The 143,464-nt window shown below is 50.3% G+C and overlaps 2 protein-coding genes and 1 pseudogene across 5 annotated transcripts; 2 read left to right on the top strand and 1 right to left on the bottom strand.

The window, feature by feature from the left end:
• Positions 1-39,916: 39,916 nt before the first annotated feature.
• Positions 39,917-43,407, top strand: TMEM211 (transmembrane protein 211). The gene is given in 4 exon segments (XM_027576987.2): positions 39,917-40,120; positions 40,921-41,059; positions 43,158-43,268; positions 43,271-43,407. Coding segments are annotated over 4 exon segments (591 nt in total).
• Positions 43,408-48,810: 5,403 nt separating this feature from the next.
• Positions 48,811-134,685, bottom strand: SGSM1 (small G protein signaling modulator 1). 4 transcript variants are annotated; one of them, XM_027577048.2, is made up of 26 exons: positions 134,589-134,685; positions 134,439-134,482; positions 104,692-104,767; positions 100,796-100,958; positions 99,084-99,236; positions 96,103-96,170; positions 95,681-95,826; positions 95,416-95,547; positions 92,444-92,568; positions 88,968-89,035; positions 87,739-87,902; positions 87,238-87,370; positions 83,714-83,878; positions 81,678-81,816; positions 79,287-79,351; positions 77,290-77,435; positions 73,831-73,959; positions 68,582-68,764; positions 67,276-67,344; positions 65,343-65,933; positions 63,044-63,168; positions 60,993-61,075; positions 56,192-56,301; positions 54,100-54,196; positions 52,872-53,039; positions 48,811-51,022 (listed from the first exon to the last, which is right to left on the bottom strand). In XM_027577048.2, the coding sequence occupies exons 1-26, from the start codon at positions 134,605-134,607 to the stop codon at positions 50,934-50,936; spliced, it is 3,450 nt and encodes a 1,149-aa protein (XP_027432849.2). In that variant the 5' UTR covers positions 134,608-134,685; the 3' UTR covers positions 48,811-50,933. The 4 variants fall into 4 exon arrangements, with proteins under 4 accessions (XP_027432849.2, XP_027432850.2, XP_027432851.2 ...); XM_027577049.2 differs by having other exon boundaries at positions 50,730-51,022; positions 95,416-95,541; XM_027577051.2 differs by lacking the exon at positions 83,714-83,878 and having other exon boundaries at positions 50,934-51,022.
• LOC113913089 lies at positions 71,784-72,253 on the top strand (annotated as a pseudogene).
• Positions 134,686-143,464: the final 8,779 nt, after the last annotated feature.

The following is a 143,464-nucleotide window of genomic DNA, read 5'->3' as shown; positions in this document are numbered from 1 at the left end:
ATGAATGAATGAATGAATGAATGAATGAAATGAATATATGCACCTCAATGGGAAGCCACAGGCATCATCCCTGTGGCCCAAAGTCCCTCCATGGAGTTGCAAACCAGAGTCTGACATCCCCTGGGCGGGCGTCCCTCCAACAGCACCAGCCTGGCCTTGACATTCTGTGGGCCCAGAACTCAAAAGACAGGACATGATTCATTCCACAGAGCCTTTTCACCAGGAGAGGAAGGAAACCAGCCCTCAGATCCGGAACCAAATTTAACTTCTCTGCTCCACACCCCCCACCCCCAAACACACAAACACACAGAGCATCTCTCCACCTTGCTGGGGAAGGGGTCCATCTCAGCAGCCAGGGGTGGGGGAGGTCATCAGCAATTACTAGCTCAGCTTTCTCCCGAAGAAGCCACCCCACTGCTCTCTCAAAACACAGTTGGAGAAAAATCCTCAACGGAAAGAGGGTATTCCAGAGTAATTCCTCCCTCTGGCTCTCAGCCCTGAGACAAAGGGGGAGCTAAAAAAAACAAAAAACAAAAAACAAGAGACTAAGCAGGAAATAAGGGCCTTGCCCTGCATAGGGGATTTCTGGTCCAGCAAATAAGCATCCTTATTAGCATCCTCAGTACCTGGGAGACAGCGCCTGATTTATGTGTCACGTCCCAGTGGGGGGACATTGATATGTTCACTCTGTGGAATGTTACATCTGAAACAGATATGTATTTTTATTTCCCGTGAAAAAGAAAGTTCTTTTCCATGCCAATACATATCCCCAAAGTCAGAGAAACATCAGCTCAAAGGTTCTGGAATGGTCACGATTATCCTGCCATGCCCTTTGGGCCTTGGACCGAGATTTTATCACATCCCTCCCAAATGCTCTCCGGTGGACACGTCAGTGTTTACTGTTCTTTGCCTGCTTTTTCTCCTCCGGAGCTCGGTTCTGAGTGGGGAGGATCATAGCAGCTCAGAGATACAAGGGAATTAATTCCACACTCACTAAGTTGCTAAGGCTACCTTATCACCAGCCCGCAGCTAAACCTTCTGTTGGCTGGGCAAATAATTCAGCACAGGCAGGAGTGTGGGTATAAAAGCAATGGTCCCTGTTCCGGGTCATGTTCCCTGCCCCAGAATCCCAGCTGTCTCTCGAGGACCAAAGACCATCGCATCCACGTGTGGTGAACATTCACAAGACAGAAAGTGCTGGCAGGGACCCCGCGTGCTCTTTGTCCTAGCTGTGTGACCCTGGAAAATCTGCTGCCCTCTCTGAGTCTGCGTCTCCTCCGGAGTATTGCTCCTATCCTAGCTAGCTACCTGCCAGGAGGTAAACGTGACCATCAGTCACTGCCATGCACCTTCCCAGGCTGAAGTTAGATGAACTTTTCCCAAAAGAGAATCCGATCACATCGTGCCCCCTGCCTGGATCTTCGGAGGGGGTCAGAATTAAATCCATCCCCTTTCCATGGCTCTGTGCCTGGACCCCCAGTCTCTCTGCCCTTAGCCCCCAACACTCCCCTTGCTACTCTGGTCCCGCCACAATGGCCTCTGCCATACTCGCACAGGAAAGCCTTCGCACATGCTGTTCCCTCAGCCTGGAAGGACACTCTCTCCCCTCCCCCTCACCCCCGCCAAACACACATCCTTTAGGTCTCAGTCTTAATGGCCCTTCCTCAGTGTGGTGGGTTGAATAGTGAGCGTCCCCCCCAAATTCATGACCACCTGGAATCTTAGAAGATGACCTTACTTGGCCTTTGCAGATCTAATTAGCTCTTTACTGAGGTCACACTGGATTGGGGGGGACCCTAATCCAATGGCTGGTGTCCTTTGAAGAAAAGAAGAGACAGATATACAGATAGGAGCCAAGACGCACCGAGAATTGCTAGAAGCCACCAGAAGCTGCAAGAAAGAAGGGTCTTCCCCTAGAGCCTGGGAGGGAGCTCAGCCCTGACAACACCTTGATTTTGGACTCTTGAGCCTTCAGAGTGTGAGAGAATAAATGTCTCTGTTCTAAGCCACCCAGAAAAGCCGGAGCCAAGCCCTCTGCGAAACTACCTCCACCAGACTTTCTTCAAAGCATCCGGCTCCTCTCCCCACACCCCTGCAAGGTTCTGCCCCCTCCCCCCGCCGCCAGCCCATAAACTCCTAGAGAGAAGGGATGCTGCCTGCCGGCTTTTCTGCAGCAAACAGCTTGGCTCCTGGCCCACAGTAACCATCCAGTGGTACTTTCCAAATGAGTTCATTTGACAGACGCACCAAGGGAAGCTCAGAGGTCAAGGGACTCACTCAAGGTCACACGTCAAGAAGAGGCAGGGACCAGCACCCAGACCACAGGCCTCCAGGCCAGGGATCCCAGAAGCCAGGACGCTGGGGACTTGGGCCCTGCAGCAGACGTTCTCTCTCCCTCCTGACTCCCAGAGGCCAGGCCCGCGCCCTCTGGGCCCTGCGCCAGACTGAGAGCCTCACCTCCTTGGCAGGGGCCTGTCTCAGCTCAGTGAACCTGTAGATAAACGCTTTGAACCTCTGAGGTTCTGGGGCCACCGTGGGGCAAGGGATGCCCTGGACTCGGGCTGCCCCAACACCCACGGGGCAGTGCCGGCGATGACCAGGCAAGAGAGCGGGCCTCGCCCACTGGGACCCCCACTCGCTGCCCCCCACCCCCAGGCTCCTGCCTCACACCCTCACTGCCTGACTCTGCATTTATGAAGCCTGACAGGCACACGGTCCCAGGGCTGGACGTGACATAGCACTGACTCATGGAAGACAAGTAGGTCCGGCTGGGAGAAAGTCTCTACTGGGTCTCGGCTGTACTCAACACTGGTGCAACACTTTTCAGTGCAAGGCCTCCCGCTCAAAACCCATCGGGATGGCAGCATTTATGTACTTGGAACCACGACACGTTTGGTCTCCTTTGCTTGTATTCTTTTTTTTTTTAAGATTTATTTATTTTAGAGAGAGAGAGCAAGAGCAAGCAGGAGCAGGAAGGGGCAGAGGGAAAGGAAGAGAGAATCTCAAGCAGACTCTGCACTGGCGCAGAGCCCGATGCAGGGCTCGATCTCACGACCCTGAGGTCACGACTTGAGCGGAAACCAAGAGTCGGAGTTTAACTGATTGAGCCACCCAGGTGCCCCTCCTTTGTTTGTATTCTTAAAACAAACTACTAATGGCCAGAGATGCTGGTTTTCTTGATTTATAATAATGATACAAAATATTAATATTTTGTACTATTAAAATATTAGGCGAACAATAATGTTGGAGGCACATAGACATGGCAAAATCGGGATGGTGTGTGAATGACAGAGCTTTGAGGGCCTCTGTACACACTCATTCAGCCACCCACCCATGCATTCACTCGCTCAAGCCAAGATGCAGACACACACACACACACACACACAACACACACAAACACGTCCCTTGGGTAGTTCTGGGATAAATCCCTTACCTGTAGCCAGGGTCAAATAATATGTTATAGGGCCAGGTACCCATAAGAATCACCTGGATGGGGCACCACGGGGGGGGGGGGGGTTCTTTCTTTTTTTTTTTTTTTTTGGAAAGATTTATGTATTTGAGATAAAGAAAGCGAGAGAGAGAGAGAGAGAGAGAGAGCATGGGGGGAGCAGAGGGAGAGAGAGAGAAGCAGGCTCCCCACTGAGCAGGGAGCCCAAAGCGGGACGGATCCCAGGACCCTGGGATCATGACCTGAGCCGAAGGCAGACACTTAACCACTGAGCCACCCAGGCGCCCGGGATTTCTTTTTTATTACAGATGCTCAGGCTTCATCCCAGACTTACTGAGTGTGAGCCTCCAGAGGGTGGACCCAGCAGCACCTGGATTTTTTAAAGCTTCCTGGAGGGTTTCTTCGGAGTAGCCAAGCTCCGGGTACTTAGTTGCTACTTCTTCCCCAGTGAACCAGGAGCTGGGTCCATGGTGTCTGGAGAGCATCCTGGAAGAATTAAGACCCAGGCCTAATGCATTTCTCCCCAAAACGACACATGCCAGGGCATGCCCTGAGTCCGTGAAAAACAGGTTCTTTATTATTTCCAGGCCAGCCCTCTGCGGGGCACTGGGTACGTCCTGTGAAAGTTCACCATCGGGTAAGGGAAGCCAAAATATTTCCAGAAAGCACATCATGATGCAACAGACGTTCTAACAGGAACCAAGGCCCAACAAATACAGATCCTAAGACTCTCCCACAAAAAGCAGGTGCCAGCCACATCTATTAGGATGGCTGGCATCAAAACCACAGAACAGGACAAACGTTGGTGGGGACATGGAGACGCTGGAGTCCGTGGGCATAAAATGGCGGGAATATAAAATGGCGCGAACATGAAATGGCACAGCTGCTGTGTGGACAACAGCATGGCAGTTCCCCCCGGAGAATTAAAAACAGAATTACCATGGGGTCTAGCAATCCCACGTCTGGGTATATACCCAAAAGAATTGAAAGCAAGGTCTCGAAGAGACCCAGCTACCTGGGTTCATATCGCAGTTCAACCACGTGCTAGCTAGGTGGCCTTAGGTGAGGTAACATGTCTCTCTGTGCCTCAGTTTCCTCATCTGTAAAATGGGTATAAAAACACGGGGCCATCAGGAGGATGAGGTTCACGGCATGTGTCCCACACACTGACAGCCGTATTTTCGCAGTGGTCGTGAATTCTACCGTTCCCCCCTCCATACCCTGCTGGAGCTCTGAGGTTCTCGAGGACACCCACATGAAGAATATGTGGGTCCGGGGCAATGAATCTTTAGCCTTGTGGTTTGTGTAGTACCAGGTGCCACTTATGAGTAAGGACCAGGCTATGTGTCCCATGTGGGAGGTGCCGAGGTCAAACTCAGTGAGGACAGAGGTTGATGAGGTGCAAAGTAAGATGTCCCTGCCCAGAGCCCTTTGCCCTCGGTTCTCTGGGCAACGCAGGCCAGCGCCCTGCCCTCTCGGGGCTTCAGCGACCCCTGCTCCTCCAGCCCCAGCCTCCTGTGAGTCTGAGAGCAAGAAGTCAAGCCCTTGGTCCCAACGGTCAGCACATCCGACCCCTGGGCCCCCCTGCCCGGAACCCCAGGGGTGGGGTGAGGGACGGCAGATGCCCCCAGGAGGCCATGGGGTTAGAGCATCTCTGAAACATTCAGGCCTTTCTGTTCCTGACCCACAGGCTCCAAGAGGCCAGACTTAGGAACTGCTCCCCAGGAGAAAGTTGGGGGTGGAACCGTCTACCATTCACCAGCTAGCCTCACTCAGGCCACAGGCTTCGTTTATCAAGGGCCCAGAGGGGCAGGACACAGAGTCCCTGGCCTCAGGCCAAACATTTTATTCCAAATCCCCAGAGGAGGAGCTCTGTTGGTTTCCCCTTTGTCAAAGAAACACAACCCTGATATTGCAAGGTCATCCGATAAATGCAGACACGTTTGACGTGCATACTGTGGAAACGTTATTGTTATTACACTAACAGTAATCATAGTAACACCTGCCAAAAACACACCCAGCACTAGGATGGTAAGAACGTCACAGACAGCATGTCCGTCTATCCGGACGACAGCCCGCTAAGAGGTGATTCTACAATCATTTCCACTGTACAAACACGGAAACTGAGGCCAAGGATTGGACTTGCCCAGCGTCACACAAACAGCAAGCACTGAAGACAAGCCCTTGAACCCAGGCCTGCCTGAGACAAGAGCCCACCCGCTCTGCTCCTTCCTCCTCCTCAATGCCATGGCCATGTGTTGAGCTCCTACTACGGGCCCAATCCTTAAACGGCCCTTTGAAGGAGGCACTGCCGTCACACGTGACTTGTCCAGAGGCAAGACTGGAACTCGGGTCTGTCTGTCTGCAGAGCCGTGGTCATCCTCATTGGGCTGTGACTCCAGAGGGTCTTGTCCCATTTCTGCCTCCCCCACCTCTGACTGGCAGGGTCCCCACAAGGCTTTGTCCACCCAGGGCAAGGAAGGCAGTGGGTGGCATTTCTCCTGCAAAGCCCAGCAGACCCAGGCCCAGCCAGAGGCAGGGGGCCATGGACCAGGCTGGGGGTGGACCCTGGCATGCGGGGAACACACAGGGAAGGGGCCCAAACCCATCCCTCTACCCACCGGGGTGCTGCATGTTGAGAGCATCTTCATGTCTCTTTCAACCTGCCTGGTGGGCTCTCCGAATCACCCAAGGGAGTGTCCGAGGTTTGCAGGTGGCCAGTGGGTGTTCAGGCTGCACCTAGACAGCTTGGGAGCTTTAGCATCCCCTAAGCCTGTTCACACCGCCAGAGGGGGGCAGCATGGACAGCTCCCTCCAACAAGGATGGGGCATAGAAGGGGGAGGGGGCACTGGGAGGGTGTCCCACGGAAAGAGTATGAATTAGGAAGCAGGAGTCCTGACGTCTTGTCTCTGCTCTGCTCAGCTCCTAGCTGGCTGTGTGACCTGGAGAGAAACACTCATCCTCCTTCCGTTCCCTCCCCTAGAAAGGAAAACTTCCAAAGGAGAAGGCAAGAAAATCCAGACAGCCTTGTTAGGGCCCAAATCCAATGCCTGCCCCTGGAGATTCTGCCGCCTCGCTCCACAAACAGGGCACTGCCAAATGTGGAGCCATCCTCCCCAGGGGGACACGCGGGCTCGGCATTCCCCGCCCCCACCCCTGGGCTGCAGGACGGGGAGAGGGAGGGCCGGGCTATCAGAGGCCCCGAAGACCACAGATCGGTAAACTTGCTGGGTCCCCGGCCAGCTGTCTGGCCAGTGTGCACCGCAGGACACACGGACGCCACGCTGCAGCAGGGAAGTGTGGACCGTGCAGGGAAACCCAGCCCTGCAGCTGAATCAATAACCAAAGTGCCCATCCCCCGCGAGTCAGCAGTGCCGCTGCCAAGTGCCAAGCGAGGCCAGGGAGGCCAAGGGAAATGAGCAGGGACATGGAGTACCAGTGCTGAGTCACCTCCCTCCCTGACCCTCAGTTTTCTCATCTGGGAAAAGGGATCACTACTGCCCACCTGGTGGGGTCATCCTGAGGTTGTACCATACGAAATTACGATATTCCACCCTCGTGGACCTGCAAAACCAGCACTTTGGGGTTTCAACCCAATATACAGACGGGCACAGCGTACAGCCCAGGCACAATAAATGTTGGCAAAACTGAGCCCAACAGGATGTGCTTTCCTCATCTGTGGGACGAGCATAAAACTTCTTGTTGTACCGCTCCCAAATCCCAAATATAACAAGCACGCAGCTCACCTTAGTTCATAAGGCAAGGTCCCAAGTACACCAGAGCGTGTGTGTGACAGGCTACTGATGCACTTCCGTGTGTATTACATCAAATATAACTAGCCCATCGGACATCTTTAAAATGTTTAAGTTTAAGAAAAAAAAAAAAAGAGTCAACATGTGGTACATCCATACAATGGAATATTATTCAGCCACAAAAAGGAATGGAGTCCTGATATTCATGATCCGGGTGAGCCCTGAAAATGTTATGCCAAGTGAAAGAAGTCGGTCACAAAAGGCTGCACGTTGTATGACTTCACTTGCATGAAATATCCAAAACAGGCCAATCATTAGAGACAAAAAGGAGATCAGTGGTGGTATACCCATGGCTGGGGTCAATGGAGGGAAGCAGGCAATGATCCCTAACAGGTACGGGATTTCTTTACCCGGTCATAACAATGTTCTGAAATTGATCAAGGTGAAGGTTGCAGAACTCTGTGAATATCAAAACCACTGAATTGTACACTTTTTTTAAAAATTTTTTTCTTTTGGGGCCCCTGGGTGGCTCAGTCAGTTTAAGCGTCCGACTCTTGGTTTCAGCTCAGGTCATGATCTCAGGGTCATGGGATCGAGCCCCATGTTGGGCTCCAGCCCCACGTTGGGCTCTGCGCTCAGAGCAGAGTCTGCTTCAGATTCTCTCTCCCTCTCCCTCCTCTCGGCCCCTCCCCACTCATGCGCAATCTCTCACTCTCTCTCTAAAATGGGTAAAGTCTTTAAAATATTTTTTCTTTTTATATACTTTTATTTTTGTACTGAAGTCTAATTGACATAAAACATTATAATTACTTCAGGGACTCAACAGAATGATTCAATATTTGTTTGTTTGTTAATTTATTAATTGATTTTAGAGAGAGAGGGAGAGAACACAAGCAGGAGGGGCAGAGGGAGAGAGAGAATCTCAAGCCGACTCCGAGCTGAGTGCAGAGCTTAACAGGGGGCTCGATCACATGACCTGAAATCATGACCTGAGCCAAACTAAGAGTCAGGCACTCATCTGACTGAGCCACCCCGGCACCCCAATGATTTGGTATTTGTATATATTGTGAAACGATCACCGCGATAGCTCTAGCTAACATCCAACACCATAGTTACAAAAATTTTTTTTCTTCTTGTGATGAGAACTTTTAGGATCGATTCTCTTAGCAACTTTCAAATATGCCAGACGGTGTTATGAATTATAGTCACCATGCTGTATATTGCATTTCCATATGGATTTTACAGCTGGAAGTTTGTCCTTTTTGACCCTCTTCACCCACTTTACCTACCCTCCCACGCTCCACCTCTGGCAACCACCCATCTGTTCTCTGTATCTATGAGCTTGGTTTGTTTGGGTTTTTTTGTTTGGGGAGGATTTTTTAGATTCCACATATAAGTGAAATCATATGGTATTTATCTTTCTCTTATTTCATTGAGCATAATGCCCTCCAGGTCCATCCATGCCACAAATGGTGTTCTTTTTATGGCTGAATAATATTCCTTTGTCTATAGACCACATCTTCTTTATCACTCATCTATCCAAGGACCCGTAAGTTGCTTCCATACCTTACCTATTATAAATAATGTTGCAATGAACACGGGGTACCTGTATCTTTTTGAGTCAGTGTTTTGTTTCCTTCAGATAAATACCCAGAAGTGCAATTGCCGGATCATATTACCATATTTCCTTTTTTTTTTTATTGACATATAATTGACACACAGTATTGTTAGTTTCAGGTGTACAACATAATGATTCAATAATTCCCTACATTACTCAGTGCTCATCACGATAAGTGTAGTCACCATCTGTTACAAAATGACATTATTACAGTCTTATTAATACTCTTTAGGCTATACTTTTTACCTCCATGACTTATATATTTTATAAGTGGAAGTTCGTACCATATTTCTATATTTAATTGTAATTTGAATTTGTACACTTTTTTTTTTAAGATTTTATTTTTAAGTCATCTCTATACCCAATGTGGAGTTCGAACTTACAAGCCTGAGATCCAGAGTCACATGCTTCACCGACTGGGCTAACCAGGCTCTTTAAATGGATGAATTGTAGGGTACATGAATTATATCTCAATAAAACTGCTGCTTAAGAAGCTGAGTCAAGGGCGCCTGGGTGGCTCAGTTGGTTAAGCAACTGTCTTCGGCTCAGGTCACGGTCCTGGAGTCCCAGGATCGAGTCCCACATCGGGCTCCTTGCTCAGCAGGGAGTCTGCTTCTCCCTCTGACCCTCTTCCCTCTCGTGCTATCTCTCATTCTCTCTATCTCAAACAAATAAAATCTTAAAAAAAAAAAAAAAAGGTGAGTCAAGTTCAAGAAGAAGGTTAACTGAGGAACAGTCCAGGTGGTACAGAAATATGAACAATGCTCAAGGTGATACAAGAATGACCGGAACTTGGGAAACACTGAATCAATAAGCTGTAGGTAGGTTCAAATCCTACCTCCTGAGTGGCCCTCAGGGCTAATGACTTTGCCTCTCTGGACCTCAGTGTCCTCATCTAGAAAACAGAAACAAGAAGAGTTCCCACCTCCTGGAGCCACCATGAGAACTAAGTGAGGTATCACTGTGTCTGGCGTATCCTGGGGGATAGATAGACGGCAGCATCGTTACCTGTCACCCCCTGGCTTTGCAAAAAAACGGAGGCTCACAGAGGTGATGGGACTGCCTGAGGTCACAGGCTGGGAAAACTGGGGCTCACCCTCTGAACCTCTGTGTTCCACTGTACACAGGTCCCTCCTACCCAGTCAAGAGGCCTCACCCAAGCCTGCCCCACCCAGGCTGGTAAGTCCTTTCCTGAAAGTGAGCCCAACCTGAGCCAGCCAGGGACTTGCCGATGGCCTGCCAGGTGACAGGGCCTCCGAGAGCCGCCCAGACTCTCCAGCCCAGCAAGGAAGGTGCAGGTGCACAGGCGGAGGGCAGAGGGAAAGGCAGGAGCCTAGCACAGCGTGATCCACACAGGCTTGCTGCTATTATTATCTGGTCATCACTATTATTCACTCTCCTCGTTGTTATTTTCACCCAGATTTTCTTTGGGACACACCAGTCATTCATTGGACAAATATTTACTGAGCGCACCTACTGTATGCCAGGCACCGTACTGGGGACAGGACACTGAACGAGACAAAGTCCCTGCCCCCTGAGGGTTATAGTCCCATAGGGAAGACATACATTAGAGAAAGAAATACATAATCCTCAGACTGCAGGTTGGGCTATGTACTAAGAGGGGCAGGAGTTGCGGGGGAAGGTCTTGGGGAGGGTTGTCCTCCACCTCTGGCCCCATCCTCTCTCACCTGCCAGACGACCGCCTCCTCACTGTCCTCCAGGCTTCCACCCAGCCTCAATCCTAAGTCCACTCTCCGCTCAGCAGCCAGAAGAATCTCTTTAAAACCCAAACCCACATCCTATCGTGAAGGGCCTCCACACTCACCATAAACCCCACGGCGCCCTGCGCTCTACCTCCTGCCTTGCTTCCTCTGCTCCTTTGGTTCTTCTAGCATTTCCAACTTGCTCCTACCTCAGGGCCTTTGCACTTGTCAGTCCTTCTGCCCAGAACACTGCCCCCCAGGCTCTTCAGAGAGCCCCTTTGTCGCCTTCAGGCCTCAGCTCAAAGTTAATTTCCTTAAAGAGCCAGTCCCTTATTCCCATCTAAAACAGTTACCTGGGGGCGCCTGGGTGGCTCGGTCAGTTAAGCCTCAGACTCTTGCTTTTGGCTCAGGTCATGGTCCATGGTCTCAGGGTCATGAGACTGGACTTCTCACTGGGTGTGGGGGTCTGCTTGAGATTCTGCACTGGACTTCTCACTGGGTGTAGGGTCTGCTTGAGATTCTCTCTCTCTCTCGCCCTCTGCCTCCCCCACCCCCGACCACTGGCACGCACGCGCTCACTCTAACAACAAAAAAAACAGACACCTGACTTTCATATCACCTTTTATTTTCACCACTGTTCTTAACCACTATCTAAAACTGTCTTGGGGCACCTGGGTGGCTCAGTCGGTTAAGCATCTGACTCTTGATTTTGGCTCAGGTCATATCTCAGGATCGTGGGATGAGCCCTGCAGCGGGCTCGTGCTGGGCATGGAGCCTGCTTACGATTCACTCTCTCGCTCTCCCTCTCCCCCTCTGCCCCGCCCCCTCTCAAAAAATAAATTAATAAATAAGTAAAATAAAAAATAAATAAAACTGTCTTATTAATGGGACCATGTACCTGCTTCACGCCACTAGAATGTCTGGCCCATAAAGGCACTGAATCCTGTTGTATCCTTAATAGAGAGGTGCCTGGAGCAGAGCCGGTGCTCAATAGTTGCATGGGATGGATGGATGGCTGGATGGATGGATGGATGAGGGGTAAATAGGTGGGTGAGCGGATATATGCACACATGGATACATGGATGGGTGGGTGAATGGCCAGAAGGGTGAATGGGTAGATGGTTGGATATATGGATGCATGATGTATACACTGATGGACAGACAGATGGTGGGTAAATTAATGGGTGGGTGCATGGATGGATGGATGGACAGAAAGATGGCTGGATGGATGGATGGAAGGATGGATGGCTAGATGGATGGGTGGATGGGTCGGTGGATAGAAAAAAAATAGATGGGTAGATATAAGGATGGACAGAAGAAGAAATGGAAAAGTAGATGGAGGGTAGATGGAAGAATCAGTGGAGGACCACATCCTTCGGGTGGTTCTGACCACGTATTCATGAGCACAGGGTCCTGAATTCAAACCTCTCATGAGTATGGTTTTCTGAAGGGGCAAAATAAAATAAAGCATGTAAAGCATTTAGCAAGTGCTCAATAAACATTAATCATATTATTTTAGTTACTGTTAAGTACTGTAATATATATCTAGGCAGTTCACATTTTGGTTGATTGTCGTGGGGTATTGTGTGTGTGTGTGTGTGTGTGTGTGTGTGTGTGTTTTGCTTGTGTTCTACAATGACTCGATTGTTTTTGCAACAAGAACCACCCTCTACAATAATTCTATATTGTTTTTGTAATAAGAACCACCTACACAGTTACACTTAGAGCTTAGCATCTCTCTCTAGCATCATCTTGGGTTTCAGGCCTGGTCCAGCCGCCTACCCTACAGCTACCCCCTCACACTAGACACACTCTAGAAGCTGCAATCCCCCAGGATCGTGCTACCCCTGGGAGTACTGTCAAAGAAACCTGTCTGGAGACAGTAGCACAGGAAGGGCACAGCCGGGTCAAGGAGACGCAAGCCAGCCCAAGCCAGCAGCACACAAGGCCTACAAGCCAGACTCCTTCCTCTGTGGTCCACCCCGCAAAAAACAGTTTCTGGCTGCGAATTCAGTACCACATCCCACAACAAGAGCCAGATTACCCATTCCCAAGTTTGGGAGACATTTGGGATGTGCCATGCTGTGGGTACAATATTCGATCTGGAGAACCCCAGGGGTACCCCAGGATTCAGCAGCCAGCCTTCAGAACAGCTGAGGTGGGTGAACAGGGCCTGGGGCACCACTAATGGGGGGCAACGGACAACGAAAACAAGTAGTGGGTTTCAGGATCAGCCTCTGGGGCAGGCGCTCCAAATTACAGACATTGGCTCGGGTTATCTGCCTTGCATACAAACAGCCCCGCATAGCACCAGCAAAATAAAAATAGTGAACCACTATGGCTGCCTATTATTGGTCACTTACTGTGTGCTGGATGTTTTTATCACACAGTCAAAGGTGTGGAGCCCTGGTTAAACACCCTCTGAAGCAGGGGCCCCTGGGTGGCTCAGTCAGTTGACCTTCCGACTCTTGTTTTCGGCTCAGGTCACAATCTCAGGGTTGTGGGATCAAGCCCTGCATCAGGCTCCATGCTCAGCATGGAGTCTGCGTGAGATTCTCTCTCTCTCTCCCTCTCCCTCTGTCCCTCCCCCTGCTCACGCTCTTTCTCTCTCTAAAATAAATAAAATCGTGTAAAAAAAAAAAAAAGGTATTCCCAAGCAATGCGGAAGCAGACGGCAAGACGGTAGCGTTATTAACAATTACAACTACAGTTTATTACAAGGATTCCACGTGATGATCACAGTGAGTACTTAGCACCTGGCCTGCTCAGTCAGCGTTTTTGTTACAAATGTTCTAAATGACAGCAATTGGGAGGGGGCCCTGACCGTGCACCTGGCTCTGCCCGGAGACTTCACATATTGTGGCACAACCGCCTTATAAGGGGAGACCTCCTACTAGCCCCATTTTACAAAGAAACTGAGGGTGGATCAAGTTGCCTAACTCACCCACGGTCCCAGGGTCCCAGATCACGTCCCTCCATGGGTATCACCAACCCTAAACTCACCTCTGAAAGCCAGGCCCCATTAACCCCTTCCTCTCTCTGGCCCTCCGGGTCCCCGTGACGTCCAGGTGACGCCCTAGTGTTCAGACCTTCTTAGAGGTGGCCGGCTGACCCTGCCTCTTGCTCCAGGCGGCTGAGCCCATCCTGAAACACAGACGCCGCCAAGGGAGGAGGAGGAAGGGTTCCTGGTGAGCTCATCTTACAGGGGCCACTTCCAGCCCCCTGGGACCATCCAGCTGCTTTAACTTGGACAACGCCCAGGCCTCCGTGGGGACGGGAAACATCCCTGAGCGATAAAGATCAGGACCGGCTTGTAAGAGCATCCAGATGCTTTGTGTGGGCCAATACACCCGGCCCAAGCCCCATTCTGAGCAGCCCCCATCTCTGACACGAAATGGAGCAGCACGGAGCACTTCCTGGAGGAGGTGGTCTGGGGGTCTCCCCAGCCTAGTGTCCAAATCTACCAGTTGCACACCGCAACATTCCTAGGAAGGGGCTCACCGCTCAACACCAGAAAAAAATACACACGCGTATAAAACGACAGCTAGGAGAAATTATGCATTTGCTGTGTGCCAAGTACCTCTAATCCCTTCACATGCATTAACTCACTGAATCCTCACGTAGCCTCCCTTTACAGAGGAGAAATGGAGGCTCAGGGAGGGGATGGGACCTGCCTAAGGTCACACAGCTAGGAGGTCCCAGAGTCAGGACTGGAACCAAGCCAGCTGAGAAGAAAGCCAACATTCTGAAACCCAAGACATGGTGCTGACATCTTTCAATCATTGGTACAAACGCACAGTGTGACTGACAAGTCTAGAAATCATACTTCAAAATATTACCACTGGTTATCTTTAGAAGTGGGGTTATAAGAGTTTTATCTCTTCCTTTTGGGTTATCTGTATTTCTAAATGCTCCACAATGAAAAAACGTATTGTATTATAATGTAAACGTATGTAATGTGAGCGTATTATAATAAGGACAAAAAGAGGATAAAAATTATTAATTTGGAAAATGAAACAAGAGTCACTTAACAAGCAGTAATCTCAAGCCACCACATGCCAGGCGTGGAGGGGACAACCGAGTAAGGCAGGAGGACCCGCCAAGGGTCACTAACGAAGGTATGAGAACCCCACAGTACTGCGGAGAGAGGCATGCACCAGGTGGGGGCCTTACCTAAGAGCGCCACCCACCCACCCACCCAACCGGACAGCACAGACAGCGACTCGCCTTTCACCCCACATTCACCAAGCTGGGAGGCAAGCATCGACATCCCCATTTCACAGGTGTGAACACTGAGGCAGATTAGAAGGGCAGCCACTCCCGTGGTTGGGGACCCAACAGCCAGGGCCCCATGGCTCCAAACCTGGGCAGTGTCTTCAGGCTGCTGCTGCCGCCCATGAAAAAGCCACCTTTCGGAGGTGACTCAGGCCTTGGAACAGAACAGGGTGACACCCAGGGAGCCCCCGCGGAGGCCCAGCCGATCCCGACTGAAGCCAGGGCAGATGGCTCACACTTGGGCTGCTGGGTCAGCCCGCATGCTGGGCATTCCAAAAATTCCTCCAAAGCTTTTTGCTGCACCCCACCCCCGTTTCCAACAAAACTCCCCTTTTTGATGAGCCAAAAGAAGGAAAAGCAGAGGGGCTGTGATTAAGGCATGTGGACAAAGGCGATCCCAGGAGGCTTGAAGGTCTCTTTTCTGGAGTTAGTGCCAACAGTCACCGGCACCTGTAGCCTCTCCAAGAAGGTGGTCCGCTAGTTGCCAACACTTCCCCTCGCATCCAAACCCTGGGTGCATCATGGGAAACAGTTTGGCTGCCCAGCTGACAGAAGGCGGACCAGGAGAACGGTGCCCCCGGGGGCCCTGCTCCGCATGAGAGCCCTGAGCACACCACTCTCCGCCTCCTCTCTCTCTCCCCCGAGAGGCAGGGGCCCTCGTCCCAGGCAGTCCCAGGCAGCCCCAGGGCCCCGTACAGGCCCTGGTATACAGTGGGTGCTTAATAAATAACATAGATGAAAAGGATCAACCGTCCCAGGGGAGGAAAGGAAGCGCTATCCTGGAAATTCTCAGGGGAGGGATGGTATTTCCCACGGGGCCAGGGGAAGATGGGGAGAAGGCATCGGGCTGCCTTGAGTGTTACTATAGGGAGGCTGGGCTTGCAGGAGGCAGGCCTGAGTTCAAAGCCAGGCTCTGCCACGTCTACCTCAAGCTGAGTGCGTAAGAGGCTCTAGGAGCTACCCATCCAGTTCCCCTTCCTCGGTGAAAGAGGTCCAGAGAGGGGAAGGGGCTCACCCAAGGACACACAGCAGAGTAGCTGGTATTAGAACCCAGAGTCCTGACTTCTGGCCCAGAACTCATTCTACTACACCCCGTGTCCTCTCCCATGACCTAGGATCCCTTCACGCGCCGAGTCGAGTGCCTGGTGAGCAGGTAATCAGTTCCAGAAACAAAGGCAAGAGTTTCCAGGGCTGGGGCCTAAAATGAAAGAAACGATCGTGGGCAGCTTCCCAGGCCAAAGGGCCCCGGGAGTCCCCCACCCACCAAGTGACGGCTGGCCCAGGGCCCAGGGCAGCACTCCGCGGGCAGAGTGCCCACCAAGGCCCAGGCTTCACGCCCGGGGAAGGTCGGACGGCGCCAGTTCACAGGAGGACCTCAGTGTCCCCAACCCGCTCGCTGGCATCCCCTTCTGCTGGGAGGCCCCGCACACTCCAAGTTTCCTTCCCCCAGCAGCGTCTCACCACCGCCTGGGTAAACAGGCCGGTCCCAGAAAGGGCTTTCGTCACTGAAGACACAAAACAAAAAAGAAAAGAACTATAAACAGTCGGCTGGGACCTACAGCCTGACCCGGAGGCTTTGAAAATACAGCTGTGTCCCCAACGGGCGGGACACCACCTAATACATTCACATAGGAAGGGGCCCCGGGGCCCCCTGTCTGCCACCAGCTGCGAGGGGGGCGGGGGGGCCAGGCGCTCGGGCTCTCAGGGGCTCAGCCTCCTCATCTGTAAGATGGGAACCACACAAACACCGGTCTCCATAGGCTGAAGAAAGGATTCCGTAAAGGATGCGATAAAATAATGCACAAACCCACGTGTCCATCCGAGGAGCTGGAATATAAGCAGTCAATCCAAGCTAACTGTTACTTCTTATTATAGCTCCTGTTACTATTTCTGCTGCTACCACAAGCAAGAGAGATTTATATCGTGATTTATAGAGCAAGTCCTTGGCGTATCTTACACACATTTGTTTTAAAGACCCTAAGGTGATCTTTTTATGGGGGAAGGGTTCCCGTATTTTAAGTGCCTACTATGTGCAGGAAGCTTTATATGGTTACCTCCCCCAGTCCCACAAGGACCTCACAGGGAAAATCTTAGCATCTTCTTTCTGCAGATGAGGACTGAGGCTTAGAGAGGTCAAGCCACTTGCCCAAAGTCACACAGCAATGACGTGATGGAGAGAGGACAGAATGCTGGAATGGTCCAGTTCTGTTCTGCTTTACCACCCGGGAGGTGGCAGGGGGAGGGGGTCAGGACCCAGGGGCTGCAGTCAGGCTGCCTGGACCTGCATTCACCCTTCCCAGTAGGGACTCTGGGCATGCGACTCCCTCTCTGAGCCTCAGTTTTCTCTTCTGTCAAATGGGGGCCTGAGAATCAAATGAGACACAGATGCGCACAATGCCTAGGAGAGAATGAATACTCTCTACTTCTTGGTTTTATTTTACTATAAATAACAGCAGTGTTCTCAAAAGCCGAGTCTCAGCAAGTGGAAGAAAGGAAGCCTCAGTCATCAATCCCAAACTTCTTTTTTTTTTTAAAAAAGATTTTATTTATTTATTTTGAGAGAGAGGGAGGGAAATCATGCACAAGCAGGGGGAGGGACAGGGGGAGAGGGAGAGGGAGAGAATCCCAAGCAGGCTCCCCCCTGAGCATGGAGCCCAATGTGAGGGGTCGATCTCAAAACCCTGAGAGCATGACCTGAGCCAAAGCCAAGAGTTGGATGCTCGACTGACTGAGCCACCTGGGCGCCCCAACCCCAAACTTCTGAAGGCACAGAGGACTGGGCAGAAAACCACCAGGTTCACACAGGTCAAAGGCTATCCTTTCTTGCCTCCAGTGACATCTTGGCCCATCTGAGACTCACTTGACGGATAAGGAAATGCTCAGAGAGGTGAAGTGACCTGCCCGGGGTCACACAGGAATCCCACGCGTGGGGCACCCCAGAATCTCTACCTACTCCACCCAGCTTCCTTCAGAAACCCACCCCTCAAACCCAGCACAATCCCATTTTCCCCAGCACAGGACTGGGCACACGATCCACACAGGATCAATGTTCATCACATGAATGAATGAAAGAGTGAGTGAGTGCCCTCCACCCCTGTGCCTAGCTTGGGTGGCCTCCACGAATACTCACAACCATGGGCTCCTGAAGCCCGCCGTGCACTCCCACCACGGGCAGTGGGAACATTCCTGAAACGTAGAGCTTCCCGGGCTCCTCCCCAGCTGGACTGAGAGTGCGGAGTGGTTTATAAAGGCACTTGGTCCCTCCCCAGCAGGTAATGCCTGCCCTGGGGGAGACAATGTCAAATCAACAGGGACCCTTAACAGACAGCCCTCCAGGGGCGCCTGGGTGGCTCAGTTGGTTAAGCGACTGCCTTCGGCTCAGGTCATGATCCCAGAGTCCCAGGATGGAGCCCCGCATCCGGCTCCCTGCTCAGCGGGGAGTCTGCCTCTCCCTCTGACCCTACCCTCTCTTGTGCTCTCTCTTTCACTCTCTCTCTCTCTCTCTCAAATAAATAAAATAAAATCTTGGGGCGGCTGGGTGGCTCAGTTGGTTAAGCCGCTGCCTTGTGATCCCAGGGTCCTGGGATCGAGCCCCACATCGGGCTCCCTGCTCATGCAGGAAGCCTGCTTCTCCCTCTGCCTGCCGCTCCCCCTGCTTGTGCTCTCTCCCTCTCTCTCGCTATCTCTCTCTCTGTGTCAAATAAATAAATAAAATCTTAAAAAAATAAATTAATTAATTTAAAAAAATAAAATCTTAAAAAAAAAAAAAGCCCTCCAACTGCAGCAGAGGGGGGCAGAGCACTTGCTCAGAAGCAGAGGTCCTAGAAGCGTCCCTCTCCTCACCCCTTTCCCCAAGGCCCTGCGGGTTCCCAGGACCAGAAGCAACCCGCCTGGGCCTTTGCAGACTAATAACAATACGAGATAATAATGAAGATAAGGCTGAGCATGTGCATTCATCAGCACGCACTAAGTATTAGCCCAGTTAATGAGGCAGACGCTAGTTATCACTCCCAGTTTGCAGATGAGGCTACTGAGGCACAGAGGGTTTAACCGCCAGGCCCAAAGTCACACAGCAGGAGAGTGGTGACGCTGGGATTTGAGCCCAGGCAGTGGGAATACAGATCCCTCACAATATTCCCAAGGGGTACTGGGAATGTCCAATTCTGCAGAATTCCACAATCTACCCCAGTCACGCTCCAGGCACCAGCGGGCTGATCGTCCACTTGGAGCCAAGTGCCGCACAGCTTGGCCAACGGTCACAAGCACGGACCCTACATCCACTTCACAGACGGGAAAACTGAGGCTCAGAGAGGTGATGCGACTGGTGGAAGGTCACGTGACCCACGGGGGCAGAGCTGGGATTTGAATGTAAATCTGACTCCTCCCCAGCCTCCCCCTGGCCTCACTGTGCTCCCCCCTGCGCTGGCTCCAGGTACCACAGCCTGAGGAACTGTAAACCAAACCCAAAGCAAAAATCAATCAAGGGGCGCCTGGGTGGCTCAGTCGGTTAAGTGTCCGACTCTTGATTTCGGGTCAGGGTCGTAGGATCGAGCCCCATGTCGGGCTCCGTGCTCAGCATGGACCCAGCTTAAGACTCTCTCTCACCCTCTCCCTCTGCCCCTCCCCCCGCCAAAATAAATAAATAAATCCTTAAAAAAAGCCAATCAAGACAATGGTGCCTCACCTTCACACCTCACATCACAGACACAAAATACCTCCTTAACCCAATATCGTGTTTGAGCTGCCCAGCAACTCTGCTGGACAGGGCACATTATTCCCATTTTCCAGATGGGGAAACCAAGGCTCACACCTGTGAACCGCCTGTTCTGGGTTATCACCTCTAACCAGGTCTCCTCGCGCAGAGAGAGCCCTGCTCTGATGTGTCCCACACAAATCAGACTCCACGATTCTCAACGCCCTCTCCGGGCGGACCCTCCCCCCAGACTCTATCCTGCCCCGTCAGAAACCTGATTGTGACAGGCTGTAGGACTGCTCGGGAAACATATACTCCTTCCCTCTCAGCCTCCAGTGGGGGAGTATGTGGCTTTCTGCCTGACGCTGGGCTCGGCCATGCAACTTGCTTTGACCAACAGAGAGCAGAAGGAACCCCGCCCGAGTTCCTAGTAGAGACTTTCTGAGGCACCACGGTCCCCACTGAGCTCCTGAGCATCTGCTGTCCACCAGAGAAAAGCTGCTGCCCATCAGCCTGGGTATCAAGTTGAGGAAGATACATGGGGCAGACACGCACCCAACTCAAAGCCTGATGTCCAGGCTGCCCCCCAAAACCCAGCCAAGTTCAGCTGAGTCATCTGCTGACCCAGGAGCATGAAACACACAGTTTGCCATTAAAAGCCACTGCAACTTGGGAGATGCTTGTTACACAGTATTAGCATAGGAAAACCAGGCTGATACAAGGCCACCTATTTCTAGAGGGAAGCAGGTGGGCAAATATCTCCCAGGACATGGCCCCCAGCAGGCTGGATTCAAACCCAAAGGCTGCAAAGTGTGCTGCCTGCAGGAACTATCACCCTCCCTACAGTCACGCCAAATACTACCTCCAAGGCCACCAGTAAGACGGAGCCACCCGCTGTTCCCTCCCCCTGAAACACACCAGCAGGCTCTCTCTCCAACGGCCTCAGGAGGAATGTGAACGGTTCAACAGCTCAGGAGGGAAACGGGGCAGGCTAGATCCGCATCCCAAACCCCCTACACTCCAACAGCTCCACATCCTGGAATCTGCCCTCCAATCGGAATGCAAGGAGCGTGCAAACACACAGAACAGGGATGTCTACTACACCACCGTGTGTCCCGGCAAAAACCAAGCCATTGAAAGCCCATCCACAGGGGGTCTGTTCAATAACTAATAGCGCCTTCAGGCACTGGGGTATTATTCAGCTGTTTAAAGAGTAGGGTTCAGTCAACACATTCCGAAATGGGAAAGTACCCAGATCTATTTTTAATTTATGTGTGAAATTCTTTGTTTGATCATCGCTGTTGTTAAAAGACTATGTCTACACGTGCGGATTCATTTGTTTATTCCATGACTGTTTGCAGAGCAAACAAGTGAAGACAGATAGGGTTTCTGCCTTCTTGGAGCATAAAATCTAGAGGCAGAGGAGGGTAAGGGTAACAACTCCACTACAACATGTAACAAGAACAGTAACAATCAGCATACTGAGCACTGACCACGTGCCAGGTCCCTCATCCTTTACTCTGCACAGCAACCCTCAGAAGGAAGACCTGCGATCTACCCCTGGTCACTAACGAGGAAACTGGGGCTCAGAGAGGTTAAATCACCTGCCCAGGGTCACACAGCCGGTACGTGGCAAAACCAAGATTCAATGCCTTCCATGTGGCTCCAGAGTGAACATAAAAATAACTTAGATAAATAGCAGAATGTGACAAGGGCTGGTGCGGGAAGACTCACTTGTCACTTAAAATAATATCATTTTGCCATCTTTGAAGTATTTGGTGTGTTACCTATTTCACAATACAAACATATATATGGCATACATATGTGTATCACTTCTGACTTAGTGATATAAATATCCCAACATCACGCTTTGGGGACACAATTATATTCTTTTTCTTCTCTTCTTCTTTCTTGTTTTATTTATATTCTTAATAGAGACAAGGCTACAGAGCATTTCAAAGGTCATCTAACTGAGCAATTACTGACGGAGCAGTGGTATGAAGCAGAAGTCAATCCATGATCATTTGCATACCTGTCTCCCTTGGCTTCCCTGCCACTTTTTCCTCCCATCCGATTGACCAGATTCCTGAGGAGTGGATTCCTGAGGGCAGAGGCTCCTTTGAATTGCCCACATCCCACATATGATGCTCAATAAAATATTCATCACATTGAAGGGAAAAAAATGTGTGCGTGTGTGTGTGTGCACGCACCGTGTCCCCCTCAAATGAAAGTGTGTCAGTGTCCTTTTAAATGATAGGAGTTTCAATAGTGGGAGTGGATAGGACTCCCAGAGCCTCAGCTTCATAAACTGCAAAATCAACTGTCCCCCAAACAGGCATTGCCCAGGTTTGTTGTGAAAAATCAAAAAAAAAGAACAAAGAGTTTGCCCAGAGCCTGGCACATATGAGGGGTTCAGTGAACAGTGGATATTCTGATGTGGTCTGTGCTTTACTTACATTCTCTCCAACAATCCCATTTTCCTGAGTATGAAACTGAGGTTTTAAGAGGGAAGTAGCTTGTCTGGGGTCACAGTCCTATCTGCCTACGTGGGTGGGGTAAGGAATACTGAACTCCTAGCCAGGGATCTCCCTGCCCTCTTTTTTTTTTTTTTCTTTTTAATTTATTCATTTGAGAGAGAGAGCAAGAGCACGAGTTGGGGGAGGTGCAGAGGGAGAGGGAGAAGCAGGCTCCAAGCTGAGCAGGGAGCCCCACGTGGGTCTTGATCCCAGGTCCTGGGATCATGACCTGAGCTGAAGGCAGACACTTAACCAACTGAGCCACCCGGGCTCCCCCTTCCTGCCCTCTTTTATAACCTAAACCTGGCAAAACCTTCCTGCTTGGGTATTTAGGGAGTGGCAGGGGGTGTAAAGAGAAATTTTATCCCGACGGTCTTTCATTCATTCAAGTGTGCTGGGAATACCAATTAGCATGCAATTCTCCAGTTGAGCTAGGTCTTCGCCTGGGCTGCTCCTTATGCCTGGAATGTCCTCCCCTTGCCTCCTACTCATCCTTCAAGACTCAGCTCAAGTGTCACCTGTGGCTGCCCTGCCCCCCCCACCCCACCCCGACACACACCAGGTTGGGAGAGGCGCTCCCTGCCTGAACAACAACCTGAAGACAAGCCAAAATGATAATTACCATACCCATGACTTAGAGCAGACTGGTGCACACACTCTACCTGGCACTTCCATGTACTGCTTCTCTGAATTCACGTAACAACCCTCTGAGTGAGGGGAGCAGCCCATCGTGAGCCCATTTTACAGATGAGAAAGTTGACTCTCAAGCCAAGTACGATGCCTGAGACCACATACCACAGGGTAATCCCCCAGTAATTCCTCCCACCCCGCCCCGCCCCGGGCTCCCTCCTTTCTATCCCTGTCTCCTCCTGGAAGCCTCCCTGGATTTACCCTGCTGCACAATGCTTCAGCCTCACCACCCTGAGGCTTCTCTACTCCACCTCACAGATTCCAAACATCCACAAGCTGCAAGTTGGAAGCAAGTTCAAATCCCTGCTCTGCCATGGTGACAGGCAAAGACCTTGCCCCATTACAGAGTCCTCTGTCTGGTGAAATGGGAATAATGAGCCCCACTCCCTCACACGGGAAGGTGGCGAGTGCAAGTGTGAAGTCCCAAGGATGTGGATGTTTATAACCATCCCTGGGCTGGTAGCGCAGGGGCACTCAGCAAGGTCTGCTGAACTGGACAGAATACTGGCACGATCTTCAGGCCACCTCCTCTGGGGGGGGGGTCCCTCCTCCCAAGAGACTGCTCTGCATCCAGGAAGGGTCTTCAACTACGTGGCTCTCCAAATAGCATACTGACCAATGTCCATATGCAAGCTCAGACAACCACCTCTCATCTGGATTTTTCTAGCAGCTCCTCACTGGCCTCTGAGCCGCCTCCTAAGAGCAAGACAAGCTTCCCAAAACACACATCTGACCCTCTCCCACAGAGAAACTTCCATAGCACCCCACAGCCCTGGAATAAAGTCCAAACCCCTGCGAATGGTTGACCTGGCCCCGACCAGCACCTCCGCCAACACCCCACGCTCCCTCCTGCGTTCAGGCCGTTCTGTTCCCTTTTTCTGGCCCACAACACCAACCTCTTCCCGCTGGCAAGCTCTCCAAGAAACTAAACCCCCTGACCCCCACCCCTCCCCCGGCCAGAAGGGAGGCATCACCCCCTCTGCCCATTATCAGAGCTCTCCCCTCTAGACAACTGTCTCCTTTCACCAGGCTTTACCCTTCAACGTTGGGACTGCTGGCCTCCTCTTTGACACAACGTCTTGAAATATTTATTGCATGGCATGCATACATGCATGAATGAAGCACATTTAAAATATTCCTCAGGGGTTCCTTTCTGAATTGGTCAGAGATGTACTCTGGAGAGGCCGTGAGGGAAGATATGCTCAGGACCACACAGTGGGCTGTTCCATTCTCCTGTCAAGGTCAGCCTTGAATAAAAGCCCCCAGGACCTCCAAGTGGGAGCAGGGCTGTGGGCGGGTCCTCCACCCTCAGAATCTGGGGTGAGGGTTGAAACCCCAACATCAAGAATCAGCACAGCTGCCTCAGTGGACTGCTGGAATGTAATGCCAGGAGGACAGGTCCTACAGTGTCCTGTGTCGGCCACATAGTAGGTGCTCAAGACACACACTGGTTGATGGAATGAGTGCGCTCACGTGTCCAGCTGAACCACGCGCCCAGACACCGTGGTGGAACCCTGCGCTTGTCTCAGGTAACTGCACCCTTGTCAAGCACACAAATCCTCTAAAAATGATTCCCCCTAATCGGGCTCCCTGCTCCTTGGGAGCCTGCTTCTCCCTCTGCTTCTCTCTCTCTCTCTCTCTCCCCCTCTGTCTCTCATGAATGGATAAATGAAATCTTAAAAAAAAAAAAAACACACAATTCCCCCTAGAATCACCAAGCCCGGGGCTAGTGTCTGCACCACTTCCTTGGGAACTGTCCCGGGGAGGAGATGCCAGTGTCTAGAGGTGAACACATGTTTGTCCAGGAGCCTCCATGGATTAGGAAAAGGAAAGCTGAGCCAAGGGAGAAGCCTTGTCCAAATGCCCTGGTTACTGATTAGCCAAACCCCAGAGCTTCCCTCGGCAAGGAGGATCAGAGGGGCCATAAACCCCTCTGCAGGAAAGATCGAGTTAAATGTCTCTCTAATCCTGCAGTTTAAAAAGACAGCAAGTTGCCTTTCTGGAGCTTCCCAGGGAGACCGTAAGGGAAGTGCAGGGGATGGGACCTGGGAGAGAGGGGGCCGCAGAATGAGGGCCCACTAATATTTACAGAGCCCCTACCTGTTTCATACCTATCACACCTATTAATCCAGCCAGCCACTCAGAAGAGGGAGCACTTTGACCCCCAATCCCACCCCGTTTTGCCCCGAGGGGAGCCCGGGCTCAGAGAGGCTAAGTGTTTTGCCCAAGGTCACAAAGAAGCTGCAAAGAAAAAGCTCTTTCTTTGTGCAACAGGTACAGCCCTTTCCCTTCCAAAAGGTAATGGCTGCTCCTGGCTAGAGAAAGTTCAGTCCCGGGCGGCAGGAAGCCCAGGCCACCTAAGGCGGCGCGCGGAGGTCACACACCCCGCTACAGGACGTGAGCAGGGTTTCAGGGCGCGGCGCCCCGGCTCCCAAGCGAGTGTGTGCCAACAGGGTGTGGAAAGGTCGGGGCTCGGGTGGGGGTCAGCAGGCTACTTCCCCTCCCGAGGGCCCCGCCTGTGGCCCGGAGCGGCGCCACCAGCGGGATGAGGGCCATCCGAGCCTACCCGGGAGCAGGGGGACCGAGCCTTAATCCCATCAGAGCGCCTCAGCCCTGGGGAGGCGCGCGGAGGCGAGCGCAGGCCCGGCGGGGAGGGAGCGTCCAGAGCCCCGGAGACCCGGCGCCCGAGGGGCCCCGCGCGCTGCTCTCTCCACCACCCCCGCTGCCCGCAGGATCATCTCGCCCCGGGCTCGGCCTCGCCGGGCACTCCCGCTTCCCAGTGCCCACCTCCGGGCCTCCAACCCGCACGGACGTCCAGATCCTAGCCGCTCCAGGCTGGGTACCCGATCTCCGGCGATCCCCCAGCTCCCGGCCACCAGATCTCCTCTCGGAATCCACTGCCAAGGCTCGGACAAGCGTGGGGGGGGAGGGAGGTGGGAGGTGGGGATCAACTAGCTCCCAGTCTCCAATCACCGACCCCCGCCACCCCCAGGCTGGAGATCGAGTGGGACCTCAGGCCGCCAGTGCCCGATACACTCCTGGGATCGACTCCCAAGTCTTCAGCCTGGTGGTGCGGGATCCATTGGCTGCCCTGTGCGGGATCTTCCCGCGGGATCCACTCCCAAGTCTCGGGAGACAGATCCCCAGGCTCCCAAATCGGGATCCCCCCTCCACGCAGATCCAGAGCCGGGGGAGATCCACCGGGTCCCCACCTCTTCCTCGGCCAACTTTGCCAACTTTTCTCCCGGGGCCTCAGCCGAGCAGAAACTTGGCGGCCATCGCCCACCGCCGCCTCCCCAGCCCCTTCGCGGGCCGGGCACTGGGGGCAGACAGCCCGCCCCCACAGCCGGCGGCCGCCGCACAACCTACCCTGCAGCCGCCGCCGCCTGCCCGCGCCGCGCCGCCACCTGCCCGCAGCCCGCGGCACCTGCCCGCGCCGCCGCGGCCCGGCGCAGCCTAGCCTGCTGGGGGCGGGGCCTCGGGCGGGGAAGCGCCCCCCGTCGCCATGGGAACCGCGGCCGGCGGCGCCTGCGCGTAAGGGCCCGGGGCGGAGCGCGGCCGGCCCGACCCGCGAGCACCCGCAGGCTCTTAGGCCTGGGGACTATCCGGCGGGTCAGAGGTCGCGAGCGCGGCGGGGCCACTCCTCCCGGAAGCGCTCCGGGCCTGCGAGCCCGACCCCGCAGCGCGCGACTCGGAACGTGCTCGTGGTCCCGGCCCGCGTTCTCAGGACCACCCGACCTCGGCCGGGATCCCCCGGCAGCGGGCGCTGGCCCGCCGTCGGGCCTGCGCTCCCGAGAGCCTGAGGCAGCCGGGGAACTCAGGAGGCGCTGAGTAAAGCCTCGCCCATTGAATCGACCCGGCGGCGGGCGCCTGCCAGGGAACAGACGGGATTTGCGCGAGACGCTGGCGCCCCCTCGCGGTGGGCAGGGGCACTGCACGGCCGGGCTCGCGGGCGTGGCGGGAAGCTGTTCACTGCACCGGGGGGTGGTGCCTACCGTGTGGGACGGTACTGCCACTGTGTTGTGGTTGGGGGGCCAGGGGTATGAAGACTTTGGGACAAGTTGAGAGACTCGTAGGAATCCGCCCCTAAACAAGAAAATGCCTGTGTTGCTATCTTTCACTCATTTCATGCCATACATCTTTATTTAGCACCTACTGTATGCTGGGCACCCAGTGGTAAAGCAGCTAGCAATATTCGGGCTCTTGTGGAACATACAGACACTTAAAAAATAATTGCACAAGTAAATTGAATTGCATTGGTGACACGGCCTTCTAAGGAAATGCACTGGGCATGAATAACTGGAGGTCCTAAAATCCTGTGCATTTATTGTAAGTCAGACCTCAAAAAAGGTAAAGAGAGAGAAAACATCACACTGTGGCTTTGGGAGAATTGGTGAGAAGCTCTCTTGCCTCATCTTTCTCTTGATTTGTTGGTGTCTTTGTGCAAGGGAGGGTACCCCTGTTGCTGGAGACACACCATATCCGTTGTTTGTACAACAGTCTTTTTTTTTTTAAGATGTTATTTATTTGACAGAGAGAGACACAGGGAGAGAGGGAACACAAGCAGGGGGAGTGGGAGATGGAGAAGCAGTCTTCCTGCCGAGCAGGGAGCCCGATGTGGGGCTCGATCCCAGGACCCTAGGATCATGACCTGAGCCGAAGGCAGACACTTAACGACTGAGCCACCCAGGTGCCCTGTACAACAGTCCTTTTGAATTGAGGACCACCACCCTCCATTTTACCAAGGAGCAGCCTAAGGCTCCCTAATTAACTAGAAAGGTGAGGTAGAGGCCTCATGCCATCTTACACCTTAGAGTAGTCTCCTTTATCATCAGGATGTGTTGAACACAATTATCAATAGGACCCGACTCGGTGACTTTTAAATATGACTACCACCCCTAGGGGTAGGAGACAGAGAATGGTTGCATTGAAAGTTAAAATCTGTCAAAATCCACGTTTCAGCACGGTTTTTACAAGACACCTGTATGTTCTAGGAGCAAAGGCGAATAATTGTTTATTGTCTGCTCCCTTCTCTAAAGTTCCTGGAAGCAGAGACTTTTGTCTCTTTTGTTCACTCCTGATTCCCCGTGTCTAGAGTGGGGCTTGGCACATAGTAAGCACTCAGTAAATATTGAGCGCAATAAATAATTGGCTTAAATGCATGAACGACCAACAGCTGATAGTGTATCATCTACCCCCTCTCCTCTCTAACCTTAAAGGAACTCCTTGTCTCTCCCAGGCAAATCTTGATTAACAGGAAGGTGTGGACTGAGGGTTCTGTTTAACCAAATGTTGCGTGTTTCTCAGCTCCCAGCCAACTTAGTACTCTACCTTGGCATCTCCTCCCTATCCCAGAATGTAAGCACCACGGAGAAGACAATCCTTCTCCTGCCACCACCCACAGAAACCCCAAGCCCAGGCATATCCCCAGCTCTGACCAACCCTCCCCAAGTCTTTGCCCCAAGAGATGTCCAGCCCCAGTCCAGCATCAGCCCTTCGGCTTCTGTCAAGCTTTGAGGGAATCCCAGATGTGCCAAACTACAACTCCCAGAGTGCTCCTGGCCTCTAGAGGGGGAAGACTTCCTGGTTCAGCCCCTCAGCCGATTGCCCCCTGCATTCCTGTATCCTCCCATCCAGGAGAGAGGCAGCCAGCACAACCCCCGGAGATTATACCCTGACCAAAGAGGTGTCAAGTTGTACATTGTTTCCAGAGCCAACACTCCCACCCCTCCTCCCAGCTCTGGCTTTTTTCTCTTCCTGGGGATTGAGGACAATGGCCCCTGGGGACTTTCCCAGGACCCCTCCTCTGTGATCTGCCCCTTCCTCCAGGAAGTCGGCCCTGATTTGGCAGCTCTACCCAATAGAACTTTCTGCAATGATGGAGATGGTTTATATCTGTCCTGTCCAACATTAGCCACAGTTGACTGCTGAGCACTTGAAATGCTGCCAGTGGGACTGAGGAACTGAATTTAAATTGTATTTAATTTTAATTAATTTAAATCTAAATAGCCACATGTGGCTACGGCGACCATATTGCACAGTATAGTTCTAGAACTCACACACTTCTTGGCAAAGACCATATTCATGCATTTTCATTAGTTCATACTTACCCATTTTGTTTCTCTTGTAACTTGCCTGCTTCTTGAGGGTGAGGGCCAGTATATTCTTTGAAATGTTTTCCCTTCCCACCAGGCCTTTGCCCATGCTGTGCCCTCTGTCTGGAACACTTCACCCGTCACCTGCCCATCGTCCGTCACAACTACATATCCTTCAGATCTTTAACATCACCTCCCCTGAGAAGCCACTTCTGATTACCATCCCTGATTACCATGCTGCGGCCTCTAAGTCTTCCACCCACCACTAAAGCACTAATCACACAGTAGTGCCCAATCACTTCCCCACCTTACTTTCTAGACTGTGAGCTCCTTAGGAGCAAAGACTAGCACAAAGTTGACACAATAAATATCCAGGGAATTCAGTGTTGAATAACTGGTGTCCCACGACGCAATCCAGTACCTGGTTCACAGCAACGACAGCATATGTTGAGCCAAGTACTTTGCCTGTGCTGGCTCCCTAAGTGCCACAGCGATCCTATTAGAGATTCTCTGTTATTACCTACTGTTTACAGACTCGGCCTCTGAAGCTCAGAGAGGTAAAGTAAATCGCTTGAGATCACACAGCTAGAGTATCTCAGTCGGGGTTCCCAAGGCAAAAGTCACTTGCTCATGCTTTATTGGGAGACGGAGTCCCAGTCCCACCAAAGTGAAGGAAAGGGACACTGAGGCAGGGAAAGAGCGTGAGCCAACACAACACGTGCCTTACAGGGTTGGCCACAGCTGCTCCTGGAAACACAGCCGGGAGTCCCAGCACTCGGGGCATCTCCAGAGAAGCCATGAGAACTATTGCAGGGATGGAAGGCACAGCCCAGCTCCTGTCCGCCATTAGTCACGGGTGGGTCAAGCTACTCCTCGCTTCTGGCTTGTGTCATCTGTGCCTCCGAGCAGCCACAAGGGAAGCCAGTTCTGGAAGAAGAGGCACCAGAGCCCCCCCTGCCCCCCGCTGCCGCCAAGAGTCCGGGCCCGTCAGCTGGGATGACAGACAGCTGGGGATCTGGGGAGGCTGGTCCAACCCTCAGGCCACGTCCCTGCAGGCTGAGCTGGCCCAGTGGCTGCAGCAAGTGACCCGGGCCACCTGCAGGGGGGAGGCGAGCCGAGGCTGGAGCGCGGCCAGTGCAGCTGGGTGGCTGGGAAGGACGCAGCGGAGCACACCTGAAAAGGTGCATCTGTCAAGCCTGAGACCGCCGGTAACCGTCAGAACTGGGATTCAGATCCCGTTTGGACCAACTCCAAAGCCCTTCAGCAAATATTGATGGAAAGAAACAAATGAAGAACTGGATGACTGAGTGAGTGGAAAAATCCCTAGCAATAATCCACTCCAGATGCCTCCATTTTACGGGTAAAGAAACTGAGGTCCACAGAGGTGGAGTTGCCCTGACCAAGGTCACACCACGTGCAGGTGGCAGAGCTGGGACCTGAGCCCCAGCCTCAGGCCTCACTCATGTTTCCTGGACTTAACTTCCTGGACCGTCACGCTTCCTCAGCACCAGCTGCCATGTGCTCATTTGTCATGGCAGCATTCATAGCCAGCATTAGAGCGATGTCTCTAGTTCCCCCCTGCCCAGCATCCATCCCCCATCCTCAGCTAACCTCGGTTTTCCTCCTGGAAACCACCCCATTCCCCACCTGTATGTAGTTCATATAGTTCCAGTGGGGTGAACCTTGGGACCTGCTTACCCTATCCCCAGTCCCCAACCCTGTACTCCCAATCCTAGGGTACAGGACTTAGGTCTGGCCAATCAGAACATCCCATCTTGCTGGCCACAATAACTGGTTCATGGGTAGGCATGTGACCTGAGCTTCTCCCTTGAGAGTTCATCACAACATTTGCAGCAACTATGTGCAAAGAGAAGCTTTCTTTTCTTGGATTGCTTTCCTTTGGCCTCCGAAGGCCAGCCAGAAGCCAGCACTGCAAGAGAGAATCTGCTTGAGAGTGAAGCCAACCCCACAGAAAACAGAGCTGAGAGATGGGAGGAAAGAGAGGTCCTGAAGATATTGCTTGTTCACTTGGATCCCACTGTGCCTGAAGCTGATCATAGAATTTTTAGTTTGGTAAGCCAATAAATTTCTCATTTCTAACTTGAGCCAGTTGGAGTTGCACCTCCATCACTTATAACAGAAGACAAGACAAGCACCTACTCTGTGCCAAGTCTTATGCCAGATGCTAAGGATAAAGATTTTCAGAGCCAGTGCCCACTTTCTGGAAGTTCACAGTCTGTAAAGAAGATCCTCAGGTCCCAGGGAAATATGTAAGTCGGTTCCCTGGACTAGAATTACCAAGGCAGAAAGGAGAGCACAGTGCCAAGAATTTCAACAACTAGTGTTTAACTGTAGATCAGTTAATCCCTATTCATGCCTTCTCCTACCCAGGAAACACCATACCCTTACCCCATTCTGATTTGCCCGCTTTGCCCAGCCTATCCAGCAGCCCGGAGTGAAGGGCGGTTGATTTAAGGAACTGACTGGGAAGAAACACACACACAACACACACACACACACATGCACACAACTCAGACCAGGTTATCATCCACCTGGGCTTTAGTCACCAACCTGAATGTTTCCTTCATAGGGAAGGAGACATTTTACAAGGTCATAGACGTATGTCCAAAGCTGGAGCCTGAGCAGGAGAGGCCACATTGGAAGCTCTTGACCTCAAGTGCGTTGAGTGTGGAGGGAAGAATCTGAAGGGGGGAGAGAAGAAAGTATTGTCCAGGGGCCATAATGAGCTTTAGGGGCTCATGAACCCCTGAAGTAACATACACGTATATGTGTGTGTGTGTGTGTGTGTGTGTGTGTGTGTACACAAGCCTGCATGGGGAATGCATTCATAGTTTTAAATCATATTTTCAAAGGAATCTGACACCTCCTAAAGGTAAGTCCGATTGGTCTAGAACATGGCCATCTTTTGTAGGTGGGTGTCTTAGTCTGCTCAGGAGGCTATAACACAGCACCACAGATTGAATGGCTTATCAACAACAAACATTTATTTCCCCCAGTTCTGGAAGCTGGGAATTCCCAGATCGAGAGGCAAGCCGATTTGGTGTCTGGGGAGAACCCACTTGCTAGTCTACACCCGGGGCTGTCTTCCTGCTGTGTCCTCACATAGCAGAGGGCGGAGGGAGCTCTCTGGGGTCTCTTTTATGAGGGCACTAATGTCTTCATGAGGGCTCCACCCGCATGACCTCCTCACCTCCCAGAGGCCCCACCTCCTAATACCATGCCCTTGGGGGTTAGGATTTCAGCATATGAATTTGGGGGGCACCCACACATTCAGCCCATTGCAATGGGAAACCAAGGCTCAGAGCCATTACTTTGCGTAAGTTCACTAGCTCACACAACCAGCTTGTAACAGAGCCTAGACTAGAAGCAGAAATCTGGCTTAGCTGGCTGTGTAGCTCAGAGAAAGAAAAAGGTGTGCAGGTCAAGGTCCTCCCCAGTCCCAGCTGGCCCGGCAGATCTCAGCCTGGACATCCCCTGCCCCTCTGCCCCCGGGCTGTGTCAGATGCCCCTCCTCTATCCTTGTGCCCAGCATCACCCTGCACTTTCTCTTGGCCTGAAGCTGCGCCTGTTGGTTGATGGGTTGGCAAAATGTACGTCCGAAACTTGACTTAGGCTACGTCATGTTCAGATACCTCTTCCTCCCCGAGCTTCCTTAAATCAACAATGGCAGCTCCCCCATCCCAGGTACAAAGGGAAAAAGCCCTGGACATGAGCCCTCCTCATACTCTGCCTAATCCATAAGCACATCCAGTTGGCTTGACCTTTGCCCTTTAACATAGATCCAGACTCCGCCCCTTTCCCCTTCCCTCTCTCTCTGCCCACCTCTCTGGTCCACCATTGTCTCTCACCTGACGGACTAAAGTTGCTGACTACTTCTCCCTTCTGCCTGGCTCTCCACCCAGCAGCCAGAGTGAACTTTTTATTTTTCTTTTTATTTTATTTAATTAATTAATTTAATTTATATTTTTTAGAGAGGGAGAGAGGGAATGGGGAGGGCAAAGGGTGCAGAAGAGAGAATCTCAAGCAGGCTCCACACTCAGCGTGGAGCCAGATGCAGAGCCCCATCTCATGACCTGAGCTGAAATCAAGAGTTGGACGCTTAACTGATGAGCCACCCAGGTGCTCCCTGAGTAATCTTTTGAAAACACAAGACAGGTTGCCACACTCCTGCTCAGGCCTATCTGCAGATTCTGCATCTCACTCAGAAATTAAAAGCCAAAGATCTTCATTGCCGACAAGGCCCTCCATGCCCCCTGCCTTCCCCCAGCTTCTTTTCTTCCTGAAACTTGCCAAACACAGGCTCACCACAGGGCCTTTGCACCTGCACCTCCCACTGCCTGGAATATTCTTCCCCCACAAATCCACATGGCTTCCTCCTTCAGCTCCTGCCCAAAAGTCACCTTCTCGTGGCTTTCCGTGACCTCTCTGATCACTCAGCCTCTCCCTTCCCTGCTTCATTTTTCTCTATGGCATTTATTAATATCTGGTATCTTATATACTGACTTGTTTATACCCTTACTGTCTTGCTTTCCTTCTAGAGTATAAGCTCTGTGAGGACAGCAGTTTTGTCTGTTTTCCTCACTATTAAATCTGCAACACCTAGAACACTTCCTGGAACGTAACAGATACTCAATAAATATTTGTTGGACGGACGGACGGATGGATGGATGGATGGACCATATTGTTCTATCCTGTTTGTGTGTCTTGCCCACAAAACCCTAAGCTCCTAGAGGGCACAGACGGTGTTCTGTTCACTGCTGTATCCATGAAGGTCACATCGGGCTGGGCACATAAAAGTGAATGAATGAACAATCCACCCCTTTGGTTAACCGATAAGGACATGGAAACCGGGAAAAAGAAAGGGACTTGGCCGTAGGGACATACCCAAGCGCTGGCAGCCACCTCTAGCCTCCCAAGCCCCATTGCTCGCCTGCTGTGCTGACTTTGTCTCCTCTGGGACCCTGCATGCTCCCTGGCCAGATCAGGTAGGAGGGCGGACCAAGCCCTAACCGTGGACCGCCCAGGAAGCTGCTGCATATCTATCTTTTAAACTAACTTTTTATTTTTTTTTTTTAAGATTTATTTATTTGAGAGAGAGAGCACGAGCTCAGGGGTTGGAACAGAGGCAGAGGGAGAAGCAGACTCCCTGCTGAGCAGGGAGCCCGATGCGGGGCTCGATCCCAGGACTCCAGGATCATGACCTGAGCCGAAGGCAGACGCTTAATGACTGAGCCACCCCAGGCACCCCAGAGTTCCCATCTGTACGGAAGACGAAAGGAAGGCTCAGGAAGTAAGTGGTAAACGAGGAAGCAAGGGTAAAGCAGGTACTCAAAGTCAAGCCATTGGGCTTCCAACTCTGTGCCCTGAGCCCAAAGTGAGATTAAAAGGTTAGTTTAGGGCGCATTGGGCTCCCTGCTCAGCGGGGAGTCTGCTTCTCCCTCTGCCTCTGCCCCAACCCCCCGCCCATGTTAGCTTGCTCTCTCTCTCTCTTGCTCGCTCACTCTCAAATAAATTAAAAAAAAAAATCTTTAAAATAAAAATGGGTCCCGCATCGGGCTCCCTGCTCAGCAGGGAGTCTGCTTCTCCCTCTGACCCTCCCCCCATCTCATGTGCTTTCTCTCTCATTCTGTCTCTCAAATAAATAAATAAAATCTTTAAAAAAAATAAATAAAATAAAATAAAAATGGGAACTCTGATAAGAGCACCTGCCATGGAGTGGCCAGGAGGCTTACATGAAGCAAGGTGTTTCCAATGGGGCTTGGCGAGTGCTCCAGAATCCCCGACTGCCATCAACAGTTAAATGCTGAGATGGAGGAGGAGAAAAGTTTCAGTCCCTTTCAAGCTTCCCGTAGGTGGATTCCAGCTAATTGGAGCCTGCCCGGATGTGGTTTCAGGTTATAATGCCTCATCTAGGTTTCTGGGCACCTGGACGGTCGGCATGATTTTCCCAGGTGACATTGAGCACATTATCTGGAGAACAAAACCCCTTTCAAGGTCAGAAACGCCTGGAGAGTCACAGGGGCAGCCAGAGAGAGGCAAAATCACGGGCCTCAGTCAGCTCTGGGCTCCCCGGCTTCCTGGCTGGAATTACACCCCTCGGGATCCTGCCAAACCCCCAGGAGAGGCCAATTTTGGTGTAGGAATAAAAAAAATCCATCCTCACTCACTCAAGGGGCTGTATCTCACCTGCTGGCTAGCAGCCACCAGGTTTTTCTAATCCTGGGAATAAAACATCTCTGCACTGTAACCCTGACCTCCCTGCCCAGGCTTCTCTCCCCCTCCCCCTGACACATGCATTCTATCCCCCTTGAACCTTGCCAATAACCCCCAGCCCCTTATCCAGCGAGGTGAGGTGGCCTCCCCAAGATCATAGTGTTGGGAAGGGAAGATGTGGTCTGGCTGCTTCTTTCTACAACATCACCCTGCTCAGTGATAAACCCAATGCTCCCTACCCCCTGGGATGTCCAGTCTGCTTTTACAGATAGAGAAACTAAGGCCCAGAGCAATGGAGTGCCTTGTCCCAGGTCACACAGCTGGGAAGTGGTAGAGTAACCGGCTAGCCTCCAAACCTAGGACTCCTGCCACATTTGAAGTGCTAGCCAGGCTTGGAGTCCCAAAGTGAAGCCCAAGGTTGAAAAGCACCAGCCCTGGGGAGTCCGTGTGGGTGCCCTTGGCTTGGTTGGCAGCTCAGCCGCTTTTGACCCTGCGTGCCCTTGAGCTGGCTCAGCCCTACTGGACTTCACCTCCGGTCATCAATAGCAGTGCTGGCTATCAGCAAACCACCTTCTCCCGTGGCCTCCTCGTCCAGCCGCCTCTATTATTATTTAGATACGACTGGGCTTTAAGTTAACTCAGTTTTTCATTAAAATACATTTCAATTCTAAATGGACAACCAGCATCACAGCAAAACATAGAACAAAACCACCACAATAAATGTAAGGAAACCGCAACCACACTCCTGAATTCTCACTCGACTTTGTTTCCTGTTCAAGGCTCCCCATCATTTTTAAAATGCGGGAGCTTGCGGGCACGTCGGGGGCTCAGTCGGTTGAGCATCCGACTCTTGGTTTCGGCTCAGGTCATGATCTCAGGGTCGTGAGATGGAGCGCTACGCCGGGCTCCACGCTCAGGGTGGAGTCGGCTTGGGATTCTCTCCCTCTCCCTCTGTCCCTCCCCCTGCTCAGGTGCACATGCTCTCTCTCTCAATAAAATAAAATCTAAATAAATAAATAAATGGGGGAGGCTGACAGATGTTTGAAAGGTGTTTAAGACTGATTAGCTCCAGGGCGCCTGGGTGGCTCAGTTGGTTGAACGACTGCCTTCGGCTCAGGTCATGATCCTGGAGGCCCGGGATCGAGTCCCGCATCGGGCTGCCTGCTGAGCAGGGACTCTGCTTCTCCCTCTGACCCTCCCCCGCCTCATGCTCGCTCTCTCTCTCGCTCTCTCTCTCTCTCTCTCATTCTCTCTCTCAAATAAATAAATAAAATCTTAAAAAAAAAAAGACTGATTAGCTCCAGGGCGCTTGGCTGGCTCAGCCGGTTGAGCATCCGCCTTCAGCTCAGGTCATGATTTCGAGATCCTGGGATCGAGCCCCACATCGGGCTCCCTGATGAGCTGGGGAGCCTGCTTCTCCCTCTCGCTCTGCTTTCCGCTCTACTTGTGCTCTCTCTCTCTGTCAAATAAATAAATAAAAATCTTAAAAAAAAAAAAGACTGATTAGCTCCAACAGGGACGTTCTTCTTGATGTAAAGAGAAGGAATGAAGGGAAATCGGAAACTCAGTAACTTCAGCACTTTATGATTTAGTGACATTTAAGTGATACCCTGGATATTCTCCAAGGACCGTAGCACAGTTATTCTCTGGAGGCCCTTGCCGTGCTGGGCTGTGTTTGTCAATGAGTGTATCGGAGGGGCTCAGGGGGGTGGAGGGAAGGGTGTCATGCCCAATCCTCCCAGGAGGGGTCTAGGGGTCACCAAGGGCAGAGTAGTGGGTGTTTGCTGGTCAGTGGTTGAAGCAGGGTCTTGCCTTCCCTTGGGAGCAGTTTGCACCCCCCCCAACCTCACCCTCCCTGCCCTCTTGGGTAACTCAGCTCTCCCGCATCACTGGCACCCTTCCCTTCCTCCCCTTTCTTCCCTACCCACCTGCCCCCTTCCCTCTCTGAGAGCAAGCCAAGGGGACAGACACTGGGGAACAGGAGGTGGAGGGATGTCGTCAGGGAAGGAGAAGGTGTTTCTGCTTGTCAGTCTGGGGGCTGGAGTCTTGGCTTTGATCCGTTTACCCCCTGATTTGCCAGGGGATCTCGAGCAATCTGGGTCTCCATTTTTGGTTTTTATCTCTTGGAAGTGTCTGCTAATCCCAACTGGTATGAGCAACAAGACAACAGCTATGAATTCTACTAGTACTGCTGCAAATAATCCACAGCCACCACCCGGATCACCACCATCATCATCATCACGGCCACGTACGGAGGACCTCCTGGGTACAGGGCACTCCGCAAAGTACCTTCTAGACGTCTTCTCACTTAATCCTCCCCACACCCCCTGAGATAGGTACCAGTATCAGGCTTGTTTTACAGATGAAGGATCGGAGGCTCACAGAGGGTTAAGTGCCCGGCCCAAGGTCACACAGCCGATACATATGAGAGCCAGAAATTGAACCTCTGGGGCCTCACAGCCTGTACGCCTCCCCCAGATGAAAGCATTTACTTGGGCTGTAAATGGTTGGAACATTGGTTTGTAGCTGGGACTTTCAGAGAGGCGCGGGGGCAGTCTCAGGGTAAGAGAAAGGAAATTCTCTTGGGTGATGCCATCACCAGGCCAGAGAGGCTTTCTTGGCCTCATGAGGGGGGAAGCAACAACCCCTGAGCAGAGAGGGACAGATACACGGCCTGCCTCAGAAGAAAGGTAAAAGCTGGGGCGAGGAAGACCACGGAAAGAGTAGAGGTTGGGGCTGAATGAGGCCGAGCAAGGAGATGCAAAGGAGCATGGTTAAGTATGGACCTTAATCCTGGTTCAGGTATTAGACAGATCCAGGTCCAAGTACTGCTGTCCCACATCTTAGCTGTGAGATCCCGGGCATGTCCCCTCACTTCTCCAAGGAGCCACTTAGACCAGGGCCTGGCCCGCAGCAGGTCGATGATGCTCGGTAACTATTGGAACCCTTACCCTGGGGCTCTCAAGAAGGACAGCTGCCGACTCATCAGGTCTGGGTACGAACCCCTGGCCCCTTAGCCCCTTCTAAGGGTGTCCTTGGGCTGAGTCGCCCACTCCTCTCTGAACCTCGGTGTCCTCCCTTGTCAAACACGAGGTCAGAGCACCCACCTGCAGCCCGGCAGACGCACGAGTCTGGAGGGGGCTCTCCTCCAGTCAACAAAGACCAGCTCACTCCGGTCCTCCAGGCTTGTGGCCGGGGAGTCACAAAGCACATGAGCTGGAGGATGTGTATGAATTGCCTGGCATATGACAGTGTGTGGACGGCAACCCCCCACCCTTCCCACCCACCCACACTGGCCTCCTGGGTCAGTCCGGGGGAGTCTGTTACTCTCTCTGGGCCTCTACCTTCCCACCTGTAAAGCGGGAGGAGACTGAGATGAATGGGCTCGTGAGCCTGCAGGCGCCTTCAGCACGGAGGGGGCCACCATGGAATGGTGCAGCTATCCCCGGGGAGGAGTCGGGCTTTCTCGCTCAGAGGAAACAGAGCTGTACCATCTGAGACAGCAAGTGTGTTCCCAAGTGTACGCGCCCCTCCCCCCAAATTCTGGCTCAAGTCCGGGCACACGGATGCTCACGGCAGAGGGCTGGAGTTGGTGAAACGCGGAGGGAACGGCACGCAGCAGGTGGCAGATCCGGTCACGGTCAGCTGGTCAGCTCCGTACCCCTCAATGTCATCGAGTCTCCGCACAGCAGTGGCCTTTCAACTGCCCGCCGCGCATTTTATTGCTGCTCTATTGTTGGTTCCTGTTGGAACCCATTTGCCCACCCACCCCACCAGCCTCCCCCGCACACAGAGCTGCCACCCAGTGCTGGGGGCAGCCCTCAACCAATGGCTGGCAGAGATTGGTATGTGCAGTCCACACTTCCCTCTGCTCTCGGGAGGGATAACTCGGAGGTGCCGGGTGTACCCTGTCTCTCAGAGCCACCCTGGGGACAGCTGGCTTTGCAACACGCTCTCAACTGGCTGCCTTCTCCCCCCATCCCACTTCTTCCTCCACGGGACCACCTCCCAAGTAAACTGCCTGCACCCAAACCCTCGTCTCAGGATCAGCTTCTGGGAAACTCAAAGTTAAATGGAATAGGCATACACACAGCAACGTGCATCGACCCTAAAAGCATTATGCTTGGTGCCCAAAGTAGGAAGCAAAATGCAACATACAGAATAATGTCAATTACATAAATTAAAAATACACACTGGGATGCCTGGGTGGCTCAGTCGGTTGGGCGTCTGCCTTCGGCTCGGGTCGTGATCCCAGGGTCCTGGGATTGAGTCCCACGTCGGGCTCCTTGCTCGGCGGGGAGCCTGCTTCTCCCGCTCCTTCTTGCTCATGCTATCTCTCTCTCTCAGATAAATAAATGAAATCTTTTTTTTTAAAGATTTTATTTATTCATGAAAGACAGAGAGAGAGAGAGAGAGAGAGGCAGAGGGAGAAGCAGGCTCCCAAGGGAGCTCCCAAGGTACCTTTTAGAAAAAGGTACCCCCTCTGGGGAGACGCAGCCCTTTTGGACAGTGCAAGCCTTGAGGGGCTGAGGAATGAATGAATGAGTGAATGAAGGAAGGAAGGAAACAGAGGAGGGGCCCTGCCTGGACTGGGGATGACTATGTCCCATGCAGAGCCAGAGTGTTCGAAGTTCTGTTTAAGCACTAATCTTTAGTCTAAGATTTGGGGTTATTCTACTCCCAGAACTTGTTAGGGCAAAGGCCCACCCCCTCCCCAGATACTAACACCTCCCTTTGCATCCGCAGGCAGAAAGGAGGCTGGGGACCTGGCGTCTGAACACAGGACCAGGTCCCTAACTGGGGGCTCCTTCCCCAGCTCCTGTTTCTCTCCTTCCCAGCAGCCTCCACTCCTCATCTCGCCTGTTGACTGCTAGGTCATCGATGCTCCCTGATGGCGGGCAGCGTGTGGGCAGCCCTGGGACTCTCTCGCTGGCCTGCATCTCAGCTCCTTGGCCTCATCTCTCCCGCCTGGTTCCAGTCCCACCCCTTCTCCTTTGGCACCCTCACCTACTGCTCCCGGCCTGGGGGTGACAGCTGGAACCAGAGCTGTGGGACCTTCGGGTCCCTGGATGATATTCCTGACTTTGCCTGGAAGGTAAGACCTGGGCTGGGACCTCGGGGGCTCTATCACATCCACCAGAGGGGCGGGGAGTGCGGGGGGTGGCGGGGAAGCCAAGGTCTGGCCCCCACCGCCTACCCCACACGGAGCCTCTGAGTCTGTAGGTGTGCGGTGGAGTCTGGCGATCTGCATTTTAGCAAACACCCAGGATGAGTCTGAAGGCAGCTGCAAGTCCACCCAGCACTTAGTACACATTAAGGAAAGGGTCCCCTTCTTCAGGACGCTATACTGCCATCTGCTGGAAAAGAAGTGTAATGACTATGCAAATCCATGATGATCCCAAGGCATCTCCAAGGGTTGTGCCGTGTACCACCTGCACACACCTACCTGGCCACCCTCTGAGGGCTGCTAAGTCGGCAAACCACGGCTACGGTGTTGAAAGTCTCTGTTATGAGGCACATTACCAAATTCGACAATGTGGACAAGGAGTCAGGACTCCCAGTCCAACACATCTAAGGAAGATTATAGAGCCTAGGCAACCGGTAATTAAAAAGGTGCCTCTCCTGGTGATCCTGCCGTATAGCAGGTACTCGGTAAAGGTGGGGTATGGTGGCTGTAAATCTGGATCTTAATTCTGGCTTTACCACTTAATTAGCTGTGTGTCCTGAGGCAAATGACTCCACCTCCTTGGGCCTCGGTTTGTGTATATGCAAACTGGGGATAATAATAGCACAGATCTCTTGGGTTTTGAGGACTCAGTAGCTGGCCAATAAACAGACATACCCCTGCCCCTATCTGCCCCATTCAACACCCTCCCTCCTCTTTCTTCCTGACAGGTCTCGGCTGCAATTCTCCTTGGAGGATGGCTCTTGTTGGCCTTTAATGCAGTTCTCCTCCTCTCTTGGGCCCTGGCCCCCCAAGGGCTGTGTCCCAGAAGGGCCAGTGGCCCAATGCCAGGGGTGCAGGCAGCGGCAGGTAAACCCACTGTCACATAGTAAGCATTCCAGACATGTTTGTAGAATGAACGAATGAACGAATGAATGAACCTGTGAGCAGAGCCTGGCCTCCCATGTTGCACCTCAGAGATAAACCCTAGGATTGAAGACTTTCTGGTCCTTTAGCAAGCTAGAAATGGTGGGGAGGGAATGACATACTTAACCCTTAATACTTAATCCTGTCCTTAGCTAAACCGAGTCCTACTAGTCTGTCCCCCTTTGTTTCTCTCTCATCCATCCACTTTGTATCATCTTTACCAGGACCACCATACACAGTTGAGCAGGTTGTGCACTGCACAAGGGAGCTCAGCCGAGGGCTGAGAGATGCTGAAATCTAGCCTATGCTCCACTTGCTAAGCTGTGGAATGGCAGGGCTGCACCTCCCCAGGAGGGTTGCTTTTCTCTAACTCCCATCTAGGCTCTGGATGGTGTAGCCCAGGGCTTGATTGCAACCCTCATGCAATTAATCCCCCACCACCTCTCACCTGGATTAGAGTGACAACCACTTCACACGTCTCTCTGCTGCCACCCTTTGCCCCTTAGAGTCTGTCTGCCACGCTGGCCGAACAGGTCCTGTTAAAACTGAAATCAGATCGGGTCACTCAAACTGGTTTATCTAGCCTCTAGTGACTTCCTGTTACACTCAGAGTAAAATCCACACTCCTGGTCATGGCCGATGAGGCTCTGCCTGATGAAACCCTCGTTCCCTTGCCAATCTCACCTCTTACCCCTTCTGCCAGGCTCAACCTGCTCCAGCCACATGGTTTGCTTTCTGTTCCATGATACGCCACACTTGTCCCCTTAGCCTGGGATTCTCTTTTCTTAGATCTTACATGTCTTGCTCCTCTACGTTGCTCAAGTATCACTGCCTCAGTGAGATCTTCGATGGCCTCTGGGTAAGGGAGCTCCCCCCTCTCCTGAGATTCTCCTACCTCTTACCTTGCTCTGTATTTTTCACAGCACTTACTTACCTCATCTGCCTGCTTGATTACTGTTCATCTCTCTCCACTACAACATTAGCTCCTTGAGGGCAAGGCCATGTCTGTCTTGGCATCACCAGCTCCTGGCATGGTGCCTTCGCACATAATAGATGTTCACTAAATATCTGTTGAATCAATGGCTGGAGCTATAGTCCTTGTCCTAGGCTTGTGCAGTGTCTGGGGGCGGGGGGGGGGGACATCAGGCAGTTACAACTCAATGGATATTTGATAAGATAGGGATGAGCACAAGATGCAAGGAAAAACTCCAGGAGGGTGGAGGATGTTAAAGAAGGCTTCCTAAAGGAGGTATCACTTGAGCTGAGTCTGGAAGCACAGCTGGGAATCGGTTAAATAAGAGTAGGGAGCTTCAGGTAATGGGAACACGGCGGGGCAAAAGGGTAGAGACACGTGAGCGAGCCATGTTCGCAGAACTGTCAGCAGACCGATGTGGCTGAAGAGCAGCAAGAGGAGCTAGGGTCATGTGATTCTCGTGCACTGAGTGTGCCCTGAAGGTGAGGAGGTGTAAAGTGTATTTCCTTACTGTCATTAGTGCCCACCACAGCACCTGTAACAGTTTTGATGAATGAATGCATGTACAGATTGGTGGGTTGGTGAATGAATGCATGCATGCATGCATGCATGAATGAATGAATGAATGAATGGGTGGGTAGGTAAGTAGGTGAACTGATGGATGGATCTATGGATATATTAGTGGATGACAGATGGTTGGGTGGATGGATGGATGGTTGGTTGAGTAGGTGGATGGGTGGGGGTTGGGTGGGTGGTGGGTGAATGGATGGGTGGGGTGCATGTGGCTAAGTGGGCAGACAGGTAGATGGATACGTGAATGAATAGGTAGAGAGGGGGATGAAGAGATGAGAGGGTTAGAATATGGTTGAAAGAATGGGTGAGTAGATGGATAGCTGGGTGGAAGACTAGTTGAGTGATGGAATAAATGGATAGATAATAAATCAATATATTAAGTGAATGGATCAATGAATCGGTGGGTCGATAGGAGGGTGGATCAGTGAGTCCTGGAATGAGGTTAGCCCAGAGACCCTTGACTGACACACTGGTGTTCCTTCCTGCTGTCTCCAGCCACTGCCACCATTATGGGCCTGCTGGTTTTCCCCATGAGCCTGACCTCCCCATTCGCCAAGCAAGCCTGCGGAGCCTCCTCTCTGTACCACGGTGGGCAGTGCCAACAGGGACTGCCATCCTCAATGCAGTCCCAGCCAGCTTCCTGCCTGTGATTGGGTGGCCCCGCATGACCAAGGTCCAGGGGAGGATCGTCCTCTTCTCCGGTGACACTGAGCAAATCATCCTCATGCCAGAAAGAAGCAAATAAAAATTTCCCAGGAGGAGCAAAAAGGGCCCACTTCAGAGTGGTATGAAATCACTGCAAGTCCACATTCAAACCTCACCTCTGCCTCCTCTGTGCTGTGTGACCTCGGGCAAATCACTTCACCTCTCTGGACCACTGCGCATTCCGTGAAATGGGAGGGGGAGGCGGGGGGGGGAGGGGTGTGTGCGTGTAAAATAATGCCCACCTCATAGGGTTGTTACGAGAATTAACTTGAGATGCTCTGTGTAAATAAAGCACTTAGCACCATGTTAAGGCCCATTGTATTCAATAAACTTCAGCTTATTATGATTATAATCACACTTCACAGGACTCCTCAGGAGGAGAACTACATCTATTCGGGAAGAATGCCCGGCGGCGCGCGGCTGACTTAGCCAGTGCAACGTGCAACTCGTGATCTCAGGGTTGTTGAGTTTAAGCCCCCCGTTGGATGTAGAGTTCACTTAAAGAAATAAAAGCGTACCCAGGGCTTCAGAGTCCAAGCTGTCCCTCCAATACTGCACCTTTCAACAGGCGCGTGCATATTCCCTTTCGCGCCCCTCCATCTTTAGAACTCCTCTTTTCTTGGAGAATTTGAGAATTCTTTCTTTCCCAATCAAATATTTAGTGAGTCCCCAAACGGACAAGAATCGTTTGTACAAAAGTGTGTCCGTGTTGGGGTGGGGATGGGGGGACCTGTCTCATCCTCCCCGCAATGTAAACAGCCCCACTGATGTGGAGCCCTCACTGTTACCTGGGGCACAAGAGGCCCTTCCGGATCCCATTCCAAGCTCTCTCTTCAGCCTCTTTCTTGTCACACAGCCAACCCCTGTGCCCCTCCCTCTGCCACACTGAATTCTGGGCTCACGGAAGGCCTCTTCACACTTCCAGCCCTTGCACACGCTCTCTCTGCCAGGGATGCTGGAGTCAGTCTTGGCTTTTCCCTATCATGACCCTTTGCCCTTCTTTGGGAACAGCACCTTAATCTTTCCTTGGGAGATGACCCCCAGGAACTCTCTGACTATCCCACGTTACGGATAAATGAGCCCTTCTAGCCAATAAAGCCTGGTGGGAGAGACTAGTTCAGAGATGGGCATTGAATCGGTGTACATCAGCATGCAGGAGAGCGGAATGATGACATGGACCCAGGTGGAGCTCTAAGGACCTCATCCGAACACCTGGATCCAGCCACACCTGCTCCACTACCTGCAGGAGACATGGTCACAGGCAGCTCCAGGCTGGCCTCCTCCTAGCTTGGCCGCTGCGGAAAGAGAGCGTGAATGGCTCTTTTCCCAGGGAAGGAATCCGACTGGTCAGGACAGAGCCATGTGCCCCCTGGGGGGGGGGCATATCAGCAGTCTCCCTAGGAGACCATGGTTGTAACGTAGGAGATACAGCTCCCCAGAACATGGGAGAAGGTGCTGGTACTGGAACGGGGGAAGGATGCTGGGTGGGCAAAAACATTCGATGCCCAGCTCCCTTTTGAAGGGGAGCTTTATTATCCCCAGTTCACAGAAGTGAAAACTGAGGCTCAGAGAGGTATAGTCACTTGCCTACGTCTGCACAGCCGACTGGGATTTGAACCCAGGTCTGTCACCCTCTATGGTGGAGGCAAAATAAGACCTGGATTTGCTCCCTCTGCCCGACCTAGCTTATTTTGATCAAACTCTTTTAGCTTTAAATGTTCAACTGAGAACATCCATAAACAACCCCCAGGAGCGACTCCATTATCTTGAAAACACACAGACTACAGAAGGCAGCTTCCATACACCTTCCGGAGAGAACAATAAAGGTGACTTGACAGCTTTTTTAGAGAAAAGTAGAGGGGCGTCTGGGTTAGTCAGTTAAGTGTCTGACTCTTGATTTTGGCTCAGGTCATGAACTCAGGGTCCTGGGGTTAAGTCCTGCAAGTGGATGCTGCCGAGTAGAGGCCCAAACTCAGCCTCCGGCCCGTCACCCACATCCTCTCTGTCGTAACCTCTCAATGGCCCCCAAGTCCCTTAATTTTCCCTTTGAACTGTTTCAGCAATGCCAAAGGGAGCAATGCTCCAGCCCCTAATGAGAAACAATTTACAGGGAGACCCCGTCCTTACTTGAGGCAGAGGGATCTCTCAGTCTTATTTTCTCTTGATCAAAACAAGGGGTGTCCGCTGTTTCAAGGAGCCTGTGTCTATAAAGGCTGGAAATCACTGTGCCCACAGGTCTGAAGAAAGCAAGCCAAGGAGACACTGGAGAATTCCTACACAGCACCGGGACGTAACAGAAAATCCCCAGGGAACCGCATGGCCCCGTGGGTCATTTGAATTCTGCTCGGGTTTGGTTTAGCAACAGATCGGCAAGCTGGCCCTTGAAAACAGATCAAACTGTGCTCCTCTCGTCTACACCTGTCCCGGGCTCACGCTCCCAATGTGCCCGGTGGCTTAAAAGCCAGAAGCATAGAGACCTGTCAGCCTTTTCCCGACTCAGCGAAATCAGATGCTAACTGCAGAGTCAGCGCGGGCTTTGCTCCTGCCAAGGACTGACAGCCTCCCCACACCTAACTGCTGTGTTCCTCTATCACTGCCTAAGAGGCCTGGGAGCTCACCCCTTCCTGAGCTCTCCTCCAGGAGCCATATTCTCTTAGGTTTCAAAGCCTCACCTGAGAACCTGAGCTAGGTAGATGCTGGTAACTCAGGGACACTGAAGTCTCAACCAGAAAATCATGCCCCGGAGATGCTGAGGAGCAGAGGGGTCCCCGTGAAAGAAGGGGGTCAGGGCTGCATCCAGAATAAGGGGAGGCATTATTATCCTCAGGGCACAGAGTGAAAACTAAGGCTCAGAGAGGTACAATCACTTGCCCAAGGCCACACAGCCAGGAAGGGGGCAGATCTGGGATCCAAAATCATTGCTCCCCAAACACGTGGACAGAGATATATGGGACATGATTTTTGGAGGCACCATGAGAAAGCCTTTCCCGCTTCAACTGTCCTTTATGTCCGCCAAGAAGAAAGGCTCGTTTGGTGCCAATATGTCTCTCACACCCTTTTGAACTCCTGCTACATCTCTTCTTAACAAAGAGAGGGGGATTCACGCTCAAATCCTTTTTTTTTAGGCAGCAAGCAGTATTTTGGTAAAATAATCACATTTACTTTATAATTATCTTCTGTTTATATGCAAATGATACTGGCCTCCCGTGGTTAGACGTCTAAAAAGTGAGTTGGTTGAAAGAAAACTAGTGGAGCTCCCATCGTGCAGGTGGTGTGCAGACATGGTCAGAATCAGAAAGGCCAACTGCAGGTGCCCTGGGTTGGAAATGCTATTACAGAATGTGCGAGAAAAGTTGGCGGTGGATGAGTCTGCTGTCTCCCAGACTTCAGAGTATCAGAAATTGGAAGGGCCTCTTCCCAGCGTCCTTGACTGCACCCCCCTCCTCCCCTGGCTCCTGGGACCTCAGGCCTGGGAAGGAAGGACAGCAGGGGGAAGAAGGAAGGGGGCACCAGATGCAGGAATGCCTGCCAGGCATCCCGAAATGGGATGGTGAGGGCCTCCCAAACTCTTTGCACACAAGATATGCTTCTCAATTGCCTCACGGCCCCCACCACAGGCCGAAGGGCAAGGTCTCGGTGAAAACCCAACGGGCATGGTGGCTGAAGTACGGCATAAAGAGCAGCAGAAGAGCTGGAAGGGCCCGGCCACTGTGGGCTTGTTGTGAGAGACAGCATCATCCAATAGAAACCGTGGGTTTCTACCGTGAAACATGCTCTCGGATACCAGGCAATGTGGCCGGAGAGAGGGAACCCTGGGGAGGAGGCGGGGGAGAGAGGAGAAAGAACCAAAAAGGGCTAGGAGGAGGAAAAGATGGCGGAGTCCAGCCACATCTCTGCGTCCATAAACAGAGAAGCAGAGAGCACTTCTCCATCCCGCCACCGAGTCGTTAAAACGGGTCCCGGTGATCCAAGACTCGTTCTTTTCACATCTACGCAAAGCTCAAATGCACGCATTTAGGACAGTCTTGACAACAGCAGCAGTACTCTCTTAAGATTTCTTTTCCTGTAACATACATCACCAATGACCGGAAGTGAAGTTGGCGGTGTGCCCGTGACCAGGCATTTGTGCACCTGGGTCTGGGGGTGCCGGGCAGCGGGCTGCAAGCCATAATGGGGGTGCTCCAGAAAGACAGCCATATGTACCAAGTGATGGCTGGAGTTGTGGAAATGAGACGAGGGGCTCTAAAGCCCGCTCAGAACATCAGGACTCGTCTTTGCTCTCAGAAACGTCCCCCAGGATGGAGCAGGGTTTCCCGCTAAGAAAGCCCCCATCTGCGTTGGCAAAGGACAAATCCCCACCTGCCCACTGCTGTGTGGCTTCAGACTCACCCCTGCTGGCAGTCTTCTGAGAACGTGGTGACCAGGCTTCCCCAGGCTGCAAACTCAGGCTCTACTTTGCTGGCTTATTTGGAAACCTAACTTTTTCTATATAAAACCTGCAGTTTTGATGGGTGCTCATTAGACTGAATCAAGTTTTGCTTCTGCAGCTGAAAGTTAGTTGTTTCCCTTGGCCCATGTTTAGAGGCTGCGAGGGGTGGACATCCATGAGAGGTCCCCGTTGCTTGATGGCTAAGGTTCTAAATGGTAGCCCCAAGGGGGGACTGTGGATGTCAAGGGGGTCAAGCTGCTCGTCTGTGGGAGGGAACGTCAGGCATGAGAGACGAGCTCTCTCAGCAGGTGCCAACGAGGAGGTATTGACCCCGAGTCAAATGGCTGAGCATCTGGGGACCCCTCCTGTGCACTGGATCTTAGGGGATCCCCCACCTTTGAATCTGCACTCAGCCACGTGACTTACTCTGAGCCACAGAACGTAGAACAAATGCTTTCATGCCAATTCCAAGCTGAGGTCTCAAAAGGTCTTGCACACTTCTGCCTGCTCTCTTGAAAACTGCCACCATGGCCACATACACAAGCCTGAGCTGGCCTGCCAGGGGATGAGAGACAGGTGGCCCAGTTTCCCCCAGTTTCCTGGCCGACAGCCGGACAACCATCAGAAGCGGAGTTCCCTTGGTGGCCATCAGCGGACCACAGACACATGAAGAAGTCCACCTCAGACCAGAAGACCCTCTCAGCCCATGCGGTCAACCCACAGAACTGCAAGCTAAATAAATGGCAGTGCGAGGCCACTGAGCTTTGGGGTGCTTTGTTATGCAGCATTACTCATGCTGACAGCTAACTGATACAAGGGAGCGAGAAGTGTTTCGCCTGCCTTGAACCTCCTGGGGAAAGACCAGGCAGCTACCATGAGACTCGGTCTCCGTCTGGGTCTGGGTCACTGGGGTGGGGTTGGGAGGACACAGTCTTCCACAGCGAATATCTCTCTCCTTCGTGTTAAAAAAAATTCCTGCAGCTCAGAAATGAAAAAATAACCCATATTCACACATTTCTCTGTTTATATGTATTTTCTCTCTATATAGACACAACTCTTTAGGAAACAGTTACAAGAAAAAGAGGAGGGCACTCCATAGACAGAACGACTTCCCACACACTCAATTTCCAGGACACAAGGACGCACACAATGTACAGAGACCGAAAAAAGCACAGTAAAGCCGAATAAATAGGAGTTGTTCCAAATCACAACCACGGACACTTCTCTGGAACACCACGAGAGAGAAAGCGGAGAAGGGACTGTGTGCTGTACTCTGTGACTGGTCTGGCGAGAAAATAAATAAGAATTGGAAGGTCTAGGACCTGGGTCTTGCTAAAACAATGTCCTCTGTAACGAACAGCTGAGTGACTAGATAGCCTTTGATCTGGAGGGGGCTTTTGCACATTCCCAACCCCCCCCCCCCCCGTCTTGGGAAGGCAGGGGACCAGAGCGGGGAGATGCAATTGTCACGGAGCATACTCTTCGGAGGCAAGGGTCATTTAGGTCTCGTCCGTCCTGCTCAAGGGGCCCCCGCATCAGGGACTGCGGGGGGTGGATGCAGCTGAAGGCACTGGGGCCAAGGGATTAGCCTTCACAAGCACGCAGGGCAGCGATTCCTCCCCCTCCTGGTTTGCTCAGGACAGAGGACTAATGTACTCTCTCTCTGAAAGCTTCCATGTGCTTTGAGTCTCCTCCCCTCTCCAAAATCCTCCCTGCCTTTCCGGGGAGGAGCCTTCCAAACGGACGCCATTTCTCCCACGTCCCGTGCATTCTCAGAAGAGGGTTGGCAGGACCGCTCGAGCAGAAGGACAGGTAGGCAGGGCGAACCAGCTAGATCAGGGTCTGTCTGTGATTGGCAACCCTCTGTGTGAAGACACGGAGGGGACCATTCCCAGACTTAGCCATGACCCTGGCGCCAGGTCAGCGGCATGTTTTCCAAGGGAAACACATGCCCCAGGCTTACCCTGGCTGACCTCAGTCTCCCCTGGCTGACCTCTGCCTTCCTTTTCCTCCTTTGTCCTGAGGGAGCCAAGGCACCTAGAGAAAAGCCAGCCTCCCTGACTTCTCTAGAAGTGGCTTTCGCCAACACATACCTTCCAAACTTCTGGACCACCAGACCCCACGTGCAGAAGGAGAGATGAGGTCTTCCCCAGGAAGGGAAGAAAGGGACGTGTACTCTGCCCTGTGTGGGGGGGAAGGAGGGGGACTCTGGGGGGGACCCCAAGTAGCCTCAGGCTGTCTCACACCTACAGACATTTCTCATGCTCCATCACCCTTCCAGGGAGAGGCCTTTCTTGAAAAGAAGAAAATTAGTCTCTCCTGGGGTCAGGAGAAAAAAATGAGAAAATACAACAAACGGCATCCAGCCCCTGAAAGGGAGGTGCACTCCCGTGTGCCTTTTCTGAATGGGAAGGGGCCTCAGGACACAGGCCCCGTAAAGAAAAGGCGAGGAGGGAGATACATCGGTATCCCCTCCTCGATGTCAGTGGTTCTCAAATGGGGACATTTGGCAATATCTGGAAACATCTTGGTTGTCACAACTGGGTTGGGGAGGGGGCCCTACTGGCATCTAGCAGGCAGAGGCCAGGGATGCTGCTCAACACCCTACAATACACGGCCCCTCTCCGAAAAGAACTACTACCTAGCCCCAACGACCACAGTGCGGAGGTGCAGAAACTGCTCCAAGCCAACCTTCCAGCCATCCTCTGGAACACCTCCAAAGGCCCCTTTCGGAGCACAGAGGTAGCCCCACAGACCTCTCCTACACCAATTCCCCCCAAAACTCCCTCCCCGAGTCTCATCTGACAGAGCAGCTTGGAGGGACCGGGACAGAGTAAGAGAGATGCGCCTGTTCTGGAGGCCACCCACGAAAATGCTCCCTCCGTCTGCTGATGCACCCCAACTCCCACAAGGGAGGAAGCCCAGACTCGAACAATCTTTGGTCAAACGGAAAAACGTAAGGCTGAACTGAAGGGGCAACCCCTCGACCCCACCTGCCTGGGTGGCCAAAGTTGGGGTAGTTTTTCTTTGCACAGAAGTCCATGCTCATGAACAGACACGGGGACCTCGCGCCCGGGGCGGCCAGGAGGAAAAGCGGGCGGGCAGCTCGGCAGACATGGCCCAGGGAGAGCAGGCCCTCACTTGTTCTCGATCAGAGTCTGCACCTTGTAGACGAGGTCCCGGGCCAGCTTCAGGATGTGTTTGGTGTTGTGCCGCTCGGCCATTTCTGAAAGAGCGGAAGGCAAGAGCTCATGAGCCTCCTTCTCTGTCCACCCTGGGGCCCCCCTTGCACCTTCTAGTGGAGGGGTCCCTGGGGCATCCCCATCATCATCATCTGGCATCATCCCCAAGCAGAGACCTTGGGGAAGGCCTGCCCCTTTGGACCCTGGTTTCTGCCTCTGTAAAATGGGGGTTACCACAGGTTCTGCCTTATGAGGCTACTGTGAAATCAAACTAGAGGATGTGGGTTCCCAGTGCGTGCTTGAAGAAAGTTAGGTCTTCCCACCCACCTTGTATAAACACCACGACTGGGGGCCTTTCAAGAAAGCAATGCTGGGGGTGCCTGGGTGGCTCAGTCGGTTAAGTGTCTGTCTTCAGCTCGGGTAAGGATCCCAGGGTCCTTGGATCCAGTCCCACATCGGGCTCCTTGCTCAGCGGGGAGCCTGCTTGTCCTTCTCCCTCTGCCTCTCCCCTTCCTCATGCTCTCTCCCTCTCTCTCCAATAATAAGAATCTTAAAAAAAAATACCAGGCAATCAATCAAAATCAAATAAAGACTATAGGTTAATTAACAGTAATGTACCAATGTTAACTTCTTAGTCGTGAAAATGTTCTAGATCAGGTAATGTAGAGACATCAAGGGCAGCTGAGCGGAGGGTATCAAGAACTCTTTGCACTAGCTTTGCAACTTCTCTTTAAATCGGCAGTTATTCCAAAATAAAGTGTTTGATTTAAAAATAAAAATAAAATAATGTTTCTCGGGTGCCTGGCTGGCTGAGTCGGGAGAGCATGTGACTCTTTTTATTTTTTATTTATTTTTATTATTTTATTTTATATTTCATTTTGTTTTTTTAATTATTTTATTTATCTGAGAGAGAGCAAGTGCAAGAAAGAGCACAAGAGGTGGAGAGGGGCAGAAGGAGAAGGAGAAGCAGGCTCTCCGCTGAGCAGGGATCCTGATGCAGGGCTCGATCCCAGCACCCCGAGATCATGACCTGAGCCAAAGGCAGACGCTTCACCGACTGAGGCACCCAGGTGCCCCAGAGTGTGTGGCTCTTGATCTCGGGGTTGTGAGTCCCAGCTCCACGTTGGGTGTAGAGATTACTTTAAAATAAAAATCTTAAAAAAAAAAAAAAGCGTTCTTGGGGTAGGGTCAAAGGTGGCTTTTTTTTCTTCTTTTGCTTTTTTTCCAAAATCATCTTCAGTTTTTAAAAATTTTTAAATAGTGATAATAGGAGCAAGAACTTGCAGTTATGGGGCTCCTCAGATGAGCAAGGTATTGCATAATAGGTTTTATCCATGTTGTCTCATTTAATCGTCCCAACATCTCTGTGAGGGAGGGGTTAGGACCATTCTATCCCCACAGAATCTGAAGCCCAGAGACAGGAAGTCACTTGCCCAAGGTCACACAGCTCCCAAGTGGCTGGGATCGGAATCCCATTTCAAAGGCTGTGCCTTTCTGACGTCACTTCAAATGCCTTCCTGGGGCTGCTTTTGTGCCCATCAGCCCTCCGAAGCAGACACTTTTACCCCATTTTACAGATGAGAAAGAGACATTTAGAAAGAGGGGAAGTGACTTATCCACGGGCACAGATGCTTAGTGGCAGAGCCGGGGTTTGCCCCCGAGCCTGATTTCAACACCCATGCTCCTTCTGCTAGATTCCTGAGAAAAATGCATTCTCCGCGTTACAAGATGTCAACTCATCCGTTTGGAAATAGACCCAAGAAGCGGATGGAAACCGCCCCCCATCCCCTTCACCGCGTGTCAATCTGAGCACATCTCCCACCCTCCAAGGCCCCAGGAAGGGGCCCGTCAGAAGCCCGCACCCCTCAGAGGACAGCCCGGTCCCATGGGTACCGTTAAAGAATTTGATGATGTCCGTAAAGTCCATATTGTTCTCCAAGATGATGTCACGGTAGACCTCCACCAGAGCCAGCGCGATGAAGAGGACGTAGTGGGCGGACGAGACATGTTTGGCTGCCCAGATGGTCTCCCAGACAGAGAAGACGTCATCGTAGACGAGTTCTGCCAAGGCACCGGCACGCACACGCGTGGGGAGAGGGTCAGCCACGGACCTCCCGCTGCCGCCCTCCCTCTGGGAAAATCCCAGGCCAGCTGTGCCCTACGCTTCCGTCCTCGTGCAGCCGATAGAGCTCAGGTCAGGAGACAGGAGACCTGCACTCTGCCACTTGACCATCAGAAGCCTCAGTTTCCCTATTGGGAGAAAAGGCTGCGCAGACTAGGGGGTTGTGAGTTTCCAGCTTCTGTAAGGGAAGGAACCGAGCCTGGCCGGGTTTCATTTACACGGACCTGTCCCTGCTGTCTGTCCCTTGACCAGTGTCCCCCTTTCTCCCTGTACCTTTCAGCTCCTTTAGCACCCATGGGGGTACCGCCTTGCTTCTGCACACAGGCAGAGCTCGCTGCTGCCTCTGGGGCTGGTCGAGAAACGAGAGCAAGCGATGGTGGAGAGCAAGGCTTCCTGTGTCCAATAAGCTCAGTCTGAATCCAGCCCCACCCCTGGCAAGGTGACCTCCCCTCCATCATCCTCTCCCTCTCCTCCTCTGCAAGTGGGGTGAGGCTTGAAGAGAAAATACATAGAAATGGCTCAGCACGCTGCCTGGCACACAATAAACACCTCCCTGCAGGGTAGATACTCTTATCAGCGTCACCCCCACCTTGCAGAATACCAGGGTGCTGTGCTATACCCCATTTCTAAGTCACATGGGCCACATGCCGCACGGGACAAGGGGTGCCTTGCCTCTGATAAGCAGCATAACAGAACGGAAGGGCACTACCTGGGCTTAGGAGGTGGACAGAGGTGGCCTAAGATTCTGGCTCCACTGGTCTGACCTCTGAATTGAATTCTTAGCCTTTGTTTCCTCATCCGTAAAATGGGGACTGTAACAACAAACTGTCATTGCAAAATAGGGCAGGTGAGCCAATAGTCAGAACTCGATAAACAGGTGTTCCTCACTTCCTCTGGCTTTGCTCCAACATCCCCAGCCTCACCTCCATGGTTCCTTTCTTCCCCCTGAGGTTCTGCTGCAAAGAGTCTGGGAACCACGCCCCGGTCTGAAGTCATTACCTCGCTTGAAATCCAGTAGGAACCAGCGGTAGCAGAAGTAGAAGTGAGTGTAGTCCCCGTTCTGATGCATCAGCTCAAAGAGCTCCGAGTCCAGAATCTGCCCGCGGGAGAAAAGATTGGCATCAGCCTCCCGGCAAGAGGCTGGCCCAGAGGAGTCCGCTGAATAGAGGCTGACCCTCTTACCGGATGCCACACAGCCCCATGACCAAGTGGAGTTAGGCAACGGGCAAAAGATTTGAAGTGAAAATCGACCCAGCTCAGGTCAACCCAGTTGTTTCTCCAAAGATACGCAAATAACCATAAAGCACGGGAGAGATGCTCAGCATAATTGGTCAGGAAAACGCAAATCAAAACAGTAACGAGGTACCACTTCACACCCTCTAGGACATGAATCCAGAATCAAAACGACAGACAATGAAGCGTTAGTGACAATGGAGAGAAACTGGAGCCCTGATATGCGGCTGGAGGGAATGTAGCCTGGGGCAGGTGAAATGTCAGCCCTAAGGACATCGTCGAGAGAAATGCAAAGAGACGGCCACACAGAGACCTGTACACGAATGTTCATAGCGGCACAATTCCCAAGAGCCGAAGCGTAGAAACAGCCCAAGTGTCCGTCAGTGAATGGCCTGATACATAAAACACGGCAGAGCCCGCCAGTGGAGAATCATTTGGCAATAAAAAGTCATGGCCTCCTGACACCTGCTACCACACAGATGCACCTTGAAAACATATTGCTGAGTGAAAGAAGCCAGACACAAAAGGCCACATGTCATGTTACTGCATTTCTGTGAAATGTCCGGAATCGGTCAATCTACGGAGACAGAAAGTAGATTAGTGGTTACCAGGAGCTGGAGAGAGGAACTGATGTTACCATGGTTACTAGGGTTTCTTTTTGGGATGCTGAAAATGTTCTGAAATTAGTGATGGTTTCACCACTGTGATTATGCTAGAAACCACTGGACTGTATATTTAAAAAGGGTAAATTGCATGGTATGTGAATTATATCTCAATAAAGGTGTGTGTGTGTGTGTGAGAGAGAGAGAGAGAGAGAGAGAGAGAGAAATATACCCAGATGTTACTTTGAGGAAAAGGACCAATACAAGCAAACATCTTTTTTTAATTTAAATTCAATTAATTATCATATAGTGTATAATTAGTTTCAGAGGTAGATGTCAGTGATTCATCAATCTTATATAACACCCAGTGTTCATTCCATCAAATGCCCTCCTTCATGCCCATCACCCAGTTACCCCATCCCTCCACCCCTCTCCCCTCCAGCAACCCTCAGTTTGTGTCCTATGATTAAAAATCTCTTATGGTTTGTCTTCACCTTATTTTTCTCTCCCTTCCCCTATGATCCTCTGTTTTGTTTCTTACATCCCAAATATGAGTGAAATCGTATGATAATTCTTTCTCTAATTGACTTATTTCACTCAGCATAATACCCTCTAGTTCCATCCACGTCGTTGCAAATGGCAAGATCTCATTCCTTTTGATGGCTGCATAATATTCCATTGTGTATATATACCACATCTTCTTTATCCACTCATCTGTCGACGGACATCTAGGCTCTTTTCACAGTTTGGCTATTTGTGGATGTTGCTGCTATGAACATTGGGGTGCAGGTGCCCCTTCGGATCACTACATTTGTATCTTTGGGGTAAATACCCAGTAGGGCAATTGCTGGGTCATAGGGTAGCTCTGTTTTCAACTGTTTTCCAGAGTGGCTGCATCAGCTTGCCTTCCCACCAGCAGTGTAGGAAGGTTCCACTTTCTCCGCATTCTCGCCAACATGTGTCGTTTCCTGACTTGTTAATTTTAGCCATTCTGACCGTTGTAAAGTGGTATCTCAGTGTGGTTTTGATTTGTATTTCCCTGACAAGCAAACATCTTTTTAAGGGCTTGTTCATTATGTAGCCAGGGGGCCTGGACTGATTAAATGCTCAGTGAGAATGAATCCAGTGGCATTGATTTGAGCTAACGGAGTTGGAATGAACTGAACTGAGTTAGACTAAGCATGGCTAGTCTGTTGACCTGAGGACCATTGGGCTGAGGTGGAAGAAGTTACATTATCGAGTCAGACCGGTCCTACCTGGATCAGCGACCTCATGTTGGCAAAGTGCGTGTCCATGGCGCCTCCGTGGGGGAAGTTCTGGTTCATCCTCTTCATGAGCTCTGTGAAGCAGCTGAAGGCGAGGGCCTCTGGGGAAAGAGCACAGGAGAAACAGCTGCCACGGCCCGGGGAACCCGAGCTCCCAAGGTGATCCCAAGGTCGAAGGCCCCGAGCTGGTTCGTGAGGCCCACAGTCAGAGGACACGCACACAGACAAGGGAGAGTCCGTGGATCCCACGTCAGGGAATGCTCTGCAGTCTTAACCATATGCTTTCCACCTTCGAGGGGTCGAAATAGCCTTTCTTTTAGGAAATGATGATGACACAAGATCCTCTTTTTATTTACTTTTTTAAAAAATATTTATTTGTTTTTGAGAGAGGGCATGTGCCTATGGGAGGGGCAGAGGAAGAGAGAGAGAGGAAGGGAATCTCAAGCAGACTCCCCGCTGAGCATGGAGCCCGACGAGGGGCTTGATTTCACAACCCTGAGATCATGACTGGAGTTGAAACCCAGAGTTGGATGCCTAACTGAGTCAATGAGGTGCTCCCACATACTCTTTTTAAAAGATCCCTGTTTGCTCTAATAAAAATTTGTTGATGTTTGGTTGGTCCCAAACTTTTTTTTTCTTTTTTCAAAATTCTACCAGTTCATGGATTTCTCAAGTCTGGGAACTGCTGAATTAAAATGGCGATTGTCAATACTGGAAAGGTTCTAACAGGCATTATGCAGAGAAAGGGTCCAATAACTTTGAGAAATGCTAGACAGGAACTACATATAATTGAGAAAGTAAAGGCTCTGAGAAGTCCCGCAATAAAGAAACCTGTTTCATACTGTTTTAGCCAGCGTTTAGAGAACTTTGTTTGAAAATGGTACCTTTTTTTTTTCCTCTTAACACCTGGTAACTTGGGAGAAAGTTACACAAGACTGGAAGGTTCCCCACGGCATAGTAAGATCTTCATTTTTATTTTTTTATTTTTTTTAAAGATTTTATTTATTTGAGAGAGAGAAAGCACGAGAGGGAAGAGGGTCAGAGGGAGAAGCAGACTCCCCGCTGAGCAGGGAGCCCGATGCGGGACTCGATCCCAGGACTCCAGGATCATGACCTGAGCCGAAGGCAGTCGTTTAACCAACTGAGCCACCCAGGCGCCCAAGATCTTCATTTTTAAAAAGACTTTATTTTTGGGACGCCTGGGTGGCTCAGTCAGTTACAAGTCTGCCTTCAGCTCAGGTCATGATCCCAGGGTCCTGGGATGGAGCCCCGCATCGGGCTCCCTGCTCAAAGGGAAGCCTGCTTCTCCCTCTGCCTGCCACTCCCCCTGCTTGAGCTTGCGCACGCTCCCTCTCTTTGACAAATAAAGAAATAAAATTAAAAAAAAAACCAGACTTTATTTTTTTAGAACACTTTAGATTTATAGAAAAATTGAGAAGAGAGCAGAGACAATTTCCATATACCCCCACACTCAGTTTCCCTTATGAGGAACATCTTAGCATGGCCCATTTGTTACAATTAACGACCACTGATGACACATTATTAACTAAACTCCATAGTTTTGTTTATTTTCTGTTCCAAGAACCCACCTGGGATAACACATCACGTACAGGTCCTCCCTCTCTCCTCTCCTCTCTCTCCAGGACAGTTTCTCAGGCTTTCCCTGTTTGTCATGACCTTGGAAGTTGTGAGAGCAGTTGTCACGTATTCTAGGTGAGCCTTCTCTATTGGAATTTGTGATGTTTTTCTCACGATAAAGACTGGGATTTGGGGTTATTGGGAGAAGGACCACAAGGGTAACGTGCCATTTTAATCACATCATGTCACCGGCACCTGCTACCCACAGGATTATGACCGGTAATGTTGATTTCGGTCACCTGGCTGTCACAGTGTTTGTCATGGTCTCTCTACCAGAGTTTCCCTCCTGCCCGCACCTTCTATACTGAACTGCTGGGAAGGAAGTCACGATGCACAGCCCGTGTCTAAGGAGGAGAGCGTTATGCTCCCTGTTTTTTAACAGCCTTATTGAGATTCACACAGCATAAAATTCACCGTTTTAAATGTAAGGCTCGGGTTTTTAGTAAAATTCACAGAATTGTGCAACCATCCTCTCGAAGGTCAGAACATTTTCAGCACCTCCACAGACAACCCCACACATCAGCAGGCATGGCCCATTTCCCTCTTCCACCAGCCCCCGTCAGCCCTTTGTTTTCAGTCTCTACAGCTTTGCCTCTGCTGGACATTTCTAATAAATGGAATCATGCACTATGTGGCCTTTTATGTCTGGCTTCTTTCACTTAGCATAGACTTTTCAAGGTTCATCCACATTGTAGCATGTGTCAAGTAGTTATTTTTTGACCAAATAGTATTCCATTATAGGGCTACACTACATTTTATGCATGCATCCCTGATAAACATTTGGGTTGTTTCCACTTTTTTGGCTATTGTGAATAATGCTGCTGTGTGCACATTCCCGCACAGAGTGTTTGTGTGAACATATGTTTTCATTTCTCTTGGGGTATACCTAGAAGTGGAATTGCTGGGTCTTACAGTAACTCTATGTTTAACATTATGAGGAACTGCCAGACTGCTTTCCAAAACGTTAGACATTTTACAATCCCACTAGCAAAGTACAAAGGCGCCAATGTCTCCATATTATCACTAACACTTGTTGATAGTTTCCATGGTTTTGATTCTAGCCATCTTAGTGGGTGTGCAGTGGTATCTCTTTGTGGTTTTCATTTGCATGTCCCTAGTGACACAAAGATGTTGAGCATCTTTTAATATGTTTACTGGCCACTTGTATGTCTTCTATTCTGTTGAGAAATTCTATCCAAACCTTTTGTCCATTTTTAATTGGGTCATTTACCTTTTTCTTGCTGAATGGTAAGAGCTCTTTACATATTTTGGATATAAGTCCCTTATATTATACATGTGATTTGCAAGCATGTTCTTCCGTTCTTTGGGCTCTCTTCATTTTCTTGATGGTGTTCTTTGAAGCACAATAGTTTTTAATTTTGTTAGGTCCAATTTATTTTTAATTTTGTCACTTTATTCTTTTGGTGCCATATCTAAGAGACCACTGCTTAACACCCAAAGTCATAAACCCAAGGTGACCAAGATGTATGCCTATGTTTTCTTCTAATAATTTTACTGTTTTAACTCTTATATTTAAGGTCTATGATCCATTTTGAGTTAGTAGTTTTGCATATAGTATGAAGCAGGAGTTTGACTTCAATCTTGAGCATGTGGACACTTGGTTGTTTCAGCATCTTACGTTGAAAAGACCCTTCTTTCCTTGCAGGGCTGAAATATCTTGGCACCCTTGTCAAAATCAAGTGATGTAAAACTACCAGAAACACTTATTTCTGGAATTCCTTTTTTTTTTTTTTTAAAGAATTTATTTGTCAGAGAAAGAGAGAGCGAGCACAAGCAGGGGGAGGGGCAGAGGCAGAAGGAGAAGCAGGCTCCCCTGCTGAGCAAGGAGCCAGAAGCCGGACTCGATCCCAGGACCCTGGGATCATGACTTGAGCCAAAGGCATATGCTTAACTGACTGAGCCACCCAGGCGTCCCTATTTCTAGACTTCCAATTTTATTGTACTGATCTACATGTCTATCCTTGTGGAAGTACCACACTCTCTTGATTACTGTAATGTAGTAGGTTTTGAAATTGGGAACTGTGGGTCCTCTAACATCTGCTTTTTCAAAATTGATTTTGTTATTCTTGGTCCCTTGCATCTCAGATGAGTTTTAGGGTCAGCCTGCCCATTTGTATAAAAAGTGCAGCTGGGATATTGATAGGAATCGCACTGAATCAATTTGGAGAGAATGGCCATCTTCACACTACTAAGTCTTCTGACCCATAAACATGAGGTGTCTTTCCATTTATTTAGATCTTCAAATTTTTTAAAGATTTTATTTATTTGAGAGAGAGAGAATACGTGAGCAGGGGGGAGGGGTAGAGGGAGAGGGAGAAGCAGGCTCCCCACCGAGCAGGGAGCCCACCAGCCTCAACCCCAGGACCCTGGGATCATGACCTGAGACGAAGGCAGACGCTTAACTGACTGAGCCACCCAGGCGCCCCTAGATCCTAAATTTTGTTAACACTGTTTTACAGTTTTGGTATACAGGCATACCTTGTTTTATTGTACTTTTCTGATACTTTTTTTTTTTTAATAAATTGAAGGTTTGTGACAATCCTGCATCAAGCAAGTCTGTCTATCGGCATCGTTTTTCCAACAGCATTTGCTCACTTCATGTCTCTGTGTCACATTTTGGTAATTCTTGCAATGTTTCAAACATTTTCCTTATTATTATATTTGTTACGGTGATCTGTAATCAGTGATTATGACTCACCCAACTCAGATGATGGTATTTTTTTTTTAGCAATAAAGTATTTTTAAAATTAAGGTAGGTACATTATTTTTCTAGACAATGCTATATTGCACACTTAATAGACTACAGTGTAGTGTAAGCATAACTTGTATATGCACTGGGCAATCAAAAAATTCATTTGACTCCTTTATTGCAATATCCACTGTATCACAGCGGTCTGTAATTGAACCTGCAAATCTTTCAATTCTTCTGTTAAATTTATTCATAAATGTCTTGTTTTAGATGCTATTACAAATGGAACTGCCTTCCTAATTTCACTTTTGAATTGTTCAGTGCAAGTGTAGGCAAGTACAACTGACTTTTGTATATACAACTTGTGTCTCGCAACCCTGCTGGACTTTATTAGCTCCAGTATTTGGGGGGGAGGGGCAGTGGGAGTGGGGAGGACATACTCACCATCATCCAGAATGACCAGCAATGGAGCCAGGAGGTCACACATGCCCTGGACATAGCCAATCTCAATGTGCTGCCAGATGTAGCTGCAAGAGAGACAAGGGGCCCGTGGATGGCGCTCACGACCTGTCTCTCCAATCCATTCATCCTCTCCCTCCTCCCTGGCGCGGTCCCCCATCCCTCACCTGGACCACTCATTCCTTCAGCTCCCACCTGCATCCCCTACCCCGGGCTGACACTCTTCAAATATCCTATTCTCAGCCACCACAATGGCCTTCCTAAAGCCCAACTCAAGAGCACCACATGCTCACAGGCTCCCCACTGCATGCCATGACAATGTGCAAACTCCTTCACTGGGGGTACAAGGCATTCAGTGTCTCCTCCCCCATCCATCTTCACGGGGCCCCCCCCCCAACCTCCTGGTACTTCTTCCTCTCTGGCACATATTCACGCCCCTGGGCTTTGCCCTACCAGTTCTGTGCCTGGAGTTCCCACCTGCCCCTTAATAATAAGAACTAATATTTACTGAGGGTTTACCGTATACTCAGGCACTAAACATGTATAGCACCATGAAATTCTCAAAACAATCACGAGAAAGGTATTATCATATCCCATTTTACAGATGAGGAGACTGAGGCCCGGAGACATAAGTGACATGCATAGAGTCATTCACCTAATAATAAATGGCAGAGGCAAGATTTGAACCCAGGTGGCCTCACTGCAGGGTATGTGTATGCCAAGTGGTTTCTTGAGTCTCTCCTAATTTACCAAAGGCCATCTTGAATGTCACCTCCTCTGTGAGGCCTTCCATGATTTCTCCCAAAGCCATAACCCAGAAAAAGTTGGTCTATCCTTCCTTCTTCCACAGCACCTTTTCATTTTAATGTAATATACTATATTGAAGTTCACTATATTTGTATCCCCTCAACTCAATTTTGAGAGGCAATGATTGCTTAGGAGATTGTAAAATAGAATAGTTAAGAGATAGTACTTATTAATAAAAATGAGTTAGAGCAGGGGTTGGCAAACCTTTCCTGAGAGATAATAATTATTTTCAGCTTTGCACGCCGTACATTCTCTGTCTTAACTACTCAACTCTGCAGCAGCAATCACAGATACTATGCAAACAAATGGGCATGGCTAAGTTCTAAGAAAACTTTATTTGCAAAAACGAGTGGTGGGCTGCATTTGGCCTATGGGCTATACTAGTCGTTTGTGAACCCCTGGGTTAGAGTAGAATGGAGAGATGTCCAGGATGCATTATTAAGTGCATAAAGCAAGTTGTAGAAAACATAGTATTAATCCCATATAGGTAAAATACAAAAAAAAAAAAAAACACATTAAAACACATATGCACGCATGTGATATTATACAATATATACAATCTGTTGTGGTTTTTTACGCATATAATACATATATGGCTTGGGAAGATGTTTGCTCAATTGTTAGCAGGAGTTTCTTCTAGGGGAGGGAGCGTTATGACTGGAAAGGGAAGCAGTTTCTCTTTGGACCTTATGAACTTCTGGTTTCGCTGGTTGAGGTTTTTAATAAGCCTGAGTTGCTTTCATATTTTGAGAAATAAAATATTCAGTATGTAGTGAAAAGTAATAAGAAGCTCCAGGTCTTGGCTTAAGGAAATAAAGCACAAGATTCTAGAACCTGAGAGATGGGAGTATGAGCTCCCATTCAGCCAACTGCCCCGCTGGGGGACTCCAGCAATGTGGTGGCCCTCAACCTCCGTTTCCTCCCCTGTAGATGGGGGATGGGTGGGGCAGGGGGGTGGGAGGTAACACCCCCCAGGCTTGCTGTGAGGACGAGGCGAAACAGCTTTTAGTAAAGGGCTCAGGAGAGAACCTGGTATACAGTAAGGGCTTAATAAATGCTCCGTTATTATCATTGCTCTGATTGTTATCTTGTCAGTGTGGGCTGGCATAAATGCCAGGTGGGCAAGGTGCCAGGAGCAGAGGTGGCTGTCCAGCTGGGCTCCCTGGGGCCCCTGTCTCTGCTACCCTCTTCTGCACCCCTGCAGACCCCCGCCCCCCACCCCCAACCACCTGCACATGATGTTGCGCAGCTTCTCCAGGTTGGCGGGCGTGAAGTACCAATAGTTGCGGTCACACCTCTGCACATCCTTCTCGATGCGGTGCAGGTTCACCGTGTACAGGTCCAGGAGCTCTGGCTGCAGGCCCCGCGGAGGGGAAGGAAAGAACAGTTACACCCCCACTCCTCCCAGAGGTCAGATTCCACAGGTTCTCCCTCCTCCCCCCTCATCGGCTCCAGGTGCCACTGAAATGCACATCCTCTCCCTGGACCGCGTGGGTGTTTGGTTTCCTTTCTGTTGTTGCCCCGGAAAGCCTCTTTTTACTTGGTATGATGAAAGTTCTTTTTGTTTTTCTCCCTTCTATGAAACAAGACAATTCTCTAAGGTGCACAGACTAACTATCCCCGTTGAGCGCAGGAGGGTTTTAACTAGCTGGAGGTGCACCCCCACCCCCTGAACACCGGACAGGAAGAACGGAGGAAGCGAGCAGGAGCCCAGTTCTGGCCATAAGCTGGACTTGCTGCCTTGACCCCACCTGATGAAAAGCTGCAATGATATGGCAAGAAAAGTATGGAATATTTCAAGGCCAAAATTTAACCCAAAAAGGCAAGAAAATACCAAATCTGGCTTTTGCCTTGAAGGAAGCTGCCAAACTGGCAAAATGTAAGCTTGGATTGAATGGTTTTGGGGTCCTTCTCCCCTAAGGTCAGGAATCTATTAAGAGACTTTCCTACATTAAGGTGGGACCCCCAAAGAGCCCCATCCCTGGTAAAAGAAGCCCGGAAGAAAAACTAACATTTGGGGTCTCAAGGACAAATGCCTGTCTTGAATAGAGGTGCCAAAGGAAGTGTAAAATATATCTCCCTGGATAATTAACAGCTTTGAATCAGGTTTGCAACGTATGCAGGTGGATAATCCAAAAGCAAGAGTAACTTCTACGTGAAGGTGAAGAAAAATCTAAGATGACAGCTATCTCTCGGGAGCAGTGGACTGGGAAAAGCCACTGAAGAGACTTCTTGAGACATAAAAGTGAATAGAAAAGCCGATGTGTCTGAATGTTCCAGGAGAGATTTAGAAAACTGGCAGAGTTGGGGCGCCTGGGTGGCTCAGTTGGTTAAGCGACTGCCTTCGGCTCAGGTCATTATCCTGGAGTCCCGGGATCGAGTCCCACATCAGGCTCCCTGCTTGGCAGGGAGTCTGCTTCTCCCTCTGACCCTCTGCCCTCTAGTGCTCTCTCTCTCTCTTTCTCTCTCTCTCAAATAAATAAATAAATAAATCTTAAAAAAAAAAAAAAGAAAATTGGCAGAGTTTGGAGGTTGGGGGCTGAACTACTGGTGCATATGTGGCAAACGTAGGAAAGGAAAACAGAGACAAGGAAATGAAAACGCAGCCAGGGAAAACGGAATTTTTTTGATAGGAAAGAAAAAATAAATACAGCTTCCTACATGGTGTATACATTATGTTGTTATACTAGTATAACATATAACTAAAATGATTATAACTGTAGTGGAGGGATGGGGCTGGGAAGGTGTCACCCGTGGGGTGAGGGTGTGGGTGTGGAATGTCTGGAACTGAAGAAAAAGGAAAAAAAAAAGATCAAGAAGTAGCAATACAAGTATGTTATTTACAGACATGGGGGTAAACATCAGAAAATTTGGGCAGAGTAAGTAACCTTCGCTGCCTCTGGGAGAGCTCCACGTGGGGGTGCTCTGTGCGGGTGGGTGGGGGCGGCACTTCTGGTTCCCTCTTTAGCCTTGTTTTGACTCTATAAACTATGGGCAAGTGTATCTTAGATAGAAACAACAAGCTCTTTAAAGGAAAATGGAAACACCACGCCTGGCTCAGAAAACCTCCCATTCAGCTGACATCCTTTGGCTTGGACTTTTTGGCAAGAAAGCAAACTTGAGTATTTAAAAGATGCCGGACCTGAGTGTACGCCAAGATGCTCATCCTCAAGGCTGCTATTGACGGCGGGCTCACCACACGTCAGGCACGGAAGACCAGACTCTTACTAATTCTGAGCTCAAGAGAGAAGGTACCCAACTGATAGGGAAACTGAGGCTCAGAGAGAGAGAGAGAGACATGCCTCAGCTGGGATTGAATCTGGGACGGTTTGAACTGCACAGCCTGTTGATCTTGAAGTAGGATAGCCCCCTCCCGAAGGGGCTTCTCCAGGGCAGCCTCTGTGCTGGGGAAAATGTTAACAGACCCGAGGTCGTTTGTGCTGGGAAACTGAGGCTCGTGGGACACGCCCAACCCTCCCGCAGCTGTTAGGTGAGAGAACCGAGTGGAGGAGAATCCTGGCGGCTTACAGAGTAAGTGACACCGCTGGAAGACACGGGGGATGCCTCGTTGTTGGCAGAAGTGACCACGGCCAGAGAAGCCAGGGCGGGGAAGAGACTTTCCATCTCGGGCTCTTCTGAGAGGTTGTCCTCGCTGTCCACCTGGCTGTGCTTCTCCACCTCGCCGCCGCCCCAGCCCTCCATGGCGGCCCCCTCCTTCTCGGGCAGGGCCACGTCCATGCTGCCGGTGAGGGACATGAACTCATCCATGCTCTCGTTGGCGAGGAGGTCGCTCTCCAGGCTGTCCTGCACGGCCAGCTGCTCGCGGGGGGCCTCCTCCCGGGAGGTGGTGGCCTCGCTGCTCTGCCCATCATCCGCGCTGCTGTCCCCAGGTCGGAGCGCCAGGGGGGCGTTGCGCTGGGCGTCCATGACACTATCTTCTGTGCTCAGGCTGGGCTCTGAGTGCTCCGAGAGGCCCGAGGAGAAGTTGTGGGAAGACGGATGGCCAGAGTCCGGGGAGCAGGTGCCATTCACCAGGTTCCCATTGGGGATCTTGGGCTGTTTCTCCTCCAACCTGCCTTCCGTCTCTACCTGCTCTACTTCGTCCACAGACTCAAACACCTGAAGACAAGGTGCACAAAAACAGATGAGGATGTCCACTGTGGCGCTGCTTCCAGCCGCAACCTTAATCCCCATCAGCGGGGGACAGGTTCAAATATGGAACATGCACGCGCAATACTATACAGTCGGGAAAAAGGGTGGGGTGGGACCAGGTATAATATCTGCTCCTGTTGTAAAAATTAAAAAGTGACCTATTGCATGGAAATGCATAGAATAATCCAGAAATAAGGAAGCACTGAAATTGTCTGAGGAGGGAGTACTTGGGAATTCAAGCGGCAAGAAGCGCACCTTTCATCACACAAAATGATAGGCACGTAGATTTTTTAAGTGAAAAATTAGTTAAAAACATAAGGAACAAGCTAAAAACAGCATATTATATCCACGTGGTTGGCTATTACAGATCAATTTTCAAAAGTAGTTAGATATGTATGAACCACTATGGAAAAGCCTCCAGGATACATCTCAAAGATTTATCTGTGGTTCTTTGTGTCCTGAGATCATATCCTATTAAGGAGATAAGACCACGTTCCAAGGGGACATGAAATATTTCTTCTCTGTGTGTTTATGTCACCAATCTGATTTGATTTGCTATTAAAATCACATTTTTGGTTTTTAAAAGTTTCTTCTAGATTCAACTGTTTTAAATTATGTAAAAAAAAAAAAAAGTACCTAATTCCAAAGTTGGAACTAGGAAACAAGGGGTATTCATGGAAATGTAGCTTCTTTCCCTGTGCCCCTCCCCTGACTCCTGTAGGTAACCATTCTGATTCGTTTCTGGCTTATTCATCCACTGTTTTTGAAAATAGGTATATTAATATTAGAATTTCCTCTTTTTATGCAAAAGGTGACACTGTGCATATTTTGGGGGCTTTGCATTTTTATTTAATATCCCGTGAGATGAGTTAACATTTCACTGAATAAAATGGAAAGCTGTGGACCCACACATACGATGGCATTTATGTAGAAATTTTCAAAAATTATCAAACATTGCAATATATCCTTTACATACTGTGTACATACTTCTGTGTATGTACAGGCAATCAGCAGGGTGACAGGGACACACAGCAAAATGCTATTTCTAGGGAGCGCAAGTGGGGATTAGGAATGGTCAAAGCCAAATTTAGCTTTCTCTGCAATATTTTAATTATTTACAAGAAGAGATTCATGTATTACTTGTGTAACTAAAAACTCCATTTTTAATGCTAGTATAAAAAGCTAAAACAAACAGACCATAAGTGACCTATAGATGATAGATGTCCAATGCCTTTACTCCAGGTTGGAGGGAGGGGGTGGATGGGGGAAGGGGAGAAATGGGGAAGGGGCGGGGCCTGCGGAAGTTCACCTGTGTGCTGTTGCTGGAGTCACTCTGCAGGCGGACATGCTGCCGGCCGGAACTGCAGCTCTGGGAGGACTGATAGAAAAAGGGGCAGAGAGAGCAGGGGTGAGGCTGCATCCCAGCTCTGGGCCCCTGCCCCTCAGCTCAAGGAGGGATAGGAATCCCTATCCAATCAGATAGGAATCTGTACAACGAGAAGGGGGGGGGTCTCCCTCTGTTCCCTGGAGCCTCGGGGGCCACACAGCACCCACAGGACCCCACCTCCCACTCCTGCAACTGGAAAACCCTACCTTTAACTGCCCTGTACTTGAGACTTCTGGCTAATATATAAGTTCAACTCCCGAGTGACTGGTTGGCACTGTTGGCCTGATTTTTTGTTATTCCCCTGTCTGCATGCTTTTGCCCTGTAACTTCTAACTCCTGCATACTCAGTTGCAAGGCTGGGCCCTGTCACCTGCTTCGGCCAGGGGGATGTCAGCAACCTCGCCAGGGCAGGGGTTTAACCAGCCCTTGTGTGTATTTCCGCTTTGTCTCTTTATGATCTGCACTCACTACAAGAACGTGCCCAGCTCAGCCTGCTGGGGGTTGGGACATGGGGCGCACAAGCCGGTCACCCCAGACGTGGGAGAGGGCCCAGCGAAGATCAACAAACCATTTAGCTAACCAGGCGCTGACAGTGGGCACAAGAGTAAGCCCAACCAGCCCCGCTCAGAGGTGCTCGGCTGAGCCAGACCCATGCGTGTATGTTCAGTGTTTACTGTTAGAAGTTGCTGACTTTGGGTGGTTGCTTGCAATGCTATGCAACGTGATTGCTGGCAACCCGATGAGGATACATCGCTGGGGAAGAGAAGTAACTTTCTTCTCAGCTCCTTCTTTGGGCTGCTGAACTGGAGGCTCTGTGAGAGCCCAGAGGTCTGACTTGGCCACTGGAGCGTTCCTGACATTCCAGAACATTCCTGGCACGCGGCAGGCACTCAGTGAGCATTTGCTGAATACGTGAAAGTCTAGCACTGTGCTAGGCGCTTTGTAGGCACTATCTCACGTGAGCCGCACACAAACCTCCCCTACGCAAATGGTTGTTCCCATTTTGTAGATGTGGAAACTGAGGCCCAGAAGTAAAGGTGCTTGCTTGAGGCCCCACAGCTAGGAAATGGTGAGGTTGGATTCAAACACAGGTCTGTCAAACTCCATGTTTTGACAAATGCCGGGGGTGACGGCTCCAGACACCCAGCCGTCACCATTCCTACAATAAACGGCACAGACCCCGGCCTTTACTGCCCCGCTGTGCTCCCAGATGGGTGCCGCCCATCACCTCATTGCTGATGGTGGAGTCCCGGTGCATCATCCGGTGCAGGTGGCTGTCCAGGCTGGCCCCTGACGAGCATTTAGCCAAGGCAGCCGCGTGGGACTCCCGCTCCCTCTGCCGCACAATTGCCTCACAGCCCAGCCATTCGGCCATTGTCTGCGTGTAGCACGCGTGAATCTGCTCGTCCACCTGCCGGGGCAGAGGAAAGGTCACCCCTGGGGAGAGCCAGCCCAAGCCAGAAGAGGATGCTAGCTCTGGCCTGGGACCCTGAGCCCCAGAGACACCCAGCCATCATTCATGAGACATCCGGTGGATATTAAATGAACGCCTACTATGCGCAGGGCACTGGCTACGCCCTGGGGATACACACATGTGTGCAAGGCTACTTCTTTCTTTCCATGTTCCCTTCCTCCCTCCCTCCCTCCCTAGTCGATTCATTCATTCATACGTTCAAGTATCTGCGTACTAAGCCTAGGGGCTTCGGAAGTGAGAGGACTGTTTCTTTCCTTATTACCTTTTCTTCTTCTTCATTTGCTCATTTACCCATAATTCGGAAGTACCTACACCGTGCTAGGTACCACACTAGGCATAGGGGAAACAAGATGAGCAGGATGCCCCGCTCCATCTACCCATCCACTCCCTCCACACATTTACTGAGGACCTCCCACGTGCCCAGTGCAGGGCCAGGAGCAGAGGATACAAAGATGAACACAGCTGACCTCTCCCCTTTACTCCTGCAATGGCCTTACGGAAGGATTACAGATTTCAAGCATTTTCCTTGTGGCATGTCAGCAGACCAGAGGGCAGCTTGCGTTGTTCCTGATACACAGCCCAGGAAACTGAGGCTCTGAATCTGTCAGGCCCCTGGGCACAAGTGGGGGCAGGCGAGCTGATCTGAGTAAGGGTGTGGAGGGGCACAAAGAGAGAGGGCAGAGAGCCTGCCCCGAGCCGAGCTGGGAGGGGTGGGGAGTGTCCTTCAGCCATTCAGGGCTTCCAGAGAGAGGCTGAGGCTCCACCCTGGCCAAAGGCCTTTCCTCCCGCCCACTGACCTCCAGAAGATTCGTCCCAGCACACCTCCCCATTCCCGCTGCCTTTCTCGGCTAGGTTTCCACGGCCCTGCCCCAGGACGACCCCGGTAGCCTCCTTCCCGGTGCCTGCTTGTCCCAGCCTGCCCCGCCAGCGCATCTGCCCTTCGGCAGCCTGTCTCTCTCCTCCCCAGCCCCACCTCTCACTGTCACCCCCACTGTCCTGCCCTTTATTGCTCCAGCCACTGTGCCCACCATGCACTTCCCACCCTCCCCACACAAACCCACACAGATACACACACACCCCCCGCATCATGCATGAGTCTCCCCTCGGGCTTTGCTCTTGCCGGCCCCTCTTCCTAGAGGCCCTTCCTCACCCCTCTTGCCTGGAAAGCGAGCAGCTAGCCTTCTGCCTGGCAGAGGTACCTCCTGTGCGCTCTTACAACCCCTGGGTTTGCCTCCATCGGACTCTGCACAACCCCCACTAAACTGGCAAGGACCTTGTCTAATGCACCATCGGGTCCCTGGTCCCAAGCACGGGGCCTGGCACCCCAGAGCGCTGTTCCTGTTTGCCAGGAGCCCAGCAGGCAAGGGGTGAAGCATGGCGGGGGCCTCCTGCTCTTCCCGAGACGATTTTAGACAGTTCACTGGCACGGGGGTCTTATCATACGGAATCACAGTGTGATTTCTATTTCTAGCTCCCCTTTAACTTTTCCGATTATGGGAAAGGTCAGTCTGGTGCTACAGTGTCCTGACACCTCCTATAATGCTTCATAATCCCCCTTTCTGACAGCGAGGGAGCAGGCCTCAGTCAGGCTAGGGCATCTGTGTGGAATTGAATTATACCTTTTTGTCATATCCTATTTATTTTTACGGTTTCCTTCTATTATGGCAAGTCATGGCAGTTTTCCACTGAATGCAGGGATATCAACTTATCTTTTTATTTTATTTTATTTTATTTATTTATTTATTTTTTTTTAAGATTTTATTTATTTATTTGACAGAGAGAGACACAGTGAGAGAGGGAACACAAGCAGGGGGAGCGGGAGAGGGAGAAGCAGGCTCCCCGCGGAGCAGGGAGCCCGATGCGGGCCTCGATCCCAGGACCCTGGGATCATGACCTGAGCCGAAGGCAGACGCTTAACGACTGAGCCACCCAGGCGCCCATCAACTTATCTTTTTAAATAAGCTCTACACACAGTGAGTCAACTTATTGACGAATATACAACAGCACAGGTGGTACATGGATATGGTTTTAAGAACTTAGTATGAACAAAAGAACGTAGAGGGGCGCCTGCGTGGCTCAATTGGTTAAGCGACTGCCTTCGGCTCAGGTCATGATCCTGGAGTCCCTGGATCGAGTCCTGCATCGCGCTCCCTGCTCGCCAGGGAGTCTGCTTCTCTCTCTGACCCTCCCCCCTCATGTGCTTTCTCTCTCTCTCTGAAATAAATAAATAAAATCTTTAAAAAAAAATAAAAGAATGTAGAGTCTCTCAATAATTTTTATATTGATTACACGCTGAAATGGTAATATATTGGCTATGTTGGGTTAAATAAAGTATATTAAAATTAATTTCACCTTGATGAAATGATGTAGACCCCCCCCCCACACACACACAAGAACACAAGAGCTAATGCAGAAGCCAGTGAGATCCTAGTGAGGTCTGTAGTTAAGCGAGCACTATTGTGCCAATGTTAATGTCCTGGCCCTCGGTAATGGGCTACTGTTCTAGGTGATGCTTCCACTGGGGAAAGCCGATTGATGGGTATGGCAGGACCTCTTTATTACAGTTTTTGCAACTTCTCAGGAACTTATCATTTTTAAAAGTTTTGTGGGCATCTGTTTCTTTCCGGTTTTCAAAACAGGACTACTAAAACATTAACTGAACATTTAAGATTAACATAGGTGCTCCAGTGTGGTATCAGCTGAAGGTGACTCATTGCAGGGTGGTATTAGATCAATGGAACATAATGGAGAATCCACACTAATATGCCCAACTGATTGCTGAGAGGGGCACAAAAGCAATTCAATGAGGAAGGATAGCCTTTCTGTCAAATGGTGCTGGAACCACTGGACATCACAGGCCAAAAAATGAATGTTCTTGACCTAAACCACTCACTGTATACAAAAATGAACTCAAAATGGATCACAGATTGGGGAAAGCAGCAGCACCAGATCCAAGATGGCGGCCAGCAGGAGGCTGATGAAGGAGCTTGAAGAAATCCGCAAATGTGGAATGAAATGTGGAACTTCCGTAACATCCAGGTTGATGAAGCTAATTTATTGACATGGCAAGGGCTTATTGTTCCTGACAACCCTCCATATGATAAGGGGGCCTTCAGAATCGAAATCAACTTTCCAGCAGAGTGCCCATTCAAACCACCGAAGATCACATTTAAAACAAATATCTATCACCCGAACATCGATGAAAAGGGGCAGGTCTGTCTGCCAGTAATTAGTGCTGAAAACTGGAAGCCAGCAACCAAAACCGACCAAGAAATCCAGTCCCTCATAGCACTGGTGAACGACCCCCAGCCCAAGCACCCACTTCGGGCTGACCTAGCTGAAGAATACTCTAAGGACCGTAAAAAATTCTGTAAGAATGCTGAAGAGTTTACAAAGAAATACAGGGAGAAGCGACCTGTGGACTAAACTCTGCCGTGATCGATTCCAGTGAGTGTGAGCGGACACCCCGCAAAGCAGGACTCTGTGGAAAATTGACACGTGCGGCTGCCTGGCGTTTGCTTGTGGCAGTTACTAACTTTCTACAGTTTTCTTAATCAAAAGCAGTCTAGGTAACCTGTAAAGAAAGGATTAAAAGTTTAAGATGTTCTAAAAAAAAATGGATCACAGACTTAAATGTAACATGTACAACTATAAAACTTTGAGAAAAGAAACATAGGAGAAAATTTTTGGGATCCAGGGCTAAGGAAAACATTCTTAGACTCGACACAAAAAGCACAATGTATATGAGGAAAAATTGATAAACTGAACCTCATCAAAAATTTAGAAATTTGTCCTGCAAACGATCCCACTGAGAGGATGAAAAGAGAAGACACAGACTGGGAGAAAATATTTGCAAGCCATTTATCCAACAAAGAAGGAATATCTAGAGCATATAAAGAACGCCTAAATCCAACAGTAAAAACCCAAACAATTCAGCTAGAGAATGGACAAACAACGTGAGCAGACACTTCACCAAAGATACTCAGGTGGCAAGTAAGCATGTGCAAAGATGTTCAATATCACTGGCCCTTTGGGAAATGCCAACTAAAACCACAATGGAACATCATTTACACCTGCCTGAGCAGCTAACATAAAAAAAAACAGCAATGAGACCAAAACTCCAGGGAGGATGCAGGTGTGGATCACTTGGATATTGCTGGTGGGAACAGAAATTGTTCAGCCGTTGCAAAAGCTTGCCAGTTTCTTCCAAAACTAAGCATGCATACCGTATGTCTCAGCAGTTGTACTCTTGAGCATCTAATGATGACTTACGCTCCCACGAAAACACGAATGTTCACTGCTGCTTTATAATAGCCCAAACCAGGAAACAGCCCACCTGCCCACCAACAGGTGGATAGTCACTACTGTGATGCACCCAGGCCACGGAACACCATAGAACTCTTGGCCACGGAAAGGACAGACTGCCAGAGGATTACGCTCAGTGAAAAAGTCAATCCCAAAAGGTTACATACTACATGATTCTATTTGTACAACATTGTCAAAAAGACAAAACTGCAGGAATGAAGAATAGACTGGTGGTTGCCAAGTGCTAGGCTGGGAGGTATGGGTAAAAAAGAGTAACAGGAAGACCCTGGTAGCACTGGAAATGTTCAGTATGTTGACTGTGGTGGTGATACACACACACACACACACACACACACACACACACACACAAAATGTTCAATGCCCTGGTTGTGATACTGTATTATACTTTTTTTAAGATGCTACCACTGGAAGGAACTGGATAAAGGATACACGAGTTTCTTCTGCATTATTTCTTGTAACTCTGTGAATCTATAATTATGTCCCAAAATAAAACTTTAAATAACGGTATCTGTGTCTTGTATTGTATTTCTACTGGACAGCCCTGCCCCAGAGCTTCCTGGCTCCCCCATGTTCCCCTGTCCCATCTTGGTCCAGCATGAAACCAGAGCACCCCCAGCCCCACAGTACCTGGCTCCTTTTGTTGCCAAAGACCCCACTGCCCATCAGGGGCAACCAACCTCCTTCCTCTCTGTTTCTGTCATCCCGAACTGGTAGTGGCCCAGGAGGAAGGGCCACACGGCCTTGCGGATCTCCGGCTGGATGCCCCCATAGTAGATGAGGCGTAGCAACTCCTGCTCCTCGTAACTCTGTGGTAGGCGGGAGGAAGTAAAGGGTTTGGTCAACAGAAAACCAGAAGGAGGGCTCTGTGAGCTGGCAGTCCCACTTCTCAGATGTGGCCTTTAGAGATCATGGTGTGAATAAGCAAAGCCGTGTGTACCGGGATATCCATCCTGGCAACATATGGGAAAACCCCCAACTACCCGCAGATGGGAATACCAACAAAGAGAAGAAAGGGCAGGAGGTGCATCCATGAGAACTTACACAAAAAGATGTTCAAAGTGTATTGTGAAGTGGGGAAAAAAAACCAAAATGCAGAACATACCTGGTGTGAACCCATTTTGTGCAAAAAACCCAAAAGGTCAGTATAGAATGAGTTAACATTTCTACTTAATTTTTAGTCAGTTTTGTGCATTATGTTGATGTGGCAACATTATCTCAAAGTTATTAATCTTGACTCAGCTCAAAGAAAATTATTTAAAAGCAAATCAATCCAAAATGAACATTTCCAGCTGGTTCTTCATGCACTAATAACTTCTGGGCACACCAGGGTGACTTTAACAACTGTTTGCTGTACTGTCCAATAGATTTGCCCTCTTTTTAAACATTCATTTTCAGGCAAAGGCTTTGCAGTTATAATTAGTCGCACTGGGGGACCAGCAGGTTCTATCTGTTCGTGTGTGTGTGTGTGTGTGTGTAAAGCACCAATGACTACTAGAAAGTTATCCTGAAGGGTAGTGGGGTTCTGTTTCCTCCTCTCTCTTAATATTCCAAAATTACAAGCATATTTCACATTTTTTACAGTAAGCTCAATGCCCAATGTGGGGCTTGAACTCACAACCCTGAGGTCAAGAGTCGCATGCTCCACTGACTGAGCCAGCCAGGCATCCCACTGATTTTACATCTTAATGCTCATCTTAGATGTGCCCGACGACAATGGCAAAACCAGCCACTCTTTTGTCTTTGTTGGAAATTTTAATTTGTATTCTGCAGACAGCTTTGTCAAAGCTGTTTAAAAATCAGAGAACTATTTGTGGCTGGGGTTGTAAACTCTTCCTCAAAAATCCACCTGCTTGGGTCCTGGAGCCCACAGCTGGACTCCATTTCCCAGCCTCCCTTGCAGTTAGGGGTGGCCATGTGACAAGGTACTGGCCAATGGGATGTGACAGGATGTGATATAAGCCATTTCCAGGCCAGGGCTTTGAAGAAGCAGGTATATTCCCTTCAGACTCTCCATTTCCCCTCTGCTGCCTGGAGGCAGATGACCATGAGGCTCTGGAGGATGGTGGGGCCATGAGACCCCTGAACCTCTGGAGGGAGGACAGATGCCCACTCACCAGGAATGCCCACCTAGGACTCCTCAGTGAGCAAGAAATACACCCCATGATGTCAAGCAACTAAAAAAGTGTGGACTATTTGTTACTGTGGCTCAGTGCACCCTAATACAACAATGCAACCAAGAAAGGTAAAAATATGGCCGGTTTGTGAAAGGGTTGCAAAAGTGTTAGACGAAAAATATTCATTTTTGACTGATTTATTTTTTCAACCAACTTGTCCCTAGACTAGTATCTCCCAAATTGGGGAGATCACTAGAAGCTTTTGGGGAACTTTCAAAAAATATAAATTCTTGGGCTCCACTCCCAGAGATGCTAAATCAGCAATGCTGGAGTGGAGCCCAGAAGTCTATAAATCTTTTGAATTCCTCAGGAAATGTGGACTCTCCCAGGCTGTCGGGGATTATGAACACTACGACTTTTTTTTTGAGAAAGTAAGTTGGTATATCTATTTAAATTTTAAATGCATATCAATTTAATTTCTAGGAATCTACCCCTGAATAAAAGCACTGGTCAGGATATGTGCTTATAAAGATGTTGACTGAAGCATTGTTTGAAATAATTTTTAAAAAGAGAAAAAGCCCAATTGTCTATCATTAGGGGAAGATTTGAATAAATTATGGGCTACTCATCTGTCAGATGCTAAGGAGCTAGCATTCAGTATTTCACCTAGAGATCTGAAAGATGTCTTTGATATAAAATGAAGTTATTGCTTAAAATACAAACACAATTGAAAAAGAATAAGAATTACAGATATACCTACGTAGATGTATCTATGGATGTATAAGCAGAAGAAATATATGGCAGGGTCTCTACATAACTGACACTGTTCATTAACTCGGGATCAGAACGAGAGCTCTGTGGCAGAAAGAAGGTATCTAAACAATTTTTGTTCTATCCACCTGCATTCTTCATTGTTTGAGTTGTCACAGTAAGTAGGCATTCCTCCTGTCATTTAGAAAAACAGCTAGTTTTGGCAAAAAAACAAGTCCAACAACCCTTCTGTTTGTCCAGGTTTGGGAACCAGTTTGTTTTTCCCAGAGTCCCCCAGCGTTCCCAAATTAATACACAGAACAGCACCCTTCCCCAGCATGGGGAAGCCAAGCTGACCCAAGTGCTTACCAGCCTGGCCCTCCCCAGGGCCCGGGTAGGAAGGCACCCAGTGGACCGAGCCACCGTGTTCATCCACGTGTAGGAATCAGGTTATTTCTTCTGAATGCCTGCTCCTGGTGGCGGTTAGACTAGTGTCTATCAAAATGGATTCTGCCTTCCACACCAGCCATGGGAGGTACTTTTCCAACAAAGGTACCTTGTGGCCCCATACATTTGAGGGACTGTTCCATATCCTCTCCCACCCCAGCCACCCCGTTTCTTGAGAGCGACAAAGCATATCAGCCTAGGCAAGGTTCTAGGAAGTTCTGGATACAAAAAAGGTTGACTCATCTTGTTTCCCACTTTGACCAGGACACTTTTTTCAAATGTAAACATCTTCCTTTTGGGGACATTTGCCTTCTGATAAGAAAATCTTACAAATCTGTCTCCAGGCGGAATATCTAATGGGAGGATTCTCAGGCCTGAGGCAGAGATGGGAGAGTTCTGCGGGATGGTGGACTTTTCTCGATGGTGGACTTTTCTCGTCCCAGCTGCCTCCTCTGGCTTAGCTACTTTTGTCATTCTAAGTAGTTCAACTGCACTGTAAGTCCCTTCCTGCTGAGGACTCACAGCACCCCTTGCAGCACTGAGCATACAGCTGGTGCTTGGTGACTGATTCATTCTTACTCCTTCTAGACGATCATGCGTACTTTCCATCCTCCTGGATCCTCAACCCCTATGGGCAGAAGCAGGCTGTGGGTCTTGGAACTCTCAAGAAGGGAGGGGCCTTTGTGTTGTGTACGCAGAACCCAAAGGTGTCATAGCCTCGAGTCCCTGTAAGCAGGTGGGTCTATTGCTCAGATGACCAGATGGTCCCCCCACTGGCTCTGCCCCACCACAGGCTGAGCCAGGCTGAGCCAGGCCGAGGCTTACTGTGCTGTCCTGAAGGTACTGCTCCCAGATCCTGGCCGTCAGCCCGTGCCCAGCATCACAGGGCGAGTCCGGAGACACGATCATGTGATTGACCAGGGCTGACAGGTGGGTCCTCACAGTGGACAGGTGTCTGCAGTAGGCAAGCCCTGGAGAGGGAGGGAGGGAAGCCATCATCCACCATCCAACCTACCTTGCCCTGTCTCACGGAATGCTTATGACCTAGAAAATCCCATCATCCCTCTCTTCCAGACGAGGAAGGGGCTCCGAGGGGCAAAATCCTTGCTGGTTTGACCACTTAATAGTTGTGTGAGCCTGGGGACGTCCAATCACCTTTCTCAGCCTGGGCCAGGGTGACATTACCTCTTCTGCCAGAAACCAAGGCATTTAATCCAGGGGCAGGAGGCAGTAAGTGACCTCACAGGCTCACTGTGCCTCTGGGTGCCTCCAATCCATCCCAAGAGAGAAGGAGAATGGCAGAGGTGGACGACTTTTGTTCAAAGTGCAGCCGGATAAAGAAGGCCCTGGGAGATGCACCTGGTTTGCTTTCAGAGATGGCCCTGCATTCTTAAAGGAATGCCTGCCAACCTGCTGCCCTTCAGCTGGGCACATGGAGGGCATAGTGCCTGGTACACAGGAGACACTCAGCAAATGCTAGCCTATGTTTGCTTTGTGCCCCCTCCCTCTGGCTCTCCCTTATCAACTCCTAGAGAGGACCCTGGGCCTTCCGGAGCCTGAGGACTGGCCCCTACCAACAACGTGGAGGACAAGGCAGAAGAGGAAAAGGAGGGGGAGGAGGGGGAGGGGGGAGAGGGAGTAGGGGAGGAAATGGCTAACACACAAGCACGTACTACGTGCCAGGGAGCTGCCCCGAGCTCACATACTTAACTCACTAAATTCTCATGACAACCATATGAAACAGGTACTCCTACCTTCTCCATCTTATAGATGGGGAAACTGAGACACAGACTGCTTCTGTCTCTTGCCCAGGTCACACTGCTAGGAAGTGCAGAGTTGGGATTTGAACCCAAGCTGCATAGCGCCAGAACCTGGGCTCTCAACCACCATCAGGGATGAGCCACTGAATGCGCTAACACTGTTCAAGATCCATCTCGACCCCCAACCCCTCCTCCAGGAAGCTCTTCCATTTGGGTCCCATAAATATGCATCCAGGGCCTGCTCCACGCCAGGCCCTGCATTAGGCACTGGGGATGGGTGATAACAGGCAAAAACCTTGATCTTGGGAGCTCACGCTCCCCCTGCCCCTCCAGGTACTCAGGCACACACGGCCGGCACTGCTATTCTGCAGGCCCACGCAGGATATAGTAACACTTTTCTAGAATCCCTGACATATTATCTCCCCCACCCAGGCTGGGAGGCTGGGAAAATAAAACATGCTAAGAATCAACACAGCAGAGTGGAAAACAACAGCAGCAGCAGCCTTTGGGTCAGGCAGGCCTAGGTTTGAGCCCCAGCTCTGTCCTGTATTAGCTGTGTGACCTTGGACAAGTCACTTTGCCTCCTTGTGCCTTAGTTTCCCCATGTGTTAAATGGAAATAATCAGAATACCTGTATTTGTTTTAATTTTTAACTTCTCCTTACTCTTCTGCTTCTGCCCATAGGTGAGGGGAACTGACTTTTACTGAGCACCTATGACATGTAATGCCAGGTGCTAAGGGCTTTATACATGCTTCTCATTTAATTCTGAGAACAAACCCTCTAAGGTGGTCACCGAGGATGCAATGGTGACTAACCACACCCCTGCTACCGAGGAGCCTCGTCATTGGCTGTCCTGAGAGCCCAGAGATAAAATTTATGCCCAGTCTCTGGTTGAGGAAGTTCAGGCTCTGAGAAGTCCACGTAACTTCACTAAAACTAGACACATCTGAGCTGAGGTTCACGTGCCAGAGCCAGGCTCCTTCCCCCGATATGGATGCCACACAACAGGCATTCGAGAAACGCGCCCGTAGACCACAATGGCAAATGAGGCCAATACGCACATCCATAGAAGGCTCTGGAAAGGATCTGGTACTTCATGTTGTCACAGAGGAGCTTCAGCGGGGCCCTGCAGGTGGAGGGAGAGAGGACACTTAGAAAAGATCACCCAGAGCCCACGTTTGCTGGAGGAGGTCAGCTCGTTACCTGTAGGGGGCAGATTAAAACCAGCCAGCCAAGGGGACTCTGGGGGGACTACTGTTTCTACCCATACCGCCACTTCTCCTATCAGCTTTGGGGTCACTCTCTCCCCAGCTCTCTGCGGTTTGGATGGGGCTGATTCGACCCAGTACGGGACTCAGGCTGGAATCACAGGCACTGCGTAAGAGGTGGTCATGTGATCCAACCTGAGCCAAGGAGAATGAACCCCAGACTCATTTTGTTGGAACTCCAGGGAAATACACACTCTTCTCCCTGCTTGAGTTCCTAAGCCAGAGGGATGTAGGGCAGCAGCTGCTGGGATCCAGTTCTGCCCCTGCATGGGACCTGGACTGCCCGAGAATGAAAGTATCGCGGCGGCAGTCAGAGGCAAGAGCTGAAGAAACAGAGATTTGTGTTCTGAGCGTCTGGAGCCCACGGTGCCTGAAGTCATCGCACCTCTAGACTCCTCAGTTCTGTCGAGATTTTCTTTTGTATTTGAACCAGTCTGAAGTGGGTTTCTGTCACTTGCACAAAGAGTTCGGAGTTCCGAAGTCAGCCAGCTAAACCAAACCGAGCCAAACCAGGACTCAGAGTCTGGCTGACTGTGAGGCAGGTGATGCCTCAGAGCTTCTTCTTGTGTGGGAATTGGAGGGGGGCTGTTTTGGCTGAAAGAGGAGAGGGGAGTAAAGGCCCCAGCACTGTTGGGGAAATCAAGGACTGCTGAGAGGAGTGTTGTGCGTCCTTGCAGAGAACAGAGTGGAGGAATATCTGCATATTTTTTTCCTCAGGACATCTGGGGACACCCAGGAAATCTCAAAAAGACAAGAAGGAGGCATGGCTAAAGTACTCCAGTTACACACATGGAGGCATTAAACATTAAAATCACCCTCATTGTGCCCTCAGGTTGGTGGGACTCAGGCTTGCTCAGTTTACTTAAGAACAGCATAACATAGACAGCTGTCCCACAGTGGACTTGGCCATTTAAAAGGTGGTGAGCTCCCCATCACTACAGGTGTGTAAGCAGATGCCATGAGAGGGCATACTAGGTTAGAACAGCGTTTTTCAATGGCCCATGGACCATAGCCCAAGAATCACTTGGAATTTCTCCAATGTGCAGATTCCTGGGCCCTGCACAGACCTACTCAATCAGGACCCCTAAGGAAGTTGTCTCGGAACCAGTGTCACCTCCCCCTGGTGATTCTGATGCACACAGACATGAGAGACTCTCTGGTTACAAGAGTGCTTCTCAAACTGAAAAGTGCACACATGATCTTAGGATCCTGTTAAATGCAGATTCTGCTTCTGGACCACATGCTGAAAGCTAGGCCTTAGATGACTGCAAAAATGTGATGTCAGCTCCCACCCCTTAAGCTCTTATGGCTGAAGACTGGACCACCCATTGGGCCAGAGGCCCAGCATGGAAAAAGGGATTCCATTATCCCCAGCCAGGCCATGTGGCGTCAGTTGGGAAACAAGACCAGTCCTATTATTGCACTGAGCAGCCCTGAAGACACACGAGATCTATGGGCCAGGAAAGAGATGATCTGGGGATCGAACTTTATCCAATAAAAGAAGAAGCATCACTTACTGAACATTGCCAGGTGCTGGGTCCCACCTGCTGGCCATGTTAGACCAGTATCTGATTTGTCCTTACGATAGCTATACAAAGCAAGCATTTGTATCCCCATTCAGCGGAGGAGCAAACTGAGGCACGTGTGGTTAGCAGTGAGTAGTATTTCTAGTTTCTGCCTTCCAGGAGCATGATAGGACTGCGCTTCATGGCCTGTGGTGGATGGGGTCAATGAGGTGTGAGCAGAAAGAGTATGTGCTGCATTCAGGGTGGAGCATTTCATTGTCGTCCAGGCACCCCAGAGCTACCTTTCCCTCTGTCACTGTGACTGGGAATATTTGAGATGGTGTGGCTCCATCAGCCAGGTCCTTTAATGTGGGGCGAGCAGAGCCCCCAGCCGACCCACGATAGACACACAGTATGCACGATGAATCAACCTTTGTTGTACTGAGCCACTGAGATTTCAGGACTGTTTGTTACTGCAACATTACCTTGGTTATCCTGACTGATACATGGAAGGGAGCTCCAATAGCTAGGACTTCACGAGGCTAGGATTTAACCCAGACCTCGAGGAGTCCATAGCTTATGTTCCTCCTCTGAATTCAGTGCTGGGCAAGAAATGGGCATCTATAAATCTTTGGCAAATCCTTCCATACCCTCCGCCCACAGATTAAGGCCCTCATACCTCTCATGGTTGCACCCATTGGATGAGCCACCATCGGCCAAGCCACTCTGTGAACAGGATGAGCAGGAGGACTTCCGGGGGCTGGGTTGCCATAGGGGCGGTAGGTTGCTCACGGAGACATCCATCAGGTCCTGGGGGACTGTGATGGACACGAGGGATGGAGCAAGAGCCCCGGTTAAGCCCGTGTGGGTCACAGAAACCTCATCCCAAAGCAAGCAGCTTGCCCCTAGGCCAGCACAGGGACAGGGAAAGACCCTGAATGTGACAGTCGGAGACAGCGACCCCAATCATCATCTGACCCAGACCTCTGAGCCCACCTGATCCAGTGAAAGCCACCACCGAGATTTGGGGCCCTCAGCAGACAGGCAGAGCTGACAACAGCTAAAGAGAGAGGAATAAGTGGGGCATGGGGGGAAAGAGAGAGAGAGAGAGACAAGAGCCAAGGAAAGAGACCCAGTCCCAGAGCAGGAGGCCGAGCCTCACCATGTTGTCATTCAAGTGTCCTCACGGGAGGCTGACAAGAAGGAAGAGGAGCCTGCTGGGGGCTTCTGGGGAAGGCTGATGGTCCTGAGTCCCCAGAGATAGACTCTCTGGGAGAGAGAGTCTCTAATGGGGAGACAGAAGGGAGCCTAACTCAACACATGAGGCAGGGCACCCAAGGGCAAGGGACTCAATGGAGTTCCTGCTGATGAGGCCACCTGCACTGTCCATCATCCTGAGCCATATGGCTCTTCCATCAACGGGTCTCAAGCAGGTGGGCGACTCCCACCCAGAGTCATGCGGGGGCGGGGAGGGGCGCTTGTTAAAAAGCCATATGCCTGTATCCCACCCCCGACCTACTGAATTTAAACCTCCTGGAGATACAGGCCTTAAGTCTGTATAGCAAAAAACAATCCTGATAACAGCACCACATTCGAGAACCAAGAGGGCATGACCAATATCCTAACACGCATACTGGTGACTCCTGATCACAGGCTCCCAGGATACAGCACCTAAGAGTTTCCCTCACTGCCTTCTCTCCCAGCTCCATGGAAACCACCCCGTCTGCAGAGCTGCAGGACAAACACAACGGTGACTCACACATTACAATTTCTGCCGTTAACTTCCTGGCCTCTTGGCAGTTCCAGACAGGTGCAAACATTTTATTTTCTCCAGGACAGGGTTCAGTAAACATATTCCATCACGGGCCAGGCAGTAAAGATTTTAGGGTTTCTGAACCACTTGGCCACGATCATAAACCACTCAACTTTGCCGTCAGAATGCAAAAAGAGCCATCCACAAGATGCAAACACGTGAGCATGGCTATGTTCCAATAAAACTTTATTTATGGACACTGAAATCTGAGTTTCATATCATTTTTCACAGGTCGCAAATATTACTCTGCTTTGGATTTTTGTCAATCACTAAAAAAAAAAAAAAAAGTAAAAAGTAAAAACCGTTCTTAGCTCATGGGTCATACTGAATAAGGTTGGCTCCGGCCTGTGGGCCCTAGGTTGCCAAGCCCTGACCTAGGAGATTGAGAAGGGTGCACATCTGCCCCATAGGCCATCCCCCCTCAAGGATGACTGGCAATCCCTGGCCTCTTCCCTCGGGCTGCAAGGTGGGGGGAGTTGTGGACCCAGGGCCACTTGTCATCAGAGCTCAGTAGCTGACAGGGCAGTTCTACCCATGGGTAGTGCAGAAAGCTCCTCCCCAAGCTGACTCACTGATGAGCTGGCCAAGAAAGACCAGTGAGCCCCTGTAAAATGTTCTAGAAAAGCATCCCCAGTTCTCTGCCAATCTCAGGGAAGCACTGACCAGTTTCAGCAAGGTGTGGCCAGTATGCCTTGGCCCCAGCCCCTCACACTCCACCGGCATCACCAGTGGACCCTTTCCTTACAGATCCCACAACACTCCAAGCTGCATCCTGCCACGTGGAGGCTGGACAGCGTGACGGCATCATTTGTCTCCCGCCCGGGGGGAACCAAGACTCAAATGACAACATGGCAGAGGTGGCCAGCACCCGGCCCCAGGCGTGGGAGGAGCCCAGACGTTACTGGGGGGCTGTTGCTTCAGGCTCGGCCTGGGGAGGGTGGCGTCCCATCTGGCTTGCGCCCACTGACTGCCCCTGGCCACCACCAGCACGGACCGGCCGGCAGGAACCACCGTCCAGGCGAGGCTCTCGGAGTTGGGGGCAGTGCTGCCCAGGGGGTCAGGAGCAACTTGAGACAAAAAAACAAAAAGTACCAGTGAAATGAAATGTCTGGGGTGGGCAGAACACTGAAACAGCCAAGGAACCCACTCCTCGGGGCTTTACCTCTCCTCTGCCCAGCTCTGCACAGTTCCCATGTACTGTGTTGGCTTCGAGGAAGAAAGAATGCCTGATGTTTATAAAATGCCCTACTATGTGCTGGCTGTTGTGCAGGCATGGGATTGCTTTATCATCCTACCCCGTAGGGGATGCACCTCTTCTCCCATTCTGCAGAAGGGGAAACGGAGGCTCAGAATGACAACAGTACTGAACCACCCACAGCCCCAGCAGGTGGTAATTGGCGTTAACAGCTCTTTCTGACCAAGGTCCCCTTTCTCTTTCCGCTATCATTTACTGATAGCAAGTACTATTATTATCCCCTTTCACAGATTTGGGAACTGAAGCACAGATGTAAGCATCATGCCCAAGACCACCCATCGAACAAACAGTGGAGCTGGGATTCCGACCCAGGGCATGAGACCCCGACCTTATTCATACTCCCCTCACTGATACCCCCGCAACATCATCCATGCTCTGTCTAGACCAGCAGTTCTCAACTGGGGCAATTCTGGCCCCTCAAGGACATTTCGCGATGTCTGGAGACATTTTTTTGTCATCATAACCTGAGAATTTGCTAGATATAACTGGCATCTATCCAGTGGGTAGAGGCTAGGGATGGTGCTTACCTTCCTATAATGCACAAGACACCCCCCCCCCCCACCAAACACACAATTATTCAGTCCAATTTGTCGACCCTGCCCTAGACCAGCTCTGTTCAATAGGAATCCACCCTGAGCCACATGCTTAATTTAGAAGTTTCTAGTAGCCACACTAAAAGGGGGAAAAGAAACAGATGAAATCAATTTCAACAATATATTCTGTTTAACCCAGTGTATCCCTAACATTACCATTTTAATACAGAATCAATATAAAATTACTGGTGAGATTTTTGTGCATTCTTTTCTGTTGTTGCTGCAGAATCTTCAGAATGCAGTGTGTCTTTTACACTTAAGGCACATCTCCATTCGAACTCACTTCATTTCAAGTGCTGGGGAGCCACACGCGGCTCACGCCTACCATGCCAGATGGTACAGACCAGTCCCAGCAACACAGGAGTCTGAAAATGCCCTCCTCTGACTCTGAACCTGTCTCCATGTTTCAGAACTCGTCTCTGCCTCTGTGCACAAGGACCAGGTGGTGACGACAGAGGCCAGAAGACACTGAGAGGGGGTTTAGAACCGCTTATGGCCACATCATCCCTCCCCACAGGGCCAAAGTCTTCTCTCTTATTACTTAAAGCAGGCATCTGCAAAGATTTTCTATAAAGGGCCAGATAGTAAATATTTTTGGCTTTGTGGGCCACACGGTCTCTGTCACAATAATCCCACTCCGTTGCTATGGTGTGAAAGCAGCCACACACAATATGGATATGAATGGGCGTGGCTGTGTTCCAATAAAACTTTATTTACAAAAATAGGCAGTGGGCCAAATTTGGACGACAGGAAGAAGTCTGCCCATTTCTGATTTAGGCACTTCTTCAGAAAGGACTTCCTTGTTCTCAAAGATGAAAACCATACATGATTGATTGTGTTAGCTCTGAGGGGCTCAGGCCCCTAAAAAAAATCAACCAAGGATGGATGGGGCACCATTGCCATGTGGGCTGAATCTGAGCTTGGGGCTGAAGCGGGTGAAACCACAATATCCCCGCATCCGGGTGAAAACAATCCGCAAGGAGTGGTTGTGAGAGGCACAATCTCTGGAGCCAGGGCACCCGGGTTTAAATTCCAACCACACTGCAGATTAGCTGTGCCACTCTGGGCCAGTTTCTTAACCTTTCTGTGCCTCAGTTTCCTTTTCTGAAAAACGGGGGTCGGTGAGGACACCGGCACCTGCCTAGGAGGGTGGTGGTGAGGATTAAATTAGTTACAACTTTGGAGAGACAAAAAAGGCAGGCTTGGCACACAGTGGCGCTCCACACATGGTACCTATTACTCACTGAGCATCTGTCAGGCATTTCACATTAGGAGTCTGACACATCATCACACGGACTCCTCAGAATAAGATCCTGGCTGGGGAGGTGCTGTTCTCCTGATTCTACAGACAAGGAAATGAGGTCTGGAGAGGGCAAGTCACTTGGCCACACTGCAGGGGCAGAGGTGAACGCAGGGATGTGTGCTTTTCTCAACCGAGGGCGATTGTGCTCCCAGATGGCACCTGGCAGTGCCTGGAGACATTTCTGGTTGTCACCACTTGGTGGCCAGGGTGGGGGCAGATCTGCTACTTGGCGGTTAGTTGGGGGAGACCAGGGATGCTGCCTGACATCCTACAAGCCGCCAAGCCTGCCCTGCACCCTGATCCAATTCAGCGGTGGATGAGAGCCAGAGCATGAACTGGCCTGGCACGGTTAGCCCACCCTTGCCAGGAGGACATCTGCTTTCAAGAGAGTCTCTCACGGCCCGGCTGTGGTCACTAAAGCAAGGGGAGGCTCAGAGCTGTTACCCATCAAATGGAACAACAGGGCCACCACAAAGGTTAAATAAAATGGGGTGGACAGAAGGAACCTACAGCTTAATATTGAGTTGTTGAACAGACATCCATACGGTGCCTAATAAATGCCAGGCCTCTTTTGGAGAACTTTTCAAACATTAGCTCATTTAACCCTCATGATGACCCCGTGGTAATGATGACCGTGATAGCAACAGTCTGCGTTAACCAAGCATCTACACCAGGGCAGTTGCAGTGCAAAGCGCTGGACATACATTAGCGTCCCGTGTGCCGCCTCCTGGTGCTTTGCTTCCCCTCTGCAGTTTTCACGGTCATTTACTGAGGGCCTACTGTGTGCGGGACTTTATTCTATAGACTTGACGTTGGTCAGCTCTTTAACTCATCGAATCCTGACAATATAGCTAAGTAAAAGAACAACGGTGTGGTAGCGGCTAAAACGTACGTGTTCTGTGCCAAGAGCCTTATCTCATTTAATTCCCACAAGGGCCCTACGACGCGGGTGCTGTGAACATCCCCATTTTGCAGATGGGGAAACCAAGACACAGAGGGTGAAGTGACTTGCCCCTCTGGACCAGGATTCCAGAGCCCACGGCCAGTACCCCACGCCACCTCCTGGTCAGGTGCATCTTTATTAAGCCAAGTAGCACGTGGTTCTCATTTGGGGGGAACCGAGATACTAACTTCCCGGTTTCAGGTCCTCCCCCCGCCCCCCACCCCGTTGGCCCCAGAGTCCAGACCACTTGTCTTCTAATCCCGGACACTTGGAATCATTTTCATTAACAGCTAACCGGTGGATCCAGGGGGCCCAGAGATGGGGCAGCTTACCGAATTCAGACTGCATGCCGGGGTAGATGATCCTGAACACGTAATCTGTGGCCTCATCATCTTCCTTGTCTGAAGACGTGGACTCGGCGGAACCCTGAGGGCTTCGCTTGCGCAGTTTGGGAAATACCTTGCCCTGAAAGAACGTGTCCCATTGCATAGTCCTTGGGATATACCTGTCTTCACAATCTGCACAGCCTGCGGGGTTCAGTGGGGTACGTATGTGCTCACAAAGCCACATAAGGATCCACGGGCAAGAAAGGACCACTCCCCAGGCGTCTGGGTGGCTCAGTCGGTTAAGCCTCCGACTCTTGATTTCAGCTCAGGTCATGATCTCAGGGTTGGGAGATTGAGCCCCGAGCTTGGGATTCTCCCTCTCATCCACCCCTTCCCCACCCCACTTGTGCACGTGCGCACGCTCCTCTCTCTCTCTCTTAAAAAAAATGACCACTCCCCATGGCTGACCCCCACTCCAGCCTCCCTGGGTCCCCCGCGATCACTCACCTTTCCCCGCTGAGACCAGAGTGGAGGGTCCAGCTGCCCATGAGGGAGCAGCCCATTTTCCAGGCACGAGAGGAACTGCAGGAGGTGGCCTCCCTTGGGGAAGCGGAAGGGCGGCCTCTGGATCCCGTCCTGGCTGACCAGCACCACTGTCCCGCCGCTGTCCACTGCCACCATGACCCGGCCAGAGAAGACCCAGCGGGAAGTCACTATGAGGCATGGGGATGGGGCCCTCCCAGCACACACATCCCCCCAGGCATGCCAAGCCAGACCCACGGACCTGCTCCAAGGCTCTGGGAAAGGCCTGGGCAGAAGGTCAAAGGCAGTTTTTACCTCCCCTGAGCCTATTAAATCCCACCTGCCATGGTTGCTGACCGGGTAGTATAGGACGTGGTCCAGAAGAGTATGGTTGGTCTCCGTGAAGTCACCCACCAAAGGGAAATGATGTCCCTAAACATCCGATGTTCCTCAAGCACGCTCTATGAATCAACCCGACCTATTTTTGTATGGAGGCTTTCAGACCTATCGCTTCTCAGAGCAATATGTGACTTGCTAGCACATATTGAACACTTACTGTATGTAAGCACAGCACGTTAAAGGCAGTGTCTTACTGGAATACTCAAAATAGACCTATGAGGTTTATCCATTATTGTCTATTTTACAAATGATGGAACCACGGCTCAGAGAGGCTATGTAATTTTCCCAGGGCTGCACAGTAGGGCCTGGATCTGAACCTAGGTGTGTCTCACTAAATAAGCTTAATATTTTATGCCTTGGTGGGGCATGGATCCCTTGCTTTCTACAGCAGGATGGCCTTCTCTGTTCCAAATGTACCTTCTCTGAGCTTTAAGGGAGAACCCTATTCATTAATCCCAGATCTTCAGAGCATAGGCTTTGGAATGACAAAGACCTGATTTCAAGTCCAAACTCGGGAGCTTCCAGGCTGTGTGACTTTGTGCCAAGCTGTTTAGAGCCCTGCTTGGCACACCACAGGAGCTCAGTACGTGTCAGCAGCTAACACCATGGGTTTGGTGCTGAGCTCTTATCATACGTCGCAGGAGGTTCACAACAACGCCAGGAGCAGGTGCTGTTGTGATTACATTTTACAGATGGGGAAACCGAGGCTCGGCGAGAAGTCACTTGTTTGAGGCTGCACAGGTAATAAGGAGGTGGGGCCAGGCAGGGGAGCCAGAAGGAACCCCCCAGCCCCGTGCTCCCCCCACGGTCCCTACCTTGCTGGTGGCAGTGCAGGTACACAATCTCCTCTAGGCGGATGGTCATGGCATAGTCCCAGTAGACGCTAGAAGGGGAGGGATGGTTAGGTCCACAGGATGCTCGCTCACCTCATCGTGGCAAAGGGCCCAGGAGACCAGAAGACCACACCCATGGGCTCCTGCACCCTTCTCACTAGGACCCAACTGTCTCTAACATCTGTATTCCAGGCTTCCCAGAATCTCTCTCCCCTTCTTCTGGTCCCAGCACCCCAATTTTCTAAGGAACACTCCTCCCTTCCCCCCAGTCCATGTGGCTGAGGCTGAGTCCACCCACCCACCCTCTATGCCAGGATTCCAGAAATGGCCATCTGACCCCGGCATATTCCACTGTTCTAGCCACAGTGATTGGTTCAGGGATGTCCCCGCAACCCAAGCAGAACCCATGAGGCTCAACTGTTGGAGTCATGTTAGAATAAACTGGGGAAAGGATGCTCCTTTCTGCTAGCAGAGTAGAGGCAAAGATGACAGAAGTCTGGAAATGGAGGGGGCCGTGGCAAGAAAAAGGCTGCCTGGCAATGGCATCCATAGGAAAGCAGAACCGAGAGATGGGAAGAGTTCAGGTCCTTATCATTTGTGTCCCTGGATCCAGCCATGCCTGAAGCCACAACCCCAGAACTTTCTAGTTCATGGGAGCCAATGCTTAAGTCAACCTGAGTTTGGTTCCCTGTCCCTGGTACCTAAGAGTCTTGACTCAGACCCCAATGTGAGGCCACCGTGCGTCCATATGGTTAGAATAGCCATTCAACAGCTTTGATCCTACGGGTCCCAGCAGTGTGCCTTGAGGGCTTCTATGAGCCTCAGTTTCCTTCTCTGTAAAATGGGTGATAATAATTACCCACCGCAGAGTGCTGTTGTGATGATTAAGTGGAATCATGTATTTGAAGGGCTCAACATAGTGCTAATACGTTAAAAAAAAGTACTGGGTAAATGATCTCTGTGCTGACATACTTCAGGTTTTCCCTTTGGAGATCAAAGCCTACTGCTGTCCTGAAACAGATCACTTTTCCCCTTAGATGACCATGGAGGTGGGGCTCACAGGAACTGGGGTTTTGTGTGGTCCGGGGAATGCACTGAGCAGGTATCCTTCAGATCTTGCTGGCGGGGGGGGGGCAGAGCTGACCAACAGCTTCAGAGGCCGCCCCCTGGATCCACCAACACGTTTGCACCAAGGCCACGCTTCCCTTGGGATGCTCTCAGCCAGGGCTGAGCACATGGGGGTGTTAGTGTGGGCCTATTCCCACAGGATAGGGGTACCCCAGAATAAAGGTCAACTTTAGCCCAGGGACTCCCAATGGATCTGGCGGAACATTCTAAGAACGGCAGCATCTGAGACTCTTCCCACCCCTTCCTTCCTTCCCCTCCCTGTTCACAGGGGTCAGACCAGCTTCGTCGTCTGAAGGTCCTGCCCGCCTCCTCTGCTCCTCCCTTTCACTCTGCACAGATGCCTCTCACGTTACAGCTCTCTTGCGTGTCTAACTCTGTCCGCACCTGCATCTTGAAAGGACCCGAACCAACACACGCTTCAAGGTCAGACTTCAAATCCCACTTCCACCAACTACACAGAATCAGTCCCTTCTCCTCTCTGGGTCTCAGTTTTCCTAGCTGCAACATGAGGAAGTTGGAAGAGAAGCTCTCTAAGGGACCTTCCTGCACTGGTCTGCACCAGAGTCAGCCTTGCCAGGGCCCATGGAGTGAATGTCCTCGGAGGGCAGCGAAGCGCACGAGGGTTTTCAGAGTAGCAGCCTCTATGGAGCCCCTTGCATGCGAGTCTTGGCCAGGAGGTCCTTCCCCAGACTCCCACATCGTGCCCATCACCTAGGGTGGCAATGGTCTGTTTTCTCCTGTCTCCCCAAGAGGTGCTGAACTGGACAGCGACTGGGTTTTGCTCACATCTGCAAGATGTTCAGAGAATATTCAGAGTTAATGGTGAATACCCTAGGGCGCCCAATAAACAAAGCAACTCTCCAACTACCACCAGACACCAACGAAGAGGAGCTGTGGCCCCAGTTCCTTTGGAGCTGTGTAACTTGACACCAACAGCCTCCAGGTTCCAGCCTCCCGCCTAAAAGCTTTACCTGCATTTTCTAAGGGACTCTTTCCTGTACGCAGAGGTTCCATTACCACATCCCCATTTTACATCAGATGAACAAACTGAGGCTCGGGAAGGTGAAGCTCACTGTCCAAGATCACTCAGCTGGGAAGGAGCAAGAGCTGAGCTTCCGTTTTCATTTTACGTATTTTTAACAGCTTCCTAGAGTAGAACTGCTGGGTCACGAGGTATTTAGCACAGCGCCTAGCACACTGCAGGTGCTCCATTAATATCTGATGAACGAATCCAGGTCCCCTGACTTCCCTGCTTTGTTTCACAGAGATTATCCGAGCACTGGCTTCGTGCCAGGATGGGTGGCAGGTGCTGGACAGAAGACGTGAGGACTAAAGATTACTTGCCTTCGTGGAAATGAGGTCTAGAATGCAACAGCAATAGGTGGGCACAATGTATTACGTGAGCACGATTTTACAAATGCTACGAAGGAGATTCAGGGCTCCGTGTGATCCAAATTCAGCTGGGAAGTCAGGGAAGGGCTAGGGTTTAAGATGAATAGGGCTGAAATAACCGTCCCGGGCCAGGGGCATCTCGGCCTCGCACTGTTCCTCGGGGAGAGTTCCTTGATCAGAAACTCTGGAGTCTGGCAGGAGCTGAGTTATGTGGCCCAGCCTAAAATGGACTGTACCTCCCATTGACTGTCTCTGCAGACAGATGGCCACCTCTGCACAGGAAGTGCTCAGCTTAGAGAACAGCAATAATCACATCAAGCCCTGAGGTTCCTCACACTGAAGCCTAACATGAAACAGAACACGGTAATGGTGTTCTGCTTCTGTTCCGTGAAAAGAGCCCTTATTTTGTATCTAGCTGCCAGGACTCCTCAAGCTGAAATAATCTGGCTGGCCACACTTGGCACAGTGCCTTCCCTCTGCTTGTGTTCCTTCTAGGGCCCTTCCCTAATTGTGCTGGAAGAAGGGGTTGCAGCAGGGAATCCCTGGTTTCTGAGTTTCTTCGGAGCATGACCCCAAAGCCTTTGCTGGGCCTTAGAGACTGCAGGATATCACAGGGAGACGCAGCCCTGGACCAGATGCCCACCAACCAACGCCTCCCGCTTCCCTTCTTGACTGAGTGATGAGAAGGGAGGCTGCAGATGGGGGAATATTTGCCATTGGCAGGCTTCCCAGATCTTTGTTAAGATTTCTCCCTCTGGGTGTTTTGACCAGGGTTTGCCTAACTGCCATGCCCTAAGATTTTTCTAGCTGGTTTCTAGATCCTCCCAATGAGCTACCCAAGCAGCTGCAACAACCAGACCGAGCAGTGGGCCAGGGCACGAAGGACAGAGCACAAACTTCCCCCATGTCAAGGGTAGGAGAGGGACACAGAACCCTACCTCTTCTCATAGTCCAGGTCCCCCATCGACCCGTTCATCAGCTGGTTAGGCGTCCATTTCAAGGTCATGACGTCAGCTGTCTGGTGCAGGGACAGGTACCCTGGCACAGCCTCCATATCATCCCTCTGCAGAGAGAGGGCGCAGGCTTGGTCAAAGCGCCAGAGTCACAGGGATCACGGACCCCAGCCCATCTGACTTAGGAGGCATAATCAGAACCAAGAGGCTGGGGTCACGCCCTCCAAGGCCATGGCCATTTGGAAGATCCTGCCTTCCAGGCGGCCATGCTAAGCAAAGCAGTTTGTAACCAACCCCCAGGATGGGTTCTGTAGATCCAGCTATGAAAGCTGTCTGCCCGCCTCCCCTCACTTTCATATTTCCACCTCCCCCCTCAACCAAGGTCCAGGGGCCCTGCTGCAAGGGCGGGGTTGGCGGCTCTTTAGAATCAGGAAGGGGCTCTACCCCTCTACAACACCACCCTCTCCTTCACAGAAGGCATTTATCTGGCATCATTTTGGCCAGTCTTAAGGGAGAAAAAGAGGACAGCTGAGCTCTATCCCATCCACAGAAATTTTCCAGAATCCCCCTCCCCAATACCCACACCATACTCCCTGACCAGCAGCCTGACCCTTTGTCTTCCCAACTAGCCTGCAGAACTTCTCACCTGCTCACTCTGCTTTATCCCAAGTGGGGTGTAAGGGAGGGGAGTCAAGCCTCACACCTAGAGAGGGCAACTTCTCCACCAAATTCACCCAAACAACACATGGAGATAGACAGCTGACATTTACTGAGCACCTAGTGCGTGCACCAAGCATGGCTCGGCATCGTACGCATGGTCCCCATTTAACCACACATGCCCACAGCCCCATGATGGAGCACTACTTCATGAATGGGTTTCACATTTTAATGGACCTGAAATGGGGATGCGTCTCCTAATGAGTGGCATCCCACGATCATGACATAGTGGTCACTGCCCAATCTCATGCAAACTCAGGCCTAGCTGTTCAGACGCCATTACTTCAGTTTTTTTTTTTTTTAAGATATTATTTATTTATCTGACAGAGGGAGAGAGAGTGCACACGCAAGCAGGGGCAACTGCAGAGGGAGAGGGAGAAGCAGGCTCCCCGCTGAGCAAGGAGCCTGACTCGGGGCTCAATCCCAGCACCCTGGGATCATGACCTGAGCCGAAGGCAGACGCTTAACGACTGAGCCACCCAGGTGCCCCATTTTAGGACTATCTTAACTAACACATGTCAATTACATGTTCCCTTGGGGCGCCTGGGTGGCTCAGTCAGTGAAACATCTGCCTTCCGCTTAGGTCACGAGCCCAGGGTCCTAAGATCGAGTCCCACGTGAGGGTTCCCTGCTCAGCGAGGAGCTTTTCCCTCTCCCTCTGCCTGCCACTCCCCCTGCTTGTGTGCTTTCTCTCTCTGCCACTATTTCTGTCTCTCTCTCTGTGTCAAATAAGTAAAATCTCTTTTAAAATAATTATATGTTCCTTTGTGTGTAGTTACAAGTATAATGCATGATTTAAAAAAGAAGTATATCCAGATAAAGTCTCAAAGAGCTTTTTCAAAAAGTGTAAAATACAATCAAGGATCACCACATCAAAAACTAATGAGGTACTGTATGGTGACTAATATAATAAAATAAAAACTTTTTAAAAAGTGTAAAATAAAATTTCCAAGTAGTGAGAAAACATTTTATATAACCTAATAGCATTTTTTACTTCCTGATGGTTATGTTTAAAAATGGGACGTGTTAAATTCATAGCTTCTTAGATCTGAGGAGATAGGATCTTGTACCCCCTGTGATGAGGATTCTAAGGCTCAGAGGGAGAAGTGACTTGCTCAGGGTCACCCAGTGATCGCAACTGTGACCACAGAGCTGGAGTGGCCAGCAGCTCTCCCTCTGTTTTCTCCTAACCGAGCCCAAATACCACACTGATCCAGGTGGTCTCAGGAAGGGAAGAGCAAAGGGGATATCTATTGCTTGAGGGCAGGGCTTCATGTGCCTTGCTCACCACCCATCTCTGGGGCCTGGACCAGTCCTGGGGCAGAGAAGGTAACTGATAAATGATACAGACTCTCACAGTGGGCAGCCTGAATTCAAAGCATAACTTTGCCCCTTCCTCCCCACTGTGCACACCTCAGTGTTATCACCTTTGATAAGACTCTTTGCCTCAAATGGTTGTTGTGAGCTTTAAATGAGTTAGTACAGTTAAAAGCACTTAGCATGGTGTCTGACACATAGGAAGTGCTCCATAAATATTAACCATGAAGATGTTTATCTTGATATCCTAAGCATCTAGTTCATAGAAGGTTCAGTACAAATATCTGCTGAATGAGTGAGTGATAACAAGAGAGAATGGATGGATAGACAGCTGGGTGGACAGGTGAGTGGAGAGATGGATTGGAAGATAAATGGACAAATAGTTGGATAGGTGGGTGGATGCATGTAAACATGGGTGGATAGATACGTGGATGGATGGATGGATGGATGGATGGATGGATGGATGGATGGGTAGGTAGAAAGAAATGTCATATGGATGAATGGATGAGAGACGGAGTATAGTAGATGAATGAAGAGACAGGTATGTGGGTAGGTGGATGGATGAATGCATGGATGAATGACTGAATGGACAGATGTAAAGAGGGGTGGATGGATGGATAAATTAATGGATGGCTATAAAGATGTATGGATAGATAGATGTAAAGATGGGTAGATGGATGGATGGATGGGTGAATAGTTGGATGGATGGATGGATAAATAGAAGGAAACGTTGTCACATGGATGAATGGATGCAGAGATGGACTACTCGTAGGTGAATGAAGAGACAGGTATGTGGGTAGGCGGATGAATGAATGGATGAGCAACCTGGAGCCAGAGGAAACTCCTCCTCTGTAACCTGAAGACAGACCCCCCCCCCCGCTGCCTGCCACCCATGGAAGATCTGGGCCCAAGACCTCTCTCACCGGCTGAACCAGAACATTGTTCTTGCCATAGAGCAGCGTGGCCCGGGAGTTCTGATGCAGGGACTCTACGTAGTCACGGGCAGAGAGGGATGGTCGGTCGTCCATGCTGCCACTCGAATGCCTCTTCTGGATCTGGCCGTGATAGAGCGGGTGGAGGATGAGGCCTGGGCTGACCCTCAGGGCCCCACTCCATTCCCCACCTCCACACCAAGTCTGGAACCCAGCCCAGCTCCCTCCCAGGGCCCTGCAGCCCACCCCTACTCACACAGAGGGCCGGACGCTTGGTGGGGGAGTCCTGGCGCAGGTGTGAGCTGTGGATGCGATGCCTCTGCACCAGCTCATCCGCCGAGGGGTCAGTCCAGAAGTGGTCCGCAGTCTTCATCTTGGTGTACTCCAGGGCACAGGGCCCCACTGCGGGGCATACGGGGGCTGGGAATCCAGAGCCCCGGGCAGTCCACCCTCCCATCTACCCCCCCACCCCCCGCTGATGGGCCACCGATTTCACCGCTTCTCCCCTCCAGCTGGTGAGTATGCCTCACGGTCCTCCTAAGGAGAGGCCAGCACCAGACCCCAGGGAGTCAGAGACAGGGAACAGGTACGTTTTGATGGAGGAGGCTGGAGGGAGATGATGCACCAGTGAGCGGAGCCCAGAGGCCCAGAGGAAGCTCAGAGCACTGGACCACTTACCCAACAAAGACGCAAGGATGGGGCCGTCCACCGGGTCCATCAGGAGGGCTTCCTTCTCATAGTACTTACTAGCAAGAGAAAAGGACAGGCAGGTTTGGATGGCGACCGGCAGAGGGCGCACAATGGACTCTGACCTGGTGGTTAAGAGCAGGTCTCCCTCTTGTCACCTCTCTGAGCCTCAGATGCTGCATCTATAAAATGGGTGTAATAAAAGTATATCTCCTAAGGCTGTTGGAAGGCTTTCTGAGAGAGACAACAGATGTGAGGCACTTAGCACCATGTTTGGCCCGTAACTGCTTAATACATGGCTGTATGATACAGCCTGAATGCGAGTAACAGGAATAATGATTACAAAGTGGCTCCTGGCTGGTTCTATTGACTTCGACCACATCTTCCATTTCAGATGGCAAATCGCTTAGGGGCTTGGATGTTGTCTGCCCTTCTAATGTTACTGAGGCAACAAGATGCTTTTTAGCTGTGGTGTGCCCCGGAAAGCTGTCTTAATAGGACTTCCTGCCCAGACAACTAATGTAGATGCTGCTGGCCTGATGTGCTCAAGAGTGCCCCCTGGCTTCTGGCTCTTCAAAATAACTTGTGATGCGGGCAATACGATGTTTGTGCTGTTTTTGCTTTTTGTTTCTTTGTTTGAGTTGTTGTGTAGTGGCTTCTAATTCTTCGTCAACTCATACAATCTAGAAACAGAATTCTAGAGTTGGAAAAGACCTTGTTCTACCCTCCTGAGGGGTCTCAGGCTCAGAGAGGGGAAGTGACTTGTTGGAGGCCACACAGCAGGTGAATGTCGGTTACATCCAACCAGCCTGCCTCTTCCCATTCTACAGCAGGGGGTGAAGAACACAGCATCCGGAGGGAGACAGAATGAGTGGGTGCCCGGCTCAGCCATTCCCACCCTCGCTGTGTGTCCCTGGGCAGGTGACTACCTTCCCTGAGCTTCAGTGTCCTCAGCTGTAAAATGGGAAGAATGACAAAACTCACCTGCCCAGGTTGTTGGGAGGATTAAATGTTGACCTGCTTGTACAGCAACAGCACAGACTTTGCCACCAGGAAGTTCTTGTGAAATGGTGGCAATATCATTGTAATTTTACCCCAGAGGAATCTTCGATCCACCAGAATATTGGCTGAAGCAGAACTGACATGCCCTTGTACATGCTCAGCAGCAAGTTTATACGTTTTGGCGTCAAATCTGAAGATAAGGCTTCAAGACACTTTCCACTCTGCCACGCAGTTTCCATTCCAAAATTCAGCCCAGTTACCTGATCATAAACCTTGGGAATACTGCCTTTAAAAATAGCAGGTAGAATTGGGAGCAAGATGTGACCATCAAGGGTGGTCCAAGGGAGCTCCTTAGGGGTGACAGGTTTTGCTGGAACAGTTCTGTGTCCTGACTGTGGTGTTCGTTATACAAAACTATACGTGTGTTAAAATTCCATAGAACTATACAGAAAAAAAACTGAGTGTATGTAAAAACTAGTGAAATCCAAATAAATTCTGTTGTTCAGTTAACAGTATTTTGCCAATGGCAATCTCCTATTTTGATCCTTGTACTATGGTTACAGAGGATGTTATCACCAAGGGTAGAGGACACTCTGTACTAATGTTACAACTTCTATGTGAATCTAAAAAAATAAGTTTGATGAAGAAAGAGGTTGGCATTATAGCTGAAATAAATCGCTAATTCCTTTTGACTGACTTATTCAGTAGAAAATACAAGGTCATACGCCAAAGGCAATAACTACAGAGGCCCTGAATCCATGCTAGGGCACAGGGCAAAGATGTGTCACAATTTACTAGAAGATGAAGAGATTAATTGGACTCCAGGGCCTGGATTTCTTCCAGTTCCTCTCCTGCCTCCCGGCCTTTGCACCTGCTGTTCCCTCTGCTGGGAACACTCTTTTCCCCATACCCCTTTTCCTGGTAATGCCTACACGCCCTTCAAATGGAAACTTATGTCTTCCAGAACACTTTCCCTGACCACCCAGAGGAGATTAAATACCACCCACCTGGCTTGGAATACTCATCATATCTTGTCCCAGTTACTAGTTACCTGTTTTCCCTGCTACAATATGAGGTTCATGAGAAGAAGCACTTTGCTCTATGCTTTCACGCATATTTTCCTAGCAAACAGGCAGAGAATAAAAGATAATCATAATACCCATTGCATGTGAAGATGCGGTTAAACAGGCACTTTCACACACCAAAAGACGAGGAGATTCTCAGATATTTCCCTCATATTCTCCCTCCCTCCCTCCTTCTCTCTCTCTGGTTGGAAAGGAGTACTGGCCATGAAGAGTCTCTTCATTCTTCACTGGCTCCCCCGTGCTCTTAGCACAACATCCAAGCTTTGAACATGACAGTTGAGACCAATGTATCCCCAACATCTAGGTTAGTGCCTGGCACATGGTAGGAGCTCATTAAATATATACTGGATGAATGAATGAACGTATGGGTAAATGCTTGCCAAGAGGGCTCATACTATAAAACCTTTATACCAGGTTGGTCTTAGCTAGAAAAGAAAGTGTAAAAAGGTATCATTATTTCTAAAATGCTGTGTACTCACTAAAACTCCCCTTCTCACTTCTTCTTCAGAATGGCCAGCAATCCCTGTCCCATTTACCAAACGAGAGCAGAGACAGAGGAGCTAAATGACTCCTCTAGGGCCACAGTTAGCAAGAAGACCGTAGGCTTAATTCATGGAAGAAGAAAGATGCCTAGGATTGCAAGATCCTACACTCCACTCCAAATCTGAAGATCCTGTATTGACAGTAGGTACCTGAATTGTCCCAAGGTTCTAAACTAGGCTAATTCAGAGGCAAACATCCAGAAGGCCTTTATTTAATCTCTTTCAAATCAAGTGCACATCAAGGGGGAGAAAAGAAAGCGGCTTTGTGCAATAGGTTGCAATTCCCAAGAGGGCCGGCAGGTGGCGGCAGAGCACACACAGGCGTCTTGTCTTTCTGGCTCACCTGCTGTTTTCCACCAGGTAATGCACAATTTTGTCCAGCACCTTCTCAAACAAGGCAGTGCGAATCCACAGGTGCTTGATGGCGAGTGGGGACAGGTTGGGTAGCTTCGGCAGCTTCCGCACATTCTCCTGGAGGCCCTGGATCTGGTTTCGCCTTCAAGGCCAGCAAAGGAGGATGAATATTCATAAAAGAGGAAATCCAACAGGACCAATATGCAAACAGCAAAACGTTCAACCTCTCTAGGAAATGAAGGAATGGCAACTAAAACAACAAGAGCCCTTACTGCTCCTGGCAAATGGGTAAAGAGTTGGAAAAAATCATAATACCCAGCGAGTGTGAAGATGCAGTGAAACAGACACTCTCATAAACTGCTGATGGGCAAGCCGGATTCTCACAGTGATATTTCTCTTCTCTTCCCCTCTCTTTCTCTCCCCCCTCTATCTGCCATGGATGAGCAACTGCATCAATGAATGAATGGTTCTCCCTTACCACCTGGCATGAGTATCTCTAATTCCTCCTTTAGAAAGTCACTCCCAATATTATGGAAGGCCCGTGGAAATCCATCCCTTTAAGAAGTTATCAGCAAACACCTGGGAATTTAACAGGTGGATTGGAAGGCACCTGAAGACCATGTGGCCGAGGAGTCAGATTCCAAATGGGACTTGGCAATGCCAAAGCCACAGGCTGGCCCATTATGCAGTTCTGGCCAGGGGCTCTGGGCTGGCATGGCCTGAAAGGCAAGGCAAAGGCCATTTCCCATCCAGTGAAGTGAAGTGATCACCCGTGGCAGAGAAGGCAAACACGGCACGCGTGCCTCTCTCTATTCTCTTCCCCAGAACAGACATGGCTAATCAATCCACACATTCTTTCCCACAAAACCTAACAGCAGCTCCAGAATCTTTTACAACAAGGTCCTTTGGGGCAGCATCTAGCACGAATTGGAGCTGAAACCTATGTGTCATCCCTGACCAGGCCCCAGACGGAGGCTTTGGCTGTACAGTCGGGACTCTGGGGGTGACCCTGGTGGAAGGCGCTCATGTACATACACTCAGGCCATAAGCCTCCCCCCAGTAAACACAATCATCCCTTAAGACACGTGAGTGAAGTCACTGCTCCCCTTCAATGGTTGCCTCAATGTCACACCTGATCCATGCAGACAGTGACCATATTGGTTTCATTAAACTTTTGTCTTCCTGCATTCAGAATGGGGTCTGGCTCCCAAGGGGCGCTTATTCACTCAACAATCATTTCTTAAGCTTTTACCAGCTGCTGGACACTGTCCAGGCACTGGGGACATAATGGGGAATAACAGATTTTAGTTGTCTGTTCTCATGGAGTTCAGAGTCAAGTGGGGGAGATAGACAAGAACCAAGTAAACAAATGAACAAGTAAATACAGGTGGTGATAACCAGAGGGAAGTAAATAGAGGGAATGATCTAAAAGACAAATGGGGTGAGGGTTGGAATTTATCCTTAACTGAGGGAAGGCCTGAATGATGACAAGGAACTAGCCACGGAAGATGAGGTATGTGAACCGAGTGGTGGGTACAGCATGTGCAAAGGCCCCAGGGTAGGAAAGAGTCTGGTGGGTTTGTGGAGCAGAAAGGAGACTGGAGAGAGTGCCAGGAGGTGCAGGCTGTCGCACAGCTCAGGGAGGAGCATGGACCATCCTCCGCAGGCGTGCCCTGCCCATACCCCATGTTCTGCACTCACGCGTTCTCGATCAGCTGCTCCAGGTCCTGCACCTTGCGGCTCAGCTCCTCAGCCGGCGGGAAGTTCTTGCCCACTTTCATGAACAGAGCTGCAATCTTGTTGCTACGCAGAAAGCCAGCCGCCCGCCGCCGCAACCCATGCAGGACGCAGGCCTCCACAGCCGCTGCAGGGACACAACCATCGGTCAGCAGGCCCTGCTCTGCCCACGCTCCCCTGCACCCAGCTCAGCACTCCAGTCATACAGAGAACTGCAGGCCCCAGAATCACAAAATTCGTGAAAGCCTCATAGGGAAAAGCACATATGCCTCCTTACCTTACGCTCCCTCAAAAGGGAGCAAGAGAGCCTAGCAGTTAACCTGTGCTCGCTGCCCAAGGTCAGGCTGTCCGTGTTCATGTCCTCTCCAGTGGATCTGAACCACACAACCAGTTGTGTGACCTTGGGCAACTACTTCCCCTCCCTGTGTCTCAGTTTCCTCATCTGTGAAATAGGGATAGTATGAACCTGTGTCTTAAAAGGTTGCTGTTAGGGTGCCTGGGTGGCTCAGTCGTTAAGCGTCTGCCTTCGGCTTGGGTCATGATCCCGGAGTCCTGGGATTGAGTCCCACATCGAGCTCCCTGCTCGGCAGGGAGTCTGCTTCTCCCTCTCACCCTACCCCCTCTTGTGCTCTCCCTCTCTCTCTCTCCATCTCAAATAAATAAAATAAAAAATCTTATTAAAAAAAAAGGTTGCTGTTAGAATGAGGTGGAAAGGGGCACCTGGGTGGCTCAGTCAGTTAAGCGTCTGCCTTCAGCTCAGATCGTGATCTCGGGGTCCTGGGATCGAGCCCCGCATAGGGCTCCCTGCTCAGTAGCCCTCTCACTCTCCCTCTGTGCTCTCTCTCTCAAATAAATAAATCTTTTTTTTTTTAAAGAATAAGGTGGAAAAAATGCATGGAAAGCACTTCATGAAAAGTCAGGCACATAGTAAGTGCTTTAGGAATATTAGCTATTACTCCTGCCGGTGAGGGAGGAGGGACTGGAACCACGGGACTGTCGAGCTTTATCTGGGTTAAAGAATCACATCAACGTCATTACTGTGATCCCGGTAAGAGCTGACATTATGGATCTCATTCTATCTCCGCCACAGCCAAGGAAGAAAAAGAAAAAACCACCCCCATTTTTCAGATGTGAAAACTGAGGCTCTAAGAGGTGAACTGAATTGCCCAGGGCCACCCGGCAAATAAGTGACAGAACCAGGATTCAAACCCAGGCCTGGGCCCAAGGTGTGCCCACAACACTGTGCCTCCATGAAGAATTTGAAGAGAAGACTCAGTCATCATCTTCCAGTATCTGTGTTTCCCCTGGGTGGTAGCCTGGGCTCTACCACTAACCTGCTGTGTGACCTCAGGTAAATCGCTTTCCCTCTCTGGGCCTTAGTGTTCCCTCCTGGGAAACAGTCCCTGTGTAGGCCATTCTGATGGCCCCAATCCTATTTCTGGTACTTTCAGCAGGCCTCTATTAACTATTTTCCTGCCTTCTGTCTTACACAGCAGACTGGGAACTCACTCTGGTATGTAATAGGAGCATAATCAATGTCGATGGGAAAAGTGAGTCTATTGTAAGAGCTACTTCTTATTGGGTATCTGCCTGGTGTCGGACCAGTGTTGAGGTTTACCTTACCTAATCCCAGTGGAAAACCTGGGATTTCTCCATGAAGTGAGTGTTCTAGCTGCCGTCCCTCCACACAAGGAAAATGCCAGAAGTCCACGGTGAAGAGCGTGGCCGGGGTCATGTTGTGCACGAGGAGAAATACTGAGAAGTTTTGGTTCAATTACTTGTTTGGGGGTATTTTTGTTGTCGTCGTTGTTGTTAGCAATTACTTAGCCTTTTTTTTAATTACAATTTTTTTTTTAGATTTTATTTATTTATTTGACAGAGAGAGAGAGAGACCGCAAGAGAGGGAACACAAGCAGATGGAGCGGGAGAGGGAGAAGCAGGCTTCCCACCCAGCAGGGAGCTCAAAGCAGGACTTGATCCCAGGACCCTGGGATCATGACCCAAGCCGAAGGCAGACACCCAACGACTGAGCCACCCAGGCGCCCCTATTACAATTTTTTTTAAGTAGGCTCCATGCCCAACCCCGAGATCAAGAGTCGTGTGCTCTACCGACTGAGCCAGACAGGTGCCCCAGTGATTACTTGGCTTTGAATGAATGTCCACTCTATTGCCTAATTTGCCCACGGGCTTAAAATATGCTGGGTAAGCATCTCCTAAACACCTTCATTTTTGCTTACATGCACAACACTTTTCATTTGTCTATACTGCAACAAGTTAATTATCTAGGCATTGGAGACTTGGTTGATTCTTTCCGGCAACAGCTCATAAGGAACAATGGATTGGAGACACCTCAGGGAGACCCTGCAGGCCTTATTCAGAGCCATCACATTTCTTCTCTCATCCCAAAACTGTGGTTGAAGTTAGACGATTACCATGATTTTTATCACTTTCTATTCCTCTAAGTCTTTAACGGGTAGGTATGGTCGCACATTCTGAAATGGGCATGCCTTTACATGCCCGTTTTCTTTACAAAGAGAGATGTCCAAGAGAAAAAAAAATAGGTAAATAAATTCCCATATTCACATTTATATATATACACATATATATACACATATACATGTAAGTGTGTATATATGCACCCTTACATACACACAAGTATATAAATATACATATATATGTAATTTAAACAAACATATCTCACTAAAAAAATAAAATTTTGCCAAGGTCACCCAACAAACAAGTGGCAGAAAAGGGACTTGAACCCAGGTCTGCCTGGCTGCAAAGGGGCTGAGCTGACATCATGAGGCTCCCAGGTCTCAGCGTGCGCTCCCATGGGTGGTGCGCCCAGCCATCGGGATGAAGCTGAAGGGCTGGCCAGGTGTCCTTGCTCAGGCCTCTCCAGGAGGCCAAGACTGGGAGGAGAAATTACAGCACGTCCTTCCTCCCAAGACACCCCAGTCACGAAATAAAAAAGGTTTCCAGGGAGAAAGAAACACCCCCACTTATACGTACACGCTGAATCCTGACTCTGGGGACACGCAAAACCTGCGTCTATAGCCATGGTGGAAATACGGTAAGAGGGGCGCCTGGGTGGCTCAGTCTGTTAAGCGACTGCCTTCGGCTCAGGTCATGATCCCAGAGTCCTGGGATCGAGCCCCACATCAGGCTCCCTGCTCAGTGGGGAGCCTGCTTCTCCCTCTCCCTCTGCCTGCTGCTCTGCCTACTTGTGCTCTCTCGCTCTCTGTCAAATAAATAAATAAAATCTTTAAAAAAAAAGAAAGAAAGAAATACGGTTAAGAACCTGACAGCGTGGTTACTTCTGGAAACTCTGTGAGCACAGCTGGTTCGAGGAGAGAAGTCTAAGTCATGCTCCGAGCCCCGGGCCCGCCTCCTTTGCTGAGCCAAGCTGGACATGATCCCGCAGGAGGGGTCGATGGCTCCTAATTCCCTATATTTTTAAAGCCCATTCATCCTCTCCCTTTATTTATTTATTTATTTAGGCAACAGCTGTAGGCAGGGCGAGGAAGGGGTGCGGAGCCCGTTCGTCAGAGACGAGACCAGCATCACTAGGGGTGTGGGCCGCCATGCACCGAGCCCACAAGAGGGGAAGGCAGTCAGTCCCTCCAGCGTCAGCAGTGATGAACTCCTCATGGGGTGCAGAGGCCAGGCCCCTCATTTCTTCTCTAGACTTTTCCATATTTCCAAATTCCCTAACGGAGCTCCTTGGGAATCCAAAAAATAACTTTGGAGTCACAAAGCAAAAAAGTGGCATGAGAAGGCTCGCTTGCCAAGATGCCACTCCCCTGAGGCAGCCCACTGAGAAAGAAGCCACATTCAAGGCCCACGGGCCACGGACTCACCACAGAAGGAGATGATGTGGCTGCTATCCTCATGGACAAACTTGCGTGTGACGGCCTCCTCCATGATCTGCTTCACCTGGAAGGCAGAGGCAGCTGGAGGGGGGCGGGGAGACCCAAATGCGCCCCAGGGTGAGGCCACCCCAGAGGGCTGTGTCGCCCCCTCCGAGCCTTCTCAGGCCAGCTGGGGTGTTTGGTTAACTGCTTTCCTTCCACACCTCCTCACCGTGTCTTCTGTAAGCCTCAGGCCTGCAGCCCGTCAGAGCTCCACACTTCACATTTTATAGAATTATTTTTTTGGGTGCTCTCCATGGGTGGGGTTTCTTTTCAGGTGTCCCACGAAATGTCATCTCCTTTCTGGACCCCATTATCTGAGAAAGCCCTACCTCCCCACAAGACCCATCCACACCTTGCTACAGCTCCTTCTGGGTACTTACGCTCTCCCTGTCCTCTGTATTTCTTACTGTCTCCCTGCTCTAGGATATAAATTCCCTGGGGGCAGGGTCTCATCTGCCTTGTTCACTGCTATATCCACGGAGACTAGAACAGTGCCTGGTGCATAGCAGGTGCCCAGTAACTATTTTCGGAAAGAAGGAAGAAGGAAGGAAGGAAGGAAGGAAGGAAGGAAGGAAGGAAGGAAGGAAGGAAGGAAGGAAGGAAACAAGTAAATAGAAGAATCAGAAAGGTACAGTTGACAGATCGACCCTGGAACCTAGCAGACCTGGGTTCAAATCCCTGTTCAGTCACCTACCAGTTGGGTTTGTGATCTCGTTTTGGAAAACCGAGGCTCATCGAGCTGAAACAACTTGCCTAGAGAAGTAGAGCTGGCCGAGAGTGGAGACAGAATTCCAGGCTGAGTCTGACTCCCCAGCTGTGTGCTCTTCCTACCATCCTCACATGCTCAACAAATATTTTCTGAGCACCACTGATGCGCCCAGCAGGGGGGACCCAGCGCTGAAAGGGCAGCCGTGCCTCTCTGCTCACAGAAGGGACCCTCTGGTGGTCTGAATACCCTTCTGCTTTGCTGGATTCTGGGCCCTACTCTGCCCAGAGTCATTATGGGGCTTTAGCAAAGCATTTCTCTTCTAGGGCCTCAGTTTCCCCACCTTGAGGTTGAGGACATCAGAAGAGATGACCTCCAATGCTGGTCCCAGCTCCACATCACCAGGGCTGTGATGTGGGGGTGACAGGAGCAGTTCTGAATCCAACCCCCTCCATGGGCTTCCTGGCTGCCCCGTGGCCCACTCAGCCTCGGCTTCGGCCGGGCCAGCTCAGCAATGCCCCCATCGGAGAGTGATCTCAGGCTCTCCATGCCCCTCTCTCCCTTCCTTCTGCTTGCCTCCTGGAGGGGAAGACAGAACTCAGAGCACCCCAGGTCCCACTCTGTGGGCAACACATGGGGGCCCGCCCCACACGACCAAGTCAGCACTCTCCCCGTGAACGACCCCCAAGCTGGGCTTGGCCGGCTGCATTTCTCAGTCTGAAAGCTCTCCAGCCAAAGCCGTGGAACTGGTCCTATTCACGGGTGTGGAAACTGAGGCTCAGGGAGGCCAACTGGCCTACTCAAGGCCACACAGCTAGGAAGCAGCTACCGGTGGACTTTGGACTTAGGCCGGTTTCTTGGCTCTCAGCACCAGCTGCCGTAGCCTGTGGCCCCTTTAAGCTTCTAGCTGTGTTCCCTCAGGCGAATCACATCACCTCTCTCAACCTTAGTCTTCTCACTGGGTAAAGGGCATAGAGGAATAGCACCTGCCTCCAGGGGCTACAGGAAGACTGAACAAGGTCACGCACACCGTGTGCAGAGCACCGAGCCCCACGCAGAGGGTGCCTGCGCTAAGTGTCAGCAGGACGCATGCGTCATTCTGCCGCAACACTCACCTGGCCTCTTCTTACTGTTATTCTGGTCCCGACTGAAATACTGCTGGCTCAGAAGAATAAATTCCCCTGCTTTCAGGGCTCCCAGGGTGGCTGCTTTACTAACACCCATCAGACTGATACAGATTTCATCCTCCCCACCAGGCTGTGGACCTCCTGAGGGAGAGCACTCGGCCTGATCACTGTGGCTCGCATACCTCACAGGTGCCCGGGAAAATTCGGTTAGAGGAACAAGTGGCTTGAAAGATCTGGCTTCTGCATTGGGAGACTATTTTAGCTGAAAAAAACGCTTTCCTGTCACCATATTTGTGGGTAAATAGAGAGGCAGCAGCATTCACATCCCTGTTTGTCAAAGGAGCAAACAAAAGCACAGAGAGGTGGGATCATTGGCTCGGGGTCACACAGCTGGTGAGGAGAGTCAAGGCTTAGACAGACCTAGGTTTGTCTGACTCCAGGGGCTGAGTTCCTCTGCAACATGCCATTAAGCCCACAGGGTCTCAGAACATTTACCCACCCCCCGCCCCCAGGTACCTGCCTCCTTCTTTCCTTTGCTCTCCTGAGGCAGGATACAGTGATGCAGGCCTACAACCCAGTGTTTGAGAACCTGCCAGGGGGGCTTGCCAAGCACCCAGACCCGGACGTCCCTTGGGAATAGAAGTGGGGGAGGGGTCCAGGCAGCTGGGTCGGGAGTGCTTTTGGAGAAGTGCAATGGTTCATTAAGAACTAAGAATTGGGGGCCAGATAGGCCTGGATCCAAATCCCGGCCCAACCACTTACTAGCTGTAGGACCTCAGGCAAATTCCTTTACCCAGTACCAACTCCCAGAGCCAATAAAATCCGTTGGCTCTGCCAACCCAGAGCCTGACCATTTCTCATCCTCTCCATCAGTACCTCTCCGGTCCAAGTGGCCTTGCTCCAAGTCACGTCCCTCCTGGATTCACACTGTAAACTCTTGCTTGTCTCCCTGCCTCGTCTTAACACAACCAGAAGGATCTTATTAAAAGGTAAGTCAACAGAACCAGACAGAAGATCAATAAGGAAATGGAAAACCTGAACAACATTATAGACTAAGTAGACCTAAGAGACATACAGTACCCTCGACCCAACAAGAGCAGAAAACACATTTTTCTCAAGTGCACATACAGGATATGGCATATTACAGATAGGGCACAAAACAAGTCTTAACAAATCTTCAAAGACTGAAATCATACTAGGTATCTTTTCTGATCACAATGGCGTGAAACCAGAAACCAACCCTGTGAGTGGAAATTAAGCCACACACTCTTAAACAACCAATGGGTCAAAGAAGAACTCACAAGAGAAATTTGTAAATACCCTGAGACAAATGGAAATGAACACACAACATACCAAAAACCATCAGATGCAAAGAAAGCAGTGATAGGAGGGAAATTTATAGCCCGAAGTACTTATATTAAAAGACTGGGAAAGATCTGAAATCAACAATCTATCGTTATACCTTGAGGAACTATAAAAGAAGAACTAACCCCAAAGCTAGCAAAAGGAGCAGAGATAACAAAATAGAAAGCAGAAATACGATGGGAAATTTTAACAAAATCAAGAGTGGATTCTCCCAAAAGATCAACAGAACTGACAAACCTTTAAGCCAGATTAACTAAGAAAAAAAGACGACTCAAATAACTAAATCTGAATTAACACCAATCCTCCTCAAACTCTTCCAGAAACAAAAACAAAACCTTGAAAATGAGGGAATACTGGGCGCCTGGGTGGCTCAGTCGTTAAGTGTCTGCCTTCGGCTCAAGTCATGATCCCAGCGTCCTGGGATCGAGTCCCACATCGGGTTCCCTGCTCCGCGGGAAACCTGCTTCTCCCTCTCCCACTCCCCCTGCTTGTGCTCCTGCTCTCGCTATGTCCCTCTCTGTCAAATAAATAAATAAAATCTTTAAAAAAAAAAAAAAGAAAATGAGGGAATACTTTCATTGTATGAGACCAACATTACCTTGAAACCAAAGCCAGGCAAAAACTACAGACCAACATCTCCCATGAATATTGATGTCAAAAATCCACAACAAAATACTAGCAAACAGAATTTGGTGGTATCTAGAAAGGTCAGTACACCATGACCAAGGGAGGATTTACTGCCAAAATGCAGGGATGGTTCAAGACACAAAAGCCAACAGATGTACTATACCACATTAACATAACAAAGAGGAAAAATCCAAGAGCAACATCGGTTGATGCAGAAAAAGAATCTGACACAATTCAACACCCTTTCCTCAGAAAACACTCACTAAACTAAGAATAGCCAGAAACTACCTCAACATAATAGAGCTACCGTCCCATGCAATGGTGGGAGGCTGAAAGCTTTCCCTGCAAAGTCAAGAACAAGAAAGACAAAGATGCCTGCTCCCGCCTCTTGTATTTCACATAGCACTGGGAGTTCTAGCCAGATGAATTAGGGCAAGAAAAAGAAATCAAAGGTATGCAAATCAGAGAGAAAGAAGTAAAATGATCTCCGTTGGCAGACAACATGATCTTATGCACAGAAAACCCCAAAAACTCCACAAAAAGACTGTTGGCGGTCGTAAATACATTTAGCTAAGTTGCAGGATACAAAATCAACATGTGAAAATAAGCGGTACTTCTATTTTTTTAATTTATTTTTTTTAAGATTTTATTTATTCATTTGAGACAGAGATACAGAGAGAGAGAGAGAGCATGAGCAGGGCAGAGGCAGAAGCAGCCTCCCAGCTGAGCCAGGAGCCAGACGTGGGGCTTGATCCCAGGACCCTGGGATCATGACCCGAGCCGAAGGCAGACACTTAACCATGTGAGCCACCCAGGCACCCAATAAGCCATATTTCTAAACACTGACATGGAACAATCCAAAAAAGAATATCAATGTTCCATTTACAATAGCGTCAAAAAGAATAAAATGCTTAGGAATAAACTTAACTAAGGTGGTGAAAGACCTGGGTGTTGAAAGCTCTAGTAGACCTGTTGAGAGAACTTTGTAAAGAGGCCAATAAATGGAAAGGCAAACGTGTTCAGAGATCGAAAGACTCAATATCGTTGTCAATAAAACCCAAAGCAATCTACAGATGTAATGTAATCCCCATCAAAATCCCAATGGCATTTTGTTGCCTTCTATTGTTTCTGGGAGGTTTTTTTCCCCAGAAAACAGGGAAATCTATCCTAAAATTCATACGGAATCTCATGGGACCATGAAAAGGCAAAGTGATCGTGAAAAGGAAGAACCAAGTTAGAAGTCTCACACTTCCTGACCCCAAACCTTATTACAAAACTATGGTAATCAAAACAGTGAGATATGGGCATAAAGACAAGTGGAAAAGAATAGAGAGCCCAGAAATAAACCCTCACGTCTATCAGTATATGTGAAATGATTCTGACATGGGTGCCAAGACCATTCAATGGGGGAAAGGACAGTCTTTCCCACAAATGTTCTTGGGAAAACTGGATCTCTACAGGCAAAAGAATGAAGTGAGACCCTCACCTATTCCATACACAAAAATCAACTCAAAATGGATCAAAGACCTAAACAGAAGAGTGAAAACCACAGGACTCCTCAAAGGAAACATAGCAGAGAAATGTCATGACGCTGGGTTTGGCAATGATTTATTGGCTGTGACACCAAAAGCATAGGTGGCAAAAGTCACATGAAATAAACTGAGCTACATCGAAGTAAAAACCTTCTGGACATCAAAGGACACAATAAACAGAGTGAGAAAGGCAAGCCACGCAATGGGAAAAAATATTTGCAAATTGTGTATCTGATAAGGAGCTAATGTCTAGATAGATGATGAATTCTTAACAACAACAAAAAACAACCGGATTCCAAAATGGGCAATGTCTTTCAGAGAAGATCTACAGATGGCCAACCAGCACATGAGAGGACGCTCGACATCCCTCATCATCAGGGAAGTGCAAATCAAAACCGCCATGAGATACCACCTCACACCCGCTGAGAAGGGCTACTATCCAAAACCAGAAAATAAGAGGTGGGGGTGGGAATGCGGAGAAATCGGAACCCTTGGGCTTTGCTAGGGGAAATTTACATCGGGCAGCTCCTAAGGAAAACGGTACGGCAGTTGCTGAAAAAATTAAACAGAACATTACCTTAGGATCCAGCAATTCTGCTTCTGGGTACACACCCCAAAGAACTGAAAGCAGAGTATCAGAAAGAGATTTGCACACCTGTGTTCACGGTGGCATAATCCACAATGGCCAAAGGTGGAAACAACCCAACTGGCCATCGCTGGACGCATGGCTAAACAAGATGGAGCGGACACATTCAAGGGAATGTAATTCAGCCTTACAAAAGAAGGACATTCAGACACCTGCTCCAACATGGATGAACCTTGAGCACATCATGCTAAGTGAAATAAGCCAGCCACAAAGAGACACGGTCTTACAGGAGGCGCCTGGAGTAGTCAAGCACACGGAGACAGAAAGAAGAATGGTGCTTGCCAGGGGCCGGGAGGAGGAGAGCGTGGGGGCATTCTTGCTTTAATGGAATTATTGTTTAAAGGGTATAGAGTTGTGGTTCTGTAAGATGGAGAGAGACTGACTACACAACAATGTGAATTACTTAACACCACCGAACTTAAAAATGATGAAGGTAAATTCTATGTTCTGTGTATTTTACCACAATTTTTAGAAATGTGGATATTGTGTGTTAATACAGTGTAAATAAATGAATATTTTGAATTTCTTTTAAACGTAAGTTAGACCACATCCCTCCTCTGCTTAGAACCCCGCAGGGCTCTCATCTCACTCAGAATGGTAGCCCCAGTCCTCATGATGGGCCACAAGGCTCTGCACGACCTGGACCCACCACTGACCTCCGGCCTCCTCCCCAGCTGTCCCCATCCCTCAGGCCACACACCGCTTCTCCTTGCGGTCTGCCCAACTCGGCGGGCACAGGCCCATCTCGTGGCCCCCTGCCCGTGCTGTTCCGTTTGCTGGAACACTCTCTCCCCAGAAATCACCACGGTTCAACTGTGTGCTCAAATGCCACCTCCCCAATCATGCTATTTACAACTGTCAACCTCACCCCACCCAACACTCAGCGTACCTGTTCTCTGCTTATTTCTCTCCATAGTGCTTCTCACCTCTAACCTACTATGCGGGGTGCTTATCTTGTCCTGGGCATCACCAATTTCATGGGCTTCTATAATCTACGAGGTCAGGAATTCCACGTACGTCCATCACTGCCCTATTCTCAAGACCTGAAGAACGCCGGGCATATGGTAGGCACTCAGGATCTGTGGGATGAATGCGTACCTCCCATGGCGACATTTACACGAGGCGAGAGAGAGCGCTCAGCATACTGCCTGATACATATAGTATGTGTTCCATATAAACAGTAGCATTTTAATGATGATGAGGCAGACATCCTGCTGCCCAAACAAGTCACACCTGGTCCTTGCACCCCGCACCCCGCTCCTCTGCTCACCCAACACATTTATGCAGGTAAAACCAGGTTAAAAAGAAAGAAAATCAATCTTGCAGAGGGAAACTGCCACCAAAGGCAGCCTGCGGGGCTGCAGGGGGTGTGGCAAGAAGGGGCTTTGCTTTCAAGATGAGGAGGTGGACGAGGTTATAAGCAGGTAGAATGCAGAGAACGAGAACTAGTAAGTCCCAAGAGGGTCACAGTTTGCCAAGTGCTCTCCTGCCTGCTTTGTCTCATTGGATCAACCCAACAATTCAGGGTAATTGTCTGCCCATGTACAGAGGGAGAAACAGAGACTCTGGGGAGGACGTTTCCCCCAGAATTCCTATATTGAAACCCTAATCCCCAGCATGATGGTATCGGGGGGGGGGGGCGGCTATGGGAGGTGATGGGGGTCATGAACAGGAGTAGTACCCGTATGAAAGAGACCCCAGAGAGCTCCTTTCCCTCTTATGCCAAGTGAGGACACAGAAAAGACAGCCGTCTATGTACCGGGAAGTGGTTTCTCAGCAGACACCCAACTACCAGCACCTTGATCTTGGACTTCCCAGCGTCCAGAACCGTGAGAAATAAATGTTTGTTGTTTAAGCCACCCACTCCATGGTATTTTTGTTACAGCAGCCCAAATGGACTAAGACACTTCTCCAAGTCGGCCCAACAAGGAAGTTCCAGGGGCACAGCCGGGACCCAGAACTACAGACCCCAAAGCACAAGAGCAGGGGTCTGCAAACTTCTGTAGAGATCTACCGGGTAAGCATTTGTGGCCTTGCTAGCCACCTGGTCTCTGCCTCAACTATCCACCTTCATCCTTGTACCGTGGGGGCAGCCATATGTAAATGAATGAGTGTGGGTGTGTTCCAGTAAAACTTTATTTACAAAAAGAAGTGGAGAGCCGGTTTTGTCCTTTGGGCAAGAGTCTGCTGACAGTGAAATAATAAAAAATATGTTATCTATTAGTCTCGGCCTCCAGTTTCTGGCACAGAGCTCGTAAAACCCTGATAATTTCCTAAGTGATAATAGCACTAGGAGCATCTTCTGGTCTGATACTTGACCTTTGACCCCAGTTCCTGACACCGAATGAACTGTCCCTAAATCCCTTGGCCTAAACCCTTGGCATTTCCTCGGTGATAGGAATGTCTTTTGTTCTAATGAGGCGATGCCGGGTGGGCTCCTGGATCGCTTCAGGGTGGGGACTGGTCACCAAAAAGACCAAGCCATGATGAGAAGCTTGGAACCTTTAGCCCCATCCCTCATTCTCCGGGAAGGATAGTTAACTGAGTTAACTATCGATCACGTCTGTGTCATGAAGCCTCCATAAAAGTCCCCAGAGTGCGGGGTTTGGAGACAATCTGAGCCTTGTATCTGAAGTGGGGGAGCAGGCTTGCAGGACTGGGCCCCGAACCTGCGGGATCTGACAATGACTCCAGGTAGCTAGCGTCAGAATTCAGTTCAATGGCGGGCCACGCAGCGGGGGCCAGAGACCTGCCCGATGACATGTAGCAAACCCACAGCCCTCTGGGTCCGACGTACCGTGCAGTAAGAGTGTGAGATAAAGGAGGGATGCACGGGAGTGTGTTGTCCCAACCCACCAATCCCGCATGAGAATGTCTGACAGCATCGGGCTGGCCCAGGCTGCCCATCCTAGCATCACAGTGGGGACAGCTCTGGGGTGAGCCCTAACGCGGCTGACCACCCCACTCCCAGGGACGGCCCCAGCTCTTCCCAGGGGCCAGCCCTCTCTCAAGCAGCTTGCAGCCCTCCTGCCAATGTCCCCCGGCTCCTCAGAAGTGGCCATCTGCCTGTCGCCTGCCAGAGCCACTCTGATGCAGGGGCCCAGCCACCTCTCCGTGTCCTCCCCCGTGGCGAACGCAGAGACTGCCAGGCCCCATCTGCTCCATCCACACAAGGAAGCCAGGATAGAAAATCCCTCAGCTTTACTAAAGTTCTGGCTGTGCTAACCAACTAGGAGGCACCCTCAGGCTGGCACTGTCCCTTGGGGCGTCAGTTCACCCCTCTGGGCTCAAAGACCCGCCCAGCTCCCACTTTCCAGGATGCCCTCACCTCCTTTGTGTCACATCTCCTCTATCCACATTTCAGATCCCGCAGACTGTCATCTCCTCCACTGCTACGGGCTGAGCTGTGTCCCTGCCCCCGACTCATATGCTGAAATTGTAACCCCTAGTACCCTAGCATGTGATTCACCTTTTGACGACAAGATCTTTACAGCGGTAATTATGTTAAAATGAGGTCATTAGGGTGGGCCGTCATCTGGTACCACTGGTGTCCTTGTAAGAGGAAATCTGAGCACAGACGGCTCCAGAGGGAAGACCACATGAAGATTCCCCCACACAGGCAGAAAAGGGCCATCCACAAGGAACACCCAGAACAGAGCCTTCCCTCGTGGACCTCCGAAGGAGCCAAACCTGCTGATGCTATGATCTTCGACTTCCAGACTCCAGAACTGTGAGAAATCAAATTTCTGTTGTCCACGCACCCCGGGGTGTGGTACCTTGTTATGGCCACCAGGAGTGACTGCCAGACCCACCATCAGTATCCTCACCATCACTCTCATCTTCATCCTTCTGACTGAGCACTTCTGTGCCAGAGAAGGAACAAATAACAAGTGAATGAATTCTAGGCTTACTGGTATTATTAACTCACTGTACCCTCTTCACGGCCCTGTGAGGGTTGGTTCTACTTTTATGAGAACCAAGATCAGAGAGACTAAGCAACCAGCCCAAGGTCACACGGTGAACGGGAGGCAGAAGCAGAATCTAAACCTAGGCTCTTGGTGCTACCCGAGGAGTTTCAGCCAATGGCTTGTCTCTGAAAATAATACTAAAGCTCTAACTTACTCTGTGCACAGCACTTAGCATAGTGCTATGCTAAGCATACATGGTGTTATGGACCAGATGCTTGTGTCCCCTGGTCACATGCTGAAGCCCTACCCCCCACTCCTGGTGTGATGGTATTTGGAGGTGGGGCCTCTGGGGGGTAATTAGGGTTGCATGAGGTCATGAAGGTTAGGCCCTCAGGATGGGACTGGTGTCCTTAAAAGAAAAGGAAGAAATCAGAGCAGAGTGAAAAGGTGGTGGTCTACAAGCCAGGAAGAGAGCCCTCGCTGGGAACCCAATCGGTGAGCACCCTGACCTAGGACTTCTCAGCCTCCAAACTACAAGAAATAAATGTCTGCTTAGGCCACTCCATCTGTGATCTTCTGCTACGGCATTCTGACCTGAGATGCATGGCAAGCCCCACGTAATCCCCACAACACGATTCCCAGGTGGCCCCTACCACCCATTTACAGACAAGGAAATTGTGAACTTAGAGGTATCCGTTACTACCTAGCCAAGGCCATCAGAAAAATCCAAGGTCACCCTGATGAGGTTTATATGTTGGTCAATCTGACTCCAAGGGGAGCCTCTACCCACCATACTTTGCCCCAGAAACAGGGGTCAGATGCACTCACTGGGGTAGCCGGCCTCAGTGACACGACAGAAGAAACAATCCCTTCCCTTTCCTCTCCCTCTCTCCAGAAGGCCTGGGGGACCCCTAACCACTGCATGTGGTGGGTAACTATACTAATGAGGTTATTCCGCATCTCAGCACAAGCGAGGATGGAGTCTGGGGGGCTTCTGTCGCTCTGTGTCTCAGGATGGCCTGGCCCAGCAAAACAAAGATTTGGAAGCCAGCTGTTGGCAAAACACACAGGCAGGGGTCTTCATTGGGGGTTCTGTGTGCTTGAGGGATAGTGAGAGGGTTTTTTCGGTTTGGGGCACAGGGGCCACAGGGCTCAGGGATAGGGAAAGGAGGGCTCTGGTCCCTCCCTGGCTCCTCAGACAGGTCCTGATGATGTAGAAGGTGCCACACTATGCCCCAAAGACCCCTTTGGGATTGAAGGCTGCTAGGAGGGCTGCCAGAGAACCCTTGGCTACCAGTCCCTTAGGGGACAGGGGATCATTTCAGCCACTGGGAGGGCCTCCCCCAAGGCCTCACTGCTTCCCAGGGTGGCCCCCACCTAGTGGCTGGAACATGTGGGCTGTAAAGAAAAACCCTCCTCACCCCAGCTGGGGACAGCTTTAAAGGGCCATCCCGGCTCCCTGTGGGGGTCCCTGTGGGGATTCCATGGAAGCCCCCGTGGCCCATCTTCTCCCTTGGCTCCCTCCTGCTTGCCTCACTTTGCTTCCCTGGGTGTTCATCCCAAAGGCACACCCTAACAAGCCTGCGTGCTGACCTCCATCTCAACAGTGGCCTCCACTCGGGGACCACCAAGCTACAGCATGGAGGCATCTGGCAACAGTCAACAGGGACAAGCTGCAAACAGTTCACATGCCAGTGAACTCAGTTCGGCAGGAGGCAAGAGGCCCCCATACCCTGAGCACACAGAGCAGTAGGGATGGAGCCGGGCAGTCCTGCCCTGGAAGACCTTTCACTCCAGTGAGGCAAAGGAGGGACCAACTAAGACAGGCACGGGGCAAGTGTGATGTGGCCAAGCAGAGCTGCTAACAGAGGGCCCAGAGGCACCGGCCCCAGGTGGGAACTGGCTAGAGATACAGATGGTTGGCCTCGGACCCATGGAATCAGCTACTCCAGCCTGTTTATCAAGCGCTCCAAGGGATTCTCATGCACGCTCAGATTGCAGCAGGGGATTTGAGGGGAGGACAGAAAACAAGGAGCTGTCCCAAAATCCTCAGGAAGAGACTGAGCAGTCACGGCTTCTGTCCCTCCCGGGACCTTCCCCACACAGCTAGTCCCTCTGGCCGCCTCTTCCTGCCCCTATGTCAGACTAGGGGAGCTAACAGTTCCTGGTTCCCCACTATTACAACCCTGGGGTGCTGCGTCCTTCCCCCCACCCTGCCTTGGTCAACAGCGCCTTTATTAAATTCACCTTACTCCACTCAGTTTGGGGGAATCATCTGTTTCCTATTGTTACCCAGACTGCACATGTTCATTGTCTCGTGTCCAAACTCTGCTGAGTAGAGGAGGTTGTCTGCTTATCGCTGTGGACCCTGAAACTCAGAAAGCATCATCCCCGGGGAAGGCTGGATCCAGGCCTCTCGTCCTGGGGATGGATCTGGGGGCAGGGTGGGTGGCGGAGGGGGGAAGGCAGCACCAGTGGGTAGTACTCAGCCTAGGGAGGGGTTCCGACAAGTGAGGTGCCTCCCCACTTCCGCTGGCTCCCAGCTGTGGGCTAGAACCTGCCCCCAGAAGTTAATAACAGGCTGACAGCCTGAGGCCAGAAGAGGAAATTAAAAAGGCAGTGGGGTGGAAGCCTCCCCCGAAGGTCACTGAGAGCCTTACAGCAGAGGAAGAGGCTGTGCCCATGCCTGCGAGGTGGTGGGGGGGGCCACGCTGGGGGTCTGGCCCCAACTGCAGGCACGCAGTAGAGGCCACAGAAGGCCTCGGAAATTCAGCTCAACCACCTTCCCTCTCTCGGGCTCCCAGGCACGGGCTTGCACTTGGTCCACTGTGGAGGCTGACAGATTTGAGGGACCTCGGGGTGGTCTGGGGACGGTGGTGGCGGCTCCCCGCAGCAGTCCCTGTGAGTTCTCTAAGTTTTGCCCTGGAATCATGCCCAATTCACGCAGCACAGTGGCTGTGGTTGGTGGGACTCTGGGGGGCCACACAGACCTGCGTCTGCGTCCCTACTCGGCCCCTCATGTCCAGGGGTGAGGATTAAATGGGCCGTTATTTGCAAAAGGGCAGGCCTGGCTAGCACATGGTAGGAGTTTTATGATGTTGAAGCTTGCTGCTCATTTTTTTTTTTTTTTTGAGCACTCACTGTGTTCCTGGGACCGTTTATAGCGTGACAACCCAAATGAAGTAGGCAACTGAATTATTCCCATTTCAGATGGGGAAACTGAGGCAGAGAGCTATTAGATAACCCACTCAAGGTGATGCAGAGGAGGCAGGATTAGACCCAGGGCCTTTATTCTAACAAATACTTTGTCTCATAGCAAAAGCTGGAGGCCATTTTGAACAAAATGCTTTTGTTATAGCCCAGCTTAGAGTGAGAATATTTACTGAACACCCACTATGTGCCAGGTACTTTGTACAGAATACCTTATTTAATCTTCACAGGAACATCATTATCCCCGTTTTAAAGATGGATAAATTGAGGCTCACAGAGTTTATGGAATTTGCCCTAAGGATACAAAACCAAGAAAGGGTGCAGCCAGGACTTGAACTTAGGTCTGATGGTCAGCAATGCCTCCAGCCCTGCCCAGAAATGGGTCAGGCCCTCTGAAATCCCAAAGTGCTGAGAAACCCATAGGTTTCTGAATAACCGGTGGGTTATTCAGAAGGGGTTCCTCAGTCTCGCCCAACGTGGGGACCAAAAAAGCACAGAACTGGGAGTCAGGAGACCTGGGCCACCTGACTCTGCCAACCACATCCTGTGGGGGCCTTTTAGGGGAAGGGGAGACCTCAAAGGTCAAAGTGGTCAGGAAGCTTTCATCCCTGCCATCCATGCTAAGGACTCCTCCAACATCTGCTTGCACTCCTCCAATGATGGGGAGCTCACTTCTTTTGAAACCAGCTTATTAGCTCTAACAACAGGATGCTAGGAGACAGTTGAGAGGCTAAGAGCCAGAATGTGGAGTCACTGACTTGGTGTCGAATCCTTGACCACTCATGATTCTGGACAAGTTTCCCCACCTGTAAAATGGGGTGGATGATAGTAGTACACCCATCTCATTGGGTAATGGGGCCTTGAATGAGCCTGTGGAGACAGCGCCTAGCACACAGTAGGGATTCTATGAATAGGAGCCAGTCTTGGATGACAGCGACTGCCTGGTTCACGGTCCCGGCCCACAGCAGGTATTCGTGAGTGTGAGTTCAGTGAATGTGCAATTGCTAAGGGGCCCTTCGCTGTTATGCACTTACCCCAGCTTCCCATCCACGGGTTATTCAGGACCCAACTGGCCTCTGGGGCAGTGGCCTGGCCCCACCCCTCCACGTGGGACCTCGGAGCATCAGCCCCTGCCCACCTCCGGCCCCACCCTGCAACCATTCAGAAACCAGCCCCGCCCTCCCACCCTCCACCTGCAAATATTTAAATAGTACACAGGAGGAGTAATCTCCAGAGGAAGTCAGGCAGGGAAATCCAGGCCAATCTGCAAATCTGGAAGAGGGGGCTCCTGGGGCTCCCTGACCTGCCTTGTCTTCCCCCTTCCTCATTCCTGCCACCTGTCCACCCATACCCAGGTACTCTCATGTTGCCCACCTGGAACCCTGCCAGGTTCCAGATCAACTCACTATTCCCCCCTGCCTCTCCACGCAGTGCTGTGCTCACCCCTTCTATGCTTGGAGAGGAACAGTCCAGCCCAGTGTGCAGGGCTGTCCTAAGGATTATGGAAAAATATTGGCAGAGGGCCCCCAACAGGACCCAGCACACAACTGGCACCATAGAAAGGGAGGCGCCCTAGTGAAGTCGGTAAAAACATGAGCTCAGGTGTCACCAGGCCCAGGTCAAATTCCAATTCTGCCATTAGCTGGGTGACCTGAGGCCTCAGCTTCGTCATCTGTGAAATGGAGATGATACTCACCCCACCTGTCAGGGCTGCTATGTGCAGATTTCATGAACAAGCCATGCATAGCACTCAGAATGGGGGCAAGGGCTCGGGACCACCACCCTGTGTAAAGGACAGTTTCATGCACATCACTCGCCTACCCCCTTCTGCCATTGTATACTTTTGCTTAGAATTTATCACGGCCTGACTTTCACTATAGATCTGTGGGCTTATCTGTTTAGCGTCCACCTCTAGGATGGTGCTGGGTAAACAGTAGGTGCTCAATATATGTTGGGTGATCACTCTGATTATTTTAGCAATGCTAACGCCAGCAGCTAGGGCTTATCAAATTTGGTTCCAGGCAGTGTCTTTAAGTCCCTCTGACACCTGTTCTCATTTCTTGTGTGTTCAAGGCTGGGGTGGGCAAACATTTTCCATAAAGGGTCAGAGAGCAAACACATCAGGTTTTACAGTAGGACTGCCAGATAAAATACAGGCTACCCACTGAAATCTAAACTTCAAATATGTAAGGAATTTCTTTTAGGGTAAGGATGTACCAAATACTGCATGTAGACCAGATCCATCCTAAAAGATGATCTGTTGTTTTTCCGAAATTCACATTTAAGCGGGCAATCTGAATTTTTATTTGCTAAATCTGTCAAACCGATTTGCAGGCCACATACAGTCTATGTCTCACCGTCTCTTGTTTTCACAACCCTTTTTAGGATGTCAAAACCGTCCCTAGCTTAAGGGCGGTGCACGCACAGGCTGGATTTGGCCCACGGGGACCCCTGGTATAAAGCACCCAGCACTGTGCCTGTGGCGCACCTCAGGCCAAAATGAAAACCAGCCGGGTTGCTACCTGCTCTCTCCAAGGCCCGCTGCCTCGGTCCTGACTCAGAGCACACTGCACCCCAGCTGGGGTCTCAGGTGGCTGGCACCTGGAAGTGCAGGTGGGTGAGTAATGCTGAGCCCGCAGTAGCTGACGAGACGGAGGCCCCCGGACCCTCAGTCTGCGAGAAACTCACAGTGGAAAGGCCAGTTAATTTAGGACGTCTGGAGGGCCTTTACGGTGGCTTTAAAAAATAGCTCCCAGCCTTTGGGCAAAGTGAGGAGGAGAGGGCAGTGAGCAGAGGGCCGGCTATGCCTCCCGTGCAGGCACCCCGGATGCTGAGGACAAGATGCAGATGCCCTAGCAGGCCAGTGTCTCCAGCCCTGCCTCGGACTGTGGGCCCTAAGATGCAGCTCTCCCAAGGCAGTGTCGTGGGCTCTTCTGTGCCTATGCTCACACATGCCTTCTGCCAGGTGCCCCTCCCTACGTGCTCCAGCTCGCTAAGTGCAACTCAGGTTTCAGCCCGGATGTCACCTCCTCCTCCTGGGAGCCTTCCTGGACCCTCCATACCCAAGCAGGGATAAATGCACCTCTTCCATGTTCTGCTAACACCTGCCTTCCCACCACTTGTCACAGGAACCAAAACTGTCCCTGGTTTACTCAATGTTTATGGAGAACCTCCTATGAGTTTGGTATAAGGTGACAAGCAGATAGAATCCCTGTCCTCCTGCAGGTGACAGTCTTATCAAGATTCACATGAACCAAATCCAACAAATGGGGACATTACAACAAAAAGTGAGGCCAGTTCTCTGCAGCAAAAGAATGTGGTTCTATGAGAACAAATAACAAAAAAACCTGACCTGGTGAGGCAGGCCAAGAGGTCAGGGAGGGCTTCCCGGAGGGGGCGATGCTCAAGATCTAACGTACAAAAAGAACTGAACTCTCTGGTCCGTGGTTTCTCCAGCTCTAAGGCAGAGGGAAAAAAGCTGTCCCCTGCAACCGCCCCCGGAGAACCACTTTGGAGCTCAAAGGAAGGGACAGATGTAAGGACAATGTGGCAGGGAAAAGCACTACATGGAAATCGCTGGTGGCTTTGTATTTTTTAATTTGTTATAGGTGGGGCGCACAGGAGGTGAGCTGGGCGGGGCTGGAACAGGGCTGCAAGCTGTGACTGTTTCCACTGTGTGGCCCTGCCTCCCTTTTCTGCCAAATCCCGTCCCTTCACCCAAATCCATAGGTCACACCTGCCATTCTTCCCGTGTGACTCACCATTCCCACCCCACCCCCCCCCCTTTGCTTTGTGCAGGCTCCTCCACCTGATATCTCCACCTACTCCTACCTCCATCTCCAGCTCTGGAGAAACCACCCCATCCTCCGGACTCACTGAGGTGCCCTTCTCCTCACTCCCTCCCGAGAGCCCCCCAAAGTTGATGTGACTCCCCACTCCTTCTAAGCTCCTATGGTCAGCTATGAGCACTGGGCTCTCCAGTCAAACTTCCAGAATTCACACCCCAGATCTTGCACACATGATCTTGGGCAAGTCATGTCCCTTCTCTGAACCTCGGGCATTCCCATCAGTAAAATGGGTCTCAGTTATTTGCCTCACAGTCATAAGATAATACATCAAAAGCATTTAACACGGCAGCGGCTGCATAGTAAGTCTTATCGAGATAGACATGAACCTGCATATATTGACAAGGTGTTCACCCGTGCCTGGCATGGTGCCTGGGGGCATTATTTCATTTAATCCTCAGGGTAATTAGATGAGATGGATATGAGGACTTCATTCCACAGATGAGGAACCTGAGTCTTGGTGAGGTTAAATACTTGCCCAAGAGCACATGGCTTTTGAATGGCAGAGTGGGTACTCGAACCCATGACTAACTGCCCTCACACTGAGCCAGGCACACAGTAGGTTCATTTATTCATTCAACACCGACTGGTGCATCCCTCAAGCTGCGTGGGTGCCTCGCATCCATGCACCCAAAGATTCATAACAAGCGTGCAATGTGGGTGTCACTGCTATTATTCGATTTTCCCAAGGAGGCAGCTGACCTAGGAGGGATGGAGACCACCTGGCCTGTGAAGAGGCTGGGATCTGAATCAAGGTCGCCTGCTCCGGAGTCCCAGGTGGCCAACGCACCTGCTCCCTCAGCCCAGTGCAGCCAAGTGTCACGGTCATGGCCAACTCCCAGTCCTGCAACACCAGCTGGCTCCACCTCTGCCCCACCATGACCCTTCACCCCTGACCTCCCCCAGGTGTGCCCGGCGCCTCACAGCTCCCTCTCCCCACTGCACATCAGCTTCCAAAGGAGAATCGTGGTCACAAAAGGAAAACGTCCAAACTGAAATGCTTATTACTGAATGAAAGAAGCCAATCTGAAAAGGCTACATGCTGTACAATTCTAACTGTAGGACATTCTGGAAAGAGCAACACTATGGAGACTGTAAAAAGATCAGTGGGTTGCCAGGGGTTGGAGGGAGGGAGAAAGGGATGAACAGGCAGAGAGCAGAGGATTTTTAAGGCAGATAAAGAGATGTATAGGAAATCTCTGTACTTTCTGCTCAATTTTCACTGTGAACCTAAAACTGCTGTAAAAAATAAAGTCTATTAAAAAAAGAAGAAGAGGGGCGCCTGGGTGGCTCAGTCGTTAAGCGTCTGCCTTCGGCTCAGGTCATGACCCCAGGGTCCTGGGATCGAGCCCCGCATCGGGCTCCCTGCTCCGCGGGAAGCCTGCTTCTCCCGCTCCCGCTCCCCCTGCTTGTGTTCCCTCTCTCGCTGTGTCTCTCTCTGTCAAATAAATAAATAAAATCTTTTAAAAAAAGAAGGAGAAGAAGAAAGGAAAAAGGAAATATCCTTTCTGTGCTCAGGGGCTATTGTAGGATGTCAGCAGGGATCCCAACGCTCCGGCACACAGGGGAAGGGCCTCCTTCCAGATGGGGTCCTCCACGCCCTCCGCCCACCGTGGCCTGCACTGGGCTGGGGCCTTCTCAGAGAAGGGGTCTGCAGGGGTCCGGTCAGTAGGAGCTCAGTGGCCACTGGTGAATGGATCAAGGCTTCCTCTCCTGGACTCTCTCTCTCCCCCTCTCTCATACACAGTTCCAGAACAGACCTGCCCCACCCTCCCACCCACACACTTCCACCCTGCCCTCCACATGCACACAGATGGATAATGAAAACAAAGACCCAGGACGGTCCTTCTGCAGCCCCATCTGTGCGGCGGGAGAGAGCCGGGGGTGTGTGGGGCGGGGCACATAAGTGATGACGCCATGGGCATGTGGATCTTCAGAGTGCTAGAAAAGTCCTTCCTCTCGCACCTCCCTCTTGACCTGCCCTAAACGTGGCTGTGGGCCTTGCTAAAGCCTCTCTCTCACTGGGCTAGGCTGGCCCCAGTTAATCATTTACTGGGATGCTATAAATAGGTGCCACGCATCGTTCCCTCACGGTGTAGGGACTGGCCAACCTGCTCTGACCTGGAAGCGGGGCGTTCCGGGCACTGAGGATGGGTTTCCCACACACAGGCTTCTCATCGCTGCCCTGCACAGGTGTTCAGACACCCCTTGACAAGGGGGTCCCCCACCTCCCCCTGCCGTGCCTGGTTCTGGGGCGTTCACCTGGGGGCATCTTGGCAAAAAGGTCCTTCCAGCCACACTCCCTCCCGCACACAGCTACTCAGGGAGATGATGCGGCTGTGAAGACAATCAGCCCCCCGCCGCCCCTCCATTCCGTGTCTCACATGCCCAGCCCACACCCTGGAGACAGGCCAGCACTCTCCTGGGGGCTCTGCCTGCCGCAGGGGGGTGGGCAGCTCCCCTGGCAACGCCCCCACTGCCACAGCCCCATGGGCCTCGTGCATGAGGAAGGCATGCACAGACTCTGGAGCAGCCTCCATGCTCTTTGGGGGTCTGAGCAGCTGCAGGAAAGAAGAACCGGTATATTCCCAGACGGTTGCTTCAAACATGCACAGGGCACAATCAGGAAACAGACTAACTGCCTCTAGCCTAGGTCAGGAAGACGAGCCTCCCAGGACTGCATCCACGGGCTGGGTTAGGACCCTGGCTCCGCCTCCTCACCAGCTGTGTGACTTTGGGCAAGTCACTTCACTTCCTCCATGCTTCCATGTACTCACCTGTAAAATGGGATAATAAACAGGACCTACCCCTCTGAGGTGTTCTAAGGATTAGCTATGTTAATGCATGTAAAGCACTTAGCACAATGTCTAGGGCACAGCAGAACTTTCCTGAAATGCTCTATGCCTGTGTTGTCCGAAGCGGGATCTCCAACCACATGTGGCTATTGTGCACTTGAAACTCGGCTCATGTGACTGAGCCACAAGATTTTTTATTTAATTGAGTTTTATACTTAATTTAAGTGTAAACAGGCATATATGACTAGTGGCTCCCATTGGACGGCACAGGCCCGGAACACACAGTAGGGGCCCAAAAAATGCTAATTATGATTATTATTAGGGGTGGTTGTCATTGCAGGGCTCACCGGGTTAGAAATTAGGGAGCATTTCATTTCTGAGTAAGCCGAGGTTGGGTAAACAGTATTCATCTTCACATCCCAGCATCTTGCAGGGCGGTTCTGAACTGTATCTGGGTTTGGCTATTGTGGACCCCTTAGAGGCACTGGGGATACAGTGTCCCTACAGCAAGTAGAGTGTCTGCACAACTTCAGGGTTGTGCACACTGCTAGAGTATAATCTCTGATCTGGCGGGCACCTAGCACCCAGCTGGTCCTCAGGCAGCACTTCCAACAGGACTGGGGCAGCCGTCCGCACGTCAGGGCTGGACTCCAGATGCTGGCCCCCTCACCTTGTCTAGGTGGACATCTGTGGCTCGTCTGCCTGGTTCCCATGTCCCTGTCTGGTCATTTCACCTTGACTCTCCTCTCGGTCCCCCCCCCCCCACTCTCACTGGGCTGAAGCCACACCGTCCCTTGACCGATTGGACCAATGTGCCCCACGGTGATTGGAACCCCTGGATAGAGCTGCACCTGAAGCTGGTATCTCTCCAAACTTCCCAAACCCCTGAACCAATAAATCGATTTTTTGAGCCGCTCTTTCCCTTTTGGCTAAAAATACGCTGCTGTGCTGCTTCTCAGTTGTGTGACCTTGGTCCAGTTTTATTTTTTTAGATTATTTACTTATTTATTTATTTGAGAGAGAAAGAGGGAGAGCACACAAGCAGGGGGTAAGAGCAGAAGGAGACAGAGAAGCAGACTCTCTGCTGAGCAGGGAGCCCGACACAGGGCTCAATCCCAGGACCCTGGGATCATGACCTGAGCCGTAGGCAGACGCTTAACCAACTGAGCCACCCAGGAGCCCCACCTCGGTCCAGTTTCCTAACCTCTGTGAGCTTCAATTTCCCTCATCAGTAGAGTTGCTGTTTGAATCTACTCTAAAGGAAGCTTGCTTGGTGCATTAAATAAGGTCAAAAAAGCAATTTAGAACAGCATTTAATAAATGGTGGTTGTAAAGATGTCTTTATTTCTAAAAAAAAAAAAAGGAAAAAATGCGTGATAGTTGCTATAATTCTAACTTACTAATTAAACATAATTTACTAAATAATAAAAATTAAAGGAGAATCTGTTCAGGGTCCCAGTATCACCACGTCTCTTAACTCTTGGGGCTTCTGTTATCTGACTTTTAAACGGGGATTCATGGCTAAAGAAACTGTTACTGTCCTTTATAAACCTGAGTTCCTTCAAGGTTCTCCAAAGAAAAAGCACAAGAATCTATTCCTGTCTTTCTGTACTACTAAAAGAAAAATACACTGCCTTCCATTGGAGTTCAGCACTCTTAGCTGCTCACCCAGGGGCTCAGAGCCGCTAAGTGGCGGAGCCAGCAGGCTTACGAGCGCATCGGTCCTTTCTTGGCTGAGGGATTACCTCGATGAGGCCAATGAGCAACCAGACCCAGAGGGAAGATCCAACTGCCTACCTCAGGATGGCGAGGCAGCCAGGCGAGACTCAGCCTTCCTGACCCCCGTTCCAGGGCTCATTCCTCTGGACCCCAGGAAATACCCCCTCCCCAGTCTATAGCACTGCTCCGGTGGCTGCAGCACCCCCAGCCCAGGGCTTACCCACGGGGCATAAGAGCAGGGCTGCGTGGTGCGGGATACGCTTGCCATCTGATGCACGAGGACACGAGCCAGAGAGATTCATGCATCCACTAAATGACAGGGCCGGCACTTGAACTCAGGGCTGTCCGTTTCCAAAGCTTGGACCTTTCCCCAACTCCACATGCTCAGGGTAGCTCATAACCATAAGTAGGTCATTGGTTTCAGCTCCGGAGTAACGCAGAGCAGGGTTCTAGGGCCAGAACCCCATGCTGCACTATTGACAATGTCCGTGACCTATGGTAACTTACTTGCCATCTCTGTGTGTCTATATCCTTATCTTTAAGGGACAGCGTTTTAGCCACTTCATGGGGTGGCATCGGGACAACTAAATGAGGTCATCGATATAAAATGCTCAGTAAATGCTGTTTAACAAATAAAAAAAATCTTTATCCTATTAGAATGCCTTTAGTTGAGCCCTTGTTTTCCCTGAGTGAAATGAAGGCTCCCAAATAGTCTCATCAGCTACTGAGTTTGAATAGGTCTTAAATACAGGCTTGGCAAATTCGGAGTTGACAAATTGCGGGGAAACTTGGCTCTCGGAAAGTGATGCTGGCCAAATTTGATGGCTTGAGGTTCTTAGAGTCCCGGAGCTATCCAACCTTGTCCACTTAGAAAGCAGAAGGACATAGGGCAAAGGGATCTGTTAGGAGGCCACAGGTGGTTAGGGGCAGAGTTGGGCAAGGGCTCTGGTGCCCTCGCTTCCTGTCCTGGGGTCTGCTGGCCCACTGGGGTGACAAAAATGCCCTTTCCTACCTGCCAACCAGTGACAAATGCTACCACCGGAGCCCCTCCTGAGGTTACTGCAGGGGAAGACCCAGCCAGGCTGCACAGGAGACGTAACCAAGCCAGAAGCCCTTCTGCCACCCTCTTTACATCCAACCGGGGTGCTGAAACCCAGGCCCTGCACTAGCAAAGGCTCCTGGAAGCCGTATTGCCAGAGCCCTGAAAAAAGCATCAAAATGGCACCACACGGATGTGACTGCATTATTCATGAGCAGAATTTCTGCCATCTTAAGCCTGAAAACACGACACATGCAAACTGATCTGAGTCAACCCTATAAGCATCAGAGAGCCCAAAAATATCCACACCCAGTATTCCTATATCCATTCGACCGGCAAGCACTTCTGGAACCCCTACTTGGCCAGTGGGGGAGCGGGGCAGAGTGGGGGGGGGGGGCTGTGGTTTCTAGCCTAAGAATTGAAAGCTCAGGAAAGAACAAGATAAGTTTCCTCTCTTGCCTAATGGCCTTGTGCCCCGCATTCGTCCCCTGCATTTACCACTGGCCCACAGCCTGAGCAGTCTACAACATGGGTGAATTCATGCCCCTCCATCCCCCCGTTCAAAATCCTCCCATGGCTGCCATCTCACGTCCGAGGGCCACAAGACCCTGCAGAAGCAACCTCCTACTCCCTCTCTGACCGCGTCTCCTCCTCTTCCATTCTGTTCACTCTACTCCAGGCTCCTTGGCCTCTTCATTCTTCATTGCTCCTGACTCTGGGCCTTTGCATATGCTGTTCCCTCTTTCAAGAACACCCTTCCTGCAGACGTCAGCAGGGTTCTCTCCTTCTCTCTAGGTCTCTGCTCAAATGTCACCCCATCAGAGAGGTCATCCCTGACCACCTCCTCTCCACCCACTTTCCAGTTTTATTTTCCTCACAGCACCTGTGACTTCTAATACAGGCATACTTTGCTTCATTGTGCTTTGCAGACACTACTTTTTTTTTCTTTTCTTTTTTTTTTAACAAATTGAAGGTTTGTGGCAATCCTGCATCGAGCAAGTCTATATTAGCACCATTTTCCCAACAGCGTTTGCTCACTTCCTGTCTCTGTGTCACAATTTGGTAATTCTAACAATATTTCCAAACTTCTCTTTATTATTATATTTATCACAGTGATCTGTGATCAGTGATTATGACTCACTGAACACTCAGATGATGGTTAGCAATTTTTTAGCAGTAAAACATTTTTTGGGGGAAGCCCGCACCTCCGACTTAAAATGTGTAGTATATAGGGCACCTGGGTGGCTCAGTCGGTTGTCTGCCTTCTGCTCAGGTCGTGATCCCGAAGTCCCAGGATCGAGTCCCACATCGGGCTCCCTGCTCAGTGGGGAGTCTGCTTCTCTCTCTCTCTGCCCCTCACCCCCTTCTCCTGCTCTCTCTCTCTCAAATAAATAAAATCTTTAAAAAATGTATATATTAAAAATGTATACAATATATACAATAAGGTAAAAATATAATTATAATATATAACAGTATTTCTAAGTTAAGATATATACCTTGGTTTTTTGAGACACAATTCTTTTGTACACTTAATAGACTACAGCACAGTGTAAACATAACTTTTATATGTGCTGGGAAACCAAAAATTCCTCTGACTTGATTGATCACAATATTTGCTTTCTTCTGGTGGCCTGGAACCGAACCCGCAATATCTCCGAGGTGTGCCTGCGTCTATTTATTATTTGTCTGTTCCCCAACCAGATCATATGCTTCATGAGAGTGTGTGAACAAGGATGCTGCTTTGCTCCTTCTCTAAACTCCTAGAGCTGTACCTGGTACCCAGCAGATGCTCAATAAATATTTGTGGAGGAAGGAAGGCGGGTAGAGAGAGAGGAAGGAAGGAAGGAAAGAAGTGGCAAGTTGGAAGTTCTACTTCCAAGAACTTCCAAGAAGTGGCAAAAGGTTCCCTCCTGGCCCCTGTTATCAGCTGAAACTTTCTGAAGTCCAAGGGCAAGCAAGACCCTCCTTTGCTCATAAATCTTCCACGGCTCCCCACCATCTGATGGAGCAAACGCTACAGCCAGGCATTCACAGCCCCGAACAAGCTGCCACTAACGGACCTGTCCTGCCTCATCTCTTCCCCTACACACACTTGACCCCAAGCCACATTTCCAGGGACTACGCTGAACCTCTGCGAGGCCACCCGTCAGGGCCTGACGACAAAGCAGGATTTGAATCCTGGCTTCTCCACGGCCTGGCTGTGTGACCTTAGAGGGAGCTGCTTAGCCTCTCTGTGCCTATGGCTCCTCCTTTATCATGGTGAAGCAGATAATTATTCTCCCTCTCAGGGCTGTTGTGGAGAGTGGAGGAGGGAACGTTTGGGGTGCACTCAGCACAGTGGCCGGCACAGAGGTTTCTCAGTCTCAACAACAGTGCCATTCTGGGCTGGGCGCTTCTTCGTGGTGGGGAAGGGGGGCTGTCCTGTGCATTGTGGGAAGCTGAGCAGTATCCCTGGACTCTCCCCCCTAGATGCCAGCAGCACCCCCAGTTTTGACAACCAGAAATGGCTCCAGACATTACCAAATGTCCCCTGGGGAAGGGCTGCCAGATTTAGCAATACATACACTAAAAAAAAAAAAAAAAATCAGTTTATCTGGAATTCCAATTTAACTATATGACCTGTATGTTATCTGGCAACCGTACCTGGGCGGGGGGCAAAATTGTCACCCCTCTTTCACTGAGTACCACTGAATTAAAGTGGAAGCACCATGGGGGTCTTAGTAGAAACATGGGTTGATTCTCTCACTTTCCTCCAGTTTTCTTAGGATGTGGCACCCTCCTCCCCCATCCCATCACCCCCCCCCAAGGGCTGGGAGGCGCGGAGCAGCTCCCCAAACACGCCCAGCTCAGGCACTAAGGGCTCAGGCACTACTACAAGGGCTCCCCACAGCAGCTCTCACACCAGCCCCAGTTTTCAGAGGTACACGGAGCCTCCTCTCCAGCACCCGCCTCGTCCCCCTGCCTCCTTCCCAGGGTCTCTCCTCCGGGCCTCCAGCCGCAGCCTTCTCCCTTCCAATTAAGAGGCCTCCCAGGCCCAGCACCAGGCAAGAAAACAAGGCAGTTAGTCACTCCACTTCCGTTATCAACTCGTGTCACGTGGCTGGCTCCTTTAAGGGCAGTCGTCATGGCAACGAGAAGCCAGTCCCCGCTGCTCAGGGAACCAAAACAAAATTAAGGGGTGGAGGCGGGGAGAGGAAAGGAGGGGAGGGCAAGCGAGCCAGGAAGGAGCCAGGACGAAGCTGATTGGGTTTAACTGGAGGAAATTATGCCGAGGCCACCCTGTCTCCAGCCTTCCCTTGGCGACATTGGGGAGACAGAAAAAAATAAGACGTCTGCCCAGAAGCAGCTCAGGCTCACGTGGTGGGTGTTTTCACATGGCTTATCCTGAGAGGTGAGTAATCTTCAGCCTCATGATGAGTAAATTGAAACTCAGGACCCTTGTGAAGGTAAAGACAGATGCTTGTCTACGACTGTGCAATTTACAAGCAACCAAGTTTAGCTCCACCCTCTACCTCCATATAGTTCATGTCCTCCCTGCTCCTTTCCTTGTGCTCTTAGGATAGGACCACGTGCTCTGCCCCTCTGCAATAGGCACCATGCTGCTTTCTCTCTGTACTCCAGCCCCTTCCCAGTCCTTTCATCCCTCGAGTTCACAGTGCTCCCTCCAGCCACAAAGCCTTTGTATATGAAGTTCCCTCTGCCAGGAAGGGTTTTCCTCTGTGTCTTCCCACCTCCTACCTCCAACTAGAAGGTTTACTCATCCCTCACGTATCTTAAACATCATTTCCTCCAGAACGCCTCCTGGGCCACCTGCATAAGGTTACTTCCACCCTGTTATGTGTTCTTGTGGTGCCATGTGCCTCTCCTTCACACATCAGTGCAAAGCCTGTCATGATCCCTTGAATTACACTCAGAATGTCTCTTGGGGTCTGTCTACCATACTGGGATGTCAGCCCCAAGCGGGCAGGACTTATCTTGTTCACTGCTGTATCCACAGAGCCCAGACCGGTGTCTGGCACACAGACGCCCCTCAGTAGATAAACATGCCAGAATTTGAACCCAGCTCTGGGTGAGCCCAAAGCTCCTTCTTGATCCGCTTCATGGTACTAGATCATATTGGCTCCCAGAGTCAGCACTGGACAGAGCTTCCAGCCCCACAGCCTCCGCTGGCCTTTGCGGCTTCCGTGGCCCAGCCTAAACTTGCACACCTTGTCTAAGGAAACGGATTGTTAAGCCACCCCTTCCAGAAAGAATGATGGGAGGTGCCTCTGGACGAGGCTGTGACAGGCAGGGATGTGGCTCCTCTGAACCCAGAAGATGGGGGAGGGGGAAAAAGGAAGAGCAGACTTGACTCCCAGGTTTCTAGGCAAAGAGCTTCCCTCCACCATTCCACTGGAGACCAGGTCTCTGATACTGGGGGGAGATGCTCCCCAAAGAGGTGCGCAGAGGAAGGAGAGAGGTCTGCCTTGGGGGTGGGGGATGGACTTGTTGCCATGCCCTTAGGGGCATCCACGCTGAACAAAGGGCTCATTGAAGACTTGAACTTGTCTTCCCTTTACTGGTTCCATGCCCTTGAGGCATCATTTATTCTATCTGGGCCATTTGTCACCTCTGTATGATGGAAATCATGCCACCCACATGCTGAGACTCATCCTGTGCCGTGTAGCCTGGATGGGCGCATTTGGCATATAAGAGGAAAGAGCCTGGCTCTGATGTCAGACAGACCTGGGGGTTAAGTCTTTGGCTTTGCACCTTCTTGGCTGTGTTCTCTTGAGCAGCTCACACCTCCACTCCAGGCTTGGTTTCCTTGTGCGTAAAATGGGGACAACCTCAGTCACCTCATAAAGTTACTGTGCACACAGGGTATAGCACAGAGTAGCCCCCACTATACGGAAAATCTGATTACTGAAATGACGTGCCCCAAGAAATGCAGAATTTAGAATCAGCCACCAACTTGTGAAGATAAGCCTTGCCTTCTGACTGCAGGTAATGGGGTGCTTGAGGCCCTTTGCCCAAACTTGCAAGGTTCTGTCCCTCACCCCGTCAGGCACCAAGCAGGGTGCCAGGGGGTCACTCTGATCAGGTGATGGCCTCGGCCTTATGCCAGTCAGAAAGCTCATTACAAGCCCCAAACTCGGCTGCTCCCAGGACAGAGGATGCAAGCCCACAACTCCGGTCCCCAGGGGCAAAGTGTCCCCCACACCCTGCCAATATCCCAAACTAGACTAACATGGGTGGGATCTCTAAGAACAGTGGACCAATGCCTCTTTCTCCAGATGTGGAAACTGAGTCGTTGAGAGGAGAAAAGACTTGTCCAGGGCACCGAGGGAGCTGCTGGTCGAGCTGGTACCAGGGCCCCAGCTGAGCCCTGCCCGGAGGCACTGTCCTCCCCAGATGTCTTGCTCACGCACTCTTCTGCCTGTAGACCCCTCCCAATTGAACCAGCACACCATTTCCTTAAAAACATAGCCATTCCAAGTGAAAACATCTGGGAAGCACAAATTAACCTAAACTAACTAGGTTTAGTCAAACGATGAACACAGAGACTGCAGGTTTTAACCTGAAGGCTTTTGGGGAAGGTTCTATGGACACCCTCCCCCAACATAGTCATCAGAATATTGTAGGTCTGTAGGTTCTGTTGGAAAGACGGTCTATCTAGATAGAGCTTTCTTCAGATCTGCACAGTGCCTCTAAGAGGGCTAAAGTGAAAAGTTCTGGGCCTTTCTGAGGAATTCCACGTATCCTATTGTGCATCCTTATTCAGAAATGCTACAGTGTACAACCAGCCCTGGAGCTGATTTCTTTCAACAACGCAGGACTAGCCACACACAGAGACCTATACACAGACATACGCCCGTGCTTTCTGAGGAGGGCGGGGCAGCAACAGGTCCCAGCTTCAAGGCTGTCTTTGATGGCTGTCTGCCACCATGTGGGGAGGGCCTTCTCGGTGCTCAGTGCTGACACCAAAGGCTGACACCCTCAACACACACACACACACACACACATACACACACTTAAAGGCAAAGGAATCAGGCCAGCCCCCAAGGTCTGCAGCCATTCATGGTCTCGGGCTGAGGACTCAAGATAGGTGATCAGCTCAGCAGTGATGGGGTCCCAGGGTGAGGGATGTGAGGTGACATAAGGAAGGCAAGATATACACATACAGTCACACATACATGGTCACAGCCTCACTCATGCACACAGAGACTCATGCATCACACAGATACACATCATACTCCCAAAAACAGATAAACACACAGACACATGGACATGCAATATGGAGATACACTTGGATATCTCCGGACAGATGCACAGATGTTCTCAGACACACACACTCACATGTCCTCGCCCACACAGGCGTGAATGTGTTCTACACACACGCACACACGGTCCAGGCATCTAAATGCTTCCCAGGAACCCATCACTATAGATTCACCCCTCTGCGGGAAGTCAAGCACTATTAACTAAAGGCTAGACTGGGCTCCCCAGCTGGCCCCAAGGAGAGTGAAGGGGCAGAAGGGCAGCTGAGCCCTACCTGATTCTCACCCTACTGCGTGTTGCGGGTGGGGAGGGGTGGGTGAGGGGAACCCACCTGCCAAGACGCCCTGGTACATGCCCACAAATGGAGTAACCCACTGACCAGGGACTTTCAGGGAGGGAGTCCCCTGGCTCCCGGGGGGTGGATCCAAGGACTTAAAATTGGGGGGAAGAGGAGACGGGGAGGGGGTTGTTATTTTCCCAAAGTGAATCTTTCCCCTTTTCCGAAGTCTGGTCCTCCTTCTGCAGCCCCATCCAGACCCCCACCTCCCAATACGTCCAGTCGGCCCCCCCAGGTGCTTGCCTCACCTTAGTGAGACCCACCCACCTGCTCCTCCACAAGAGGGGGTCCTACTCAGACACATCCAGGTGTGCCCCACACCTGGGGGGCCCTCCCGCTGCATCCGCCCCTGCACACAGCATCCAGAGCCCCCCAATACCTGAGGCCCCCACCCCCAAACTCACCCGCCTCCAGTGCTGCAGGAGGTAAATACCTACCCGGGTGAGCCCCGCACCCGAGGTGGTCGCCCCCGCTGCCACGAACCACTACTCCTTTAGAGACCCTTCCCCGGGGGGCTGCGACAGCCCCCTTCCCCAGGGTCGCGCCCCCCGCCCCCGCCCCCGCCCCGGCACCTACCTCCTTCTTGACGGTGCGCAGCAGCCTCTGTCGCGTGTCCGCCTCTGTGGGACGAGACGGGGGGGGACGGCCGGTCAGCCCAGCGCTGGGGGCGGGGGCCCGGGGCTGTCCTCCCGCCGCCCCCGCGCCCCGCGTCCCGCGCCCGCTTACCCGCGGGGCCCGAGGCCATGGCCGCGCGCGCTGCGATCCCAGTCCGGGCGGCGGCGGTGCCTGCTCGCTGGCTCGGCTGCAGCAGCCGCGGCGGGGCGGGGCCGAGCGCCCGGTGACGTCAGGACCCACCGCGCGGCCGCCCCGCCCCTCCAGAGAGCCGCCACTGCGCGGCCTGGCTCCGGGCCGGAGGGTCCTCTGGGGCCGGACGCCCGCTCGGTTCCCCGTACGGCCAGCGCCCCGCCCTCCGCGGGAAACCCCGCCCCCCACGCCCGGCGCCCCAGGTCCCTCACAACCTCTACTGGGCTGGGCAGGAAGGCATCATTTGTTTGAGGTCTGCTCTGTGCCAGGGTCGAGCTTCAGTATTCTCATCTTTAAAATGAATATAATATGATAACATCATAGGAATGATATGAGACGTAAATGTGATAGTGAATGTAAAGCACTTAACCGAGACCTGGGAAAAAAGGCCAGCAACCGTAAAAGATAGCTGCTGTTTATTATTATTATTATTATTGTTATTATTTTATTATTATTATTGAGAGTCTTCCAAGATACGGCCTTGAGTGGCTCCCTTCCCCACATGCAGATCACTGGGAGAGCGGGATCCTCCCAAGGACCTCAATAGGGCACCTGTCAGCCAGGACCTCCAGGGCCAGGCAGGCAATGGCCTCTTTGGGACCAACGCTTGTTCCACCAAATTCCTGACCACGGCCACCCAGACTGCAACTCGGGTCTACAAACATTTATTGAGCACCTACCCTGTGCCAGGTTACTGTGCTGCTGTGTGCCACTGGGTGTGACAAACAGCTTAGGGACTTGAAGTCCACATTGAGGACTTGCATCCTGCCCTCAAGAGCCCCCCCCCAGAATTCAGCCCTCCTGTCACAAGGACTGAGGACTGCTCAGAGTGTGTCCTCTCCCTGAGGGGATTCGGAATCCCCTCTTTTCCACTTGTCAGTGTCGGTTGTCTTTGGCCCTAAGCCAGAAAGGTGATTTTGGCTAACCTAGGGAAAAGGGAATAAACTGGAAGGATAATGGGCATTCCCAGAGTCCAGGAGAGACTGGGGAACTGGGTTGAAAGCAAGGCAGCTCCAGAAAGAGAGACCTTTGGGAATAGTCACCTGATGAGGACAGCGTGGTTAGGGTGCCACCACTCAGATGAAACAAGCTACAGCTGTTGGAGGCTCCTGTTCCAAGGAGGGAGCATCCCACTGGCTAGCCTGAGACACACACCTGCTCCTTGCTAGGGAAGGGGACTCTCGATCACAGTCCCACCCATCCAGTATCTCCAATGAGAATGTGGCTAGTCCACGAGGGGGCCCAGAGAATGTGAAATAGTTGCTTGGTGGCCCCCCCACCCCATATATTAGAACCATAAATTGAGAACCTACTATATGCTATTGTCTGCTTGATCTTATTGGCTCCCCACCCCTCAACACTGACTTTTTTATATCATACGAGAAGAAAGGCAGGCCTGGAGAGGGCTTTGTCCAACTTCACACGGCAAGTGAGCCGCAGCCAGAATTATGACCTCAGGATCCAAGAGATTGATTCAGTGGTTCTTCCCCTTGACTGCACCCTTAAGTTAACGAGGGTACTTTAGAAAAGTAGGGTGCCTAAGCATCACTCTGGGGAGCCATTTTTCAGAGCCCACGTTTCTCCCTTTCCTGCCAAGCACTAAGTCTGGGAAGTTGACCTACTCTGTGCTGGTCCTTCTTTGAAAACTTGGAGATTTTCTCCCAAGATAAAGGATTTGGTAGTTTTTGGTTTAATAGCAGCAGGAAGGTGGGCATGGATGGGATCAAGCAGGGCTTGCTGGGGTTTCTTAACAGGGTCTGCTGCAGTTGGACCACTCACCACTAGGGGCGCCATCACTTAGAATCAGCTTGGGAAGTGTTGGCACTCTCCCCAAAGCCAGAGCAGAAAAACCTTTGGGTGCCAAAGCCTTACCCAGGGTCTGAGAATCATCTGACACATGCTTCCCAGGCTATGCCTCATCCCACGCCACTGCCCGATGGTGCAGGAGCCAGAACCAATGGGAAAGCCTCTTTCTCCTGCCTTGTCCCTTCTGTGGTCTGTATTTGAGAAAGCTCAGCAAGGTGCTCAGTACAAATTAGAAATGCTCAGGAAGTCCTGCCTATTATAGAGGAACAATCATTGGAGGAGCAATTTGGAGCTGAGAGGCAATACACTGATAGCTGGCAGAAAGGATGACCTCACAATTCATGATATAACAATGATAATAATAAGTGTAATTTTTAGAGCATTTAAATGTGTCTGGCACTGTGCTATGAACTTCTCACATATTAGCTCATTTAATGCACCAAACAACCCCATGATGTAGGTTCTTCTCATTATCTGTATTTTATACTGAAACTCCCAGAGAAGCTAAATAGCTTAACCTAATGCATGTAGCTAGAACATAGAGAGGCTGGATTCAAGCCAAGGTGCTCTTAACCAACTTACTATAGAGAGAAAGCCTAGTTCTCATTGTCTTGTGCGCCCCTTGCAGCATTTCCTTTTCCTTGCTGTGACAGTTAATTGTATATGTCAACTTGATGGGGTCACGGGCTGGCCAGATATTTGGTGCAATTTTACTCTGGGTGTGTTTGTGAAGGTGTTGCTAGATGAGATTCACATTTGAGTAAAGCAGATGGTCCTCCCTCGTGTGGGGAGGCCTCAGCTAACCAACTGATGACCTGAATAGAACAAAGAAGGCTGAGTTAGAGGGAACTCTTCCAGCCTGACTGCGTGAGCTGAAGCATCTGTCTTTTGGGGCCTTCAGATTCAAAGAAAAACCTCTGCTCTTCTTGGGTCCTGGGCCTTCAGACTTGCAGTAGAACCACACCATTAACTCTCTTGGGTCACCTGTTTGCCAGCAGCACGTCTTGGGATATTTCTTTTTTTAAAAAAAAAAAAGATTTTATTTATTTATTTGACAGATAAGAGACATAGCAAGAGAGGGAACATAAGCAGGGGGGGTGGGAGAGAGAGAAGCAGGTTTCCCGCAGAGTAGGGAGCTCCCAGGACCCTGGGATCATGACCCGAGCCGAAGGCAAACATTCAATGACTGAGCCACCCAGGCGCCCCGTCTTGGGATATTTCAGCCTCCATAACGCATAAGCCAATTCCTTGTAAAAATTGATAAATAAATCCAGTTGGTTCTGGTTCTCTAGAGAACATATACTAATATAGTTGACACTTCAGTGTCCATTCCCCTCGCCATCTTCCTAGTGAAACTGAATTTGTCCAGGCATTCACCCTCCTCCCCTTAGCCACATGCCCCTTCCCCATCCTGGGTAGGTTCTTTTTTTTAGAGCAAGAGAGGGAGAGAGCTCGTGCCTGCTGCACAAATGGGGGTGGTTGCTGGGTTGAGGGGCAGATTTCTTATTTTGCAAAGTACATTTCCTCATTGCAAAGTCATTGACTTAGGGTTTTCTTTTACTTGCCGTTGAAAGCGTCTTCCTGATACAATTATTCTGTGTAATGTATTCATCCGTTTCCATGAACGTGAAGAGGAAAAAAAAGATGTGACCTGCTTTTCCACTCGAAAAAATGGACATCTTTCTATGTCAATAAATATAGATCCAGATCATTAATTTTCATATCTATGAAAGGATTTCACAAGTACGGACGTTTCATAATTACTATCCTTTATAATTGCATATTTAGATTGATTCCATTTTTGCTATCATAAACAATATTGTAATTGGAAGGCACCCTTAATTATTTCCTTAAGCTATAATCTCAAAGGTTGGTACCAGGTTTTAAATTGTAACAGGTAAGGGTTAGAATACATAATGATGCAGCAAAGCATTTTCTGGCTAGTTAGGCACTAGGACATTCTGAATGGCTCCGGTGGATAGCAGGTCGCTGGAAGAGATGATCTCACCATGATACATTTCTAAAATTGAGGCCAAAAAAAAAAAAAATCTCATTTCCTCCTATAGACAGATAATAACTGCTAATCTCAACTTTGTCCTGCTTGATTTTCCTTAAAGAAGGCTGGATTTTTTTCCTGATTTTTCCAAGGCAAGTTTCATTCATTCATTCATTCAGTCAGTCAGTCAGTCAGTCAACAAGTTTTTATTGAGAGTGCACTGTGTGTCCTTATTGGGAATATGGTGTGGATAAGCCATATTGTAACCGAACTAACAGGAATTCACTCCTTGGTGAGTCACACATAGAAACTACACCAGCTAAGGACTCCTGGGTGGCTTAGTCGGTTAAGCATTTGTCTTAGGCTCAGGTCATGATCCCAGGGTCCTGGGATCAAGTCCAACATCAAGTTCCTTGCTCAGGGAGGAGCCTGCATTTCCCTCTGCCTGACTCTACCTCTGCTTGTGCTCTCTTTCTCTGACAAATAAATAAATTAAAAATCTTAAAAAAAAAAAGAAAAAGAAACTACATCAGGTAGAGATGTCCCACAAAGGATACTTTATTTGCAGCAAATAAGTTGATCACAGGGAATAACTTCCAAAGCCATGATTCCCTGAGCAGTGGTGAATGGATTCCTTTTGTTTAGGGTGAGGATGAATATTTAGAAAGGGGAGATTGTCACACATGCTCCTTAAGGAAACGTGCCTATACATACATTGCATGTTATGTTAATGAGGTTTGTGCTCCTCCTTGGGTGGAGACTTTCATATTATAATGAAGTAAAGGTAACTGCCCATCACTCTGTGGGTCATTCCATGGTCCATCTATGCAGGCATGAGTTGGGGATTAAGCTCAAAGTGGTCTGGGTGGTCCGGGCTGCCAGAGCTCTTCATCCAGGAAGTCATTATTGCTTGAGAGGTAGTTTTGGTTTTCCATCATGGGATGTTACGCCCCTGGGGTCTTTTGTCTGAGTTAAGAGATAAACTGGAGGGTGCCTGGGTGGCTCAGTCGTTAAGCCTCTGCCTTCAGCTCAGGTCATGATCCCAGGGTCCTGGGATCGAGCCCCACGTCGGGTTCCCTGCTCAGTGGGAAGCCTGCTTCTCCCTCTCCCACTCTCCCTGCTTGTGTTCCCTCTCTTGCTGTCTCTCTCTCTGTTAAAAAATAAATTAAAAAATCTTAAAAAAAAAAAGAGAGAGATAAACTGGAAAGAAGAGCGTAAGGAAAACTGTAGGACAAAGGTCAGTGGGTACAAGCAGGTGAGTAAAGTTAGGTCTTGGAGTCTAGCTGGTGACAATATGATGTTATTTTTCTCATGGAACTCATATTTGAGCTGGGGGAAGACAAACAATAAGCAAGTAATCAAATCCATAAAATAACAGATTGTGATCAACGCTGTGAAACATATGAACTGGATGGCATGACACTGGGGACCTTGGGGTTGGGGACATCAGGAGGAGTCAGTCAGACTTGTGGAAGAATGTTTAAGGAGTGACAGCACAGCTGAGACATGAGTGGGGATGGCAGTAGCCAGGCCAAGAGTTGGAGGAAAATCATTCCAGGTGCATGGAAAAGTAGGTGCAAAGGCCCTGGGGTGGGGTTGAGTGTGCCTAAACAAAGAAGAGAAAGGATGCAGTAGAGTCTGAAACCCAGTGAGTACTCAGGGCTCCTCCAGTCCATAACTCCCTAGAGGAAACCAGGGAGCCTGACACGCGGCTCGATCCCATGACCCTGGGATCAGGACCTGAACCGAAGGGAGACGCTCAACCAACTGAGCCACCCAGGTGCTCCAGCAAGCCTTTTTTTTTTTTTTTTAATGGTGATTACAGTCACCATTTTAACCATTTTATTTTATTTTTTTAAGATTTACTTATTTATGGGGGGGGAGGGGAAAGGGAGGGAAAATCTCAAGCAGACTCCCTGCTGAGTTTGGAGCCCCACTGTGGGGCTGGGTCCCAGGACCCCAAGATCATGACCTGAGCTGAAACCAAAAGCCAGATGCTCAACTGACTGGAGCCACCCAGGCACCCCTCCCTACCATTTAAACCATTTTATTTTGTTTTATTTTATTTTATTTTATTTTATTGTTTTTTAAGATTTATTTATTTATTTGAGAGAGAGAGAGAGAGAACTAGCAGGGGGAGGGACATTGGAAGAGAGAGGAAGCAGACTCCCCACTGAGCCTGGAGCCTAATAGGACATGGGGCTTGATCCCAGAAAGCTGGGATCATGATCTGAGCCAAAACCAAGCATCGGGTGCTTAACTGACTGAGCCACCCAGGCACCCCTACCATTTTAACCATTTTAAAGTAGATAATCCAGTGGCATTTAGTACATTTGCAATGTTGTGAAACAATCACTTTTATCTAGTTCCAGAACATTTTTTCCACCTCAAAAGGAAACCTTGTGTTCATTAAGCAGTCACTCCCCATTCTCCCGTCCCTGCAGCCCTTGGCAACCACTAATCTGATTTCTGTCTCTATGACTTTGCCTAATCAAGACATTTCATGTAAATGGAATGATACCACATGTAGCCTTTGTGTCTACCTTCTTTCACATACCACTATTTTTTTTTTCACCAGGCTAACCCATCCCCCCACCCCCTCCCCTCTAGAACCCTCAGTTTGTTTTTCAGAGTCCATCGTCTCTCATGGTTCGTCTCCCCCTCCAATTTACCCCCCTTCATTCTTCCCCTCCTGCTATCTTCTTCTTTTTTTTTTAACATATAATGTATTATTTGTTTCAGAGGTACAGGTCTGTGATTCAACAGTCTTGCACAATTCACAGCGCTCACCATAGCACATACCCTCCCCAATGTCTATCATCCAGCCACCCCATCCCTCCCACCCCCCACCACTCCAGCAACCCTCAGTTTGTTTCCTGAGATAAAGAATTCCTCATATCAGTGAGGTCATATGATACATGTCTTTCTCTGATTGACTTATTTCACGCAGCATAACCCCCTCCAGTTCCAACCACGTCGTTGCAAATGGCAAGATCTCATTCCTTTTGATGGCTGCATAATATTCCATTGTATATATATATACCACATCTTCTTTATCCATTCATCTGTCGATGGACATCTTGGCTCTTTCCACAGTTTGGCTATTGTGGACATTGCTGCTATAAACATTGGGGTGCACATACCTCTTCAGATCCCTACATTTGTATCTTTGTGTCACATACCACTATTTTTGAGACTCATTCATGTCATAGCAAGGGTCTGTACTTCATTCCTTTTTATGGCTTTTTACAATATTCCATTGTACTGATAGAACACATTTTGTTTTTTCCATTCATCATTGATGGACATTTAGATTGTTTCCACCTTTTGGCTATTGTGAATAGTGCTGCTATGAACATTTGTGTGCACATTTTTGTGTGGGAATATGTAATTTTACTTAACTTGGGCATATACCTAGGAGTGTAATTGCTGAGTGCTAAAGACTGGATGTTTATATCCCCCCAAATTCATATATTGATATCTAATCCCCAATGTATTTGGAGGTGTATTGGAGGTGTATTTGGAGGTGGTGTCTTTAGGAGGCTATTAGGTCAGGAGAATGGTGCCCCCGTGAATGGGATTAGTGCCCTTATGAAAGAGAGCCCAGAGAGTTCTCTTGCCCCTTCCACCATGAGGGGACACAATGGGAAGATAACTGTCTATGAATCAGGAAGTGGGCTCTCACCAGACCCCAAATCTGCCAATGCCTTGATCTTGGACTTCCCAGCCTCCAGAACTGTGAAAAAATAAATTTCTGTTATTTATAAACCACCCAGGCAATGGTACTTTGTTATAGCTGCCTGCATGCACTAAGTCACAGCTCATAGGGTAATTCTACATTTAAACATTTTGAGGAGCCTTCGAATTATTTTCCATAGTGACTGCATCATGTTGCATTCCTACCGGCAATGTATAAAGACTTCAATTTCTCCACATCCTTGCTTAAACTTATTTTCCTTTTTTTAAATTATAGTCATCCTAGTGGGTGTGAAGTGGTATCTCACTGTGGTTTTGATTTGCATTTCCTTAATGACTAATATGTTGAGCATCTTTTCATATGCTTGTGAGCCATTTGTATAACTTCTTTGGAGAAGTTCTGTTCAAGTCCTTTGCTCATTTTTAAGATGGATTGTCTTTTTGTTGGTGAGTTGTACAAATTCTGTATGTATTCTGGATACTAGACTCTCGTTACATATATAATTTGCAAATATTTTCTCTTACTCCATGGGTTGCTTTTTCTCTTTCTTGATAGTGACCTACTGAGATAGTACACAAAAGTTTTAGAATTTTATGATGTCCTATTTATCTTTTTTTCTCTTATTGCTTGTGGTTTTGGTGTCATATCCAAGAAACCATTTCCAAACCCAAGATCATGACTATTCGCTCCTGTTTTCTTCTAAGATTTTTATAGTGACAGATTTTATATTTAGGTCTCTAATCCATTTTAAGTTGATTTTTGTATATGGTATGAGGTAGGGGTCCAACTTGATTTCATGTGGATATCCAGTTGTCCCAGCACAATTTGTTGAAGAGACTATTGTTTCCCCATTGAATGGTCTTGGCAGCCTCTTGAAAACCAATTGATCAGGGCACCTGGGTGGTTCTGTCTGTTAAGCATCTGCCTTCGATTCAGGTCATGATCCTGGGGTCCTGGGATCAAGCCCTGCATCAGGCTCCCTGCTCAGTGGGAGTCTACTTCTCCCTCTGCCGCTCCCCGACTCATTCTCTCTCTCTCAAATAAATAAATAAAATCTTAAAAAAAAAAAAACAAAGAAAACCAATTGATCATAGTTGTATGGGTTTATTTCTGGAGTCTCGTTTTATTCAGTTGATCTAATTGTTGTTCTTAGTCCAGTATCACAATTTTGATTACTGTAAGGAAGCATGAATCTTCTAATTTCATTCTTCTTTTTCAAGATGGTTTTGGCCATTTGGGGAATCTCGATATTCCATATGAATTTTAGGATCAGTTTTTCCATTTCTGCAAAAATAGCTT

The sequence above is a fragment of the Zalophus californianus genome, chromosome 14, assembly GCF_009762305.2.
Source record: "Zalophus californianus isolate mZalCal1 chromosome 14, mZalCal1.pri.v2, whole genome shotgun sequence".
Lineage (NCBI taxonomy): Eukaryota > Metazoa > Chordata > Mammalia > Carnivora > Otariidae > Zalophus > Zalophus californianus.
The sequence above is the reverse complement of the archived record's forward strand: the minus strand, read 5'-3'. Positions and strand labels throughout refer to the sequence as shown.

What these genes read in the sequence shown, in the direction of transcription:
- SGSM1 (XM_027577048.2), bottom strand. An exon ending in ACTCCAGCAACAGCACACAG is followed by an intron (nt 65,934 to 67,275) that starts GTGAACTTCCGC and finishes CCTTGTCTTCAG; the next exon opens with GTGTTTGAGTCTGTGGACGA. An exon ending in CTGCGCAACATCATGTGCAG is followed by an intron (nt 61,076 to 63,043) that starts GTGGTTGGGGGT and finishes TCTCTCTTGCAG; the next exon opens with CTACATCTGGCAGCACATTG.